Consider the following 116,990-nt stretch of genomic DNA (forward strand, 5'->3'; position numbering starts at 1 on the left):
TTTCATTCTCCACTTAAACAGAGATTTGTCCCTCCTCTATAATCAGCACATGAAATGAGTCAATTTGACTTTAACCATTTTTTATTTTTTCGGTCAACCAGTAGCTTTAATTGTTTAGGAAGGAATAACAATTACTCGTAACAAATAATGGTATTGGTTCGAGTTTTGGACTATGTATATAGTTTTGCAAGGAAATTTATATAGTCAATGCTTTTAGTTTGATTCTAAGCATACATTTTTCTTCTTTATAGTACTCCGTATTTGTTAAATTTTTAGTATTTTATTTACGTGACACTCTCTACATTTGTATTTTATATATATGTATGGTAATACGGATAAATTATGTTCCTCTGTACTAATGTACTATGAACTTTGGCATAAGGCCAACTAATTACCATCTTACCACCATTTGTTATCGGTTTATAGATTGTTAGCCTATAATAATACAGAGTATGTATTTTAAAATTGAAAATACATTGGTTAACTAAAAATAAAAAATTGATGTGCATAAATCAAATTTCTCAATGACTAAAATTCTTAGAGCTAAGTTTAACATATCCATAAGTATACAAATTATAAAAAATAAAATTGGAAATGTAGATGTATATATGCAATATCCAGATCTTTCTATTAGGCTTGTAAAATATCTTTCTATTAGGGCTATGGAAAAGAGGTCTAAATCTTTATAGAAAACTAGAGAGTATTCCAAATTGTTTTACCTAATCAAAACCTTGTTCAATTCCATAAATTGCTTAAACAACAATCATTGCTCTTGTTGATGTATATGCCAAAACTTTATTTATCCACAAACTCTGGAATTTTCTACCATGCTTTATTAAATAATATAAAAACTAAAATAATACAATGGGCCAAATTCTGGAAGTCTCTGAACTTTACTCAAGTTCTTGGTTAATTATTTTATATGAAGATTATATTATACTTCGACTAATGAACAATTCTTAAATAGTTTCGTGTACCACCTTTTTCTTATGAAAATGGAACTATGAATAAAAATTCATCAAATCGAAACATATGACATTGATGAAAATGATTTATATTTAAATTAATTTAATATCAACATTAATTTGTGACACATTATGGTGAAATAGTCCACCATATATTTAAAGATAAGCATGTATTATATGACGTACAAGTTTATTAAAAATAGAGTACTCTGTAATATAAATTATTACTTTGGATGATACTTACTTCATGATAAAATTAAACCTACCTTCTGATTTCCTAAAAAAGAATGAAAATTATACGGAGTAATAATAATTCATTTGAGGTTGTGAAGCTTTCAGACCGAATGAACAAAAAACAATTCACGAGTTCCACGAGAGTTGTGCTTAAGCAGCGGCTAAAATTACTACTCCTAGAGTCCAGTAGTATCAAAAAGAAAACATCCTCGTGATTATAAAGTATATTAAACTCACGCATATATGGTACTGAAAACATCCTCGTCATCAATTATGTTCTACTCCCCCGTCTCTGAATTACAATCCGGCCTACTTTAGCATTTATTCATCACACAACAGAGAGAAGTAGAAATGCAATTTAGAGACGGAAGGAGTACAACTTTCTTCACTTTTATTTGCGCTTTGCATTGCATAATCTCTATATTTGCAGCTTTTTGATCACTTATACAAAGTACTCTTTAATTACAAAATAAAACATCCAATATCTTACATTGGATTGGTGAATGGACGGAATAGCCCACTATACTTGATGTACATGTTCTTTTAAATTGTGACACTTAAAAAAAAAAGTATAAGTTAATCATACATTTACTTAATCAGTTAATGATTTTTAATGATCATGTTCTAAAGTTTAGTATGAACGATACTGATTTGATTTAATCCAAGCTAATTGTTTGATTTAATTGATCTTTGATCTTACATTAACCTTACTATATAAGGAAAAACACCGCGTACTATACTATTTATCAAGTAGTGGCAATATTTTGTAAACTTCATCTTATTATGTTTTCTTCAAATATCTAAACTTTACAAATACAATATTAAAAATATATGGCAATAAGTAAATAAAAAAAAAAAATGGAGTAAATAACAAGAATATGGAGTAAACAAAGTTTAGGGCCTGAATGAACTTAGCTGAACTGAAATAAATATGAAGGAAATTAAAAGCTGAACTGAACTGAAAATAAACGTATGAGAATAGACCCTAGTAAACTTAGTAAATGGAATAGCATGGATCTTTCCTTTAATAAACCGAAAGGCCTAATGGCCCTTTGTGGAATTGTCACTCAAATTGCAAAGACAACAAAATAGAAGAAAGAAGAGATGAAAAGTAAAAGGAAAAAAAGTCAATAAAGGAAAGGTGAATACGTGTGATCAGGGGAATCGGGTTTGGCACTTTAACATTACCAGGGAAGCAAAGTGCGTCGTATTACTACTGTATTAGTCATCCCAGAGTTTCTTTTCAAAGGTGGCCTATATTTGTAAGTTGAGACTTGAGACAATCATCCTTCCACGTGGCTGATCTGTTCTTTCGTTTACAATAAAAAAAATTATACATTTTTATCATCTTTTTATAAACCTTTTTTTTTTTTTTTCTAGCTTTCAAAAAAAAAAAAAAAAAACCTTTTTTTTTCTCATTTTAACATATTTTGATCCGTTTCTATACTAAAGAAGTTTTTATTTTTATTTTTATTTTTTTTACGTAAATGTTAATCCCCTTCTTCAAAATGTTAATACCCCATTTTTACATAATAGGGCCTAGATTATTGATATTTTTTAAAAAAAAAATCAAAACAAAATAAAAAAGTTACAGAATTATATTAATATCATAAGAATTTAAATCAATGGTGTGTATAATAAACAATAAAAGATATGTTATACTTTGTAATAAACAATAAAATAATAATAATAATAATAATAATAATAATAATAATAATAATAATAATAATAATAATAATAATAATAATAATAATAATAATAATAATAATAATAATAATAATAATAATAATACATTGTAAAATTTGTACACCAGCAAATGTAAAGACAATATGAAATGTGAATCAATTATTAAATATCAAAGGAGATATATTATTCCTAGTTTTCTACAATATAAGTATATAACTAATATTTCATCTAGCTAACAAATAATCACATACATTTGTTCTATATTTGTCGCTCTCTTAAACAATACGGAGTATAAACAACTTGAAGTATGGAAATTTGGTAAGTATCTATTATTTAATCTTGTGTTTTTAATTTATTTATTTTGTGTAAAGAAAGTCAAGTCAACTAATGCAAATGATATAACAAAAATGATACGGAATATTATTTGTGCGAATAAATAACTGAGGATAATACAAATTAAAAGGATGAGAGATTTGAAATTACAAGCCTTATAATTAAAAAATTTACATTAGTCGTTTGAAATATGACTATCATATTGTTCAATGATTATATAATTTATAATTGAGATATTTTTTTTCCAAGTAATTAATTATATTACTTTATTAATGGTATTAAATAGTATTATCAATATTTTATTAATTTATCAAATATTTAGTTTCATTTATGTAATTTTATTCTTATTTTATAGTTTCTTAAAAAATATATTTATTTTATGTTGAATTACACTTTTCAAAATTTTCAAATAAACTTTGTAAAATCATATTACTATAAGGGACTATGATATGTCATATTCACCTTATTTTCATTTATTTCAGGTGTAATAAGTTCAATTCAAAAAAAAAAAAAAAAAAGCTCTAATAAGTGTTATTCAAATACAAATTACAACAAAAATAAGTTTGATGAGATCTATCAAGTTTGAATAAGTTCAAGTAAATTTAGATATTCTAAGATACACTCTTATCAGAGTTATCACTAATCTAATACCTAACCTCATTGCCTCATTGGTTAAAAGAGCAAATAATATAGTCTCAGAGTATCACCCGCAACACTTTGTTGAAATTATAAAATACTCCATATACATGTACTACCCTTAGTGAGAGTGAGGGATAGGCTGATAGCTCTAAGGTTCTCCTCTCGGTCCTATGTGATCTTGGGATCGAGTGAAAGTGTCATACAAATTACAAACCATATTCCAATTATTACAAATTTGAACCGCACACTAACACCGTCTTTAACTACAATAGATCAATAGTACAATTGTATGTAATAACTACTATGTATGTAACTTAATTAAACGACCGTGTATATCAATTACAAACACCCTTTATTATTACTCCCTCCGTCCCTTAATTAAATTTCTATTTCTAGAATTTATTTCTCACACAATAGAGAGAAATAGGAATCTAATTAATGAACGAAAATGGTAAGAAATTAGAGACTCATAAGTTAAGATGGAAATTTGTAATGCATAATTGCATATTGCCTTGCCTTACCACATCGGACTGAAAAGTCAAAAGTCTTCCGCCAACTCAAACACACAAACAAAACACCGAATCGGATAAAAGAAAGTTAAAATAACAAAAGGTAAATAAAACGATAAAAATTAAAAAACCCCCCAAATAAATCTGCAAGTATCTCTCAACAAGTCTAGTAGTCTTTCCAATTTCCGTATAATTTACAAAACCCCATTGGGATCCCATCCCATCCCACCCCAAAACTTTTCATCAACAAAAACAAACAAACAAATACAATCAACAACAATAACTCCAACCAACACAATTAGCTGCGCCCTTGCGGGAATGTTCTCTTATATATACTCTTCTTCCTCCTCCTTCTCCCTTACACCCTTCAACCACCTTTTTTCTCTCTCTTTCCTCTTTCTCTCTCTACCCCTTTCTCTCTCCTCCTCCCTTCCAACTCCCACTCTCGGATAGATCTTTCTAGAATCGCCCAATTCACCGGCTGTTACCTGTTTACTTCAATGGCCAAGAGTATTCTTGTCACCGGTGGTGCCGGTTACATTGGTAGCCATACCGTTCTTCAGCTTTTACTCGGTGGTTTTAAGGTAGTCGTCATTGATAATCTTGATAACTCGTCGGAAATCGCTCTTCACCGAGTCAAGGAACTCGCCGCTCAGTTTTCTACCAATCTCTCCTTTCACCAGGTCATTCATTTGAATTTTAATTTGATTGTTTCGTCGAATTTTCATTCATTTTTGATTTTATTTTGGGTTTATCGATGAGTCGGTGGATCGTGTAAATTCTTGAATTTAATTTTTATTTTTATTTTAATTTAGGAAATGCTCGTTTCATAATTGTGGAATTTTGAACGCGTTACTTCGGGTTATTTTCGTTTAAATTAATTTTGGGGGAATTTTGAATTTGTTTTTTTACTTTTTATTTTTATTTTAAATTTTAAATATTGAAGCATGTGGTATCTTGTGAATATAATCATTGTTTTCACGTTCTTTGGTTGTTGTATACTTTTAGTCTTTTAGGGGTTGTATGAATTTTGCTTTATTTTTTTGGGTGGTGGAATAAATTCTTCCATTACATTTGGAAGTTATGAAAAATGGTGTTACTATATTATTGGAAAAAAGCTACGTTTTGTTATTATTTGTCATTATAAATTTACTAATAATAATAAAGTTTGGGTTTTATTTTATTGTGTAACGCTGACTTGTTTAATTTAATTTCTCTGCGTTAGAAGATTCTTATTGTGTTGTTGGCATTTAGCTTTATTTGGTTGTCACCTTAGTAATTTTATGAAAAGGGTGTAGACTTGTACAATTAGTATAATACTTTGTACAAAGTTATAGGGAGTACGGGTTTAAAAGCGGTAACTCTATATGTTGAGGTGGAACTTTGATTATTAATATATCTCGTAATGCCAAAGTATGATCGATTAAAAAATGTTGAACATTCATTGAGGTTGAACTTTGATTATTAGTACGGAAGAATTTCTCATAATGTTGGAGTATATAATTGATCTAAAAATGTTACTCCATATTACTTTATAATACTAAGCTGATTGTACACTTGTCAAGAAATTACTAGTTACTCCGTAAGGTATAATCATGTAAAAATATGAGTAATTAGTAAGCAATCCTCTGTTCTGGAAACAAATATTCTTGGAAGGAAATAATTTTATGCTGATGATTTTTCATATATAGATATATATTAAAGTTCGAGTGATAAAATAAATGGTCATGGAATTCTTCCAATGCTATGTGTGATCTAATTAATTCAATTCTAATCGACTTTGTTTGAGTTCTACGTTTTGTCAACATTAGTAATTTTATAATGCTAGATTATGGGATAATGAACGATAGGAAGTAATTAGTCTAGATCTATGTCGTTTCAGCTCAATGCTAGTGCTAAACACAAATTCATATACCTTATTTTCGGTGTTATGCTCAGCCATTTTGATGCAAAAGATGTTCATTCTTGGTCTAAATTAAGTGAGGTCGTGAGGTTGTTAAACATGTCACTCGGGAATTTGATGTGATATAAAGAGTCCGAGTAATGATGGTATGGAAACAGGACCATTATCATATAGAGTAGCTTTTCAATGCCTTAATGTTTCATCACCACTCCATGTGATATACTTAAGCAATTTGTTTGTTCTTTAATTGCTAGATTTATAATTGATCACTGTTAATTGAAGTAAAGGTGAACGTCCCTACAAATATGTTGACTGCAGTAATGCAAATCTACAATTTTTGATTTCTTGCATTGCACTTAGTCATGAAGCCTTTTTGTTTGTTTTGCACATTGCCGGTCATCAATTTTATGCTGTTGTTTTTCTTCAGAATGTTATTTTCCATAATCCTCTTTACGCGACAGAGTCCTTATTTTGAAGTCTAAATTTTGCTGCAGGTGGATCTCCGGGACAAATCAGCTCTCGAAATGGTTTTCTCTTCAACAAAGTAAGGCCATTATATAATTATTGCCAATTCTCTAGCTCTTATTATAATAATACAAATTTTTCTCTTGCTTTATTATCGTCTAATTGACATTATGTGCCCTGTTGGTTCTAGATTTGATGCTGTCATTCACTTTGCTGGACTGAAAGCAGTTGGAGAAAGTGTGCAAAAACCATTGCTTTATTACAATAACAACATCATTGGTACAGTTAATCTACTGGAAGTTATGTCTGCTCATGGATGCAAGACGGTATAGTTTTTCTCCTTTACTGTAGAATTATTATCTTATATGCAGCTATCTCTTTTCTCTTGATCTTGTGTTCTTGCTTGGCTGAATACATAATATATTGCCATATGAAAAATATGCTTTTTATGTTCCAGGTTGAGTTCAAAGGTTTTTTCTACAGCTATTTATTATGCCTACTTGTGGCCAGCAAACAGAACAAATTTATATTGTAACTTCATAATAGATATTTTTGCTGATTTTCTTTTTCGATATATTTCAGCTTGTCTTTTCATCATCAGCAACTGTGTACGGTTGGCCCAAAGAAGTCCCATGTACTGAGGAGTTTCCCTTGTCTGCAGCAAATCCATATGGAAGAACCAAGGTGTGCTTAAGAGTATATATAAAAAATTCTCATTTTTGTTTGCTTATACAAAATGTCAGATATTCAATGGGACCTTCATTTGAATTCATTGATCAATTCCTCAAACTTATCTCTGCTGTGCTATCCTGTTTCAGCTATTCATTGAAGAAATATGTCGTGATGTTCAGAATTCTGATTCTGAATGGAAGATTATTCTTCTCAGATACTTCAATCCAGTTGGTGCTCACCCCAGTGGGCATATTGGTGAGGATCCACGAGGAGTTCCAAACAACCTTATGCCTTACGTGCAGCAAGTTGCTGTTGGCAGAAGACCTCATTTAACGGTGTATGGAACTGATTATAATACTAAAGATGGCACTGGGGTATGTTAACCAGATCTCTTGATAACCAATTGTTCTGAACTTGTGTGTGTCTTGCTAATGTGTCTTCTTGTTTAATATAGGAGCTTTTTTTTGGTCCACTATTTAAAACTTTTAAACATATCATTCTGTTCCATTGCCTGAAGCCACTTATTTCATTCTCTTTTTCCTGTTGGTGCTAGATTTTCTTTCTTACATGCCAAAGTATCTGAGGTTCTGTGAAATTAGATTAGAATTTACTGCTATCTATGTTTTCTAATAAGAATCGTCTTCCAGGTTCGGGATTACATTCACGTGGTTGATTTAGCTGATGGACACATAGCAGCACTGCAGAAGCTATTTGATTCTAATATAGGTCAGTATATGCTAAAACTCCCAAAGTAAACTTCTTTATTCAGTGAGGTTATCTTTTTTGCGTTCTCCTTTATCAAAAACCTCTTATTAGAGCTTTTGGCATGAAGCCATAAATATAGATTAGCAGTTTCTCCCCCTTTTCTCTCATAAGGGGCATGGATGATTCAATGTTATTTCTGTTATCTAGTAAATGCTGACGAATAAGGAAAATAATTTGCAGCCTGTGAAGTCTACAACTTGGGAACTGGTAAGGGGACATCAGTCTTGGAGATGGTAGCAGCATTTGAGAAAGCATCGGGAAAGGTAAAGACCTTCCAAGCAATTTTCTCATCATAGGGTTACCTGCAAGTATGCAGACCCATTTTTATTTGAATTATTCTGTTCTGTTTTCTTGGATCGATCATATTTGCTTCTTCTGTACTGCTAAGTGCTAAGTGTTGGCTATTTTTGGCCACAAATATGTAGTTATGTCCTCAACAGAACAGTTGTTAACATTACTGCATCAGAATTTAAGTTAGAGGCCATAATCTTCTCCACTTGGTATTTTAAAGCTGTATACTTGCAGACTTGGTTCACCAGGAACTTTGATTGTACGTAGACTGGCATATTCTTACTAGTTGGCTTCACTGTCTTTTTTTTTAGTCATTTTACTTCCATTTCATAGCATTATTATGTGGGATATAGTTCTCTTCTTTATGGCAAGAATATTTGCTCCTCTACTGTTTCCTCTGTTGAGATTAGTAAAGATCACGTTTTTTTTGTCAATTTTAAGTCATATGTGCAAACACTTTGATTCTGCCATTTTGTGTCCCAACTCCCATGCATTTTCTTGCATCTGAAGCATATCATGGGGATCCCCTTTTGCTTCAAACCTTGAAACTTTGGTGAACTAACTATTATTATCTTCTCAGAAAATTCCTCTTGAAATGGCTGGGCGACGCCCTGGAGATGCTGAGGTTGTATATGCCTCAACAGAAAAAGCAGAGCGAGAACTAAATTGGAAGTAAGTCTCTGACTGATTCGATGAAACTTATGAAAGTCATCAACTGAAAGTCACTTGTTCTATAGTTTACCATGATCCTTAACCTAGAAACATTGGTATCTGACAATAATATTGTGCAACTGCAGGGCCAAATTTGGAATCGATGAGATGTGCCGTGATCAATGGAACTGGGCTAGCAAGAATCCTTATGGTTATGGCTCACCGGATAACGAGGACTGATTGATTCAACCAGCACAGAGAACAAATATACACACACCTATGTACAATCTAATCTCATTGGTACAGCCGCCGCCTGTTGCTACACCACCCATACACCACAGTTTCATCCAGCCTAACTCTAGGAATATAGCATGAAAATAATGCGAGTAATATAAAATGCCTATTTGTGAAGCATATAGTTTTATGTTAGTGTAAATGGGCTAAGAATGTCATGTAACTATCTAATTTGTTTTATAGGTAATTTTTAAAAGGGGGAAAAAAAAGTATATTCTATTAAGAAGATCAATTATTTTGCATGTGCTCTCTTTTGGGCTGAATTCTGCAAGCTGTAATTTGTTGGAAATTTCTTGAGTTTCCTCTGCTGGAAAGTTCAATATCCAAGTCACCCTGAAGCTGTTATGGTATATCTCAACAACCTATTCTGAAGCTGCTTGCTAGTGAATGAAGAGATGATTTGAGCAACAACTTGAAAGGATAAGTTATTAATTTTTTGCCCTCTTCCCCGTCGATCACCCCCCCTCGACTTTCCGATTGCCTTTCCAGGCGTTTATTGTAGGATCATTATTGTTTAGATACCAATTATAGTGATTATTTTTGCCTTGTTTAATTAGGCTGCTTTTTTTGATTCATTTAATTATTTGATTTGTTTAATATAATTTTTTTAGTTACAGTGAACCGTGATTCTTTATTGGTACTATAATAATTCAAATATTGGATTTGTTTTATCTGAATAAGATAATGAATGTAGTTTTTTTTTTTTTTTTTTTTTTTTTTTTTTTTTTTAATAGAGATAATGAATGTAGTTCATGATGAAGTAGTTGCCGATTTTCTTCTTTAGTCTTCAAATTAATTCCATGATACAACGTTATGATTTGATTCTAGTTACTCTGACATAATGATGTGCTAATTGCGTGCATTCTACTATGTGACAAGTATTTGATTGAAAAATGCGTTGTATGTAAATATCATATCTTAATATTTGTTCTAAACATGCGAAGAACGTGTGGTATTAGTCAAGAAGGCTAGTTAATTGACAAATTGTTTATTGACAAATTCCATGATACAGAGTATTGTTTTGTGGAATTGACAAATTGTTTAAAACATTTGTTTATTTTCACAAATTCGAAAATGTCAATCTTGCCTAATTATTGGATGGGCTGGCCTGGTGTGAGTTAAAAGCTAGCCATCTTTGATTCTTTGTTAAAGAGGTAAAAGGATTAGGCTCTAAGCATATACTCTATACTTCTATAATGACTCAGGCTAATAATGGAGACACATTTACTAGAATTTCCTTTTGTCATTGATTTGATTGTTGTGGTGCTAATCACAATATATATATATATATATATATATATATATATATATATATATATATATATATATATATATATATATATATATATATATATATATATATATATATATATATATTATTAAAAAAACTAGTTATTGGCCCGGGCGATGCCCCGATAAATCGTAAATTTATAATTAAATTTGATCAAAATTAATAAAAAGGATTAATGTTATACAATACAGATTATTAATAAGTGAGTGAAATATATACGGAGTAATTATCTACATGATCTTTCATTAATATATATTTAAAATAAGCATGTCAAATTTAAATTTGGAGGTTATGCATATGAAGAGTTTTTGATGAAAATTAAACATTATTGTAGAGAATTAAAGTTATAGAATTAAATTTGGAGGTTATACATATGAAGAGTTTTTTGTTTTTTTAATTAAAGTTATAGAGTTTTAATTTATATTGGGAAAGACATGACATGTATATATATATATATATATATGACTCAAAAAAAATGTAGGTAGTTTTTTTTTTTAAAGAAAATAAAAAATGAGAGGGCTATTTTGGGAAAGAATAATTTATCAACCAAAACCCCCTCTCATTTTATATATTACTATAGATTATAGATTTAAGATCAAAGTGATGCAATTATTGTGAAACATAGGAAGTATAAGATTAATTATGGTTAACAAGTTATATACATAGTACTTAAATATAGTTCAACATTCTATTCTTGTCACCTTATTTTCACAAGTTCAAGGATGACAAGCTTAGATGAAATACATTAAGATGACAAATTAGAACTAATAATAACATACAAGTTTGAATAGTGATGACGAAATTTAGGCAAAGTGAAAACTAAGTAAATTAAACTAATGTCGTACAATTAGTTTGATCACCATTACTAGTGAAAGTTGAGCGATTTAATTATGTTACCAAGGCTATGTTCTCTTGACATTATTTTTGATATCATTTTTGTTAAATTTACTTTTACTTGTTAAAACTTAATTTTATTGATAAATGATTTTTTTTTTTTGAAAAAATAAATGAATTTATTTAGTTTAACTAGTCTTTATCGAATTGAAATAAATATTACTTAAATTATTTTTCAAGTTCATCAAGAAGATAAAACTTGTACTCTTATTTTCTCGATCAATCGACACATTACAAATTACTCCATAGTAAAGTACTAATACTCCGTATAACACATCAATCCCAATTAAAGTTTTTCTTAAAAGGCGAAAATTAGGTGATCCTAGATTCCTAGAATCCTACTCAATATTCTACCATGACATAAAAGAGGTGAGTAACAAAATTATCCCGAATACAAATTACTCCGTAATAAACTCCAAATACGACGCAGTTTAGTTATTTTCGTTGTATACCTTTCAATCAAATCAAGTAACGTTAAAATACAAATTCTTAAATAGACCTGGTTCACACTAATTTATTGTGGACCACTAATATTAGGGAAACTATGGTTGTTTTATTAGAAAAAAAAAACGGTCACTATAATAGAAAAAAGATGTCTATGTTGAAATAAAAGTCATTTTGATAATATATACTCCGTAGGCTATAAAAGGTTAATTTTTTTAATGAAATATTTTATATACTGGTTAGTTTGAATAATAAAGGTCACTATGTTAAAATTAGGGTCATAACGTTGTATTTTAAGTTCACAATAATATTAAACGTTATACTAGTTTTAATAAAGGTTACTATGTTAAAAATAAGGTTACTATGTCAAAATTAAGGGTCACTATGTTTAATATAATGTCAGTTACATGCGTAAAAAACTCAGGTCCACGCAAGATTTTCTGACGTTAAAAACACACAAAAATCACTTTCATTCCCTGGGATCTATCCTGGGCATCTCCTTGTATATCCAGGTTGAAACATCTTAAACCTCCCACCCTATTTTCGAATACGACATTCAAACATCAAACCCTTTTTATAATTAATATTATTGTCGGTTTTATTCTTCAATTTTTAAGGTAATTACTCCCCCTTTTTATTGTATTTTATTATATTAATGTTTAATTTTCTGGAAATGTTGTCATTTGATGAACCCCATTTTAAATTTCTTGTTTAATTATGCAACCCCTCTTTGAATTTGGTTGGTTTTTAATCAATTTGAACATTATTGTTTATGTTTTGTTGCAATTCCTCATTTTCATTTTTACCAATAGAGTGAAATGCATCTAAAGTTTAGAATTTTAGGGAAGAAATCTGGGTTTTAAGGCCCAATGATTTGGGTTCTTTTAATAAGTGTCATTTCAATGCTCATTGATTGGCAATTTTCTTATGATTGTTAGTTTGGGATTCCATTTGTTTAGAATTTAAACAAATTTATGAATTTTTAAGAATGTTTATTTTTTTTATTTTTTGGGAGCATGGAATATTACTGTTTTGATCTTAGGTGTTTTGGACAATGGAGCTTTAGCACTTTACTTATTCTTAAGGTTTAGCACTTAAGCAGAACGAATTTCGAGGCTTTGGTGCTATTGTATTGTTAACGCATCTAGCCAGATAGAATTAAGAAAACCCTAGTGTACTGTGATTGTAGTTTTAGAAAATTCAATGAACCATGTGAAAAGCATACAGCATTGATTTGTTTTCGCTCTTCGTTTATTGAATATGTGATTTGATTAATGATTATGCCTAATGATATTCGGCTGTTTGCTGATTCTTTCTGATTTTCATTATTGTGAATTGAAATGTTTAATCAGCTTTTGGAACGAACTTGATTTGTTGAGATGATGTGTTGTTTGCAGATCACTAATAGGCTGTGGAATGTGTACATAAAATGCTAAATTGGTTCACTTCTCTTGGTTGTATGTTATGTGGTAATTGATGAAGATTTAATTTTTCAAAGAGGGAATAATGTTATATAGTTTGAGGGGAAACTACCTATGGTGTATTTTGCACCTGTCTTTAGCATATGTGGCAATTATCACAATCTCATAGTATAGCGTGCACTCAACTATGCTAAGAGCCTAAGATAAATCAAGTACTTGTGTGTGTGTGTTAAGTGCGATCATATATAAGGGGAAAATAGTCAACATTTTTATTGATAGTTCTAAAATGTGCACATGATGCAGCTTGTTGAATGTAGCTATAATTGTTTGCTCACAGTCTGTTGCTGACTTGTTATGGCGAGATGACTTCTAACCCCTTATCCTGTCTTCAGGAGTTCAGATAGTACATCAGAGGTTATTAGAAAGGAGACCGTAAACTTGTCATGGCTATTGTAGCACCTGTATATGACAGGGAGAATTTCTACTCCATAGGACCATTGCACCTTACAGTTGTTGATTGGTAAGACCTTTATATTCATTACTATTCAGTTTGATAGTGTTGAGGGTAGAATGGTAGATAGAGAGTGTCAAGTCTATTAATTGCTTAATTACTGAGTAAATTATGCTATTGCTACATAAAAGTTATTTATGCTTTTATATGCTACCAAAAAATAGTTAACCAATTATGCGTCTTACTTTTCTGTCCATTTGCAACAGAGCCAAAAGACTTACTATTCTTTGTCCTTGAATTGTAAATCAAATGTCTATGATCAGTCTATGCTTCTCAATTTTTTGTTAAGCTGTAGGCAGTTGTGTTTGGGATCCATTACAGGGGTAAGGTTGTGTATGCATGACCTTCTTTTATACCTTGCCTTGGGAGGAACTCTTTTGAAGACTTGAGAGTTGAGACATGTTTATTTTGATGGATGTTGCAAAACAGCAAAAGTTATGCGGTTATCTTGAATTTTGGGTTTATTGTCTGCTTCATTTTATGAATAGAGCAGCAGGTGTGGCTCTCATAATTTTTGAGCTCCGCAGATTTTTTGTCTACCATCATTTTGCTTACATTATGGCTGGAGTTTAGATGTGTATGTTTTCCAACTTATGTGTAACTTTGTCACCTTCCCCTATTTTGGCTTTGTGTATTTCTCTCTAGCCTCTTGCTTTCCTCTGTCTATTGTTCCCTTGATAACTTTAGTAAAGCATACTATTGGCATTGTGCTACAGCTCATTATAACAGATAGATTAAGAAGGCAACCAATTACCCTATAGTTGTGATAGATAAGTGGCTAGCTTTTCCACTGGGACAATGTGCCATTGGCAAAATACGAAGTATCATTTAATTAAAATTGAGGCCTTTAAGACATCAGAAATCAAAGTATTTATATGTTTGAGGCATTGAGCTTTGGTGTTTACCATGAATTTGTTACTCTTGTTTGCTTAGTTGACCATGTGTTCTAGCAACTGTTGTAAACCTTTTAAAAAAAAGGTTATTTTTTAGTTTTATGATGAATGGGAGGTTAATTATTGCTCTTGACCATATTTAGGGATAATGAACATCACCGGAGATCTGTTGCTGCATCCCTTGTTGCTGGGGTCTATATCCTTGAGCGAGACCGTCAAGAAAACCGCGATGCCAAGCATGCTCTTGCATCCCCTTGGTGGGAGTTCTTCAATTTCCGCCTCATCAGACAGCTTGTTGATGATGTCGATCAATCAATATTTGGAGCCATATATGAATATGAGTTGAAAACATCCTCATCAGATAAAGCAAAGGAAGTAATCCCACATTACGTGATCGCCTTTAGAGGCACCTTAACCAGCCGAGACAGCGTAACACGTGACATTGAGCTGGACCTTCATATCCTTCGCCAAGGGCTTCACAAAGCAACTCGCTCAAGAATCGCAGTCCAAGCTGTAAGAGACACGGTAGCCTCTTCTCAACATCGCAACGTTTGGTTGGCAGGCCATTCTCTAGGAGCAGCCATGGCCATCCTTGCAGGAAAGGAAATGGCCGTGATGGGTACCTTCCTCACAACTTTCCTCTTCAACCCACCATTCATATCGGCTCCAATAGAACAAATTAAGCATGAGGGAGTCAAACATGGGATTCGAGTTGCTGGCAGCGTGATAACTGCCGGACTTGCGTTTGCCATGGCTGTGAAGCAGCCTCAGCAGAAGAATCGTTCAGTAGAGACTTTCTCATCTTTAGCAACATGGGTCCCGAACCTATATGTACATCCTGCTGATCATATATGTTCGGAATATATTGGGTATTTTCAGCACAGGGAAAAGATGGAAAAGCTTGGGGTGGGGCAGATTGAAAAAATGGCCACTCAGCATTCCCTCGGGGGTCTTTTGATGACAGCATTCGGGAAAGAGGCAGATCCAGTTCATCTCCTTCCCTCAGCTTGCTTAACAATCAACTTGGCAGCTGCCCCAGATTTGAAGAAAGCCCATGCTCTGCAGCAGTGGTGGCAACCTGAGTCACAGGTGAATTTCAAGACTTGTGCCTATCTGTATAGCTAGTATCCCTGGGTCTGGAGATTGGAGTTTTTCTTAGAAGTTTTCCTTATTTTGTATTAAATCTGCATTCGTTGACATTGAATTGGGAGTACTAGTGGTCTAGTGGAGTGGTTGTGTTGTATTTAATCAGAGGAAGAGTGATTGGTTCTAATTTTTTATACTGGAGATCTTCTAATATGTAAGTTTATGGTTGTAAACTTGTGTTTTGTCGTCGTTGGATGCTAGCAATCCCTCCGAGTCCAAATCAAAATATCAGAATTCAGACCTAGTATCATGGTATATCACCCTGATTTTCAGTATAAATGGAATACTTGCACTAATACTTGGTTATTGTTGGAGTATAAACTTGTACTAGGTATATGCAAATTGTCAATACCAAACAAAAATAGTAAAATACCTAATTCAGCTGAGAGTTTGTTAAGAACTTAAGAATCATCCGAGCTGCAAGTGCACCAGATGATGGGAACTGTATTTATCGAAATTTCATGACAGTTAGCGCCGTAGCAACCATGATGCTAACGAGAAGTAGGTGCTCAAATGACATTCGAAGACATCTGCTAAGTTCAGAACGTTATCACAGATTCACAGCTAAAACCATTATATATTGTCAATTACTAGCTATTACAACATTGGTGTTAAAAGTTAGAACACTTGTTTGACTACCTACAGCTGCATAGTTAGAAAAAATCTATAGGCCATCATTCTAATAAGAGCTTGTCAGGACACTCATATATTTGTTAAAGCAAACCTTGATCCAAGGATTTTAATCCAACAAGAAGTCTCAGCTTCGCTTTGCACTCAGCAATTGCCTTCTCAGAGTTCAGCGCTTCCTCCTCATACACAGAGACCTCAGCATTGACAGAGTGGATTTTTTCTTGCAGATCATGAATTTGTTGTTGATGCATATCAATCTGCTGTTGATGTATAGCAATCTCTTTCTTGTAAATTTCTGTTTTTTGTTTTGCACTGTGAATCTTGGCCTTTTGTTCTGCATGATAGTGTTTCAGCTCAGAAGGTGCCTTGAGCATAGCGAATGCTTGCTTTCCCTCATATATCTCATTGATCCTCCTTTTGAGCCATCCAACATTGAAGTATACATTTTCAGCATCTTTAAGGAAAACCAGCAATTTTTCAGCTTCAGATTTTGTGACGAGTGAGATACAGTTGGAATTCTTCAACTTTTCGACAATGTCACAGATATTCTGCATGTAAAATGAACGAATAGTGGGCGATCCAATAGAGCAGTTATCACCAATGTCCCCATACTTACCAAGAACTGAGGTGAGGAGGTCCACAGACTCGGGCTTTACTTTATAGCCCCTCACAGATCTCAGGCTACTATCACATCCTGCCGAGTCTACCTCAGACAAGGGATCATCATCGTGCATCTGCTCAACATACTCTGTAACATTGAAGCTTGTACACTGCTGCTCATCTCGGTGGCTAATGTTTCCTTGTGATGCATTGACACAAGCTGTCAGTAGATTCCCGTGCACTGGATGAAAAGGAATCATGTAATTCTCGATTGACTTATGGAGCTCCTTAGATACTACTCGAGCACTTTCCGATTTTACATGGCCCTCAGCTAGAGTCCCTCCTGCATATCCAAACCCAAATGCAGCATGTGTATCTTCTTCATTTGCAGCATTTGTCACTGTCTTTTTTGCTTCATGTGAGGCTTCCTTCTTGTACAGGATGGCGGTGTCATTAGAAACCGCCCCTTTTGAAGGCTGGAATGTTATTAAACCCCATATTATTAACTCTAGGAAATTGATACATCTAAGGAGCACTGTTGTATGATACACATTAAGATTACAATTAATCATTGATTTTTAAACCCATGTTCAGTATAAGAATCTTCTAAGCAGGACAAAAGTATAGCAAATTCATCAGCTCTTTCATACTCAGCGAGAGAACAACTTACCACAAGTCAAATTAAGAAACCTTTTTCTAAATTATGAACTGAACACATACTGCTAGTATCAGGGTAGTCACCAATTTACTCCGCGACTACTAATTTTACCTCAAATACTCATGTCGGATATGTGACACTCGAATATAATCAGTGACACACTGTGACACTTCTTTTTGGTCAAAATCAAGCACAATTGCACAAATTTCATAAAAATGTCATGTTTTACATTTGAACACACTGTCGTAACACTTCTAGCCGAGTCTGAGTAACATTAAGGGGCATCTTTTTTATAACTTGACACGACAAATGATTGACAAATTAATGATATGATTCAAGACCATGCTCAACTAACAAATGCTTCAAATTTAAAAGCTAAGTATTTGGGACTGTACTATATTTCAAAGTTAAGTTTAAAAATCCCTGAAATTAAGAAAGCATTCAACTTTATAATCAAACAAGCTAAAAATTGAGCATCAAAATTAGAAAATTTTCACAGTTTAAAAATAAAATGGTTTTAAGTATAATTGACCTGATCAGGAGAAGAAGAATGAAGGGATTTCTTCTTAAGAACTCTTTTTTCATACTTGAACATAATCTTATGATTCCCTCTTGTACCAATCTCACTTCCAAATCCTTCAGTTGATCCTCCTTTACCACTTTGTCTTCGTGTAACCACCATGATTATATATAATGATAGAGATTAATTGATTAATTAAGATGAAATTTTTTGAGAAAGATAATGTAAATGTAAGTAGTATTAGCTAGTACTAGTATAATTCATGAATGAATTTGAATTTCAAAAACTTGGGTAAGTGAGGCAAATTGCAGTACAGTTTTTCTACTAAATGCATGTAATGACATGACGAATCTGAGGATTTGCTTACCATTTTCAGCCATTTTGTTGCTTTTTTTGTTGGTGAGTTTTACGGAATTGCCCTTGTCACACCACCTTAAGGTCCTTAACCCTTTTTAGTGATGCCGTGATGGAAATGCCTATTTGACATTTTGACTATTTTCACCTTTAGAGAGCGATTTCCATATTAATTGCTCAAAAATAATACTACTCCGTACGTATTTTTAATACAATAATTATGCCTCATTTTTTTTTTGAATAAATTAGGGAAATTTGCAAATTACACTCATTTAAAATTCGTATTTTGCAAATTGCAGTCATTTAAAAATAAAATTGCAAATTGCAGCCATTTAAAAATAAAATTGCAGCCCAAAAGTTCATATAAATTGTAAATTGCAGCCCGATTTTACTTTTTCATCGGTTTACAAGTTGAAAAATCTTTTATTAAGGTTTTAGGGGCCATTTTAGGTCTTAGGGGCCGAATTGAGCTCGGAATTAGCAAAAAAATAACGCAAGTATCTCGTTTTGTGTAACAAAAATGTATCGATTTGTGGGAAACTGTAAATATGAGACACTTACGTTATTTTTTTTGCTAATTCCGAGCTCAATTCGGGTTCCTAAGGGCTAAAATGACCCCTAAAACCTTAACTGAAGATATTTCAACATGTAAACCGATGAAAAAATTAAATCGGGCTGCAATTTACAATTTATACGGACTTTTGGGCTGCAATTTGCAAAAAAAAAATTTAAATGGCTGCAATTTGCAAAATACGAACTTTTAAATGGCTGCAATTTGCAAATTTTCCAATAAATTATGCCGCATTTTATAATACGAGTATTGTATTTCGAATGTACCGTCCACATTAGCATAATTTTTTTTTTAAGCTTGTTTGGCATTTTTTTTCAATTTCTACTTTTTTTTTTGAACCAAAAACAAGAAATAAGAAAAAGTTATTTTCACGTTTCTGTTTCCACTTATCAAAATTATCGTGATTTGACTAATTTATGATTCATTATATGATTTAAAAAAACCAAAAAACCAAAAACAACAGTAATGCCAAACGAACCCTCAATTAGCGGTTTCATTAAGTGTATATATGCAAAACTGACTTTTGTCTTATCGTATTTAAGAAAAAATATAGTTTTGTAAATGATATTTGTTAAAATCTTTAAAATTTCACATTGAATTTTTTTTTTTTTTTTTTTTTTTTTTTTTTTTTTGGTAGGTAAGGAAATTCCTCCCCCAAATTGTCATTAGTAGGGATTGAACCTACAACTTCATGGTTGGAAAGTGCTTTCTTTCCTAAGATCAAGCTAAATTTGGTTTGTAAAAATATTTTTCTTAGAAATAAACGAAAATACAAGGGGAGTACTCAGCAAACAAATACGAAGTACTTACTACGGGTGCTCCTCGACTTAAATACTAACTCCATTACATATTATTTGCAACTTTATGGTATTATTTATAACATATAAAATATTATAAAGTTACAAATAATATGAAACGAAAATAGTAAGCTTAATGTAGCCTCACCGTAGAGGTAAGCTAGCAAGAAACATAAAGCAAAGATCCATCTAAAATAACGATGCCAATACGACAATTAACAGTCCAAACATGACGATCAAAAAACCACGACTGAGACTTTCTTCCCACTATCTTCATCCTCAACTCCACTTCTATCGTCGGCTTCGGCGCCCTCTTTAATCCATACATAACCGGAATATACCCCAAGCCCACCGTAGACAGCGGAACCGGGTTAACATTTATAGAAGCCTCCATGACGTTCTCCATACCGGCGGCGACAAATCTACCGGGGATGAACAAGGATCCAACTTGTTTACCGGCGTAGAAGACGTCGGCTGTGCTGTTAGAGTAAGAGAAGTCGGAGCGTGTAGGGTTCGAAACCGTGCCCTCGAATGATAATATGAAGCTAACGGTGGAGCCACTGTAAGAGCCGATGAAGGTTGGGATTTGGACGTTGTAGATGGAGAGGGAGAGGTGTCTTGGTTTGTAGTTGATGTACAAGGAGATTAAGATTGAAAAGAGGATGGTTATTGATATAAGGATCATGGATTTTGATGAGTTACTAGTAAATTCATGTTCATGATTATGAACATGATCAAAATCATGTGGTGTTTGATGAGGATATGGAGGAAGGTGAGGTTCTTCATTGACCATTGTTAAAGGGTTGTATTTTGGATTGTTGTTGTTGGAAGGAATTGGCTAGTTAAGAGGGTAAATAATGAATTTGAGACTTGAGAGTCAAATGGGAAGAGACTTGAGTGTGTAGTGGGGTTGTTTTAGTCAAGTCTATATTAGTTCTTTAATTAAAAGTTAAAGTTCTAATCATTATATTTTTTAAAAAAAGATGGAAAAGATTTTATGGGATAAGTTTGATGGAGTATGCTGGAGTTGTACGGCTAGCTAGCACCTTGTTTAAACTCACAAAACAATTTTACTGTATGTAGAGGTTGTTAAGCGGAAAATAAGAAATTAAATTGTGTGTAGTATATGTAATATTCACTTTATGAAGAGTTTGTGTTGAATTTTGTAAATTTGTTTGTTTATGTTTTTTCGTTAAATAGAGGTCTAATGAAAATTATTAATAAAAAAAGATTAAATAAAGTGAGCAATTTCCTCAAAAAAATAATAATAATAAAGTGAGCAATTTTCTTAGAGAGAGAGAGAATGCTTCCTACTACCTCTATTACATATTATGTGCAATTTTTGGGAATTACTTGTAAGATATAAAATATTCTAAAGTTGCACATAATATATAACGGAGATAATAATTAAAGTTCTTACGGAGTACTAATAATACTCTCATATTCGTACAGTCGTACTCACATTATGTCATTGAGAGCACTAAATGAGCTGATATAAAATGCGATTCATGCAAGATGCATCTAGGTTTACTATTCAATCTATCACAGCATCCCTTCCTAGTACAATTAAGTGCCAATTAACTTAAGAGGCAAGGGAGAGCAGAAAATTAGCATATAGAAGAAAAAAGGCATAATTATAAGCAAAGAAAGAATAAAAGAGAGAATAGAAAGAAAGAAAGAGGGGTCGGGAAGAAAAGCAACTTTTAAGGAATTGTTATCTAAAATTTGCCCCACATTTTATGCCCTTGTATAATTATTGCTGCTTTTTCTTCCTGCATATGCGAAATACTGTCCCTTTGCAGCCTTCTTCTGTATCTTCCAAACAGCCATTATTGTTAATTAACTGATAATCCCAGGAGATTTTCATATTTGCCTTTTCAGAAACCAAATTAGAGACTTTTTTTTTTTTTTTTTGGTTAATGAAGAATCTAAATAGGGTAATTAAGTAAGAATATACTAATCCGTTAGCCTAATCCTGTCATAGGTATTGAGGACTTGAGGTATATCTTACTAGTCACAATTCCGAATATGTACACCCGTACAAAGCAAAAAGATAAACAACAACACGTAACATTGGATAGAATGGGACTTTTTTTTGAGCGATGGTATATAATCCTTGAGGAGCAACAATATATCATACTCCATACATACTGTATATACTATTTGGACTGTCGACAGCATGTCTATTTTATACTTGTAACCTATTAGGAATTAGGAATTGTAGGATATAAAAATTTAAAAAATAAATAAACAACAGAAAATTTAGTTAGGTCAAGATATGCATATAATTATATAAATAGATGATGGCATGTTCTCCTAGATTAAAGAATCAAAGCATCACCCTCAAATTGTCCTCAACCTCTTTACAAAAAAAGGTCAGAGAATGATGCTTAATTTCAGCAGGACTGTTGGAGTAAACTTTACTAAAACATGAATGGAAACTAAATTATTTCCTTAAACTACGAGCTCCATTAGTGAGGTACTAATGCTCCCTGTCTTCCAATACATTGTAAAAACTTCTTAGGAGTATCATGTTAAATTCATGAGTATGAAAAGTTGAAACACACATAAATTTCTATCAAATAAGATACGTCTAGATTTTAGCCAACTAAGCTAGTTGTTGTTTATATGTCGGGTATTTCGATCATAACAATGCTAAGCTAGGAACAGAAGAGCAAAACATTTCCCACATTAGTGAAATTAAAACTGAAAACCAATTCAATATTCTACAATGGAGTAAGTTAAACTTTGTACAATTACAGCAAACTAATAAACTAATCCGCCATTAAAAATTCCTTCCAAAAAAAAAAACACAAATCCCAAAAAACATTCCTTCTAAAAAAAGGAAAAAAAAAACCAGTAAAGTTAGCAAGAATTCCCTTCTAACAATGGAAACCAAGCACAGATCCATCAGAAACAGCAACAGAAATTCGACAATCACAACCAATTTCAACATGATGACTAATAACCCACAAAACTCTCACTCTTCCCACCATTTCCAACCTCATTTCAAGCTCCATTGTCGGCTTCACTCTCTCAATCCCATCCGTCACCGGAATATTCCCCACCATCGCCGGAATATTCCCTTCCGGCGCCGTCGCCGGTCCCGTTCTCGAGATCGGAAAAGCCTGAACGGAGAACGTTGCAGCAATGTACTCCGTATTACCGGCGGAGATTTTTCCGGCGGGAATGAACATGAACCCGATTTGATTACCGGCGTAGAGGAGTTGAAGGGAGTTGTCGAAGTGGGAGAAGACGGCGTGGTTGGTGTTTTTGACGGCGGCGTAGAGGGAGAAGGTGAAGCTGACGGCGGAAGCGTTGGAGGAGAGAGTGAAGGAAGGGAGTTGGATGGCGGTGACGGAGATGGTGGGGTCTTTGGGTTTGAAGAGGGAGAAGTAAACGATGAAGACGATGATGATGAGGAAGAGGAGGAAGATGGTGGCTACAATGCAGGAGGCTAGGGTGGTTCGGTTGGGTTTGGGGGGTTTTGGTGGGCGGCGGTGTGGTGGTGGTGGGTGGTGGTGTGGTGGATGGTGTGGTGGTGGTGGGTGGCGGTATGGTGGGTGGTGTGGTGGTTTGGTGGGGTGGTTCATAGTGGGTTTAGTTTGTGTGTTTGGATGTTTGAGAATTGAGAGTGGTTTGGTTTGAAAGAAGGGGGTGATTGTGGAGGGAAATGAGAGTGGATGATGAGGAAGTCAAAAGAGAGGGGAGTGTGTGGGGAGAGTCAAGTAATAAAGTGTGAAAGTGTGACTTTTCTTTTTGTGTTTTCTTGGGTTTTGTGTTTTCAATAAAAAAACAAAATAAAAAAATATTGTCATGTAGGGAGGAGTGGAGGACTATATGTAGTTCAAATGTTCAATAAGTTCATATCTTATAGTTCATGATGTTCATGTGATGTGATTGCATGATTGGATTGTATAGGTTGTGTGGTTTGGTTGTGAATTGAGGTGGATTGGTGATATGGAGTTTATTTGATTGTGGTTGTCATGAGCCTAACAAAATTTGGCTTAATTTGAAAAGAACATTAATAGAGGCGGATCTAGGAAGATACATAGAGGTACAATTGTCTTTCTAGTAATTTTAAAGTAATAACATGGATAAAGATTATACTATATATTGATAGAAATATACGAAGTAATCCGTAGTTTATAAAAGCAATTCGCTCCCTGGATTTTAAAGGCTAATGTTTAAGTAATATATATTGACATTATTGTCTTTGTTAAGATATATTTTAACGTATATTAACATTATTTGTTGTTTTTCCGTTTTTAAAAACAATGGTTGAGTATGGCTGAAGAGTATGATTGAAAGATGTACAATGTATATTTGGGTGATCATCAAAAATATATTAAACTAGCAAAACCAAGTATTGAGACCATCCCCTAAAAAAAAAAAAAAAGGGTAATGCTGCTTGATTATATCTTTCCTTTGGTAAACTACACGGTAAACTTTTGATAGAAATTCCAACTTCATATGCTCAACCAAACAATGTTAATCAAAATTTAGGAAGTGAAAATATATAGAAATTGTGCATGTAAGGAAAAATGTAACTTTTTATGTTCAACCAAACGACCATGTTAAACTAAGTTAACTTATCAGGTTTGAGTATATGCCTTTCAAAAAAGAAAGATTATATAAAATATACTTTGTAATATATATGATTAAAATATGCAAAATTACAATGCATGACAGAAATTTGAAGCTAAAAAGGCAAACATTGGGTTGTTGAATGTTGTGATGAGAAACATTGAGCCATGGAAATTATGTTACCCCTGCCTGGATGGACAATGCAATGCTAGACAAACATGGTGGATTTTTTTTTAAGTTTTATGCTTCGATCACCTATCCCTAGAACCAATGGAGAGGGACTCGATGCTAATTTGTTGTCTTTAATCATATCTTAATTAATTAAATCATTTGCACTTATATACTCGTACTTAATTAATCACTAATCAATGTTTGTGCAATATTAATTGTCTGGAGTATTATATTTCTAAACAATAATATTCCAAAAAAATTGTATGGACTATGGAGTACTCCGTATTATTCTACGAGTAGTATTTCTAAACAATAATTTTTCGGGAAAAAAAATTGAAAAAGTTTTTCTAAACAAGAAATCGTATTCTTTTTTTTTTTTAAAGGATATTGGCCCAACTAGATGGTAGTAGAAGCCCAAGAAAAGAATGTCACTGACTGTTATTGAGCCCAATTTTCAACAATTCCACAAACAATAATAAATGAGAGTGAGGGATAGCTCAAGTGGTAAGAGTTTCCCTCCCGATTTTAGGAGATCCTGGGATCGATTTTCAACCCTGCCCTTGTGGCTCTCTAAACACCAAAAAAAAAAAAAAAAAAAAAAAAATCTATTGAAGTGTTGACGAATGTACAACATAATATTTGTCTGGATGCATATCAACATATTTTAAATCATTATCACTAATAGAAACAATATATACGTGTGATACACTGATACCGAACAAGCACATATATAGACATAGATTTCTTCGAGTAGAAGGCACAATAAAACAAACTCGGTAGTCATAATTATGATTTGTAGTAGTAAAACGAAAACAGGTAGAAATGTTGTATATTCATGATTATCTTCCTCTCTAACAGCTTTCCATAAACATTCCATTTTGCAGAATTACCTTATTCATCATAGTCATCAATGTTAAAACTTTAAGTAAATCTGTGTATTGCTGATTGTAAATCCAAGTTAGAAACAAGATCACAGTAAAATCTATGTGCAGAGCGTCTGACAAATTCAGCATGTGATACTTCGTATTATACATTCAACTGCTCTTTATTGCAAACTGAGGAAACACCAAAAGCATGATTTCATTCAATTGGAGCTAGATCAACATAATAACTGAATCATTTTCCAGAAATACAAGGAAATAGCAAGGTTTAACTATACAAAAACCGCTGCGATTCATTACAGAAATCAGACCTTATATGTTGGATCTGATAGTTGTCTTATTTCATAATGGCATTCTTCTGTTCTCTGATACAAGTTTAAAATTTATCGCTTCAAAGACCAGAAGCAACAAATAATCTCAAGACAAATCCCACAAGGCACGGGGCAATCAGTCCCTCCAAAACTGGACTGCTAAAGCTTTCAGACTATACATAACATACAATACAATGATAATAGATACTCTGCAGTTTTACTTAAAGATGGCTATATAACACATCTCATTAGTTACTTCAGCTCAGCTAGCCGCATATCCATCACTTGGGAAACAGTTTCAAAAAAACCTTCTTCGCTCATTTCAGGAATTGACTGTCTCTGAGCTTCACTAACAATTTCTTCAATAACAGATTCCCTGGTCAGATTTTCCCGGCACATGATGTTTCCGATGGCAAAAGGGGTCAGGCCTTTCTCTGCTCCTTTCTTCAACAACATCGTGGAGATGCGTAGAGTACGAGCACACTCAATAGGTACATCCCAACCATGAAACTTCAACAAAGCAAGGTCTTGTTCAGCATCAAGTGATTTTATGTACTTAATGGTCTCCGGGGAGAAGGATTGACGGGCTTGTGGCCAGTATAGCCAATCAAATGTGCAATCCTCAAACTGCCAAAAGAAGAAGGCTTGAATTAAAAGGCTCAAACCACATTCATATAATGATGAAGTATTAGTGTGCATGCATGCTATTAAAGTACATGGCTACAGGTCAAGCAGAATATAACCAACATCAGATTTCATGTTATTAGTGCCTGTAAGATTCATATTGGCTAATGTTATTCACATAGAACAAACTATAACATGGCAGCCATAAACTTGTAAGGTGTTCATAAAGTTGTATTCCAGATTTCACGTAGTAATTTCAACTTACCATTAAAAGCACAAGATTATAATGTAAATTTTCCAAGTACTCATGGTTGTATGTTTCCTATTTCCACAATAATTATAGAAACAATGTGCGCAGTTATCATAATGTATTGTGTAAATAGCATCGGTTATGACTAACGAGAGATTGTGCATGATACAGTCAAATAAATTCTCTTTTCTTAGTCCAAGAGGGCTTTATCCTAAATAACAAACACAAGATATAGAAGCAATGAAAGCGATAGGGGGAAGAAAAAATCTTACACTGTCAGGCAGGCAGTAGCCGTGATCAATTGGAATAAGTTCAATTCGGCCATCTTCAGCATTTTTCTTATAAAGAATATTCCCAGCATGCCTATCAGCATTGGCCAACCTCAGGTCAAGGACGCTGATCTTGTGAACTTCTTCCACAGGGAAAGCTTGAGGACCAATATCCTCGCAATTACCATCATTCTCCTTGAACATTTGCAAAGATCCAATCTTCACATCATTCGATGTGCATTCAAACCCTTCTGGGTGGTTGAATCCCTTGTGCAAACACCGGACCATTGCAGTAGGAGGCACCCCAGAAAAACCTACTACATCACGAGATGATGAGCGAGGCCCATCCTTTGGATAATCTAGAAGGTAAGCAGCAACTTCTCTCAATGCACCCTCCCCGACTTTCGTTCCCCTTTTCAGCCCTTCACCATTTTCTGAGATGGGAAGGCCTTGTGGGTTATTGACAGCCATAGGCTCCTCATCAGTGGGCTTGAACACAGCTACAATCTTCTGTCCTGAGGGATCTAGCATGAAATAGGCTCCTCCAGTGCCTTCAGTGGACCTAATTGGTTGTTTACCCTTATCTAAGCCATCAAATGATGAGTTAATCAAGTCCTGTATTGCTGATGTTAATTCAATCTCAGGATTAACAATGACAGGTTCTAACAAAAAATCTCTACTAGGCGCCTTCTTAGATAAAGGACGCAGCTCACCAGATGGTTTCTTGCATTCATCACTTTTATCCCTAGGCCTAATATCCGATGCCACTACCGAAAGTTCAACATCTTTTTCAACCGGAATAGCCCTAACTTTGGCTGATCTCTTAACCAGCAAATGGATAACACCATCATTGGTCTTAGAAATGTCATTAATTAGCCTCTGATCCTTAAGCCTTTCACCTTGACAAAAGAGTTCTTGATCATTAACATCAACAAATCCCTTTCCTTCCTTAAAGATCCTTTGCTTAAGGTATCCAACATTTCGATACCTATCGACTTGCAACTCGAACTCCTTCCCACAAGCAGTGCTAACTATGATGGCTAGGAGATCAGATAGCTTAAGGACCAAATGCAACACATCCCCACCAGTGACACCATATTCCTTAACTAGGCAATCATTCCGGGCCAACTCCCTACCTCCATACACAAGTTTTTGTTTCTTAACTACAAACCCTTTACAAGTTTGGATCCTGAGTTTAACAGATGCAATCGAATCGGATTCCAAAACCCGAATAGGAATCACAGACCCGGCAACACTAAGATATACTAAAATCGACTCGTTCGAGTGCAAATCCACCCGGTTATCAGCATAACCGGGGAAATGCACCATATTTTCGTGAATGGAACTCAAAGCAATACCAGCACCAGCAGACATTGTCCTTAAATTCCCCTTAAATTGCACCCCAAGAACCCTTTTTTTTTTCTTCAGCTTTTCTCTTTTAATGAGTATATTTACAACATTAAAAGATTCTAGCCTAGATTACAAATTGAACTGGCCTAATTCCTTGAAGATTGGCCAATATAGCAAACAAAATTAAATTTAAAATACCCTATATGAAAAAAGAAGACCCTAATTCTTCAAACAAAACTATGAACAAATTTACATTTTACAGATTATTAAGAAGAGTTTTATTATATGGCCTCTTTACACACAAGGGCAAAACTAAAAATCATAAACAAAAATAGGTATAACCTTAATTGAATAAGATGGAAGGAATCTGAAGTTTTCAATTGCTAGACCCAGAAAAATCCAACCTACATTCTTATCTATTCTCCCTTCTCTTCAATCAAAAATTAATAATAAATCAAACCCAGTTGATAATCAACAACAAATCACAAAAAAATGAAGCGAAAAATTAACCAAGTAAAAAAATTTAAGCGTTTGAAAGCAGAGGAAATTAATTTTCTGGAAGAGGGAGAAAATGGATTCTTACCAGGGAAAACGGGAAGAATCGAGGAAAAAATGAAGGAGAATGAGGGGATTAAATGGGGAAAACAAGAGATACCCAGATGTCAGTCAATTAACGAACAATTGAAAAACAGGTAATTTTACCCAGATTAGGATTTGATACATTTTTGGATTGAGAATTTTTGTTGATTCCAAATTGAACGAAGTTTTCGCCGAAAATTGAGCTAAGAGAGACAGAGAAAGAGAGAGTGAGAGAGGGAGAGGAAGAGAGAGTATGGGGTAGCCGTTGGCTTTATATGTACAAATTTTGACTGACAGAAATAATGGATTTTAATTTTGGGCAACGACTAGTGTTAATTTGTTTTGCCAGGGTGATAATTAACAGCATTTATTTTGACTGGTTTAGGAGGACTCATTGACTCCATAGGTGGAGGATGTAGAGGCTAACATTTTACATCCGAATGTGCCATGGATACTATGAAATATTCGGAAAATTCTATACTTGATTTTTTTATGTCAAAATATATCGTACTAGATCCGGGTTAAAGTGGTGATTTGAGAATTTAAGACAGATTTTAGCACAATTCAATGTAAGTAGATCGATTGTGCCATGTGTGGGTGTATACTTGAGCTGAATCCATAGTGAGTGCGCTTAGTTGGATATAGTTGGGCACATGACCTATCAATTTGTGTTAACACTTTGAAATTCTTGATTAGCACTGATTTAGTATTTAAACTTCATTCAGTCCACATTAAATATTTTTGGCGCGTATAAGTATGCCAATAAGTGTTGATGTATGATGATCACATATGCCATCTCACAAATCTTGTGTATTGTTAACAAACTCCAATCCTCTTTGTGAGCATATGAATTGTATGTGCCGATAAGGTAATCAAATTTATGATGGTTTCACTTGCAGGATATAGTAATTTAATGTTGTCAGAAATGGTGAAACACAGTAACAATCGTCTACATATTGATCCCTTCGCCTCCTTTCAATTGCCATTTGTCATCACATACCACTTGATAATTTAAGTACTTACGTTTTAAAACATTTATGTCATACTTTTTCTCACAACATTTAATGTCATTAAAAAGCTGCAAATCAATTATACAACTCCAATAACCTCCTTAAGAAACTAATTAAAGGCCACAAAATTTTAAAGCATATTAACACCATTTCATAGATCTAAAAGGCTAAAAGCAAATGGTATAAACAATTTTGAAGATGGTGAACATGTTATATTACACTTTCACTAGAGGAAGTCGGCAATGTGAACATAACTTGTTATTTTACAAGGATATTCAGAATTCCAAGAACTAGTTCTACAAGAAACATTTGAAAACTGCTGTTAAATTAACAAGAGACAAAAGTAAAAGCTTGTATGGGTGCACGATTTTGTTCTACCTTTTCACTGAATATGACACATTATACAATCTCTTTTAAATATTAAAGCCTGCAATCAATTTGAAAGTGAAGTTTTTGCAACTTTTTTAGACTGTTTCTATGATTAACGGTGTTAAAAATTCTGTTAAACTATTTGTGTAAAAGTAAACTGTGTAATTGTGAAAAGATCCGTTAATACTCCCGTTGTAACTTGTAAGTTTGTAAACGCTCGTCAACTGTGATACCAAACAGAAGGAGCGGCCTCCCAGAATATGTCCCTTTCCTTTTTAGTTGCATCTATATTTTGATGCTTGCATTTAAACTAAGAAGCTGAGTGCCTGAGTATTCTCGCTTTCAGATGATGTCTCGAATGTTGTTAATGAGGAAAAACTTACATCATAACGTGATAAATAAATTAATGTACTTCGTGTAGTTTTACGGAAATAATGACTTTAACGTCGTAGATTTTATACTATAGCCATCTAAAAACTACTTTGTGATAAATAATGGTCTCTAATTATCAAACAATGCCTTTATATTCTACTCCATCCGTATTAAGAACAATAATCACACGCATAATATTACGAGGTTGGCTATCACGAAAATTTGACATATTTATATCGTCAATATAAGGAAATCTAAATTATTCTTTTTTGACGGGAAAATCTAAATTATTCATATAGAAGATATTTGAGATTTTCTAACATGTAGTATGTGTATGATCAATCTCAGTGAAATTGAGTTAAGAAGAAAGAATGAAAAAGGAAATAACTTTTACAAATGATCAAACTTAAACTCTATGGATTTGGAGATGATATGATTTTCAATAGAATATTGATTGTATAAGGAAAAAGAAAGAAGATCTGATCTTCTGAATTGTCTGATTATGAAACAAAAGAATAATAATAATGGTTTAAATAATACTCATAATGCCGTTGCTGGCGGGTGCGCCCATTTAAAGCTTAAAATAGCAACATACAATGAACCAGTATAGTATACATTGCACATACAGTGAACGACGAGGATATTTGGCAATCAAAGCATGGATGTTTGCGCTTTTTGTCATACAATTATCCTTAGACTTTACTTGTAGATATATACTCATCAGCCATTACTCATTACAGTATCAAATATGGACTATACGTCTCTTTATAATATAAAGTATAAGATGGATATTTTGGATGACAATTATATGATCTTAGTTTAATATTTTATTCGTTTCTAAATACTTAACACAGTTAAACTTGATACACATGTCAATACTAGTTTGAGGGCCTGTTCACTTCAACTTAATTTCAGTTCAATTCAGCTTCTATCAGTTCAACTCAGTTCAACAAATGTGATTAGGCCCTAAGTCTAGAAATATATGATTAGATATTAGTAAACTTTGTAATCATTCAAAAGCGTGCAATATTGAAATTTGATTCACTCCCTTCCATTAGGGTATAGGATAATAACATCCTCTCATTTCTTAATCTAAAATTTTCAAACTTAAGATTATGACACCTAAAATTAGTAAAAATCTCTCCAAAAACAGTTGTCTTTCCCATCTTTTGCCCAATGGTTAATTGGACATATGGACTTAAGCTCTCAATTCTTATACAGTAGTCATTTTTTTAAAAATAGAGATGTTAGCTAGTGTAGTCGTGTACTAATATTTTTTGTAACTAATGCTGACGGCCTAATTAAATATTAAAGATATAAGCAGATAAGCTCATGAAATCCAAACCGACCAAATGTTGAAAATGAATAATAGATGTATTCATGTGTATCATCTTTAATCATACAAATTAAATATTAAAGTGTTGTCGGGCGAACATAATTAAACAGATAATATAAATCGCTGATACTGTATGAGTGAATGAGTGATATACTGATATCCTCGGAAGGCATATGCATATCAAATGCAAAATGAAATTCGATATTTCATGGAAATTTGACTTTATGTAAGGCAAAAAACGTCTACTTTTGGGCCAGCTAAACTAAGAGACCTCAGGCCAAAATCTATCTATATGTTGGTTATGATTGATGTCATGGACACTTAATTAAATGTTTGTTTGGATTATTGATTGTGGCCTTGTGGGTATCCTAGGTCATTGGGTGGGTCGGGTGCGGGCGTTCAAGAGTAGACAATCCAGTGATAGCTCAAAGCGAGTTGAATCAATGTGGGACATAGATGGGCGGGAGAGATTGTTATATACGTCTGGGTGTACGTTACACTCATAAACATTTTGTTCTCATTTTGATTACTCATTTAATCATAAAGTGAATAGCAAAAACTAAATTTAGGTTAGTTGGATGCACAATACACGAGTGTGTATAAAATATTTCACTTGGGCGGACCAATAAACAACTAAGGAAATAGAATAAAGAGAGACATAAGATATGTAGTACTCAATAAACACATGCAGTAATTGACAACACCTGGTTAGGAGTGGAATACCCATCAATGTTGTTCTAAAACCAAAAAAAACCAATATTAGCATAATCCATGAATTAAATAAGCGGTTACCTAGATAGGGAAAAGCAGAGCAGCGAGAGTTGAGATGAAAGTGTTGGGAAGAAAAAGGAGTGACAAGCACCTCCTTAGATTGATGATTAATGTTGACTTTGACTTGGACAAGATGAACAGGGGTAGTGGGGGAATAGTCTACAATATCAACGGATGAAACGAACAAGCATAGCAAGCCATTGCCCCGATGATGTAAATGTTTAAATCGATGATGGAGATAATATTTACAGTCCTCATGAACAGACTCGGCCTCAGGGGACAGTCGAACATTCAACCATTGTTTGGTTTCTGTATCATATGCCATGAAGAATCCCTTTGATTTGGGGTCATGAACATAGATAACCCCATCAGCCATAGTCACTGCGTTTCTTCCCTCACACCATCCTATAAAGTCTTGAGCCACACATTCCCATCGATCAAGACTCGGATAGTAGGCATACATCGTTGAGATATTGTTGAAGCACGCGATCATTCTGTTGTTCTTGTAATCCGCCAAAATTGGATGCTCCATCAGTGTAGGGTGGTTCAGAGCCTCCTCGTCGTTGCCGTTGCCGTTTCCGTGTGATGGCGGGAATGGAGGCGACTTCAAGCGACGCCACTCCTTCCTTTGAGGATCGTAAACCTCGCAAATAAAAGAGAGTTTAGGGTTTGAAAAAACATAAATCTTCCCACCAAACGTGATCACAGACATTGGCAGCAAAGGATCTACCCCAAGGTTAACTCGCCTCCAACCTTGCAGAGGTTTGGTCATATCTAGGCAATAAGATGTATAAACCCCTTTTGTTGCTGAATCATCTTCCTCCTACCTTTCCTAGTTTTTGGGTTTGGTTTCGGCTGATCAGTTGTTTCATTATAATCCTGATTACCTTTCCTACCTACACAGCGATTCTCAAAACTATAAAGTTGAGATCCCACAACAGCCATGGAAGGACTTGCACCATAATCTACCGTGGTACTAGGAAGTGATGAAACTTCATCACTGATGAGATCCAAAACGTAGTAAACTATATCCTTTTTTTTTTTTGACACAACTATATCCCAACTTTGACTAGTTATATATGGAGCAAATATACTGTCTCTTACTTTCATGTCATCAACCAGCAACCCCTCTACTATTATCTTATTCTTCAACACTCTTCTCTTTTCCGCCATCATTCTTTTCCCTCCTCTCTCCAGACCTTTCTCTTACTGCGCCCGAATTACATAAATAAAACCATTAACCCTAGGAGAGAGAAAGCCTTAAGAGGGAAGGAAATTTTAAGTTATCTGAGTCGTGGTGCGTTGGGCCGTTGCTTGTGAGATTTACCAAATGCTATCACTGACGCCCTATTCTATTCACCTTTAAAAAATAATATAAGTAAAAATAATTTCAATTCATTAAAAATAAGTTTAGTTCAGTAAAATTCAGTTTTCTTAAAAAAAATAAAAATCAATAAAAATAATTTAAGTTCAGCAAAAATAATTTAAGTTCAATAAAAATAATTTCAGTTTAGCAAAACTAAGGTGAAGAGAACAGAGCCTAATTTTTATCTTTCTTTCAAATAATACCATTAAAAATAGGTATTATTTTAGTAATTGCTACACTAAACCAACTTAATTAAACATTACTTAAGGGCATGTTTGGCATTTTTTTTTTCAATTTTCAGTTTTTTTTTTTTTTTTTTTTTTTTTTTTTTTTTTTTTTTTTTTTTACCAAAAAGAAAGAAACAAGAAAAAAGTGTTCAACTTTTCTATTGTCAGTTTTTTAAATCGATTTTAAATATTTTGACTATTTTTTATTCATTATATAACATACTAGTTTTGTGTCCCGTGCGACGCCCGGGTTGTTTATTGAATTTTAAGATAAATTTTAATTATTGATACAAAATTCGTAAGGAATTGATATGCTTTTGTGACAATTTGATATTTAATAGCCATGTAATGACTAATAATAATGTTGGTGAAAATGTTCGATTTAATTTAATACATTAAAAATTAAATCAAAAAAATTAGCAAAAAATAAATTAAATAAAATAAATGTTCAAAGCCCGTTGGGTTGATCTGAACCCAAAACTTTGGGCAAAGGTTGAACATTCTTGACTCGTAACCTGAAGTCAGGGCCGTAGAAGAGGGTGTGCAAGGTGCCCTCTTGCACAGGGCCTCTAATTTTAAGAGGGCCCATTTTTTTTAATAATTTTTTTTTTATTTTTTTTAATTTTTAACTATTGATTGTATACGGAATATTTGTTAGTCTTCTTATTTATAACGCCGTCAAATTTCAATGTAGCAAATCACGCTATTATTTTCATCAAAAACATTTTCCTCCCTTTATTCAAGCTTCGTATTAATTTCTACAACTTTTCAAATTCCTTCATCAATTTAAATTAGTATTGTAGTATCTTAATTAAATCAATTCAATTCCATGGAAAATAATTTCTCCATTCAAGGATTTTTAATGGAAAATTACATATACTCAGTCAAATTCAAACGTTTTTTCTTCTATCACATTGGCAATGAACAATTAATTATATTTGATTTTCCATGATTATTTCATCTAATTCTCAATTGATACACAATCAAACAAAAACAAAAACCAATTGGAACTTCACTTGGGGATATTGTTTTGATAGCTTTTTGAATGACTGATTTCATTGATTCCTACTTTGTCTATTGGTTAAAGGTAAAATTTTGATGTTTATTTTATTTCAATTTTTTTAATGTTCTGGTTTGATAATATCAATTGAAGCAATTTTAATTGATTTTTTTTATACGGTTCTAGACTCCTGGCTTCTAATTTTTCTACGGGCATGTATAAATTGTATGAATGCAATTATGCGGTATCTTAATCATTACTATTATTTCACAGTTGGATGAATTTTTTATTTTTTATTTTGCAACTTGTATGTTAAAGATTAGAATCTTAATTGGTTGTTTCTAGTTTTCTACGGACCTATAATTGTATATGTGACATTATTATTATAATTATGATGTTATATTTAGTTGATATATTAACATGAATAAAATATTTGAATTAATTTTACATAATTGAATATATCATTGTTATACAAAAGCATTTTCATTTTGTAATGTAATATAAGAAAATTGTGCATTATCTAAATTATAGATAAAAAATACTTCGTTTCGTAGTATAATATTTACATTATTAAGGGCCTCTTTTTCGATTTAGAACAGGGCCCCCAAAATCAATGCTACGGCCCTGCCTGAAGTGACCCAATTTAAGATGACTCATGACCCAATCCTAATTGACAGGTCTAGATCGTAATAAAATTCAATTGGATTGTGAAGTATATTATTTTAACCAATTAGTATAGATTATAAATGGATGTTTTACGCTTTAAACTACTTCCTTCACTCAAAAAAAGTTATGATATAAAAATAAATTTTTATGATAATTTTTCAGAATTATAATGTAATAATTTTTTTGAATAAAATTATAATTCAATTTGTACATCTGATATATTCGTATTTTATCAAAAATAAAACTCTAAACTAACTATTTTATTCTAAAATTTTATCCAAATAGAATTCTAAACCAACTTTTTTTTAAAAAAAAAACTTTGTCTATTTAATTCTATCCAACATGGCACGACACTTGGCAAAAAGTTGGAACGCCAAGTGTCGTTGCCTCGTGACTTGGCTAAAAGTTTAACTTTATATATTAGTTATATGATATGATATCATATAATTTTAAAAAACAAAAAACTAAAAAATAGAAAACCAAAGTGATGTCAAACGAACCCTTTTAGTTATTTTGTTAGGCCCTATTTGATCCACCTTAATTTTGCTGAACTGAAATTATTTTTACTGAACTGAACTTAAATTTACTGAACTGAAATTATTTTTACTGATTTTCTATTATAATTCTTATTTAAGAAAATTGAATTTTAGTGAACTGGAACTTATTTTTACTGAACTGAAATTATTTTTATTGAACCAAAATTAATTTTACTGAACTAAACTTATTTTTACTGAACTAAACTTATTTTTACTGAACTGAAATTATTTTTATTTAATACTTTTTTTTAAGGTGAAGAGAACATGGCCTTAATCTAATTGCCCTTTGTTTGACTTCACGAGTTCACGGTAGCAACAATAACATGGCGCCCCAAGCAATCAGCTTGATTAATGAAACTTTGTCAATCAATTGCTTTGTGGGCCCCCTTGCCAGATAAATTAATTGAATACTGCTAACGTTTGGTTTTTTCCAACCTTGAAGTTGAGAGTTCTATCCCCACCAGATACCCTTTGAGGGTGGGGGTCCCTTACCGTTCTCCCTCAACCTCAAAGTGTTTGACTTGAGATTCGGTCAGAATTCTTCTCCTTATCGGAAAAAAAAAAAAATAAAAAAAAAATAAAAAAAAATAAAGGGGTAAATAGCTCTTAACATCAAAACAAACCCCAAAATCCCAATTTCCCACCCTTTTTTTTTTTTCTTCCCATTTCTTCACAACAAATTCAATCTCCAATCATCATCTAAACATAGTAACATACCCGCCAAGAACTCACTCTGTTTCTCTCTCTTCCTTCAACAATGGCGCTCAAAACCTCCATTTTCTCTCTTCTCACTCTCCTCATTTTCACACCCTCAGCAAACTCCCTTGAATACCCACAACAACTAATCGATGAAACTTACTTCCAAGACTTATACAATATGAACATCCACTTCCCTCTTTCCTTACCACCCACTTCGCCGTCGCCGGCCAATGGATCCACGCTTGTTCCAGCGTTATTCGTGCTCGGAGATTCTTCTGTTGATTGTGGGAACAATAACTTTCTTGGGACTTTCGCTCGTGCCGACCGTCTTCCTTATGGTAGAGACTTTGATACTCATCAACCTACTGGAAGATTCTGCAATGGCAGAATTCCTGTTGATTTTCTAGGTATTAATTTTCAATTTAACCCATGATTGTTTTATTTATCATACTTTTAAGTTCTGGGTTATTTCTTGATTTTGATTTTAAGCTGAAATTTGCTTCTGGGTATCTGTAGTTTCCCATTTCTTGATGAATTTCACTTCCGGATGTTTATAAATCTTGGGGTTCTTCATGAATTTTTCATCAATACATCATGCTTACTTTCTGGGTTTTTGAGGGATTATATAGCTTATGAAGGAATTAATTTGGTGGGGTTTTTGTAGGATTTTTAGTAGCTGAGATTTCAGAATTCTTTCATTTTACTGATTAATTAACTTGGATTATCGTGTTGTTTAGCTTTGCGATTAGGGCTTCCATTTGTGCCAAGTTATCTAGGACAATCTGGGAGCATTGATGATTTGATTCATGGGGTGAATTATGCTTCTGCTGGAGCTGGAATTATTTTCTCAAGTGGAACAGATCTGGTAAAAACCTATACATAGTTAATTTTCTGGCTAATTTGCTTTAAAACTAATTATTTACAGCTTTTTTGGTTGAACATAGATTAAGCCCTAATGGGCAGGACTAATCATTTAATACTGTTCTGCTAAAATAAGGTGAAATTAAACATGTTTGGCTGAAATTTAGTCTAGGCAATCTAGGAAACATCGGCGCCTAAATGGATTAACCAACAAGGAAATGAATATTCGACTACATTTACTTTGTACAGTGACTTATAGTTTCATCATTGGAATTTGTAAATGCATTGTGCACTGAGTAATGTCATAACAAAACTGTTATCTGTGAAGCTAAAGTAGGCTACTCCGTGTTAGACCTGTTAGTGGTGTGTTAGAAATCTAGGATGCATTTTTAAGTTTTTTACAAAAACAAAAGTGGTTGCAAATTGCAGTGATTTATGGCAGTCAAGTAATTAATCATATGGCAAATAGAATAGGGTAGAATATGTATTGTCACCTGAGTCGAGTTTGTAAGGTATGTGTTATTTGGTATGATGCAGATGATGCTCCTAGGATTTTGTTAGTATAATCGTTTACTACTTTGTAATGTTTCCTTGAAAGATCATCAACAGGTTGTAAACATGACCATGTGTTATTTTATGGATTTTCATGGGTCATGAAACATAGGTCTTTCAGTGCCCAAATTACTGCATCCTTATATCTGACATCCACTGATCTTTTTCTGAAATAATTCTTGCAGGGACAGCGCGTATCCTTAGCTCAGCAAATACAGCAGGCCACTGATACATTTCAGCTGTTCATGATGAGCATGGGTGAAGATGCTGCAGTGCGTCTCATCTCTGATTCAATCTTCTATATTTCTATTGGAACCAATGACTACATACATTTCTATCTCCAAAATGTATCTGGTATCCAATCAGTGTACAGTCCCTGGAGTTTCAACCATTTCCTTTCAACCTCATTGAAGCAGGAAATCAAGGTAATTCTGATTATTATCATACTAATAATTTCATATAAAAATATATTGTCATAGTAGATTGGTTTGGGAACTCTATACAGATTGATATATTTACTGATTGTTTTCCTAACATATGGTTTAAAAGAATCTACACACTGCACATGTGAGGAAAGTGGTGGTAATGGGAATTGCACCTATGGGATGCGCTCCTCACTACCTATGGCGCTACAGAAGCAAGAATGGGGAGTGCATCCAAGAAATCAACAACATGATAATGGAGTTCAACTTTGTGATGAGATACATGATTCAGGAGCTAAACAAGGAGCTTTCCGATTCCAAAATCATTTTCTGTGATATGTATGAAGGTGCTATGGATATCATACAGAACCATGAACATTATGGTAATGTAAAACATTACATCTTTCTGATTGATCAATACCATCATATATGCTTCTCAAAACACTGAACCATAAATAATTGGTTTATGCAGGGCTCCAAGTTACAACTGATGCATGCTGTGGGTTAGGAAGATACAGGGGCTGGATTATGTGTTTGTCTCCTGAAATGGCTTGCAATAATGCTTCTACCCACATTTGGTGGGATCAGTTTCATCCAACGGCTGCAGTCAATTCGATATTGGCTGATAATATCTGGTCTGGATTGCATTCAAATATGTGCTACCCTATGAACATGAAGGACATGCTTTCTTCTGGATAGATAAACACGGAGGATATATCTCGCTCTGAAGGTGCTTCTCTCTGCAACCTCAAGATACATGTGTTTGTTTTCCAAGTGACAAAAATTGGTAAAAGTATATTATACTGTATAGCTTCTGGAGTTCTGCACTAACACCCTCCTATGTGAGAAAATTTTGTATAGTTTCTTGATAATTACATAGATATATGATAATATTGTTCTTCATATATGCTTCTTAGTAAATCTTTTCGTCTGTATCATTCCTCTGCACAAAACTTGGAAATGCTGTTGTAATGTCCCTGTAAAAATGAAGACAAATATAATGATTTCTGGTAGCAATGTCACACATTAAATCTTTTGTGGTGAAATTGAACAAACTGTAAAACTATACTTTAAATATGGAATTGTCATATTCTTCAGTATGGAAGGAGTTCTAGCCACAAAACCCTCCCACTCTTCCAGATCAATCTTCCCATCACCTTTAGAATCTGCTTCTTCAAATGTCTATGGAAACAGAAGGATGAAAATCATATTAGATCTGTGATATCATGATTTGCTTCTAACTATTAGGCAAGCATAATGATGACCTTGTCAATTATTCCTTGGATGATGTCGTCTGAAAGGACCAAATCAGACTCGTCTAGAAAGGCCAAAATCATCACTCTCACCTGTCACATTATGCCATATGAAAACTAAATTCTTGTGATTGTTTTGTGCCCTTCTCAAAATTAATGCTGCTTGCAGATATTAGATGGTAAACTGTAAGAAAATTCACTTCAACAAACCTCTTCGGGCTCTATGTAACCTGTTTCCCATATGTCGTATAGCTGAAATGTGACTGATATTGCCGCATTGGAAACAAACCATTAAAACCTGTCAACCAAATGCATGCAGCAGGGAGCAAATAATCTTAATTGATCACGGAGATAGAAGTGACAACCCTACAGGTAGCTTTTTCAGTCTGTGGTGCATTTGGATGGAAAATGCTTAAACCTTGGACAAACTCTTCAAAATCTATCATCCCGTCATGCTTTGAATCAAACTGATTGAACATCTGCTAAAAGTGAGCAAAAAATTAAAATGCAAGTATGGATCTTGGCATTGCTGAATGCACTTCTCTTATCAAAAGCAGGTGAGTACTGATAAGTTTACCCTGTCAGTGAAAATACTTTGTTCTCTTCTGTCTCTAAACAACCCAACTTGAAATTCTTCCTGCACGTAAAAATGCTAACATCAACTCTGAAGAAAAATATGGAAGCTGTTTTATACACTTTCTACTCTTTTTTTGAAAGAAGATCAAAGCATTTTGAAGTATGATGTAAATCTAACTCTGCTAATGAAGCCGTCATCAACTATTGAGCTGCTCAACCTTCTGTATAACTCGTATAAGCTCTCCACCTCAGTCACACTAACTGTAATTTGACCCATCAAACTTAGATCAACAACTCAACAAGGGTATGTATATATATGATCGAAAAGAGTAAGTTATGATTGTAGCTTACAATGAGTTTGAGCTGCCAAAACAGCTGAATCTTTACTTCTACTCCTCTCTTTCATGCAACAGCCACCCATTGGTTTATTTGTTGGCTGACTGCTCTAGGAAGATTGCGAAATTGTGAAATACTGTGTCTGTTCTGAGGACAAATGCCTAATTGGTAGCATGAACTATTAGACTCTGAGATGGTTGGAAATAGTGACACAAGGCTCAGAGGTTTCTCATCAAGTATTCAAAGGAAAAGCAGCACAAAGGTACAGTTGTTTAGAAGGAAGGTAGTCTCTGACTCTCTGCAGCAATTGTATACAGAATATATGGAAAGTCAGAAATTTGGCTTAATGGGTTATTACTGTAAATCTTTCCATTACTTCTTTTTTGTATTACTCCCTAATGAGTTATATAATCGGTTGTTCCTTCTATCTAGAATTATTTGTCACATATGCAAATATGCTACCTTAGGTTCTTAGAATGCCCGGAAAAAGTTGTTACATGTCCTAACTAGTAATAAAATATAATTTTTTTTTTTTTCATGCACCTCTATTTATATTGTCATAGACTCATAGGGTTAGGTACTTAGGTTATAAATGACCCAGTTGTTATAAACATAATTTGTAAAATCATATCAAACCCTAATTTACACTTTTTTTAATACCCGTATGTTTTTTCCTTTCACATCCCTTACTTCTACATAAAACAGTCCCGCACCATCAATTTGTTATCATTTTTAATCCTCATTTCCTTTACAAATTTCACTTACACAATTTTTTTTTTACAAAAAGCGCTAAATCGCATAAAGCCTTGTGCGGGTCAAGGTTGCATTTAAAAAAAAAACAGAGGAAGTATGTTTTTGGTAATTATCTTTTCGTTATTTGTTTTGTCATAATGTATGAGGTTGACATGGTTAGCTTATAACCGCTGACTGATCAGCGTCAAAATATTCCTAAAATTATTTTTGGCCAGGTAACTTTGTTGCGTGTTCATATGGTTTTTGCTAGGAATCTGATTCCTCCTTTATAACAAATATCAATCCCTTTTCTTCAAAGATTTTAATTTAGCAGCTCATGCTTGATCTTTTTACTTTCATAAAAGAATGTAGAGATGTGCTGTATATCTTCACAATGATCATTTCAACAAGTTATGGTATATATTCTCCTGTTTGCCAAATCTATGATCACAAGTTCAGGACAAAGAATATGTACAGATATACAACATTATAACCAACTAATCAATTGATGACAATTGACAAACAGCCATATAAAAATCTGAGTTGTTGTCGATATCCATACAATAGCTAGGTTGATGGAATGATGCTTCCGTGCAGGGCAATATTCTGAACAAAAGCTGCCTAAGGATTTGATTTCAACCTGATGCTATTACATTGTAGCCGGTGATCTTCCAAGCTTCAGCACGGTTTTTCATTACAGTTTTGATCAGTCTGATGCTTAAACTTCAACACTGATGTTTTAGGAAAAGAAAACCGTCTATTATTGTACTAATAGATGTGTGACTAAAGACGTACATTAAATAAGCAAGCGTCATGTTTTTCAGCAGTGATGGATTCCTAAACACGAAGCCACTCCATTCATCTAGGTCAATCCTTCCATTTAGATTGGAATCTGCTTCGATGAAGGCCTACACATATAACAGCACCATATAAATCTCATTCCCTGTTGGCCATTGAAAATATAAAAGCTGATACAGAATCAGCTCCATGTGAATATGATTCCAATATTGCTTCAACAATATCATCTGGTAGTTTTATAGCCAGGACAACATTTCGAAATTCCTTTGCTTGATCACCTGTGAAGATTATAATTACAAAACTAGAAGACCAGAAGAATAATTTAAACAGACTTAATGACAGTATATATGCTAATTTCTTCGTGAATGACAGAATGAATAAATCTATTATGAGTATTAAACCAGTGTAACTTGATTATATCTTGTATAATGGCAAACTTATAAGTCTCGTTAGAGAGAATGTTAAAGAAATCTAAGTTTCAAGGTGAAAATAAATGTCAGAATAAAAGAAAGACCTGAAGATTACCTCTTCAGTTCAATATAACACACAAAAAGATTCTTATGTAAATTAGCATCACAAAAATGCTACCAAGTATAGGGAGCAATGGCTGTTTTTTTTGTTTTACTTTTATTTATTGCGTAGTATATTATAATCAAGAAAAGGATCCTGGAAAGATAGCCAAGTAAATAATGTAACCGAAAACTAGCTACTTACCTAGGAATAATAGTTTGCAAAGGATATCATCACTCTTGCAATCCAAACAGATTAAGGTTTAGAACTCTGAATAAGCTTATTACATAATATCTTGTCTTCCGCAGGAGACTTGGGGTGGGAAATACAGAGTGACTATACAAAATTTCTTTTTTGAGTACCCCATTATGTTTGAGATCAAACAAATCAAAAACCTGCTGCAATCAGATTCCACGAGTTAAAAAAAAAACGTTTACAATAACATAAATTCAATGATCTGCAACGTAGGAAATTCCAATGAAACATTTACTGAAAGTGCATTCCTTCAGCATAATCTAATCACATTTTGCAACACATTCCTCTGAAAAGAAGTTATAGAAGTTTAATGACACATACTGACATACCCTGTCTACAAAATGATCCGGCTTCATATCTTTCGCAGTATGTCATAAATCTGTAAGCAAAGACCAAAAATTGATTTGTATGAAACGCGGAACTAGAAACTTGATTGCATACAAGGTGTCACTAAGCATATCCTCTAAATACGCAGTAATATTACTGCAAATTACCTATAGTGCTGAATAACAGAAGGCTGTGAGCATTTTGCTAAAAGGCTTCTTATCTGGCATATAAGCCGCATCCTTTTCACAAGTGTGATCTGAACCATGCATGGACAAATTCACTTCTAATCAGAACCAGCATCTTGCTTCACTAGAAATATGAATCAAAAGGAATTTACCAGCATAATTTATTTATTTTTGACTGTCGTTGTCTATAAAGTGATCTGGCTCTCCATTTTTACCTAGAAGCACCTGTTGAAATGATTCAAACTAAATGTTGGAGGGGCATGATAGTCACTCATTAGCAGACAGCCACATGAAAGACTAAAACTGATCGTGTAGATTATTAAGGTTTAAAATAGACTCATTATTTCTCAGAAGATTCATAAATGAGGCCATCATCAACTATAAAACTGCTCAGCCTCTAGTAAAGAGCATACAAGGCTTCCTCTTCATTTACAGAAACTATAATATTGATGATGAAGAGCACACAAAGCACAAATTAATGGCAAACAATAAGTATCAATTTTATCAGTAAGCGGCATGATTCCAGATACAGAAATTTTAACATGACAATGGAATAAAATCTCAGGTCAGAAAATAATCCATACTTGTCAGATTGAAATTTCAGAGTATTGGTCTCTATGTCTTTGCACGAAACTACATAAGAGGATTTTTTCCACTTAAGGAGCTTACAAAGAGTCATAGATGCAAGATGAGTATCTAGAATGATTCAATTGTTCCTTTTAGTGCTTTACATCCATAAGAACGACTAAAGGTCCGTTAGTACAAATACCATAGTCTATACAAATGAACTTGTAGCTACAAGCTTCATTGCAAGTTGGAAATGAGTTTCCAAAGGCCTCTTAGCGTTTATTTTATCAGATAGCCCCAGCATCAAAATACAGTACCTTAAGCCTAGTAAGCAACAACTGACTAGCTGCAGGGGCTGGGTTACCCACAGCCACCTTTCTCGCTGCTTCCCCAAATGATCTCCAAAATCAGATTATTGTCCTCACTCATTATCAATTTCTAAGATTCAAGGTCTACTTGATTGTATGAATATGACTAGTATCTGCTACTAAATGATACTAACACTTTGATATAAAGAATATATTGTATGATTACTTCACTAGAAATGGGAGTGTCAAAACATTGTTCATAATATATGAGCATCAGGACTCATTCAATCAATATTTTGTACACATGGGGAGCACATTAATGTGCAGAAATTACATGAATTGATATAATCTAACACATAGCATTCCTCAGCAATAAATACAGATCATACCGAATGATACATTCTGATATTTCGGTTTTTGCTGGAAGACTTGCTACTGTTTGAGCCACTAACATCCCCTTCAGCTCTTAGATCTAAATCACAGACTTCACTGCTGATGAAAAAGCTTGGGAATGCAGTTGTCAGCTCCCTGAAAGTATAATATTTATAGCAATCAGTGAACTTAGCTGCATAAGTTTCATATGTAATAAAAATAAGAAACAGAGAGAGCTGTCACGGTCCGAGTGATTCAACACCGGATCGTGCGGCGCGCTCTCGTCTATTGGCGACAAGGGCGCAAGCCTAAAGCAAAGGTGGTTCGTGAGCACACAGCAACACGGACCTAGGGTGTCTCAAGAGGGCACACAATGACGAGTGCGGAGTCGGGGCTTGTGACGGCCAATACTTCGAAGCGGGCACAAGCGGAACCGACGAAATGAGGGCGTCTCTGGGGTCTCTTGGTTTGGTGGGGGATGCTTTAAAACAAGGCAAGCACAATATCTATAAAGGCTTAAACAACACACAAGTCTTAAAGCAATAGCAACGGGGTAGAGAGCTTTGATGGAACTTGGAAAAAGCTAACAATTTACATTAGATCCATGAATATCAGAACTTACTTTAAACAAGGAAGTGTCATGTTCTTCATGAGCAATGGGTTGCTTGCCATGTATTCTCTCCACTCTTCATGATCAATCTTTCCATCTTTTTTAAGATCAACTTCCAAAAAGGTCTATTGCCATATAACAAACATGTAATTAGAACACAGCATCCAAAAAACCCGTACACACTCAAACCCTGGCCCTTGTCAATTGGAGAAATTTTGTGGTTGTTGATGGTAGCAATCCAAATTACTCGAGTATATTGTAATATTAGAAAATTCTTCTCCAAGGGATCATATGAAATACCAGCTAACAATTTAAGTATTATATATGTGGGGCCACAATTACATTCTATGTGACAAATTAGAGATAAAGACAGCCTACTGGTAAGTCTTAAAGAACTTAGATTCTGTATGCACCTTCTCTAAGATTGTTTCAACCAGGTTATCAGAAGGTTTCACATCTAGTTCCTCAAATATTGCCAGGAGCATTTCCTTCAACTGGAGAATCAGATATCACAGAAGCAAAATTAGATCCAGATGTAATCAAAAGTCCTGAGACAACAGCAACAGCAGTAGCAGCAGCAAAGTTACTCCCTCCATCCTCTAATAATTCCACATTACAATTTAGGCTTTTTTTTAATTAGTTGATGCACTTCCATTTCACTGATTTCAGGTAACTTTTTTCACACAAGACTTATATGGACACAACTTTTGGCGGTGGGGGAACTTGTCTCTTTTACTTATTTTTTATTACATGGACCCAATTCATCAACCCATCACCTCTATATTTTTACACTAAGAGTGCCAAAACCTGAACAAATGTAGAGAACGGAGAGAGTATGTAAAAACACAAAAATAGGGAAGCTGTGTTTCGTTGATGATGAGCCAATCTCTATATTATCTCTCATAAATTAAGCTGAACAGGGAATAAATCATTATAGTTTGGCAGTATTGTGAACTAAATGGCAATATAGTATAATAACTCCAAAATGGTTTACATGTTTACCTCTTCACGCTCAATATAACCAGTGTTCTGTACATCATAAAAGCTGAATGCAACTGCAATATGATTCCTGGTACATTAGTTGCTATGAAGTTCTGTAAGCAATTAGTAAATTACTGATTACTCAACAACTTTTTGTAAATACTTAGGGAACAATCTTTTAAATATTAGAAAGAAACATACAGCTTTTGGGAGCTTGTACATCAGTCACAAAAACATTCTTTGTAATTCAAAAACAAATGATCTATACTCAGGCTTGGATGAAGTCAACTAAGAAAATTTAGCAGTAGGGAGTAATTTCATACAAGCAATTTTGTCTGCCTCTGGAGTGCTTGGATGAAAAATACTCAATGATCGGACAAAGTCTTCAAAGCGAATCACTCCATTATTCTTGAGATCAAACATTTTGAAAACCTGCAATGAGACTCCATGCCATGAATAAAGTATACTCTAGCTTAATCCCGGCAAAAGAAAACTGTTTGGCCACTTAATCAATTTCACCTACCAATATGCGATAATTCTTTAACTGTGTTCTACAACTTCCCTAGCCTTGTATATAGTTGCACTTAATCTATTTAAAAAAAGGTTGTGCTAACCACAACCTTTAGGTCTGTTAATAAGCATTATATAGCGTACATTTGTACAACTGTACCCAAAGGTTCAGTTGAGAATCTATGATAAAACCATCCACCATTCAACAATTCTAGAATTTGAATAAGCGAAACTTGCATAATAAACACGTTCAGACATTCTTCACTAATAAGTAACAAGTTATAGAAATGTTGGAAAATCGGCAAATAGTTCAAGGTCCATTAAAACCCATAACAACAAACTAATAATAGAAGCCAACAATACTTTATTCAAACAACAGTGTACTGACAAAAATCCAGTAGGGATTAGAGGCACTAGGTAGGTCCAACAAAATGTGGGACTATTAGAGAATAATACTCAGGAGCTTAGAAGGTACAAGATCATATTTAAATTATAACACTTTTATGAATTTATACGATATACTAAAAAAAAAAAAAATACAGGTTAAAATAGCAATATTCAACCTATTACACTCATGGATTTTATCTTGTATACAGACAGAAGTAGGACACTCCCTTAATATCATCACCATCACTCTTTTTTAAATTAAAGTCCATTGGCAGCCAAAAGTACTCATACCCGAGCATATATTTTTATTTGTACAACTTCCCTTACTATAACTTTCCATTTGAGTGGCTAAACACATTTTATTCAGATAAAGCAAATACCTAGCTAACAACAACAAAAATTAGACTAATCCAGAACAAACGATATTTATAGAAAACATGAGGGACATGACCGGCTGAGCCTAGGAAGTGTATTCCTTTGCAAAACACTTCTAAGTGGGACCTACCATGCCTTACTGCAGAAAGCACATGTATGAATTATGGATTATGGAAGAACCCTTAAGTGCCTATTTTTGTTTAAATCAACACCAATCAGCATTTTCCTTCAATAAATCTTTAGCATCTACATATAAACACATATTTACGCTCATTTTTTCTTCAATTTTCATATCTATAATATTAACTATTTTATCCTTATGTGCCTCCAAGAGACAAGATGGACAGGAGAAGGAGCTCGAGGCTTGGTTTTGGGGTATAAGGTATGGTATGTTGGGCAAGAAACGAGCCACAGAACAAGGAATGGTGGAGCTAGGAACGGAGTTGGTGTGGTTCTCGATGAGAGGTTGGCAAAAGAGGTGATCGAGGTCTATCGGAAGAACGATAGGTTGATAAGGCTGAAGTTGCTATGTGGCAAGGAGATTGTGAATGTTATCAGTGCTTATGCTCCCCAAGTGGGTTTAGATGCAGAAGAGAAACGACAATTTTGGGAGGACCTAGACGAGGTGGTGCAGGGTGTCCACCACTCAGAGAAGTTATATATTGGAGGAGATCTAAATGGGCACGTTGGGGCGAGCCGAGATGGCTATGAGAGTGTCCATGGAGGCTTTGGGTATGGGCAGAGGGACGCCGGTGGTGAAGCTATTATGGATTTTGCCCAATCATATGATTTAATTTTGGCTAATACTTGGTTTAAGAAGAGGGATTCACACTTGATAACTTTTCGGAATGGAGCAAATGCAACTCAAATAGACTTCCTGCTCACAAGGAGCATAGATAGACAAAGTTGCATAAACTGTAAGGTTATCCCAGGGGAGAGTGTGGTCACCCAACACCGGCTATTGGTAATGACTATTCGTCTGAAAGAGAAGGCGAAGAAAAAAGTTAGACAAGAAGAACCAAGGATAAGATGGTGGACCCTAAGGGATGCAAAAGCTAAGGTTTTTACAGAAAAGGTAATTGAAGAAGCGGATTGGGATGGAGAGGTGGATCCGGACATGACCTGGTTACGAATGAAGAACTGTTTCCTAAGAGTGGCCAAAGAGGTCTTAGGGGAAGTAAGGGGAAGAACTTCGGTACAGAGAGATACTTCGTGGTGGAATGAAGAGGTGAAAGCAGTAATTAAGCAAAAAAGGGAATGCTATCAAGCCTTAGGAAAATGTAGGAGTGATGAAACCTTTGCAGCGTATAAGGAGGCTAAGAGTAAGGCAAAGGCAGCTGTTCGCCAAGCAAAAGAAAAGGCATATCAGGAGGTTTATGAAAAGCTTGATTCCAAGGAGGGAGAAAGGATCATTTATAAGATGGCAAAGAGAAGACAAGAGGCAAGGAAGGATATTGGCATGGTGAAGTGTGTCAAAGATAAGAACCAAATGGTCCTAGTGCAAGAGGAGGGCATCAAGGACAGGTGGAAGGGGTACTTCGATGAATTATTTAATGGAAGTAATGGAGTTGTGATAGGAGATACCTCTATGAGTGATGAAGAAATCAACATGGAGTATGTGCGAAGGATTAGGAGAGTAGAGGTGGAGATTGCACTGAGGAAGATGAAACCTAAGAAGGCGGTTGGCCCTGATGGGGTACCGATAGAGGTGTGGAGGTGTTTGGGTAAGATTGGTATTGATTGGTTAACAAACCTTTTCAACAAGATATGGACGGCTACAAGGATCCCACAAGATTGGAGGAAGAGCACCTTGGTCCCGGTTTATAAAAACAAAGGAGACGCTCAAGATTGTTCTAACTATCGAGGAATTAAGCTTATGAGCCATACTATGAAGTTGTGGGAAAGGGTGATTGAACAAAGGTTGAGGGCATGCACAAGCATTTCAGATAACCAATTTGGTTTTATGCCTGGGAGATCTACTATGGAGGCAATCCATTTGATAAGACAAATGATGGAGTTTTATAGGGTAAAGAAGAAAGATCTTCATATGGTCTTTATTGATTTAGAGAAGGCATATGACAAGGTGCCAAGAGAGATACTTTGGTGGGCAATGTTGAAGAAAGGTATCCCACGAAGGTATGTAGACCTAGTTAAGGATATGTATCGGGATGTGTCAACAAATGTGAGGACATGCGGAGGGTTGACAAAAGATTTCCCTATTACAATCGGATTGCATCAAGGGTCTGCATTAAGCCCTTTTCTTTTTGCAACGGTTCTAGACGAATTAACTAGACCAATTCAAGATGAGGTTCCATGGTGTATGCTGTTCGCAGATGATATCGTTTTGGTGGATGAGACTAAGGATGGGGTTAATGTCAAGTTGGAGCAATGGAGGCAAAGGTTGGAATCTAGAGGGTTTAAGCTAAGTCGGAGTAAGACTGAATATTTGGTATGTCGTTTTGGCACTCAGAGGGGGACAAGCAATGAAGTGGTGAGTTTGGATGGAAAGGATTTGACCATGAGTGAATGTTTTAAGTACCTAGGGTCGATCATCCAGAAGAATGGTGACATTGATCAAGACGTGACCCACAGGATTAAGTCAGGGTGGCTTAAATGGAGAGCGGCCACGGGAGTGCTATGCGACCGCAGCATTCCCTTAAAGTTGAAGGGAAAATTCTACAGGACTGCCATAAGACCAGTGTTGCTCTATGGTACAGAATGTTGGGCTTCTAAGAAAGAGCATATTAAAAAGATGGAGGTTACGGAAATGCGCATGTTAAGGTGGATGTGTGGAAACACTTTAAGAGATAGAATCAGAAATGAGGTTATTCGCAAGAAAGTAGGTGTGGCGGGCATTGTAGATAAATTAAGGGAAAATCGTCTGCGTTGGTTTGGACATGTAAGACGGAGACCCGAGGGTGCACCGGTGCGAAGAGTGGAAGAGTGGGACCATGGAGGGATTAAACGAGGAAGAGGGAGACCAAAGATGACTTGGTTGGAAGGAGTGAGGAAGGATATGAAGTGCATGGATTTACGTGAGGATGAAGTTTTGGATCGTAAGGGATGGAGGAGAAAGATTTATGTTGATGACTACACGGAATAATCAAATTTGGTTCATGTTAGCCGACCCCACTTTTGGGATTAAGGCTTTGATTGATTGATTGATTGATAGGAAGAAACATTGGGAAAACGGTGAGATTTTCGTACTAGTGTGAGGTAGATACAGGTTTCTCGTGTTAAATCTAAGACTTAACTGATACTAGTAATTACAAGATCAGATGCTGATTTAAAACAAAGATAAGTCTATGTATTTCCTTCAATCAGCCTGCCTGTATTGTTTCTTAGAGGAGAGAAAGGGGAATTGAGATCCTTTTCCAAGAAACAGGTTTTAGATTTTCCAACATTAGATATGTGCAAGAGGGTAAACAATAGTAATGTATTGAAAATAATTATCCTAATAGCGGGAAGGAAAACAAATTCTTCTAAGAGAAAGGGTCGCCAAATTTTTTACACATGCCTTATACTCCTTGTCTCTCCTTCTCTTTACTGTTTTAGAAAGTAGCTATATTTTCCTTGATGAATAACAGCCATAGACTAGTCTCGTATATATATTAGCATCTACATATAAACACCGATTTTTGGAGCAAAGAATTGAAATAACTAAGAAGTAATAAGATCATAAATAATTGCTGACACAGACCAAATAGCACAGACAAAAGATGATTGGAGAGATGCAAGATTCCTATCTTATAAGTATAGGGATATGACAAAGTAAGGAAATCTTAAGAAACAGCAACTGTAAATCTTGAATAACAGGAACTTTAGATCATGCTTCTCAAGCCTTCCAAGTGTATGTTGATGGAAGATGAAAAAGTTATACCTACATTTCCATTTCAGTATAAGACTTTCTTGCCCAACTTTTCCTTTGCTGCAGCTTTGATGGTGTATTTGCTGCATTGTGAGGCCAATGATTTAGACGTTGACCTCACTACAAATTACTTTCATCCACCTCCCTTTCCCTAGTTCTAAGTCCAACAAGTTGTAAAATTGGCATACATCTTATCATGTAAAAACAATTTAAGATCCTTTATTTCATTGGTGATATAGAAAGGTAGTAATTATGACAAAAGACCCTTCATAAAAAAGAAGAAAAAGAAGAGAAAAGAAAAAACAGAATGTTAGGATGGAACACATACCCTATCAACGAAAAGGTTTCGTTGACCGCAGTTCCCAAGAAGAGCCAACTGAAATTCTTTCTGCAAAAAGAATGCTAAAAAATATCAATATTCTCCAAAGTAGGTCCAGCTGAGTAACAACTGTTGCTTTGCTAAAATATAAGTCAACTAAGGAGATCAAGAATGCTACTGTCGATCAAATACCTTTCCACTATTTTAGAATTATATATGTATACTTAATAAAGATTAAATTTGTTAAAATGCTCCCTCACTGAAGATGTTAAAATAAACTGAAGCAGAAGACATTAATTTGAGGATCACAGGAGAAACAAAAGAGAGAAACTGTTGAAGATTAACTTTGTAAAGCATTATGCAAAAAAGTAAATGAAACATGGAAATAAGAGTAAGTGAATAACTATATACCTTGTTAATCTGGCCTTCGTCAATAGCAGAGCTGCAAAGTCTTCTATAAAGTACATGTAGAGCCTCGACTTCATTTGCAGAAACTGAACCACAGTAGAAAAAAATATATATATAAATAAAAAGAGAGCTCCAATATACAGCATCAATTGTGACTAAAATCATGAGATTGTTACAAACTACCCAAAGTAAAGGATCACAAGAAAACTCTTTTTCTAGAAAGCACATGGAAGAAGATAGGTTTTCAATACTGTGACTCGTGTAGGAAAAGATAACTCTTTAGAAAATTATTCTTCTCTGAGATAAGTAGCTCTTGAATCCATAGGAGCTATAGGGGCAGACCCTTTCTCCATGGACTCCTTTGGCACAAACTCACCCCTTTTTACTATGTTTGAGTGAAAAGATTATAGATACTTACAAGGTGTTTCGGAAGCAAGAATGATGCTATTACAATAACCAAGGTTATTCCCACCATTCTTTGAATACATGCAACCCATGAAGAAAACCAAATTCTTATAACTTACAGATAAGAGAACGCACTCCTAACATCCCATTCTATGAATAATTGGATAAGTCTTTTGAAGTAGTTATTAGTTATGGATTTCATGCTAACAATATGTCAGCAGCTTGATCATTGACAGTTAAAGAAATGGAGTACTATATTGGTACCATTGTGTCATTGTGTGTACCTAGTTGTACCAGATATCTTCTCCATATTATTAAATCATACTTTTAAGCTGTCAGTTTTCCAAATTCTGTTGGGCAAGACGGCCTATCATTGGAGCATGTCAGACATAAAATGGCATTATTCTTCAAGATTTACAGCTTGCACGTGTCAAATACAAAGGTTCCAACACTATTGCAGATTTGCAGGTCAACCAGGGTTTTTATAAAATGTACAATGCATGGAAAAGTCAAATAGTGAAATAGGTCATGTTTCAGATGTTTGTTGATGGTTAGAAGTACCCTAAAGCACATTATGACAATGTAAATGAAGATGCTACTTTCAAAAACGGCACGTGCATAGCGTACTCGAACCTACAGACAAGAACAACATGTGCCACAGGCCTAAAGTCCTATGAAATTTTTTTGTTTTCTCATTGTCCTGCCTTCAAAGAAAAATTATATCATGAAAAAATTGTACACATTTCATTAATTCAATACACATACAGATCTTTATATCGGCTCCTCGATCATAATTCTACTTAACAGAATGAATTAAAGGAACAATTAGAGATACTCAAAAGTCTTAAATTCCTTTAACTATGTTCCCTTGCTAACCTACATTGGCTACATATAATTACTTCAAAGTTAAAATAGGACCATAAACTAAACTAATCAAAACAAGGAAGACTTTGTTGGCATTCATTTTTAAATACATGAACATCAATATTTAAATGCAAGATTCGAATATTTTATATCCCAAGATCATGACTTTGTCTCTGATTTCACCAATTCACCCTACTTAACCTAAAAGAAACGCTTTAATAATCAATTAATACCATTAAATTAAAACTTATAGCATTAAATTAATAAAACCCGTGTACTAAATCATATGATTCATATCATATACTATAATTTAATAATCAAAGGACTTGTACCAAGAAAGAGCCTCCCCTATATCATACCTTGAAGAACATAAAAACAAATAAACGATGAACAGGTGAGTACTGGGTAAGTTTTCACTGGGGCATTTCATCAAACACTTTGAGGGCATAGCCGGTCCCTTCTTAACCAATTAACAATTTGGTAGGTGTTTAAAGGGTTGAATAAGTCTGAAAATTTGCGACATTAGACGTCACAAAAACGACCTTTACTTTGAATGAAAAGGTGAGGTTTTATTCAGGGGTTTTGTAATATTATATGGGTTTGAACAAGTCGAAGTTTATATGTTTATCCAAAACAAGACGCCATTAATAAGCAACAATCTGTGCATGATGCTGGGTTGCTGCTGCAGTGACCAAGATTTGACTAGCATCCCAGATTACCAGTTGTAGGAGTAAGGGTAGCACAAATGGAGGAACTGAGTAAGGAGTTTTTAAGGAGGGAAAAAACGTTTTTTTTAACGGTTTCTTGTAATTGGTAGTGATACATTGATACTCAAATAATGGTATGGAGTAGTTGATTGATTAAAAACAAAAGAAAAAATTGGTTTTAATAATCTCACTTTTTTTTTTTTTTGAGAAAATATAATCTCACTTTTAGGGGCTACTTCAAATAATTAGAGGAGAGAGAATATAAAAATACAGAGTAATAAAATATATCATGGTGGATCCACTAGGTGAGAGAAATTAATTTAATATTGTAAAAACTTTTCAAATAAGGAAATTTCCCACCAACTCCACTAAATTTGCTTGTATTTTTTTTTGGGGGGGGAGGGGAGGGGGAGATTTTCTATGTGGTAACCCTATGTAATATTCACTTTTTCAAGTTGTGCCCCTCCCTTTTCAAACTTCCACACTGTAACCTCAAAGTACATTAAGTGATGACGCTATAACATTGACGTTAACCTTCCGTTAGTTGTTGTTAGTATTAGTGAGGCACTTTACACCTATAGTATTTTTACATTTCTCTCTCTTCCACTTGTATAGTGTAACAATAAAAAAACGGATGAATTATATAAACTCCCAACCCATGCACAACATAATGTAGTACATGCTGAATGTGTTGGGCCATATCTAATCCATAGGCTTAGTCATAGCAGCCCAATGGCCAAAATACTATTTTGCAAGGACCAATAGATGATACCCTTTATACTATGTGCATGAATCTTTTGACAAGTAGTCTCAGCTCTAAAGCATTAATTGATGAATCGAGAGTGGTCCCGTTTGAGCCATAGGGTGAAGTATGAATGTGAGAGATGAAAGCTAAGTTCACATCACACGATTTATGTGTAAAAATATTTCATTTTAAATACTGCATTATTTGTAGATTTTTTTGTGAATATTCTAAAAATTAGGGGTGTCCATTCGGTTTACGGTTTGAATTTAGTCCAAATCCGATCCAGTCCTAAATATAATTCGGTTTTCAATTTTCCAATCCGATCCGATCCGAATTTCTCTCTTGATCCAATCCGATCCAATTCGAATTAAAATTCGGTTATTTGGATCCGATCCGAAAATCAAAATTATAATACATTATTTTTTTAGTGCCTAATACAATTATAAAAATAAAGCTTTACTATAAATAAAAGTCTTCAAAATCATGATTAAAATACATAGTTCAACGTCAAGTCATTAATTAATTAATACAAAGTCTCTCTAATTTATTTTATGTAGTATTAAGTATTTGAGCTAAACTTCAAAATATACAAAAATCCATAATTATACAAGCTTAATTTTACAATTCGGTTTTCGGTTTGGATTGGATCCAATTAGGGTCAATCCGATCCAATCCGAAAATCCGAATTTCCAAAAAATCTCAATCCGATCCGATTTAAAGTTCTGATCCGATCCAAATTGATAATTCGGTTTGAATTGGATTGAATTTCGATTTTTATCCGAATTATGGACACCCCTACTAAAAATGAATACATGAAGAATATAGTTGAATTGATTTTGGTACATATCCTTGGTGTAGTAGTTGCCTAGTTGGTGCCTTGGTATGGGCTCATATCCCACAACCAGCAAGTTTATCTAATTAAACATTTTAAAAACTGTTATAGTTAATTTGCACTACCTACTTTGCAAAACTCTAGCCTAGTGCCTACCCCATGCTCCTGTTTAGCCCGTTCCGCTTTGTGTATGGCGCAAAGGTATGTTAGTGAATGCAAATTCCCTCACTCATATGATGCATTAACTAATTATACTTATGTTCTTCAAATTTGGTGTGTGTGGTCTAGTGTCATAGTAACTAAGTAATGATTTTAACAAGGAGCAGAGAAAAAAAAAAAAAAACGAAAACCTAATTGCTACTACTTGATATGTAAACGACTACAAATTAAAATCGCGTACAATTACATAACATGTGTGCACTTGACAATACTTTATGATTTGAGAGGAGACTACAATCGACAAGATATGAACTCCTAAATATTCAATTCTAGGAGAGACAGAAGAGTACCTATTCATACTACCGAGTCACAATTCGTTCATACATGACTCTCTTTGCATAATTTGACCTTGATTACCTTTATTATATCTTTTATATCTTTTACCCAAGGGCGTAGCCAAAGGAGGGGCTAGTGGAGGCCCGGCCCCCTGTGGCCCAATTGCTAGCTCTTATTTTTCAAAAGCTGGCCCCCTTAATATTAGTATAGATATTATTAAAGTGTCACAATTATATTACTATACATGTTATAGCTCAATGGTAGACTATTTATAATTCCATTTTGGGCTAGAGTGTAGTTTGATCCCTGATACAAGCTTTAATCCTTTTATTTTTGTAAATCTTACCTATTTCTTTTAATCCAATCATTCTTTTATTAATACTTTGGCGGCTTCTTCTTCTTCTTCTTCTTCTTCTTCTTTATTTTTATTTTATTTTTTTTTTTTTTTTTTGACAAACTACTTTTGCTTCTAATCCAATCTTTCTTTTATAAATTTTTTAATATATGGTTTATGTTATACAGGGAGTAGAATAATACATTTCAACCATCTTCGACCATTTTTTATAATCGCAACATATTAAATTTTACTCTATTTTTTTATTTTTTTTTTTACCTTTTTTGTGATTTGTATATTGGGAAACAATAGTCATGTAAGACATTGTTAGAATTGTCTTGATATTAGTAAAATTTACTAATATATAAGTAAGGTAACATATTAACGCCAACGGTATATATAAGATACATTATTGACAATCATGAAATTCCTAAAGTAATTATTTTATTAAAAAATTTAAATTTATATATTAGTAAAAAAATTATGGTCAAAGCTAATTTATAATAGTCTTAAAGTTATTGTGTTGTGAAAAAAAACGTAGGAGATACAATACGAGTATTGTACTATTTTGTTTAATATAAACTTCCGCCCCCTTGAGTCTTAATTCCTGGCTTCGGCCTTGCTTTTACCTTTAGTTAATGCCCAAAGTTTGGTTAACTTTTTACTAGTTTGGCTCCTCAGCAATAAAAGTCTCTCTGTCTTTCTTCCATCAAGTTTCCTAATTCTTTAGACGCCACAAACAACAAAGGTAGTTGTATCTCTTTTGAAAGAATTTTCAAGGCAAAAAGAGTTTATTTCAAGCAATCTTCAAGTTCTTCGGAATATAAAGATTCTAAGCTTTTGTTTTTTTAAGTTAATATATCTTGTTTTTTTTGGGTATTCCACTCAATTTATCTCTTAGACTAATTCGAATTTGAAGATCAATCGTAAATAGTTAGGTTTCACTCAACTCGACAATTTCGTGTAGAAGAAAAGCACGTTCTATGTCGCCATGGACGGAACTCACGGAAGTCTAAACATTGAACACTTGTTACCGTGTCCGTGTGTAGATTTTCCACTTTATAGTTGGACTTTAATTACTCCTTTTTAAAAACGTTTTTTAAATTAAAAAAAAAAAAAAAAAAAAAATCCCAATTTTCATACCAAGAAGAATAATTCTCCTTCCAATTTTGACTTACAAATTCAACAACAAATCAGTTATCAATGGCACTCTTAATTTTCTCACTCTAACTCAGGTATTTTCTCTCTCTACAATTTCTTCAATTTCTCTCAATCCTAATTTGATTTTCTGATTTTCAGATTTTCGAAATGATTTGATTATGATTTGAACATTTTGGAACCCTAGATTGAGCGAATCCCTAATTTTATCCCGATTGCGTTTTTTGATTGATTTTATTGCTATATTTTGAATTTCATGTTGCAGATAGTTGGAAATTGAGTTGAATATTGCTTGAGAGGGGAATATGGAGATTGAATTACTCAATAATGTACAATCTGAAGAAGATACTGTTGAAGTTGATGCTGATGCTGAAATTGTAAGTTTTTAGCTGGATTTTATGTTTTTGAATTGTAATTCGAAGCATTTGATTTGGTTGATTTTGTGTTTTGATGATATTGTAGAGTGTTAGAGCTGGAATTTGTGTAGTGTACAGTTCTAAGGAGAGATTGCATGTGTTATTGTTTTTGAAGCTTGTTCTGATAGGAGTAATTAGAATGAGGTAATATGATTGGAAAAGAACAACTAAAGGTTTGATATGATTTTGCATTTCACACCGCTGAACCCGAAATTCTTGGAATTTGTATGAGTTTGCTTTAATATCTTTGTATTGATATTATTGGATTTCTTTGCAAGAATGGATCCAAAGAAGTTGGATAGGGAACTATTTTGGTATCTTAGTTCAGTTAGTTGAAAATGTGAGTAGCCTGAGTACAATTCTATTGTTGTAATTTACTGATGGGAGATTCCTGGCGTTCCTCGTTTCTTTCAACCTTGTGCTTTGACGTTACAAAGGATGATCATAAAGTTGAACACTGTATTTTGTTGTTACTGTAACTTGAGGAAAGAATTTACAATTATTTATGCGAAAGGATTAGTTTAGTTTTTCTGCCTCTACTGTAAGAACTTGAAGGTCTGCTTGTTATGGAGGACAGATTCTAATAAGACTATGTCTTTACCAACAATGTTTTAGAACAATGTGTTTTAAGTTGGAAGACACTAAGACTGAGAACACTGATCAGTTAGCTGTGTTGTTCCCATATGTGTAATCATTGTTCAGTGGCTAGAATAATGGGTGAAGGTGCTTTGATGCCTCGGAATGAATGTGGAGCAAAATCTGGCAGAAAAGATCGCCATTTATTTGCAGGCTTGGCTTGCTGATTTGAATAGGGAATACAGAAGTACTAGTTCCATGTTATGGAATTCTGGTGGATGTGGTGGTAGATTGGTTTATATATTGAATATTGTTAAAAATGAATCCTTTATTCTCTCACTTTCATTTATTTGACTTTGGAATTAGGTATTTAGTACTCTACCTGTTCACTTAGTCTGAAGCAACATGGGTTTGTGGCAGTCTCCCCTTGTGAAATCTTGTGCAATTGAAAAAAAAACTTCCATGTGAATGTATCGTCTTTTTATGCAAATTCTTCGATTATCTATAAAAGGAAATAGTGAACAGAAACGACATTGGTATATATTTGACGCATGTTTCTGTTGTTTTACTACCATTTGACTAATCCCACACTATCTGTATCTGATGCATTACATAAGATTTTGCCTTTTGATGTATAACATTATTTATTGTAGGATAATTTGGGTGCTGAGGGTGAAAGATGCGGCATATGCATGGATGTTGTAATTGACCGGGGAGTTTTGGATTGCTGCCAACACTGGTATGGAATCTTAAATGCTTTTCAGTGACTTTGTTGACCTTTTAGTTCAGCCTGGTTATTAACTGTCGTATACTTTGGTTTCAGGTTTTGTTTTGTTTGCATTGATAACTGGGCCACTATCACAAATCTCTGCCCGCTGTGCCAGAATGAATTTCAATTGATCACATGTGTCTCTGTGAGTTTGATTTCTTCTTGTCACAATGGACAGATACTATAGCATCCTCAGACCCTGGATCGCCTTAATTGTTGTTCCCTTAGACCTCTTAGAAAACTGTTCTGAGTAAATAATGATATTTTACTCCCCCTGTTTCTTAATAAAGTCCCACTTTAACTTGGCACTTTTGCCAACACATAATTATTCATTAGTATATAGACATCCAGTTTTACTATCATAGCATTTATAGTTTATATATTCTTAAAAGTAAATGACCAATATAAGCACATGATTACATGAATAGTGCAAATAGTCAAAGTGAGACTTTTATTTAGGGACAGGGGAGTATGATGAAATTGCAATTGGTTCATTGTCAACTTCAAAGATCATCCTAACCTAAAATGTATTAACTTGGGATAATGTAGGTGTATGACACAATTGGCAGCAGCAATATTGATGAGGATATAGATTCCAGGTATCAAGTTGGTTATGTGTTGCTGTAACAACATAATGACAGGTCTATGAATGATAATTAACCAGCATGGTTTGCTTCTTTGCAGAGATGATGATTGGTGTGTTGAAGGAAATAACAACACTCCCTCCCTTCCATCTTATTACATTGATGAAAATGTAATTGTTCGCTTACTTATAAAATTTTGTCATTTGCATTACTACATGTAACACTGGTAGTAACTTTTGTGGGGAAAAACAATTCAGGGGTACTGTCGTTCTGATGTTGCTTGTTATTGGTAAATTGTCATTTTCAGTTCATTTCATAATCTAAGGCATTATATATATGACTTGTTGTATGCAAGGAGGACTAGCTTTTTTCCTTTTCCCTGTTGTAGCTATTTAGGATCCAGGTTTTAGCCTTTTCCTTCTCTTGACTATAAGCGATAAGTTGATGACTGAAAATTTTCATCTGACTCTTCTACATACAAACAGTATATTCAAATCGACACACACAAAATGCCCCATCTCTTTGCTCTTGTCTTTAACAACTTTAGTAACTGTTGATTCTGGTGCTTAATTCTTTTATTTAATATGCATCATTCTGTATTTTCTGGAATTCTGGTCATGGATATGAAGGGTTTAACCCTTTATTTGGTAGAATTTATGTTTTAGCATGTTTCCTAGCTGAGGATGTTTCATTGGGGTTCTTGCTGTCACTGCATTACGTTAACCCCAGTGTTAGAGTAGGTTTTCTATGTTCTATTGCTTTATAATTCAGAGGTGAGATTCAGATATTTTTGTGGATTCTCAAAGCTTTAGTTGGCTTGGTCTGAAGATTTAGAATGTCATAATCTAATGTTTGGCAATTTACTTCACTGTTTCGAGAACTGTAGGTATTCTGATTATCCATATTCCTAATAGACAATAATGTTGTGGCAAGTTGTAGCTAGTTTGCACATGATAGCAGTTTGTTTTTCATTGGTGTAACTGGTTTCTTGTGCTCATGGTGTTATGCTCTTATGCTCTTATTATTGAACCTCGTAGCTACATATGGCCAACTACCGATTTTTTGGTTTTCTTGGGTTTGTTTATGGAGTGGGGTGAGGTTCTTTTTTTTTTTTTGGGGTGGGGGTGGGGGGGGGGGGGGGGAGTTTTGATGATTAAGGGGTGACCATTTCAGTGGTTGCCAGAGTTGGTTTATTTTAATTACAAATTTAGGTATCTTGATACTTGTTCGTCATATGAGTCCTCTATCTTTGAAGCATCATCCTGTGATAGGCTGATAGCTAATTAGTATTCCTCAAATGCTATACACAAGCTCCTTTATGTATGCCCACTGTTTTGTAATGCCATTTTTCTCTAACTAAGAAATAAATAATTTTGGTCAGTTATTTGTCTTGAGTTATATGTTTGCTGAGTGTTCATCATATCTTGCGTATGAGCTACAATTTGTTTAAGTGGTTTGATTCTGGTCCCAATAAAATTCTTTTTCCGCGACCTGTCTGATTACTTTGCACTCTGTGTAGGCAGTTACTTGCTTGGATGGAGATGGCTGCAAAATGCGGAGTGGTTCATTGACCTATGAAGAAACAATGACCCTTGATACTTCTATTGCTTGTGATTCCTGTGATATATGGTATTATGTCCTGTCCTTTGGTTTTTTAAAAGGCAAATGTCAATCTATTTATGCTGTTGAGCTGTATCTTTGCTTACATTTTCAAGGCAGCACTGTAATTTGAAGATATTATTTGAGTAACTTATTGGAATTGTTTATTTCTTTGGTTATGTCTCTTGTTTGGTCCAGGTAGAACAATTGCTTGTTGCCCTACCCCGTGAAAAAAATATAGCAATTTTCTATTCTAAAAATATGCATTCTGATACCCCAAATAATTAGCATTTCTTATTTTTACTTTTTTGTTGGCCAGTTTTGGTGTTAGAGTAGGTAGAGTAACCAAGGAAGTTAGGTTATTGATTTGTTCTTGAATCCTTTTGGTGCTTAAAATAGCCAAATAACTTAGGTTTATAATTTTGGTATAAATACTCTCATTCTTTTTTCTGTCATTTTTTGCTAGTATGCTTTTATTTTTCTGTCTCTTCTTTTGTTATTCTTTTTTTGGGGTAGGGGAGTTGAGCCAATGTATAAAAATGCTCAAGGCGCACTAGAGCAATGAAGGTCCTGCTGCACCTAGGCACACCTCTTTAAAGTGAGGCGTACAATATAAACACCCAATTTATTTATTTATTTATTTTTATTGAAGTGTGCCTCTTTGAATGCGTCTCATTGTGAGCAAAAAAGCACTCTAACCTAAATGCCTAGTGCCTAAGGCGCTTGTTTTATACACTGAGCTGGGTTGATTGGATGGTGTCAGTAAACCACCATTTTCTTTACTCATCTTTGTTATTGGTTTTGTTTAGTTTAGCACTGTTTTTAGCTTTTGTCATGTTGGGGTCTATGTTACATTGACACGGGTACGGGTATCCGATATTGGTACGGATCCGAGTGTCCGATACGTCATTTTCAAAAATTTAGGACACGGGGACACCGTCTTTACTTTGGACTTGGGTACGGATACGACAATAAAAGAAAAAAAAAATAGGATAATCATAGCAAGTCCCCATAAAAAAATTTGCAATTTTTATTTTAAATTAGACTGTATAATATACTCTGTATAGTAATACTATTTTTTTTTTTAACGAAAAGTAGTACTACTACTAGTCTACTACCTAAGTACCTAATATAATAGTCTAATACTGCCAAAACTCTTATTGATACTGCCAAATTTTAAAAGCATATGTTGAAATTTCTGTAAAAAGAGAGTGGAGTGTGGGTCCAATAAAAGACTCAACCATTCATTTTTTATTTCTCTCTCCTCTCTCCTCTCTCCTCTGTTGAGTGTTACTGTTCGCCATTTTTGAAGCTCTTCCCTGCTATTTTTGAAGCTCTTCCCTGCTATTTTTGAAGCTCCAAGACAACTATGCCATACCCGAGAGCCAAACGGAGTGTCCGGAACGGATTTCATACCCGGGTCCGTGTCGGGTCGTACTGACCCGGGTATGAGGCCAAAAATGGCGTGTCCGAGTAACATAGGTTGGGGTTTTCTGGCATATGGGAGTCTAAAATTATGTTCTAATGTTTGGACTTATATGATGGCAGGTATCATGCTTTTTGTGTGGGATTTGATACTGAAGGCACAGGTGTAGATTCATGGCTGTGCCCTAGGTAATTCCGAATTGCATAATATTTTTATTTGTTGTACTTTAGCTTTTTGAGTGCCTTTTGGATGTGATGCTTGACCTTCAGGTCATCTATTGCTTCTATATGTACAGCTGTGTTTTGCTATTACTTGGGTAGTTCCTTGTATGACCTGGAATTTGGAATAACATTAGCTGACGGATGAGCTGCATGCCCTATTTTTTCATAAGTCAGTTGATGTGTGCATGATCAAAGCTCTATAGCTGGTAAACTAGACATTCTCTTAATATTTTGTAGACAATTCTGTTATCACTATTAATATTTTTGGTAAGGTGGTGTATCTGCATTGCCTATGTCTGCCAAGCTGTTAGTGTTAATTTATGCTGTGGTATAGCCATATATCTATGTATGCAAAAATACGTTGCCGTATAAACGTTTTAATACTTCTCTATGATCTGAATGTAGATGTCTTGTTAATGAAGTAGACCAGAATTCAGATCTCAAGGAAATGAATCTAAGGGGAAATAATGTTGATCACCATCATCTTGCTGACACATCTTCTGGAAAAGTGTCCATATATGTTGCTGATTCAGGAGAAACAGCAGTGGTTGTCTCAAGGATTGATAGTGAAGATGCTGTCGACGAACCGAATATGAATGGTCAATCTACTGGAGAACCTACTGATCGCTGTAAAGATAAGCAATCGGGCTCTGATTGTTGTTCATCTGAGATTAAAAAATTACCAGATCAAGGGATTGATGCTATCCAACCAGAATCACATGTCCTTTCTGCCAAGTTTGTAAACACTGTTATAAAAAGTGAGCCAGATGAGAACGAATCAAGAATGTCTCTTGACCTCTTATCTTTTGCTTCAACCTTCTCTGGTAAATATGATGTGTTTAATTAGCATATTGTCATCTTTGACACTTTTCCTATTGTCATTTTTATTGATTTTTTACTGTTTAATGTATTGGAAGATGACAAAGCTAAAATTTTATCAAGTGGAGACGAGTGTCTGCATGATGCTTCAACTAATGAGAGTTTGGAAGATGTGAAGTCTGATATTTATCCGAGACTTGGTGTGAAACGGAAGCGTCCTGAGAACAGGTCTTTTTCTTTTGTAATGTTTTTTACTTCACTGAGTTACTTTTTCCCTCTGTCTGCCTTGTCTAAATATGTGTGTTTTCATGGTGTTTCTGTTGACCCAATATGTTGTATGACTTCACTCTAACAGAGTGCTAGGAGTATTGTCTCTGAAGGGTAAATGATGTTGCAGAGCTAGGTAACTTTATCATCTACACTCAAATTCAAAGCATGATCATTCAACACATAAAGTTTTCCAAGGTGATATGGAATCTCATTTCAAAGGTGATGGGGTCCACATTCTGGGAGATTATAGAGCATGATGGTTGAGAACTTTAGAAATGGCGTTGGAAAGTTAGAAAGTAAGAAAAGAGAAATTTTCAGTTAGAGGTCCATGAAAATAGCTATATGTACACAATATGCATTATACCTTATAATCTGAAGCCTTCCTTGGGCTGTCATTAATTAATACCAAATTAATGACTACATGGTTCTACAAATGTGGTATACCTGCAGGAGTGGCTGGTTTTGGATCTTAGGTGGTGGAGTGGGTTATATTGCAGCTCAACTTTTCGTTTATTTCCTGGTGCACTATGATTTGGGTTCTAGACTTCGTTGCAATACTTTTTTCTTGGAACTAATCCGATCCAATATCCAATATGAGAGTTGGGAGCCTTAACCTGGTAAATCCAGGTTGAATATTAGCTGATCCATTATACTTTAATGCCAGACTTCGGGTATTGTGGGATTTCAGGTACCTGATCTTGGACCAAAAATGATTTGTACTCTTTCTTTCTCCACTTTCTTTGGTACATGTCATTTTCTAGTTTGCGATGTTTAAATTTTGAATTGGGCTTATAGTTGAAACTTGAAACATTTTCTGGTATTTTGTCTCTTTATTTTTTGAAAGTACAACTAAGTTATTGGAAGAAACTGTTTATCGGAGGTGGTCCATGGATTTATCAGATCATTACGTGATTGGTCTGATTGTAGGATGTCAGGAATTCTGGGAGCTGGAACCTGCCCCATGACCCTAGTTAGAATCTGTATTTTGAAGCATTTACTTTGCGTTGGTCTTTGGACATGCAGATGTCAAAGTATCTCTTTTTGTCCCTTTTGTGCTGTTTGGGGGCTTTTTAATTGACCGGCTCTCACCAGCATGTTCTTTTGACTTTCTTGGTTTTGAGTTCTCATTTTCCCTGTTTAAAGTTGTATGTACTATGTAGTAGGCTATATTTTTGTGGTTTCATGTGAAATTTGAGGAGAGTAAGAACAGTCTCTTTGTCCTGAGAAAATTATAGGATTAGAACTATGATTTATATCCAACTTATAGGTAAACTAGTATTATCTTCATTGTGACCCTTCAATCAACCTCTTTATGTGATGAAGCTTTTGTAATGGGTATTAGCCCATCACATAGGACTGCATGTGAATTCTCCTGGGGCTTGTTGACCAATTGTGGTATACTGATATGCAAAGTTTTGGAATAGGTACATATAAACAAATCCATGTTTCCAACTTGTAAAGGCACAATTTCAATGACACGGGGACACAACCTTAAATATTTGACATAGGTGTAGGGACATGTCTTTCTAAACTTTCAGATAGAACTTTTATCACGAATAATTTAATTAGAGCAACTCCAACGATAAGCTAATTTGACAATTAGCTTGGCATGTCACATAAGCTTTTAAGCTAATTATCATTGTAGCTACTTTGAACTCCAATGGCTAGCTATTAGCTTACAATTTAAATGAATTTCACCTCCTTAATTAACTTTTTATGTTTCATTTTATTGATTCTATTTTTTTACGAGTATTTTTATAGTAAGTTTTTCTCCAAGCAAATTAGCTTGGCAATGCTAATTTGCTTAGCCAAGCTAATTGCATTTTCTAGCTCCAATGGTCAAGCTAATAGCTAGGGTTTTGTTTGATATTGCAAGCAAGTCCCTAGCTACAACCATTGGAGTTGCTCTAATAGCGATAAACTAATTATGTAATTGCAATTTAGTAGGTAACTTACCATACTTAGCAGAGTCTTCTCTTTGTTGCCTGATTAGTAGGTCCATTTCATGTAGTAAGATTGCACTCTCTTAGGCCTCTCCATTGTACTCTCTCTATTGCCTTACTTATGATTTATAGGCGCAATTTCTGATTGCTAGGTCAAGACGTCAAGTATTGGTTATGGATTCTATTCTTTATCAAATATCAAAACTTGGTAACAATCAGACATGACTGCAGCAGACATATACGTAGTGATAGAAGAAAGTGTTAACATGGTGACTTTAACATTCCCTTATTTCTTATAAATACTGATTTGTGCTTTATTTTTTGTGTCCTGAAAAGCAGTTCTCAGACAATTGATTGCAATGGGCATCATGAAGGTAAGCTTGAGGGTGCATCTTCATCAAAGAAAGTAAAAGCTCAGAGACGTACCAGAAATACTTCTTTGAATGACCAAGCAGATGTCTGTGCTTCTGAGAACTTGAAGAAAAACAGAAAACCGATAAAAAGATCTGTAGATGAAGTAGACAAGAATATAATAGTGAAGAAGAGCCGACCTATTGATATAATGAGTATAGTCCAGGGAGTCAAAAGTAGCACAACAAACAGGTCTGCACGTGAAAAGGAGGCTGGTAAATGTGCTAAGGTAGAAAAAAGTGCAGCTGGACTTCGAGTGAAAAAGATCATGAGGAGACCTGGGGAGGAAAAGGAGTCAGAAGCTGTAGTACAGAAGCTAAGAAAGGAAATCAGAGAAGCTGTTCGTAATAAGCCGTCAGATGACATTGGGAAAAGCATCCTTGACCCTAATCTGCTAACTGCTTTCAGAGCTGCAGTAGCTGGATCTGTAGCTGAACCAGCTAAGAAGGTATCTTCAGCAGTGGTCAAAGCAAAGAAGTTAATGTTACAGAAGGGAAAAGCAAGGGAGAATCTCACAAAGAAGATATATGCAACATCTAGTGGAAAAAGAAGGCGCGCATGGGATCGTGATTGTGAAGTTGAATTTTGGAAGCACCGCTGCTTGACAACTTCTAAACCAGAAAAAATTGAAACTTTAAGAATGGTTCTTAACCTTCTTAAAAGGAGACCAGAAACCAAAATTGCAGATCAAACTTCTGAGGAAGACACTAAATCTCCTATTCTTTCAAGGCTTTATCTAGCTGATACTTCGCTTTTCCCTAGAAAAGATGATATCAAGCCTCTTTCTGTTCTGAAAGCAGCTGCTTGTTCCAACCATAATAACCTGCTCTCTTCAGGAGAAAGTACTATGGCATCTTTGAAAAGAAATGAGGATCCTGCTCCAAGTAATATTGCTTCTGCTGATGACAAGAAGAGTGTTTGCGCCAGTAATAGAAATGGAGCTGTTTCCGGGAAACTTTATGCAAGTGGACACCCCGATAAGGTCTCTTCACAAAAGAAAACTACTGGTGAAATGAATGACTTTAAGATTGATAAAAGGAAATGGGCCCTAGAGGTTCTTGCGAGGAAAACAGCTTCTGATGTTACGGGACCCATGCAACAGAAACAAGAAAATGCGGCATTAAAGGCTAACTATCCTTTGTTGGTATGTCATAATCTCGTTTTAGAGTTTCCTTGTCTATTATTCATTAAATATTTGATGTATTTCTAATAAGCTTCTCTGGTTTCGTTGACTGAGCAGGCTGAATTACCGACAGATATGAAACCTGAACTAGCACCCACTCGCCAGAATAAGATTGCAATATCAGTTCGGCAGGTATTTGCTACTTTCTGTAATTGTAAAACTATGAGTGTTTGCTACCTCTGCTGCAATAACTCTTAAGGTCTGCTATGGTACAGAAATAACACAACAGTTGGTCATGTTAAAGTTAAATTATTCTTAGCACCTTATAAAATTTGGTGAATTAAAGCACCTTAATCCGTGATTAATAGTTTGTTTGGATAAAGAAATGGGAGGGTGGGGAAGAGGAGAGAAGGGAAAAGGGAGGGGAGGGAAGAATAATGAGTTTTCCTTCCAAATCTCTCCATTGTAGGAGAGATCAATTTCTTACAATTTAATCCCTCCATTTGTCTCCCCTCCAATTCCCTTCATTCTTCATTTGTTATCCAAATGAAAGATATTCCAACCCTTCATTCCCTCCATTTCCTTCAATCCAAACACTCTAATAGAGACACCGAAAAGTGAAGCAGCTTATAGTTGGCATGAGTCTTTATTGTCTATTGCAGTACAAGTAATAGTTGTGTGAGCAATACCCATGGATCTATGTAACGTAACAATCCATGCTTATTTATATCCTTCTTTTAAATGAGCCCTGTTCAAGAATAAATATGTAATATTCAAAGAGAGTAGCGAGATAACTAAGAAGTACATCTGCCATTATATGGAAATTCAATAGTGAATTAAAGTGTCTAAAATAAATAAAAAATAATTGTGAATAAAAGTGTACAACATGTCCGATTGGGCTGAGGGAACAATATTTATCCACAAATTATTATTTTGAATCTTCTGGTTAAATGTAGTCTATGAAGGCAGTCACGCCTTTTATTCCTCTTAAAGGTATTTTGCTTATGGTGGACACTCTTCTCTAATACTGCTGTATTATTTTGAACTCAATAGGGTTGCTTTCAAGTGGTATCTATTTTCTGATCATTTAATGGAGATTATATGTTATATGTTTGTGTAAAATCATCAAAATAATCCACAAAAACATCATGGAGGACAAACATAATTACATTCATTCTAAGCAGCCACATATCCAATCATACACACAGAGATACGATTAGAATACAAAAAAGAAAACAACTTTTATTTCAATAACGGATATATGTATTGCTTATCCACAGCTGTGGAGATGTTTTTTCACTTTGTTTAGCATCTCATTAACATTGTTGAGGGGGCTGCTAAGTTATAGTTTTCTCTTACCTTTTCGATTGAGCAAATCTTTACAAATGATCCTTTACAAGCTACATCTATCTGTTCAATTAATTAGGACGTTTGATCTGCTTGACAGAACAATAGGATTATAATTGCTTGCTTGATAGAATGATAGGTTTGTCTAATTGATCAATCTACATTAAGGACTTATGCAGCTTTTTTTATACACAGACACAACTTTACCGCTTGACAGAACATTTCCTCAAGATGACAAATTTGTCATCTATGCATCGAACTGCTGAAACTGAGCTGGCTGTTGCAGATGCTATCAACATTGAAAAGCAGGTTGCAGACAGGTCCAATAGCAAGGCTGTCTATTTGAATCTTTGTTCACAGGAGATACGAAATCGTACAAATTGCGGTACTTCCAACACTCTGGCTGAACCCAGTCCTTCTAGCCCTGTACCACCAGTAGGCTCCAGAGGTTACTCTGAATCTACTCTTTCAAGCCCAGTACCAGTATCCTCCAAAGATGACCAATCTTCGACATCATCACCTAATTCTGAAGCTGAGGCAGCGTTGAGAGCTGCTGGTCTTTTATCCGATTCTCCTCCGAGTAGTCCACTCCAAAAGGTTGCTGATCTTACTAATGATGATAGTAAGCCTTTAGGAGAGGTCAAAGAAGAAGAAATAACAAGTATATTTGAAATGGATTGTCATCCTGATCTAGACATTTATGGTGATTTTGAGTATGATTTAGATGAAGAGGACTATATTGGGGCTACTTCAGTTGATGCATCAAAGGGGAAAGAGGAAGAGGGGGAGTCCAAAGTGAAAGTTGTTTTCTCCACTCTGAATACCATTGAGTTAAATAATGCTTCTGAGGCTAAAGAGCAAAATTTGCTGAAGACTGATAAACTGAGCACACCAGATTTACCTGCATGTCCTAATGATACGGGCACTGAAAGCTCACCCATGAAGGATAAGGTCGATTCTGTACCACTTTCTGGAGACACCTCTCTGGATGGAGAATGTGAAGAGCTCTCGGTCGCAGAATGTGAAGCGCTATATGGTCCAGAAAAAGAGCAATCAATCAAACAATTTTCTGACCTGTTTCCAGCCGACAATTCTGATTTGCAGACAGCCAATAATCTTAATTTTAGCAGTTCCAACCAGAATAAATTGACCACTGATTCTGTTCACAGCATAATTGTTGGGGAAAATTCTTCTGACTCTTCTGTCTTTAGAGAAAAGGCTGACAGAGAGAAGAATGATCTCAAGGTTGACAAGAAAAGTGATCATGCTGAATCGGTGCAAAAAAAGGTATTAACTTCCTCCAGTACATTTTTCTGGTTTGTGGTTCTTTGCTATTGCACATTAGTCAGTTATAGTCTTATAGATCTCTGCATAGATATTTATTTTACGTCGTTTATCAAAAACTGCCTGTACGCATAAGCTTAGGTGACATAATTGAATGATATTGGGTGCAGGTAGAAGCTTATATAAAAGAGCACATCAGGCCGCTTTGCAAGAGTGGTGTGATCACAGTGGAACAATATAGATGGGCTGTAGGGAAAACGACTGAGAAGGTTATGAAACATCATTCTAAAGCCAAAAATGCCAATTTTCTTATCAAGGAAGGTGAAAAGGTGAAGAAGCTTGCTGGACAATATATTGAGACGGCCAAGCACAAGGAAAATAAGTGAAATTTTATGTCATTTTATAACAAATTGATAAAAATTCCCATTTTCAATATGTTGTACATATGAACAGTATAGTGAGACACACTGTTGACTTAGGCAATTTAACCTAGCATAAAAGACAATCTGTAAAAAGAAAAAAAAAAACAGCAATTTCCTACTCAATTTAAATGTCCTATTCTTTGTTAGATTGTGATTTTATCGTAGTTTTGGTTACAATCAAATAATAAACAGAAGTACATTGTAGCCATCCAACAATAACCAAATGAAAAAAAATTATAATCAACTTCTGTTTTGTCGACCTGAAGAACAGTCCATAAGAATCAAATGATCGTATTTTGAGAGTGACAAGAAGTATTGTATTTGCTTATCTAATCTTAATTACTACAAATCATTTAGACATAAATTTTAAGTAATGAATACTGTAGAAAGTAAATAATGGTCTAATGAACTATAAGTTAGTGATAATTGTAAGGTGTAGCTATTAAATTAAGAGGAGGGAAAACATGCTTTGTTGTTTGACCTTGTTTTAATCCAACACCGGCTAGGCGGCATCTGTATATACAAGTATAATGCTATTTGTAATAAAAATTCCTTCTTTTATTTCATGTTCTTTTTAAAGGTCACAAAATGAAGCCTCTACCAACTACACCACGAGCTACTTGATACAAAAGACGGTAGCTGATGTGATTACGCATGGAATAAAAGAGTTGTTGCAAGCACGCTTAAGAAAATGCTTCATTTGATTAGGGAGGGAGGGGATAAAAACAACAGAACGTGTACAATTCAGCATTTCCAGATGTTAAAGAACATTTTACATCGCAAGAGTATGTTTACACAGCACTTCCAGAAATAACAACTCCCTCGATACAGCTCTCACATCGTTGGAAGATGTATGCAATTGGAAGATCTTGAATCACAATTCCCCATCCATGAAAGAGTACAGCTTAGTCCGCCTTTGATTCAACTGAATCTCAATTTTGGAACCACATTACATTTAATACATTTATAAAATAGGAGATGCACATTCTTGACCCATGTAAACATATGCTCCTTCAGAACCCATCTTGTCGGCATTATGGCTTGTTAGACTATAGTCACTAGCCTCTATGAGCATAATCCTCGAAGATGTCTAATATCATCACAAGACTACAGGTGTGATATGTATTTTTCCATGACTTGCCTGGTGAAACTCAATAGGCAAAAATTGTGAATATGACCAAAACAGGCATGCAAATCGGGGAAAGGTGACCATTAACTGCAAAGATTAGATATGCAAGCAGCAGATTCCAAATTTTGTTCTTTCCAAATTCTTCCAGTAATCCGAAGCTTAAGCTCTTTTTTATCCCCACCAGAGAAAAAAAGTGCTAATTTACGTTGAATGACAAGACCATCATGACTGTCTCTAACCTTTCTGTGGCTATCACGAATGCTTCGTGGGGTTCCCTCCCATGTTAATTTTCTCCCATAGCCACCCACTTCTAAGCTATAATTGTATCGTCGAGCGTCAGTTTCATCACCCATGAAACGAAGAAATGCCATATAAACAGGAGCCATGCCTAGCTGGAATGCTTCAAAATGCAAACAGAAATACTGACCAAAACAATGGAAAACCTGAAATGGGAGATATTGCAAGATAAATAAGTACTCCAAACAATGGTCAAACTCTCATGTATATATACTAACTAATCTTAAACTCATATTAATACTTCAATAAATACTACTTCCTCTAACCCAACTATTAAGTAAACATCTACTTTTGGCACAGAGAAAAACAAGAGTGGATGTATAGAGAACAGAGCGAATGGGTGTGCGTTGGAACCAACTTCAAAGAAAAAGTAGAGAGATACAACTTTCTTAAGATGTTACTCTGCAACTTTTTTTTCGTGGACTTCGAAAATGGAAGACTTGGCTGTGAGACAGAGAGTATATCCAATGATCACAGAGCACTAAATGACTTCAGTATATGTTACTTGAACTCTCTGCTCTAATAAATAATATCACATTGATCCTTGAGCACCAAACATAAAGTGACACCAGGGCCTTTCAAGTTAAACCATAACCATCGAAATGACCCAAAAAGCAACCATATATTACTATGAAAACCTAACTGAGCATAGGACTATGGTTGATAAAGAATCATACAGCTAGTATAATACTCATCACCAAATTTCCCTAAGATTCTAAATGCAACATATACCCACAGTAGTTAAAAATAAATAAGGCACTTACTGTTAGCATCCAGGTAGCATTGTCAACTTCAAGGGGGTTAGCTTTGACATAACGATGATTAAATGTAGAACCAGAGTGCATATCAACTTTATGATCATCCCTCAGATGGGTAACAAGGAAAGGAATATCCCCAACAACGGAGCATTCATAACCAGCATATGGACAGCTGAATGGTCTAAAGTTACATAGGGCTTCATGCTTAAGTTTAATATAATAAGGAGAAATCTCCAGGCAACCATATGGGCTGTATTTGCAAGGAAGATCTAGAGACTCGGCCACCTTCTCCAATGCCAAACATCTGATTTCTCCAAGCTCTTGTCTGCAAGTAGGGCATCGATTGTGAACCCTTGTCTTACACTCTGAACAAAGTGTGTGTCCGTTATGGCACTGTTAATAAAACCAAATTAGAAATGCAGTGAATAATCTATTCATAAAAAAAACAATTAACAATCAAACTGAACATTAACAGTCTCTAACAAGAATGTTATAGCCTAGAAGCCTCTTTTACAATTGATAAGCAAAGAAAACTTGTGTTCTAACGATGTTATTATATAGAATTAATTGGGAAGATGGAATACAAGGAACTAAACAGAGAATAATGAGAGCATTCCACATCAAGAGCAGCGAAATTAAGAGAATCAATCAACATTAGATACCACAAGAAAGATTCCACTTCCAATTACCACAGTTTTAGATAATTTTACTGTTTAAATTTTAACGGCATCATACATTCTTAATCCAGTCAATTTTATCAACTGTTTTTTAATCAAATCAGTAATGCAATTCCAATCCTATTCATTTCCTGCAATACTTGAAAAATAAAACTCAATATCTAAACAACAATCTTCCACAAACATGGGGAAAACCATTTCCACAAAAATGGAAGACCTTTGTTCAGGCAATCTGTGTATGCTAGACAACAATTCACAATCCTATGATTCCTATCATAAAGTTCCATGATTATGCAATAAATCATCCAGCATAAACTATGAAAAGTTGCAAACTTTACAAGATAATCAGCTTTTTGAGATCCCTATAAATCTATTAATATCCTCAAACACATATACAGAAAACTTCAGCTTTAAGTACACCATAATCCACATTTCAATCCTTTTCACTCTGTTCTTCCCCGGCTACAAAAGTTCAAAATGTGGGTGTTTTGCCTGCTTTTCATAAAGTAAAATAAATTAAACCCCAATTCTCAAAATTCAATTGAACAGCACAAGGTATTTCCCAAAATCCTGAAATCCCCAAATTTATTAATTTTTAAAAGGATTCTTACAAATCAACAAAACCAAAACTTGAGTTCCATTTTCCCCCAATCTAAAACCCAAAAATAGAAGCTAAAATCAATTTAAATACCAACAAAACAATAAGAAATCCATTGAAAATATTGCAAAAAATAAGAGATTGAACATATCAGAGAGAAAAGAACCTGGTGAATAGGAGGGTACATAGCATGAGCGCAAACTGGACATTCAAAGATTTCAACAACGCTATTAGTTGTCGAAGGAATCAAAGGCGAAGCTAATTTCCTCCTTGATTTTGAAGATTGATTGTGATTATGATTATGATTTTGTGGGTAATTAATCTCAGCTTCATACAATCTTTCTGTAGACGACGACGACGTCACACATTCAATCCTATCTTCTTCCATCTTGTTCATCTTCCTTTTCCCCCTTTTTTCGATCCAAACCCAGAAATTAATTAATACCCATCAACCAAAAACCCAAAAAGATTTAAAATTTCCGATCAAATTTAATTGGGATTTGACAATTTTTGGCTGGATTTGTCGGAAAGATTTTTTTAAAAATAAATAAATTTAGCCTTTTGTTTTTGGGAATGTTGAGAGAAGAAGGAAGAGAAGGATGAAGAGGAAAGAGGGAAATGAGTTGAAGGTGCTTTGCTTTAATTCGTTGGCTTTTTCTCGATTTTTTTACAAAAAATAAAAAAAATACGAGTGAGAAATAAAAGGGTGTTTGATTGAAAGTGATAATATAATTATAATATAATAATAATAATGGAGAAAATGATGATGATTAGAGGAGTATATTATTATGGAGTATGGAGCACTAATTATGTGCAATAATAAGGTTAATTTTTTTTGGATTTATAAATTATTTTATTTTTTATTGAATTAATTAATAATTAGGTAGGGTAAGAAGAAATGTTGGGAGAGGGACAGATGAGTCAACCTGAAAATCTTTTATTACAAAATTTGTTTAAAAATTAAAAAAGGAGTAATTGAAAATAATTTTTGGCATTGTCTTACTCTTCCCCAATCACCATTGGAGTTATGACTTCTGACAGAGTGACAGGCAAAGCTTAAATGATGGTACATTGTCTTCTCTGAAAGGGTAAACTTTTTTGAATTAGAATTTTAAAATTTTGTTGAAAATCAAATATACCTTGGTAATGGTATCAAAATGTTTGCTAATGGATGGAAACTACCCAATGAATTTGTATTTGAAATTTTGAATCCTCAATTATCAGTATTGCTATTTTTTTTTTCCTTTAGTTGAAATAAAATACAAGTATTAAATTTTGAAATTTGCTACCACTAAAAACATATGTTTCATATTTGTTACCGGTTTAATTTTTTTTTTTTTTTTTTACTTTACTACCACCTAAATGGGAGTTTGTTAAAAATAACTACCTGATATCTTTTACCAAAATTATTTTCGTTAGTGGGGCCCAACCACCCCACTGCCACCCCCTCCCCTCAACTGTCACCCTTCTCCGATCCCTCCACACAACTAGCGGTCGACGCCCAAAGTTACGACCGGCACTGACGACCCCACTCCTCCCTTTTCCCCTACCTACGAATCCAAACCCCCTTCCTTTATCCCCTTCTTGCTGCCCCAACCACGACCACACCCGAAACTGGAAACCACCCCTCCCCATTTCCCCCACCGGAATCGACCCCCCTCCCCTTAACCCTAAACCACCACCCCAAAGCAACCATAAGTGAAACTCTAAAACTCGTTTAGAGTGGTTTCAGGCTTGTGGTTTAAGGTTAGGGCTGTTGCCTTTTGGGGTGGGGGAAGGGGAAGATGGTCGCTTTCGGTGAGGGTAATGGGGAGGGGGGCCGAATAGGGTGGTTTCGATTCGTGGTGGGGGACGGGATCGAGGAAGCAAGAAGGGGAAAAAGGAGGGGGTGGGCTGTGTAAGTGGGGAAAAGGGAGGAAGTGAAGTTGTCGGCACCGGCCGTCGGCAGGTGTTATGGGGAGGGGAAGGAGTGGCTGACGAGAAGGGGCTAGCTATTGAGGGTGGCTGGTTTTTTTTTTCTTTTTTTTTCAATTTTTTTTATTGAATAAACTTAACAAAACCCTAACAGATTCCTTTAAGTGGTAGTTATTTTTAATAAACTCTAATTTAAGTGGTAGAAAAGTAAAAAAAATTAAATAAAAAATTAAATCGGTAGCAAATGTAAAACATGGTTTTTTTTTTAGTGGTAATTAATGTCAAAATTCCTAAAAAAAATGTTTTTAAAGGTCTTATCTAATTTTTAGTTCAACTTATCTAACATCAGACTCATTCGTTGCACGGTGTTCACCAAAGAAGGGGATAATTTACCTTACTAGGATGTTTGCTCCTAATCGTCTATAGAGTTTCAACTTTCGAGCTAGTGATCACTACATGTATTGGAGGTTGAGAATAGGTTCTTAATAACCGATAGAAAGGATCTCATTAGGCTACGGATGCCTATGTTTATGCCTATGTTTATCTCAACCCAAGGCTATTTGAGTATTTTCCATGCTATGGTCTAATTTAATACTAAACCGGTAAGTTTCCTACCAACTCCAACAAATTTTGCTTGGTCTAATTTGATATGGTTTGGTGTGACATGATCTGATCGTTTGATTTACCAATCTTTGACCTTTTCTGTATAGATATTCTATTACGAACAATAAATAATACGGAGTATATCAAATGTAGACTTTTTAGATTCGTAATAATGTTTTTTTTTTATTTATATGCAATTTCTATAATTTTTTTCATTAATTACGAAATAAAAAATACTTAGCAAAAATAATAAACATATTGAACGATGAAGTATGTCATAACTTGTTTATTTCCTCAGAAAATTTGTTAATTACTATCCTAAAAAGAGAACTTTGCCAATTAATGCTCCTAATAATAAAAGTTGTTAATTACTATCTTACAAATAAAAAATGTTGTTATTTACTACGGAGTACCTTAAAAAATGATTAAGTTGTTTGATTACTGATATGATATGTCTATTTATATAGTATTTTACCCCATCCCTTGATCATAATTGGTAGTGTTTTTAGCTCTTTAAAGCCACTTTTATTACTAATTAGTGTTTTCGTAGTTTTGGTTAAGTTTTGTAGGAAATTGCACTTTTGGAGCATTTTCCCGGGATTTTATGGAGCGACTACGAGCATTGGAGGAGCACGACCACCTTTCATAGCCTAGCGCCGGCTATAGTCATCGAGCCAGGTGATTAAGGGCTCTACATGTGAAATAATGAGCATTGGACACCGAGTAATCAAGCCCCAAAGTGGAAATTCATAATGGACTAAGAAGTGAAGCCCAATCAAAGTCCAAGCATAGATGGGCGCGATCGGGCAATCCTTGGCTCGATCGGGCGGCTGCCCAGAACAATGAGATGAAGAAAAAGGCGGGCCCGATCGGGTGCGTGTTTCTGAGGAGGTGTTTTCGGCGATTTACTTAGTTTTAATTAGGATTATTGAGGAGTTTTGTATAAGTACGATTTAGTGTTCTTAGTATTACTCATTTCTTCTCTTAGACTTTCGCTCTCTACTTAGCTTAATTTCCTCTCTCTACAACTCTATACTTTGTTCTTGATTCAACTCATTATTTCCGTTAAATTTGGTAACGAATTCTTATCTATTAATTTCAGTAATTTTATTTCTTTATTTCATCATGACTTATTTAATTGTTTTGATTAGTTTAGATTCAATTATGTGTGAGTAGTTCTCTTTCTAGGGTTTGTGGGGATCCATAAATAATATGAAGGAATAAATTATTATTGTTGATTGTCAAAGCTTGATTAATTTCCTAATGATTGATTTAATGCTATGCAATTAGATTAGACCTGGTTTAATTGTATGAGTTATGCAATATTGATTCGAGATTCGAGAGATGAAAATTGATGTTTAGGCTTAGTTTCAATAGGCGGACTAATTTATAAATGGTTAAGTCGTGATTCGCAAGATGAAATTTAATACCGATAAATTAACTGTGTGATTGTAATACGTAGTGAAAGCCCTTTATGATCTGATTAATTGATGCATTGATGATTGATTGTTATGTTTTACCCTGGAATATTATTTATTGGTAAATCTATGCCCTAGGTCTCTTATTCATTGATTTTTCCCCTACTTTTATTTCTCCCTACTTTTATTTTTAGTAGTTTAGTTTCCTTTAATAACAACAAAATGATTACTTTATAATTTAGATTACTCTTGATTAATTAGAAGTAAATTGACTTGTTTCCCTGTGGTTCGACCCTTCTTCCCTATCTGCATAATTAGTGGACTTAGGAATTATTTTTATTAGGTGATTACGACTTTAGCCTGTCAATTACTATATCTAGCCATTTTCGGTTGAACCTAATTATGACACTACTTATCAGTCTAAATGTAATTTGTGACATATTAATCTCATTTTTGTGCTTTATCTAGGAAAAATTGTCAAAAATAATACAAACTTTGAGCGATCTGCTAAAAACAAGTCAATCTTTTAATTATTTGTAAATAATACAAACTTTGAGTGGTATCCGTTTTAAATAAGTTATTTTACCTATATCTTATTTAGCCAATTAATTTTTTTGTTTATCTTTCTAAACTTGTTTAACAGGTTTTGAAAAATAATGCAATGTCACGTGATCCATATAACTTGTTCATCAAGTAACAATTCGGTTTTAACTTGTTTAAAGTTTGTATTGTTTAAAAATAACTAAAAGAAGACTTGTTTTTAGCGGACCGCTTAAAGTTTTTATTATTTTGACATTTTCCCCTTTATTAGGGCAGCTAACGCGCGCGATGCGCATGGAGTGGTTTGCCCTTTCTTAATGTTTATATTGAGCTGTGTTTAAACACTTCACAACATTGAGTTTTAGAGTAAATAGTTTGATAAATTAATGGAATGTGTATATTGCGTTGTGTTTAAATTTTTCATTTTTCAAGCACGACTTTTTCAGTTGCTTACAACTTTTTTTTTTTAGGAAACATCTATGCAATTATTCAACAATGCAATATCGTAATATAGGTGAACTTTAAATTTACTTATAATATAAATAAATAATATAAAAGTGCATAAGTATAAGGAGAGGAAAACCTCAACACTTATTATTACATCTGTACACGTGAAAAGACATAAATGTAAGCAATTATATATGGGGGTAAGCCGGTAAGTACGTAAACAAACATTTTGAAGGGCATATACGTCCGTGCACTATTTATAAGCGCAATCTCCTACTTTTTATAAGGTAAGGATAAGGATACGTCCGTACACTATTCATAAGCGCAATCTCCTACTTTTGATAAGGTAAGGATTTATTATTTCATTAGCTTGAAAATGTCTGTTATGGCATCACTTATCAACGATTTAATATAATTTTTGTCATTTTAAGCACTTATAATTGTTATAAATAGTTCTATTTTACTGGCTTAAATGTAAACTGGATTTTAAGCAGTAAGTGACGTCATAATTGGGTTAATTCATTTAAAATTATGTAGGTAATAATTGTGAAAATTAAACAGTTTGAAGGTAGTAATTATTTAATTAATAACTATATATTTTAGGGGTAGTAATTGATAAAGAGTCATTTCTTGAGATAGTAGTTAACAAATTTCTTCTTTTTTTTTTTTTTTTTAATAATTTGAATTGGTCTTTTTTTTTTTTTTTTTTTTCCTGATCTGATCTGATTGTTTGATTTGACCAAACTCAGGCATTATGTGTACAATAATTTGTAAATAACAATATATTAAGCAAGATTTTGTTGGATTCATAATAATATGTTTATATTATTAATGTGTAATTTTCATAATTTTTTTCACTACGAAATAAAAAAAAAAAAAAAGAATCACACACAAAACGATAATGTATGTCATTATAACTTTTTTTTGTACGATTTGATATTATGACCTAAACTTATTATTTTTTTTCTAATCTAATTTGAAATAAGTAAAACTAAGACGCAAACTCTTTATTAATGCGGACTTTCATTAAGTCGTTGAAAGACAAATTAAATTAATCCTAGAAATATTTTTATTTTTATTTTTTGAGAACACTGTCGAGCAAATATTATTGAGTGATAGACATAGAGTATGAGAGTACATATGGAGGACCTCCATGGGGAAATGGTTAACCCACACTTGTTCGATACCAAAAAGAACTAATCTAGCAAGTTGGTGAGCCACAATATTGCCCTCCCTTTTAACATGAAACTACTTAAACAAATCAAAATTAAATCACTGCTTAAAGAGAGAATATCTTCTAGTACTCCATCAAAATCAGAAAAATAGGTCGCTTCCTTTGACAGACGATAAATGAGTACTTGGCAATCGAACTCAGAAATAACTGCTTCACAACCATGCCTGCGAGCTAGTCGAATGGCCATTGCAAGAGCCTTTCCTTCTGCGACTTCGGGGGGCCACCAAGCTCTTAATCTGCGAGTAGCTAAGAAGAGGACCTCGCCTTTGTGGTCTCACGCAATTACACCCAGTCCTACCCATCCTTCTTCAGCCAAACACGCATCAGAGTTAACTTTAACAACACTCTCAAGTGGAGCAACCAACCTAGACAAGCTCTTACTTTTTCGTGGCACTTGAACACTATATGTTTTCTTGGTGTAGCTACAAAAAATCTTCCACCAGCCTCTCCATTCTAGCGAGCAGTACATTACTTGGGGTAGTAGTACCTTCAAAGACTTTACGGTTGCGCTCTGCCCAAATTAGCAAGCAGCTCTTTGTTTCAATTTTGCATCCATTTTTTTCCATCGATCTTACCAGCAAGTCACACCAACTCCCACTTAAATCACTTAGCAAGACCACACATCCACTTTCTTCCCATAATTCCTGCACTCGTTCACACTCAAAAATTGCATGAGCACTTGTTTCCTCCACCTTCCCACACCACAGACAAATAGCATCATCAATTAGGTGACAATGCTTCGGCAAGGATCTTGTTGGCAGCGTAAGAGTGCAGACCAACCAGAAAAAATGTCTTACTTTTGGTGAGGCTTCAAGACTACAGATTTCCCCTCAAGCTTGGTAGAACTCATCAAAGTTACACCCTTTTCCCAAGATGTACGCCACTGTCGTTGTCGAGTAAAGGCCATCTTTTGAGAATGCCCATGTAAGCATATCTCGTGGCACCCTTAAACTCAAGGGGATTCCCATAATTCATCTCTGATCCCACTTATTGAAATTTGTTGCAATTACCTCATAAGTCTACTCCATAGTCTGCTCATGAATCAGGTCACATACATGAGTGTATCCATCAACTTCTAGACTTATCACAAACCTACCCTCCGAGTCTGCCACCCACGGGTCTCTTCATATATTAACAGGTGCACCATCACCAATTCGCCATATGATGCCTTTCTTAATGAGGGCCTTACTACTCCATATACTTCGCCATGAATAGCTTCCCCATATCCCAAGTAGGCATCCATGAATGAGGTCGTCTTTAGATAGTACGTTGCCTTAGCTTCATTACTTTGCTCAAAAGTGATTCTTCCTTATCACTACTACAAAAAGCGTGTTTTCTAGACGCTTTTTAGGCCTTTTTTAGACGCTAAAAAGCGTCGAAAAAATATTTCTCGACGCTGCTAAAAAGCGTCGACAATACGTGAGTCGAGAATTTTGAGGGACACATAAAAGCGTCGAGAATATCGACGCTTTTATGTGTCCAAACTAATGTACAAAGTGTCGGAAAGTACTTATTTCGCGCATTATCCCAAATTTGTGTAGTTTTTTGAGACGTTTTTACATGTCTACATACTCAAATTTAGCGACGCTTTTTGTTGTCTTGTGTTTATTCGTGTCAGGCTATGGAATGGCGGGAAACTCTTGAAATGTGAAAATGTGCAAAATATATAGACATTAAAAAGCGTCTAGAATTTATTTTTAAAGTTTTTTATTTTTTCCTTTTATTAAATTATTACCATCATACATACATTATAGTTATTTAAATTTATCATAAATTAAATTAATAACATTAAAATTAAAGTAAACAAATATTCTATATAACTAGATTAAAAAAACAATAATCAACAATAATAAAAGTAGTACGTAGTTAATTACTAAATTTATTAAAGAAAACATCAATACAATTAATTAAAAAAAATGTCACATATTTTTTTTTTGAAGTCAAGCAACGGGAAAAATATATTAAAGAAGATCAATTTCCGCCAAAGTCAATAAACTTTGAGGAAAAGGACTCGAAGATACAAATTCGTCACAATCTCTGGTCTCCCATCTAGCGACATTATGAGCTAAACTACTACCCGATTGCTTTACATGAGAAATTAAAAACGAACTAAAACTGAAAAAAGCCTACAAATATTATCATATAGGAGAAACACAAGGGAAAATCCTTTGGCATTGTTTCGGACAGCATTCACCACATTCAAGGCATCACTTTCAAGCTGAACATAAGAGTATCCCAACCTCTTCGCCACAAGCAGACCATATTGACAGGCAACAACTTTCGCACACCCTACATCCCACCCTGCACCCTCCTGCCTCACTGCAGCAGCAACAATAGTCCCTTGATCATTTCTGATCACAGCCCCCAAGCCGGTTTTAACACCTAAAGGGCATCACAATTTACCTTGACCCTTCTCTGAGTTGGGCAACGTAACTCCACGATCTGGTGGGCAGATTTGGGTGGGTCAGCTAGCAACCCTTCCAGTATACTCTATACTTTCACGCACCATATTCACAACCCCTCTGGCAACCTCAACATCATTAAATGAATTCTTCTCAAAGGTGGACATATTCCTGCAGTGCCAAGAGAGGCCCAAGCTAGCGTGGCAATCGTAACTAGTTCAGACCTTGAAACATTTTTTGAGAGCCATAACAGCCTCTCAATAAAGCTGGAAGCCGGGGCCTGTTAAATTTGAGCAAAAAAAGGATTGGTTGTCCAATCTCCTTCATTGTAGAGCAATCAAAAGTTGTGTAGATCACAGATTCACCCTTCACAAATCTCAAGACTCGAGCTAGGATATGCATAATGTCAATCACAATTTCCCTACAACAAATAGTAGACATAATATAAGAGTAAAACTTGAGAGAAACCATTAAACACCTTTCACATATGGCCCTTTCAAAAGCCTGGACATCTCATATTGATCTAAAAACGTGCTTATATCAACTGATGCATTATACGCTTGCTTTATCAGTCCATAATTTACAGCATCTGTTTCTGCCAACTCCTTTATAAGTTTTGCATCTTCAATCTGAATACATAAGACAAATCAAGTAGATGAGTGAAGCATAGTGGTCAAGTCAATCCAGCAAATATACATGAATTGGAAATCACGAGATCATGTTCCAAGTATAAAATTATAGCTGAGATGAGAACAACAAGATAGTATCATACTAACTAAAAATATCAATCAATCAGCTTACTAAATCAGGTAAATCTGCCATCATTTTCACAAAGATACTGTTTCAAATTCTTTCACCACTTGGTTCAGTATAGACAATTCAGAGAGAGAATCAAAGTCATTATGCTGGTGATTGCAACTGAAATCATAGTGTGACATTAAACTTAACCATTTCAGTAACTGCATAACTTTACAGTTCTGCAAATAAGCCAACAAGCAGCGCCAGACCACTAAATAATTTTCTGCAATTCTTAACCAGTCCAACATAATATATTTGCCCAAATCATAGCAATACACATGTATACATGTTTAAGCTATATCATGAAAAACTCTTTTACACAACTCGAAAATGCATGAGGAAAACAATTCAATCACAAAATTGATGAAGAAGAGAAAGTGGCCAAGGTCCAGATAAGAACCTCCAGTAAACAAAAACACAGATCATTCTCTTATCAAATACGAAGAAAGTACAAATTGAGCATCACCTTATATGCTACCCACTACCATCATAATCATGAACACAGAAGTCATCTTGTCATAATACATGAGGGTTGCACGCATATGCCTGTAGGAGCATGCTGAATATGAACAACGGGTACAATTGGTCCTGTATCACTCAACAAATAGGACATAATTAGATCATTATCATCTAATGGTAAGTCAGAGATCGTCTCAAGAAACAGAGGAATGACATCAACAGCTGCTAAGGTGACATGCACATAAAATCAAGGAACAGTGAGATATTAAAAAATATCACGGAAAGCTCAACCAATTTCTACAGTGTACAAAGCAAAAAATGTTGAGTGTTAAAAAATATAAGCTATTTCAATACTAGTAAGCTATAAGGTGTATACCTCTTTGGAAGTTGTACAACTGCGCAAAAATTCTTATAGTATTGTTTTTTGTACCAATGCTTACAGAGTTACATATCGATATCACTAGTTGTGCTTTTCAAACTGACTTGAATTGAAGTGCGGATAATGCACCCGCCTTTCTCATATCTTATGCCGACATGTTTCACTGTTAGAATAAAGAGGCCACAGATTCAAGCTTTAAGACCTTTTGACTATCATTGGCCTGATAATGATACGATGTAAATGACCTTATGGTTTATCCTATAATAGTTACTAGCTATAGGCTTTCAATATAACTCTCAACCTCTGTCCTGAAATAATTGTTACTATACCAAATATTGAATTTGCAATGTTATTACTGAATCCAAATGGAAGTAGTATATCAGGTTTATGTAGAAATTAGATCATCTGGTGATAATAAATGCACTTTTAGAAATCAGAACTAGTTAAGCAAAGTGTACCTCATGGCAACTTGTTTTTTAAGTGAACTCATCATGCGGTGAACACCTCTTTCGCCAATCAAAAATCCATAAGCATACTTAAATTCAAACTCAATAGTGGCAGACTTAATGCCCCCAATGTTCGAGGAACACTTCTCCAATACTCTACCTTTGTAACCTTGCTTTTCAGCCCAATTGACATACATGCTTAGAAGTCGTTCTGCCCATATCTGTATTTGGAAACTTGTAAGAACATACCAAAGAGATGCATAAAGGAAAATATACAAGCCAAAATCAAGAAGGCGTTGGTTACAGACTATTGAGATCAAAATAGACATGCATGATACATATATATATATAGCTAATCACTTTCCACAAGAAAAGATAGTGAAGTTGTTACTTAGCTTGGCTTTCCAAGAAGAAATTATTGCTTATTTATGCATTAGGGACTGGTATGTCCTTTATGGTTTCAATGCACAAGATATGTGAAAATATACTACAAAGAATTGAAGAAGGCTTCAACAAACAATGGTGCAAGTCTAGTATTTTTCTCCCAACTACTCATCTCTACTTTTCTTGTATTTAATGGGGAAAGAAGACATAGGTTATGTGTAGGCCCAATCCAACTCAACTCAATCTAACGGAAAATGGAAGAAATATGCAAACAACTAGAATCAAACCAGATGAACATAATCAAACTACTCATCTTATAAGTCAGTATCTTGCTACATATGGCATAGTAAAAGACAGAACAATTTAATGCCCATTTCTAGAGATATTTTTAGTGTCATTGTGCAAGATAAATTGTACATTTGGTCCTATATTGTTCACACGACAAAATGCTAAAAGATTTCACCAGATATCTGGATCAAGCCTTCTTTTTTCAAAATTTATTAATGCACAAAAAGTAGGCCTATATACCTTATTATAATGAACTTTATCAAGCATGAAAGTATGGGTAGCCCCAATCGTTTGAGCTTGCATAAAACCAGATACGCTGAGCAAAAAAAATTAAATAAATGAAAAAAAATTATAAATTCCAGAGGACACTAGCTAATTTTTTAAAACAAGAAATAAGATGTCACGTGTTAAAACATACAAGTTATCTTACTGTGATGGTCGTCTTTTCCTTGGCGTTGATTCTTCAAGTAAAGAATAAATTCAACATACAGTTTGTTATCATCAGTTAGCCCGGAACTATTGTCTACATGCAGAAATAGTGAGAGGCATTTACCATCTTCAACCTCTCCTCTAGGAAATAAGTTTAATTTCCTGAAATATTACAAATCAGAGAAAGTAATAAGCAATTTTAGTCACAATTGAGTGAAATTTTCCACTTTTTATTTAAAGTAAGACTTAAATACATACCATGACCATCCATCAAAGCAAAATACAGGAGAAAACAATTCATCATTCAAAGTCGAGAATTTCTCAATACTCCAGGTATAACTTCTGTGATTTTTTCCTTCAACAATCGACATAGTAGATATCTTGACTTGGTTGTTTATGACAAGAATTTAGGGACTCCCCATGTATCTTTCAAAGCATGGAATCGCCTCTCTTTTAGCTAATTTGGCACGATCAGCTTATTTGCCTCATTCTCACTAGTAATCTCAATGATTCTCTGAATATTAATCTGGGACCAACAACATTGTTGTACCAGCATTGTAGTCAAGTCATCTTGCCAAAGTGAAGAAAGAACTTATTCAACAAAGCAAGTAAATCAATTAAAAAATATAGACAAATTGTACAGAGTGTTTAGTATGCTTATATATAATTCTAAGAGGCGTGAGAGGAGCTGTCAAGAGCATGACCTGATAAATCAATCAAATTTCTACATAGAAATTCCTACAGAGGAACTGCAATAATGTCAACAACATAACCTGATAAATCAATCATCACATAGAGTATTCAAATGTACAAGAAGGTACTAAAGGGTATAGGAATGATAAAAGTCAAATTACACCATAGTATAATTAATAGTTCAGAGCGTCAAAAGATGGACCCCAGCTATCCACTCCTCAATATCATAGAAATAACTAGGAAAACAAAACCTCAAAAAGATTTAACACGATAAAAAAATAATAATAATAAAAAAACAAAGAGTGTTCCTAATAGCAGGTCAATAGCCAACTCAAAATGGTGCTTCCTTCAAACATAGAAGAAAAGAAGGCTAGTTTTCTAGAATTTTATTTGAACTGTAGCACAAAATCGAACATAATAATATATATATTGAAACCCTAAAATATCCGTTTCTCATGAATCAAATACATTTCAGATCATAACTTCATGAAATTATTGTTAAATAAACTCTACAAACAATCTATAGGACTCAATTCAAAGAAAAATTGATGCCCAAAAGGAAAAATTGTACCTCAATTAAATCGGCAACGAGAAGACGAAATTAAAACATCCTTGAAGGCCGGTGAGTAGAGAAAATTAAGCAAGCAAAATTATTTATGAGCAATTCACGGGGAACGAATTGAAGATCTGACATTGAAATCCATGATTTTCTGAATCACTTCACAGAAATTAGTAAGATGAAGGAGAGATGAATAGTTAGGGTTAAGATGTGAGAAGTGAAAGGTTTTCAAGTTTAGAAACTATGGGCGGTTTTATTATTTCTGAAATTAAGAAACCGTGGGTTAAACAAAATGCACTCACGAGCCTTACACGTGTTGTTCTCGACGCTTATTTATGTCGAAAATCAATCTCGGCGCTTTTAGGCGTCGAAAAAATACGCATATCGATTTACCACCTAACGCTCATACCGAAGCGTCGAGGCTTAAGCGTCGAGAAAAGAATCATTTTGTAGTAGTGTATGGACGAGATGCCAAGCTTGCTTGCCTAAAAGGGAGTCATTAAAAACCTCAAGGTCTTTAAATCTCATCCCTCCTAGGCACTTTGGATTACACATTGTATCCCATGATTTATAGTGAACCTTTCTTCGAACATTTTTTTACCCCAGAAAAATTGAGCCATCACTGAACGAATGCTATGTATCATAGAAGCCGGAAATTTATACACTCCCATTAAGAAAGTTGGGATAGCTTGGGTCACATATTCGAGCAAAATTTCTTTTTCGGCCCGAGACAACAATTTCTCCTTCTAATCCTGCAATTTCTTCCAAATTATGTCTGTAAGAGCACTGAAAATGGCCTTTTTTATTATTTTTTTTTATCTTCCTAATACAATGGGTATCCCTAGAAATTTGACATGCCTATCAACTTGCCTCATATTCAAATATCCCATCAACTCACCCCTTTTCTCGACGTTAACACCTTTGCTAAAAGAAACCTCTGACTTTTCATAATTAATTTTTTGACCGGATGCTACTTCGTACTGGTTGAGAATATCAACAATAATTTCGCATTCACGCCGGTTGGCTCTAGCAAATAATAAACTATCATCGGCAAACAAAAGATGAGAGATAACAAGATCACTCCTACTTGCTTTAGCTCCATGTATCTCCTTACTGTGAATTTTATTATTCAACATATGAGAGCAAACACCAGCCACCAAAATAAACAAGTAGGGAGATAGAGGATCACCTTGCCGGAGGCCCCGAGAAGGTTTCACCTCACCACATACCTCTCCATTCACAATGAAAGAGTATGAAACAAACATAACACAATTCAAAGCCCATCTACCATCAAAGCCCATCGTAAGCAACAATTTTTTCAAGAAAGCCCATTCCACTTTGTCATGTGTTTTACTTTATGAAGCATAGGAATCGTAGCAGACGTGATATTATGGATCCTAAAAATATTTAAAGTTACTTTTTTATACTACAGATGTTCTTATTTTTATAACAAAATAAATAAATAAATAAATAAATATATATATATATATATATATTTTATTGTATGACATATTATTGTATGAGAATATATATAAGATATGGTTTTGTCAAATCGCTCGCAAAGAAATGTAATTGACATGCATGAAGCAAATATCACAAGAGGATTTTTATCCATTTGAATTATTAAAGTCCCTTAGGATAAGGCATGCTGATTTTGGGTCGTCTCTGTCATTTCAACAACATTCATAGACTTTTAATTATATGTTAGAAAAGACCTTGCACAAGACAAAACGGCGACTAGCCGCAGCAAAGGAAGAGAGGCTTCATCACCAACTTCCCTTGTTCTATCAATAGTCCCATCGTATGTTTAAATGTATGTTGGTATGCTTGTGTTGTCTTCACTCGTTGTAATAGTTTAAAGGTAATTGTTGTTAATGACCTTAGTTGGAATTGTGTAAGAGCTTCTTATGCCTATAGTAACTTATGTTACTTTCCTTTTATTTGTTGTAAACTTAGTTTAATTTATGTAATTTCAACTGTTTTCAAAAATTAAAAAATTAAAAATTGAAAAAACTTACAGAGAATCGATACAAACTTTGGTGTGTGAAAATCATATTTGAGAAATGGAAGAATCAAGGAAAACTAGTACGAGTACTTTTAAAACAGCTTTACTTAAAACCCTAAAGCCCACCCAACCCCATAATTCAAGTTTATATGATTAATAGTTTAATACGAAATATATTTTACTCTCTATGTTTTATATTGTTCTTTGTACTTCTTCTTTTTTTTTTGTGAGATAAAATTAGTTTAAAATAGGAAGTTTAATGTAACAAAGGGTACGGTATAAAATATAGTATGGATAGTTGCTTACTATACTTTTTGTACAGTAATTAAAATTAGATTCTAAATTAATTAAAATGTGAACTCTGACAAATAAATAAGAAAGTGAAAAAAAAAGTGATACTACTAGATGTACAAAGTACTCTGTATATGAGGTTGTGGGTCATGTGGAGCCGTGGAGGCAACTTATTTTTTTTTGTTTGAATGTGAGGTTAGTTAGCACTAAACAGTTAGCAATACTCTTGACAACTGTGCAGATACAACAGCTTTATGTTTACATGCAATGCGTGTGCAATAATAAGAAAAGATTATATTTGATTAATAATAATCTATATATTACTATAGTAAAAGAGAACGGATCAATGTGGAGCTGCCAAATGTCTGTCTCTGATTCGCTTCTCTTAATATAGTAAAACAATATATATATATATATATATATATATATATATATATATATATATATATATATATATATATATATATATATATATATATATATATATATATATATATATATATATAAAGCACAAAAGATCGAGATAAAGTAACTAACTTCAATTATGGTAAATAATTGAAAATAAAAATATTACTCTATTTATATCTGTATTTTGTATATGACTTAATGCATATCATCTATTATTGTTTCAGAGTATTATTAATGTATGATATTCTTCTTAATTCTTTACTAAGTAGTTGCGTTAAACGACTGTTTAAGGAATCGAGCTGGGTATTTCTTTTTTTTTTTTTTTTCCCTCCAAACATTATGAGATAAATAATGATCGATTAAATATATGACTTTGGATATTTTGAGATTATATGATAAATAAATGCTAATTACTTATTAATCATTTTGCAAAGAAGATGAGTTAATTGTTAGCAAAAATTGTGCCAAAAAATTATGACGAGCGAATCAATGTGGATCTTAGAGGTGTCAATTTTGAGTGTTTGAGTCGGGTAATTTTGAGTGTTCGATTTATATCTTATATTTGTAGTACTATATACGAAGTATTAAATAAGAAAAATTTATGCCAAAATTTATGACAAGTGGATCAATGAGAGCTAACAAGTGTCATTTTATGACTCGCTTATCTTATATCTGTAATATGATATGCAAAATTTTCATAATATATTACATAATATTTTTTGTTAGTTTTTAATATATAAATTTTATAGATTTAAAAATAAATTTGACTGATTCTAAATATTGAAAATGAATTCCAAATATTTATGCATACATGATAACTATTAAATATTCCATACAATTCTATAATTAATAATTAAATATTACTCCGTATCTAATATATGAAGATTATTCTCATTTTTATAATCATTGAATTTTCATCATATTTTAATTTTATATAATTTATTCATACCTATATGCTATAATTTTTATTCATTCATATTTATAAGAATACAGGTCATAAAAAAATACATTACCAACATGATTGATTAGTTGATGATGAATTATGTCTTTCATTCATATAAATCTTACAAGTAATAAATACTCCGTATCTTTTATTCAAATGTTAGTTTTTAATATTGATCTACATCTATATATTTATGTTATATATTCAATCAATTGGTTATCGTACGACTACTATGTAAAAGTTTTTGGCACAATGCTTAGGAAAGTATATATGTAGGTAAGATATAAGGTTCTTATTGTGTCAATAAAGATTTAGTATTCTTCAAAAAAAAACAAAAAAGATTTAGTAAATATGACGGGTAAAATAGATATTAGGTTGTACAACTACCAGGGTCTGTTTTGTTCACTTTATTTTCACTTATTTCAAGCGTAATAAATTCAATTAAGTTCATATATATTCAATTTAGTTTTAATAAGTTTTAATAAAGGTTACCCAAGTACAAATTACAACTAGAATAAGTTTTAATAAGATGTTAAGGTCTAATAATTAAAAGAGAAAAGTTCAAATTAGGTGAATAAAACACACCCTAAACCGGTTAATATGACAAGAAAATTTATTTTTAATTCCCTCCATAGGAGATAGAAAATAACTTTTCTTTAATAGAACATAATAATTTATTCGTTTTTTTTTTCACAAGTTATTCGTTTTTCAATTAATTAAATAACAATATAAAAAATAAAAAAGAAGTAAAATATAAGAAATACAAATGACAAAGTACTATTCATATCACATTCCTTAATATTTGTATTAGCCATTATTGTTAGTGAATACTTTAATAATTAATTTGTTAATGTAAATAAGCCCATTATTACTATAGCAATTTTTGGTGCAACAAGCCACACCATGTGGTAGGAGTTTCTCGATTTTTTTTTTTAGGGGTTACTTAAGTTTTTCAGTCAGGGTTACTCGATCAGGGGTTACTTAAGTTTTTCAGTCAGGGTTACTCGATCAGGGGTTACTTGAGTTTTTAAGTCAAGGGTTACTTGATTTACTCGGTCAGGACTTACTTGAATTTTTCAGTCTTTCAATTATTATTTGTCGTTTGAGATTTTGCATTTAATGTATCTACATATTTGTATCTACATATTTGTATAAAAAAATATTAATGTATCAGACTTACTAAATCAGTTAATAGTTTGAGATTTTGCATTTAATGTATCTACATATTTGTATAAAAAAATATGCAAAAATTCATTCTATGAAAATTTATAAGAAATAAAAATAGCAATTATAAATAAAAAATCTGTTATGGGTATGTTCTTCAGATTGTTGTTGATCATCCAAAAAGTTCATATGCTCAAAATACTTGTCAGGGGTACGTTAAGAACCCAAATACCAAGTACCTACACATATAATTATATCAATTAGGAACCGTAATATAAATAACATGAATTTTTTGAATTTATTCGTCTTTCAATTATTATTTGTCGTGTCAAGAACATCATAAATAAGCATAATTTAAATCAATCAACTATATAAAAAAATGGCCTCAAACTCTGTAAAATTCAAACTATACCTCACAAAATTTCACACGATTGTTAAGAACATCATATATAAGTATAATTTAAGTAAATTAACAGCAAAAAATTCCACATCAAAACTCTAAAAAAATAAATCCTAACTCAATTTACGTAAATTCAAGGGGGCATAAATTGAAAATTAATTAAAATAGGATGAAATTGAGAATAAAATTACCTTCACCTGATGTTAGCATTGTCGATTTTCCTCTCCTTTGATAAGATGATAATCTAAATCCAACCCAAACTTAACAACGGAGATCGTTGTTTTTTATTTTTTTTTTTATTTTTTTGAGAGTGCAAGGTCACTTTCAAAGTTCAATAGTCCCAAATTTAATTAAATACTCCCCCGTTATTAAACTAGTATAATAAAATAATAATTAAATCTTGCCACTTTGTAAAAAAAAAAAAAGTAAAAAAATTTTGCCATATAGTTTGAAACTAGGTTAAATCCCGTACCATGCACGGTCATAATTATACTTTACAACAAAATTTGAGTTAAGCACAAAATCGGGTACTCAATTCTTCCTTTTTTCCACCGTTTAGGTACTTAATTATTTATACTTTGCTTTTGGGTACTGAATTAAGAATTTCGGCCAAAAAATATAAATCAGCCAAAGAATTTAGTACCTTGGGTTAAAGAATTTAGTACCTTTGGTTAAGAGTATGTGGGCCCCACCCGATTAAAAATTCGCGGGTCAACCCATTTTTTTCCCTTTCTTTTTCTTTATTCCCCTTTTTTGCTCCTTTATTCTTTCCCATTTCTGGAAACATTGCTGCGTCACTTTCGAAGAACAACGAGCAATCTTGGGCTCGATTCTGGGGAAAACGACACCAAAAGCCGCCATTTTTTTAGGTAAACTCAATTTCTCATCGTTTTTGTTGTTAATTTGATATAAATTTTGGATTTTTTGCCCATTTGTTAATGTTTGTTGCGACCTAGGGTTTTCAATATTTTGGGGTTTTTTTGAACAAATTGATGATGTCGATTGGTTGTGTTAAATTTGTTGCTTTGTTGTTGTTTGTTGTTGGATTAAGGTAGTGTTGTTGTTGAATGTTGATTTCATGTTGTTTACAATGCGCAAGGGTTGGATTAGTTTTTATGTTTTTCGCACTAAAACAGGGGAGGTTTTGGTGAAATTGTGTATATATGCTGAATGTGTGTCCTCACAGAATATTCAAAGTTATCCTTCTATGAGGTTGAATTTCCAGAACTAGGTTCATACAAATTACATACAGTTAGGGGGTATGAATTTTGAACCGTTAAACTAAGAATTTTGGGCCTGAAGTGGTAATGATATGAACTTGCTGCAAGTCAATTAGTCTAAGGTGCACCTTTTTTTTTTTTTTTTTTTTGAAGGGGGGAGATTAAATTCATTAATAATAAGCCATACGGCACTTACATAAGAGATCGTAATCGAACAATACAAAGACAACCGAACCAATTACAAGTTCGAAATAAAAGAAACTACAATTGCACGCGCAAAATGACTTTCTTAAGTACCCCTGGCTCATATAACGCTGACCTATGCAGCCTCTTTCAAGGGGGTCTGGCAATATGTTGTAATTTCTGACGAGAACTTTCATTGGCTCAGAATCCCGTACTCCTCGACCTGAAATCGAAATTGGTGTCGTACACTTCACCATAGACAAGATAAACTCCGATTCAAACACGGATATCGGCATGGAAGCAAAACCCTTTAGCCCAAACCAACAGAAGATCAAACCGAAGCCCCATAGCCAAAAAACCCGGCTTAAATCCTGCACCAGAAGATCGGTACACCGATCTGCAAGGCTCATATCACCCCAACACACCACACAAACAGAAAAAATAATAAAACTAAATAGCACACAAAGCTAAGACTTCTAAAAGGAAAAACAGTAAGAAAACTAAAACCTAAAACAAAGAACGAAACCCTAACATCCCACCCCGCCGCCAAACCGAGCCCCACCACCAACGCTCCGGGGTTCACCGACCCAGCCCACAAACCGCCGGAAAGAAACGCACGGACTGCCGAGACCGACTTGAGAAGCCCGAACCCCACACGCCCCTGAGCAGCGGCAACGACAACCCTACACGAGGGACTCAGAACGGCCCTACACGAGGGACTCAGAGGGAGAAAACTCCCCCTCCCCGTTCTCGTACTCAGCGTCGCGACAACGGACAAGGGGGTGGGGCGTAGGCGCGGCGGGGATGCGGTACAAAGAAACGACGGCTGGCCGGCCGCACGGTCGGAGAAGAACAGCGGCGGCGGACGATGCGGTGCGGCGCAAGATGAAAGGCTGAAAAAACGAGAAACCATAACGGTTTAGGAAAGAAACAAACTAAGGGGGTAGATCGGAGGCTCGCCGACGCTGTGGCATGGGCGGTGAGCCACACGCCCGCCGGCGAGCCTCATAGCCGGAGAAAAAAGAGGGGGGGCGGCGGTTTTTGGGAGAGGGAGAGAGAGAGGTTTCTAGAGAGAGAAAAAAAACAATATAAAAAGCTATATCTGATAACGCTACACAAGGTGCACCCTTGTGCACCTTAATAGGTGTAACAAAATAGCCTAAAATCCTAATTACACACAACCCAATTAAAAAAAGCCTTAAAACTAAAAAACACGGAAACTGCAATACACTCACCCACACCCAATAAATGTAACGTCATTTCCAAACTCAAAAATCTTCTTCTTCTATATGATTTTCTCTCTCCTCTTTTTCACTTTCTCTCTCCTCTATTTCATTCTTTCACTAAAAAATTGCAAAAACTTTAATGGACATTAGGAAAGAGATGCGAAATCAAAACGGTCCTCCCCAAAAAGGCAATTTTATGTAAATTTCACTTAATTTTGTTTGAATTTATATGATTATCACTTAATTTTGTTTGAATATTGTTCGAAATTTATGATTGGAATTGTAAAAAAAATTAGTGAAATCAAACGGATATTTTTTGTTCACATTTAAAAATGCATATGTTTATATTTTGAATTCTTATGTTCATATTTTGAATCCGTTTGTAAACTTTCTGAAATGCTTATATTCACTTTCTAAATTCATATGTATAGGTAGATAAGATATAAGGGTACTTAGCTTGTATACTGCATAATGATAAAATTATGTCTATAGATTTGGTGATTATAATGGGTAAATAGATATTATATCGCATAACTATTGAACCGATTAATATGACGATAAAATTTTAGTTTTGAATCCCTCTATAGACTACGGGTAACAGGAAACGACTTTCCTTAGCTTGTGTAGTGTATATTTTATTCATTTTTAATCAATAAAATAACAATATAAAAAATGAAAAGGAATAAAATAACAGCAATAAAATAATTTTCATATCACATAACGTAAAAAATATATTGACCATTATTGTGGTGATTGGTGAATAGAATTTTAATAATTAATTTATTAATGTAAATATGTCGATTTTTACTAATTGAATTATTTTTGTTTCGTTTTTATGAAATTAAAATTTTGATTTTTAAAACGTGCATCGCACGGGAACTATACTAGTTTTAACTATTTTTATAGAAGAAATGGATTGCGTATTCTTTTTATCAACAATTAAAAAAAAAAAATTTACATGATTTATATTTTAACTACTTACACATTTTTTTTTTAATAGCAAAAATATTTTATTAATTAAAAGTCATACGACATCTACAATAGAAATTCGACGTCAACAAATACATAAGATATTGAATCAAATTGAATTTTCCTTCACAAAAACTACTATCGTCGAGTAGATCTTGTACCGCGGAGCATCTCCCGCTTATATCACTGAAAATTACAGCTTTGTTGGAGAGACAATCTAACGATCCCTTTGTAGTCGTGAGGATGTTTTCTTCTGATTCATCTATCCGTATTCGAAAACTTGATAACTTTTTCACCAACGAAATAATTTCACGACAATCCATTGGATCTGCTACCATGGATTTAAAACTAAGAAATTTCCACCTCGAAAAGAGGAGATAAACCTTGTCTTTCGAAGGAGGTCGAAAGACAAGACCCTTGTTTTTCAAAGGAGATCGGAAACCCTTTCTTTCGAGGGAGAAAAGATCCTCCCAAAAGGAGGAAGCATTATTATAAACCTTAAAAACAATATAAAAAAAAAAAAAAAAAAAACAAGGATTGGGGCTTTCCATCGACTAAAATCGATAAAAGCCCCTTCAAAAATCAACAATGGAGGCCCCGTTCTTTAGAGCTGCTTTGCTCTGCTCTGCTCTGATTTGCTCTGCTGAAATCTGCTTTGCTCTGCTCTACTTAAAAATAGTACTTAAAAATAGCTGCTTCAATCTGCTCTGCTCTGCCCTGCTTTGCTTTGCTCTGCCCTGCTCTGCTCTGTCCTGCTTCAATTTGCTCTGCTCTGCTGAAATCTGCTCTGCCTAGAAGCTCAAAAGAACAGGGCCGGAGGCTAGGGTTTTGGAGAGAGAAAGGAGGAGAAAGTGAAAATTCCCCTATAACTTAAATCTAGATAGCTACTTACACATTTAAGTTGTGCTACAATTATTTCTTCTTTTAAAAATTGAAAACTTCATTAATCTTTGGAAATTGATGGATAATGATACAAATACTATTGGAAAAAAAAAAGGCAAGTTATATATTGCTAATACTTCGTAACTAATCTATAACCTCTATAAAACATGCAAAAGAAATTCACTGTAGCTGTGAATAGTTCTTTTGCGTGCTATTACATAGATGCCCCTGAATTAAATGAAATGCCGAGAGTGCCCTTGCTGACAAGTGTTTTCTGTCTTGCCATGTGTGATGGAAAATCCAGCTGTTCTTTGTTCCTTTGTTTGCCTGACAGCTAAGGTCCTTGTTGCTTGTAAGAGTGGTTTTGTGTGTTGGATTTCTGATTCGGTTTTGCTTGCTTGCTTTGGTTTGGGTCTGTTGGTGGTTTGTCTTCGACCTTTTTGGCCTGATGCTCAGGTCTGGAATGGAGTTCTCTTTCTGTGGCTGCGTGTTTCCAAATGCCTGGTGCGTCTCTGTTGCTTTTTTTTCTGCCTATGCTTCCCAGTGTTTGGATTAGGTTGCAGCTCAGGTTAGGATTATAATTACTCTTCCTTTGGTTCTTGCATTGGAATGCCTTACTTGGGCGCCACTGCATTGTCTTTGTCAAGGTCAAAGGGGAAAAAAGTTCTGACCTTTCTTGGGTTATTGATGTCGGTTTGATTGTTGTCCATAGTGTATATATATATCTTGAGGGTGCCCATATTTTGGGACATGGGAAGCGATTTGTGCTTAGTAACAGTTCCTTTTGGGTGGAGGGTGATTAGAGTTCTCTATGCAAAGCCGTTTCTGTGAAAGGTGGTGCTTTGTTGTGGATTTGTCCATATGTTTTTCTGTTTTGGATTCCCTATCAAATAGAACATAAATTATGTACAGATTATTACATGCACTGTGCTACAATGACTAATATTGAGTATCCAATTCTACAATTTTTTGAAAGTTTCTTATAATTACCTATACAGATGTGTCTGTGCTCATTGAATGCTCATGATAGCAGTTTCGGTCATGTGATTGTTGTGGCAGTAGGAATATCAATAAATAAATTGATTTGTTTGTGTGTTCTTATTTCTGTTTTTTTGGGGTTTACAGGTTAGCTGATATCATTGTTTGTGGTGTTGTTGTTCGACATTTGGTAAGGTATCTTTTCTACTTCTTTTTATGTATGTAATGTTGTATGGGTAGCACTATGTTTTCTATGCGGTGCTTCGTTGGTAGTTTGGCTGCATGTAACGCTTTTCTTGTTTATTAATTAGGTGTTTGTTTAGTCTATTTCATGTCTTACTTTAGTAGAAATAGTATCTCTCGGCTGTTGTATTTAGAGGAAACATACTACCTGCCTGGTTGTTTTAGTATGTCATGCCTCTTTTATGTCGTCTAATGATAGGGTATGAGCTTTATTTGACATGGACTGGAACTAAACTGTACATTTTGCTGGACTTATCAAGCTGTTTACCCTATATACCTTTTCAGATGTGAAGTGTTTTTTTGGTTATAGAGCACTAATGCCATTACTGTTTTTTGGTGGAGTGCTGTTGCTTTTTAGAATGCTTGTTTACTCTGCTCCTAGATTTTGTTATATGATTTGCCTATGTTTGCATTGCAATTGATTGGATTTTTAGTAGTAGCATTTAGTTACATTTGTACTGGCCTGATGTCCGTAGGGTTTAGTGGTCTTGTTTAAGAGAGAAAGCCCTTTCCTATTGTTACACACTTTTGGGCTGAAATATCGTTTTTGCCATTACAGGTTATGGCTAGACGGTCAAACAGAGTCTTTGTTCCTTTTCAACCTCTTTTGGAAAAGGTTGTTGCTTGGTTGCAGTTTCCGTCACCGGTCTATGGATTTTTAGATGCTACTAAGAATAATGTCTTTGTGCGGGTAAATAAGCCCAACTCGCGCATAAGGTTCATTTTTTATGGTGGAGATGCCAGTTCAGTTGAAGAGTCTCGTGAAAGAGCGGCTCACAAAGCTGTGAAAAGATTGATGTGTCGTTTTAGTGTGCGTGTGTCTGATTTCACTTATGAGCGGATTAAGATGTATCGACTGTGTGTGAAGTTGTATAAGAATAAATGTGCTGAGTTAGTGCAGGACAGAGAAGATTTAAGTCGCATACGTGCGGAATGCAGTACAAGGGAGGATGCATTGTTTCATGATGTTCATGTTTCGGTGGATTATGCTCAGTTTTTAGGAATTTTAGTTAGGAAGACTGGTGGTTCTGTGACTGCCATTGAAACCACTAGATTAGAAGGCCATGGATATATGTCTTGGTTAACGGTGACCTGTCCTCGTAGTAGTATTTCCATGAAGTGCATTTTCAGTGACCCCTGTCCTGAAGTGTACATTGCTGAGCAGCGAGTTGCAAAGAAAGCTTGTTTCTTTGTAGCTTCTGTTTGCAATCTGGAAATAGTTGATGTCAACTATGGTGCTGCAGCAAAGATGAGTGGAGAGTGTTCTTTGATAAGGGAGAAGTATTTGGTATTGAAGGATCATCTTGAATGCTTGGAGAGTAGTTCAAAACAGGCTGATTCTGTTAATGGATTCGGTAACAATGTCTGTGTGACGCCAACTGATGAAGCGAATCAGATTCCAGCTTTAGCTCTCCCACCAAGTCTTCCGGCTAAGCGCAGGATTGATAGGAGTGAGGCATCTACCAGTGGAGTGGGAATCGAGATGTCTGACAACCTTGTTGCTGGTCTGTCTGATTTAGAGGCTGTCTATAAGTGTGCTAGGGCTGAATAACTATGTTTAGTATGGCTAGGTGCCTTTTTGGATTTAGGTGGTTGAGGGTATGTAAGCTGATGGGAATCCTTTAGTTGGGATATATTAACTTAATTAGGCAGCTTTTGTTAGTTTTTATAGATGTACGCATCATATGTAATAGATGATGTCCTGTTGCTGAAATCTTGTAATTGAGTCCTTTTGTTGTAATGATGTTCCTATTTCCAATGTACTGCCACTTTGGCCTCTTTTGAATGAATGCAGTCCTTTTGCGCTTCCTCTTGTAGTATGTAAATTGCTTTTCCTTCTGCCTTAATGTTTCCTCTCTAACTATGGTCTGTTTTACTTTAATGTATTCTTTTCCTGGGGGATTTTGTGATTCAGTGTGTAAATTATTGTTCTCCTGTTTATATGCACTCTTTTACTGAGGATGCTTGTGTTCGCTATTGTCCTATAGTGCATGGGTTCTTGATTTTACCGACATTACAGACGTAGCCAGCAGAAAGTTTTGTCCAATCCTATTACGTTCCAGTTTTGTGTAGTTACTCTGCAGTGGTAACAATGGGTACTGCCTTGGCTGAACTTAGTTCCGCTCTATCTTAGTAAGTGTATCTGTGCTTTTTTACCAAATCTACTCTGCAGTAATTTCTGGTATACTGTGTGCTAGATTGTCGTTATGGCATTTCTCGTTTATCTCGGAAAAGTTGTAGTAGATTGAACAGGGCAGTGCAGAGAACATCGCAGTCTGCATTTGCTAGGTATACTGGTTCATCAAGTTCTAGACTATTTAGGATAGCCATTATTGTGCTTGTGCAGACAAATGACTTCACCTTTATTTGCAGTGCGCCTTTACCAGACACTCAGTGTGTTGCTAAACGCTCCCGGCAAAGTTCTTCCTCAAGCCGCCAAAAATGCATGGAAGGTCTTAGTACGCCGCACCTACTTAGGTACACTTTTTTTTTATTGAAGTAGGTGTCTTTATGCTTATCGGTGTTATAATGCAGGAATTATGTTTTTATTACCTAGGGCCAATTCATTTTTTAGTGTATTATCCATCAAAAGGTAACGCTTTTTTAGGATAAGTAGTACTATGCTTGTGAAAAAAATAACTTGCCCTCTGTTTGCAGCTCGCCTTTAGACGTTCAGTGTCTCGCTACACATTCTGGACAAAGTTCTACTTTCAAGCGACAGAAAACTATACAAGACCTATCCACGCCGCAGCTAAATAGGTATTCTGCATTCATTATAGTAGCCATCTGTATGCTCATCAGTGCTGTGTTGCATATGTTATCATCTTAGTGGTAAGGTCAGCATGATTTCTTCTATTTAGAATGGTCATTCCTTGTTGTTGACTGTGTTAAATACAAACTTTAATGATGCTTAGGAATGGCTATACTATTTTTCAGTTTTTTTTTTTTTTTTTCTTGGTATTCCATAGATGCCAGTCACTGGCTGAGATTAGTGGCTGCTATTTACTGTACAGATGCCATTGTAGGACAATATTTGTTATGCTGCATGACTGTACAGATGACGTAGTAAGATGATGTTTGTTACATGCAGTGGAGCAGACTCAAGTGAGCCTCTTTCTTCTAAAAAGAAAACTAGACAAACTCAGGTAGAAGGTAAAAAAGTATGCTTATTATATACCTTGTATTGTGTGTTGTCATATTTCATACCGATTAATTGATGTGTTTGCCTTTTCCTGTATTTCTGTTAGATATCCTTGGTGCTTCTACAGATCGACAACTTCCAATGGAACCTTTTAGGCTTTCTATCCCTGATTTTTGTGGCAAATGCTGTGCAAAAAAATTTATGTTTGAGTCCTTGCATTTTTGTTGTGGGAATGGAGACATTACTATAGCTGCGACCGATTATCCTCATGAGCTTGTTTATCTGTTTACTTCAAAGGATGAAGGTGCTGTACATTTTAGAAAGTATGCTAGACTATACAACAATATGTTTGCATTTAGTTCGTTAGGCGGTCATTATTATGCAAATACTTACAAAGGGATTTATTTATTCAAGCTGCAAGGCCAAATGTACCATTTTGTGCCAGATCTATTGCCTGATAATAGCAATCCCAGGTACCTACAGCTATACTTCTATGATGGTCAGCATGAAGCAGAAAATAGAGTAGGCTGTTTTCCTGAAATAAGAGACGATGTGGTTAGCATTCTTATGCAGGTATCTGAAAAGAATCTGTATGCTATTTTCTTTCGGTCTTTACGTGACAGAATTATTCATGCAGATACAACAATTGTTCTTAATCGAAATCCAGTGCTTGATCAGCGTGTTTATAACGCTCCTGCTGTTGATGATGTTGCTGTCATCTGGCCGGAAAATTATTCATCTAGCGAAAGCCTGGGTCCTCATATATTAGTCACTGGAAAATCTAACGAATCTCACCGAATTTATCATAGCTATGGTTGCTACGATCCCCTTCAATATCCATTGTTATTTCCTCAAGGAGAATGTGGCTGGACTCAAGGGCTTAAAAAAAATTCGCATCCAAGTAGGAGCACAACATATATGATTCCAGATCCTATAATGTCCTGTGTTGTGCATACTGCAGAAGATTTATTAGGCCAGGAAGAAGCCCGTAAGTATTTAAGGTTTTATATGTCCTATTGCATTTTTACAGTATGAGCTTGGTCCTGCTGTTGCACATTTTCTTTTTTTAAAAAAATGTATGCTCTGTTGGAATTTTGTAGTATGTCCTTGGTATCGTTCATTTTTATAACTGTTCTTTGTCGTTTTAAAACATAGGTTCAAAGCGGAAAAATACTAAAGCAGACAAGTTCATTTCTGATAGGGAATACTATGCATACAAGTTGCAAATCCGCCCAAATAACATGCTGCTCCGAGCAGGTAGATGCTTTCAGCAATACATAGTGGATATGTATGTGAAGATTGAAAATACAAGGCTTGACTACTTTAGAAACAACCAGGAAACAATAAGGGCTGATTTGTATAAAGGCATATTGGATTCACTGGATTCTGGGGAAACTCTTGGTCAAAATGTTGGTCGGAGAGTTATATTACCTCCTACCTATATTGGTGGTCCCCGGGATATGAAGAAGAGATACCTAAATGCTATGGCTTTAGTGCAGCGGTTTGGTAAACCAGATCTTTTTGTGACGATTACATGTAATGCTAATTGGCCTGAAATCAAGGCTGAGCTAGCGCCTGGTGAGATGGCGCAAGATAGGCCAGACTTAGTTGCTAGAATTTTTAGAGCAAAGTTGTTGGCGCTGAAAAAGGAAATTATGGAGAAGAAAGTGTTTGGAGAGGTTGCTGCAATGGTGTATGTTGTTGAGTTCCAAAAAAGAGGCTTGCCGCATGCTCATTTCTTAATTGTTTTAAAACCTAAGTACAAGCTCAAGTCTCCTGCTGACTATGACAGATTTGTTTGTGCTGAGATACCCGTTGAGGCTAATCTTACGCTTAAAAGAATCGTCTTGGCCCACATGATGCATGGTCCGTGCGGCATATTGAATCTTGAATGCCCATGTATGCGGAAGAATGGAGTAAAGCTCAGCTGTAAGAACAAGTACCCTAAGCAGTTTTGCAATGAAACAACTAACAATAAGGATGGTTATCCGATCTATCGCCGGAGAGAAACCGGGGAAAAAGTAACGATACGAAATGCAGAACTAGATAACCAGTGGGTTATCCCTTATAATCCTTATCTTTCTTTGTTGTTCGATTGTCACTTGAACGTCGAAGTCTGCTCGACGATTAAAGCAGTTAAATACCTGTACAAGTATGTTTATAAGGGCCATGATCGGATTTCATACAATGTTGTTGCTTCTGACACCAATTCTGTAGATGAGATTAAGCAATATCAATCAGGTAGATGGGTATCTCCTTGTGAAGCTGCATGGAGGATATTTAGCTTTGATCTGTTTGAAATGCATCCTGCAGTTCTCCCTTTACAGGTTCATTTGCCTGATATGCAGACTGTTCATGTCTTCCCTCATGAAAGGCTCCGTACTGTTGTTTCAGATTCAAAACGGTCAAGAACTCAATTAACTGAATTTTTCGCAATGAATGCTGCTTCCGAACTTGGCCTAGGGTATTTGTATGGTGAGTTTTGCGAACACTACACATGGCATCAAGGTAACAAAAAATGGAAACAAAGAGTTCAGAACCGTATTTCAGTTGGCAGATTAGCATTTGTCTTTCCAGCAGAAGGTGAACGATTTTTCCTTAGACTTTTATTGCTAAATGTACGGAGTCCTAAATCATTTGAGGATTTACGGACTGTCAACGGTGTTCTGTATCCAACTTTTCAGGAAGCTGCTCTTAAACTTGGTCTTATTGAAGATGATGATGCAGCTAATTTAACTATGTCTGAAGCATGCAGTACTCATATGCCTGCTGCTTTACGCCGCCTTTTTGCCACAGTGTTGATGTTCTGCCAGCCGCGTGATCCTGCTGCTTTATGGAATGCCTACTACACTTCTCTTGCAGAAGATTTTTCCCACAGATTTCCGAATCAGATGGTGAAGATACAGCAGCTTACTGTTAGATCAGTGGAACAACATCTTGAGGCAATGGGCAAGTCTCTTTCTTCTTTTGGTTTAGACCAATTAATTTCTCAGGTTAGTGATGAGTTTAGGCGTACTAAAGATATTGTTGATGCTCTTGATGCACCAATCCCAGAAGAATGTCTACGATGTCGCTCACAACTCAACGCTGCACAGAATACTGCTTTTGAGTGTATTATGGATCATGTGATGCAACAAAAAGGGGGCGCGTTCTTTGTTGATGGTCCTGGAGGTACAGGTAAGACTTTCCTTTACAATGCTCTATATGCAGAAATAAGACAAATCAACAAGATTGTATTACCGACGGCTACTTCAGGCATTGCTGCAGCGAATATTCCTTCCGGTCGAACCGCTCATTCTCGATTCAAGATTCCGATTGATAGTGATGGTTCATTGATATGCGATGTCCCAAAGCAAGGTAGTTTAGCAGCACTGTTGAAAGAAACTACGCTGATTATATGGGATGAGGCTTCTATGGCTAAAAAACAAAATTTAGAATCTCTAGACCTTCTCCTGCAGGATGTATGTGGAAATAAAGAGATATTTGGAGGAAAGGTTGTCGTGTTTGGAGGGGATTTTAGGCAGGTATTGCCAGTAGTTCCTCAAAAAACTATGAAAGAAGCAGTAGAGGCAAGTATTGTCACTTCTTACCTGTGGCCAAAGCTAATCAAATTTAGGCTAACGGAAAATATTAGAGCAAAAGAAGATCCAACCTATGCTGATTTTCTACTTGCTTTAGGCAATGGCAAGTTGCAGCAAACAGAAAATGCTTTCATTGAGTTACCAGAACAGATTATGGAGTCTACTACCAATGCCACAGAATTGGTGAGTACTGTTGCAAGAACAACATTTCCAGAAATGGTACATGGGCGCTTTGATAGTCAGGTTTTCACTAAAAAGGCAATCCTTACACCCATGAATGAAGATGTGGATTCAGTCAATGTATTCATGATAGAGAAATTCCCTGGTCAGGCTGTTACATACAAAAGTTTTGATTCCATTCTGAACGACACCTGTAGCGTATATCCTACAGAATTTATCAATAAACTATGTCCCGGAGGAATGAGTCCACATGAGCTTGTATTAAAGGAAAATTGTCCTGTGATACTATTACGGAATTTGCTGCCATCTTCGGGTCTATGCAATGGCACGAGGCTTATCTGCAAGAAATTTTTCCCCAACGTGATTCAGTGTGCTATAGCAGTTGGGCATTACAAAGGAGAAGAAGTGTTCATACACAGAATCAACTTAAGGCCGTCTAACTCAGTTAATTACCCATTTATGTTTGAAAGGAAGCAGTTCCCTATAAAGCTAAGCTTTGCAATGACAATTAATAAGTCACAGGGGCAGACTCTCAGCCAAGTATCCATTTATCTTCCGCGACCATGTTTTTCCCATGGCCAACTCTATGTTGCACTATCACGGGCCAAGAAATCAGAAGATGTTCGCGTCTTTACAGCAGGCGATACATCTCAGTGTTCTGCAAATGCAGTGAAGAATGTAGTGTCCTATAAACTCTTACAGCTAGCAGGCATAAATACAGGTGAGACTCAGCAGTATGATTAATTTACTGCCTTGCTAAAAGGCAAGCAGAAAACGATAAAGGTTGCTGTTATTGAAGCTTTATAGATAGGTCGGCCTTCGTTATTGTGTAGCTATAGTTATTTAATAAATTTAGCGTTACTGAAATTTGTATATGCTGTCTTGCAGATTAAACCATCTTCAATTCAGAGTTGCCCTTGCTAGCCGGACAGTGTAAGACACTCTTCTTCTTTTTGCTGAATAGCTTAGACAGTATGCCTAATATGCTTCCAGTCCGATAGTATGCTATGCTCAGTATGATTTGCAATGCAGATGTACTTATACACTAATGAATCACAGAAATGATAAGAACTTGCTACACATATTAATTCTTTTTTTTAATTTCACTATCTATCTTGTACTTCCAGAGTGATTTTAGCTGCCGCATTATTTAAGTGTTCACTTGAATATCTCTGTTTCCTAAAGCCAGGTCATACTCACTGCTGTATGCTTAACTGAGTAAGCTCTTTCAAGGGTGAGGTATACACTACAGTTTAAAGTACAGCTTTAGATTTCTATGAACGGTAATGTACAACAGTAGTGAATCACCTATTATTCGTTTTTGCCTGTCCTACTATTCATGTTGTGTGGCAATAGTAAAACTAGGATGCTATTCTCGAGTCTCAAATTTGTGTTTCGATTTTGACCAAGGAAAAAAAAATAAAATAAAATAACACCGCAAATAGCTACATTTGCAATGAATGCGTTTAGTATGGTGCGAAATATTTTCTTGATTATGCCTGTAATAACTTCCTTTGAACCTGTAGTTTTTTTGTGTCTTTAGTAAACTATAAATGGGCTTTATTGCCTTTAGCCCACAAGAAAACAAAAAAGAAGCCTTACAAAAGTTTGATACAATATTACTTAATTTCCAAGTTGATATGCACTTTGTCTTAGATTTTAAAATAAGTATAAAGTACAAGTCAAACTTACTATTCATAGTAAACTAAATGTTCTTAAGAGCAAACAGCTGTACTCCTCTTTCACTTTAACCAGAAAAAAAAAACAGAATTTTTACATTAAAAGTACTTGAATTGTATCTCAGCCATAATAATTACTCCCTTTCAGCTTAATGAATAAGAAAGAAAGTGTACTTTATAATAGTCTAATGCTTTATAGTTGTACCCAATCACCTTGATCAACAGCAGCTTCCTAATCTTAACCGTTGATTGCTGGAAAGAGGTCGGTTAACTCCTTCCCTAACTACATCTATAAATACCAAAGCAATTCTCACTTTTTCCATCAAGTATTTTTATTCTCTGCCTTATCATACATAGTCATGGTATATTCTTCTCCTTTTGTGGAAATTCTTTGACTTACCTTTATGTGAAGAGTTGTTACTATCACTCAAATTCGCAGCTATATTTCAGTGCATGAAGATCTATCTTAATAAATCCACGACCTTTTTTTGATTTTTTTCTCCTTTACTTTCTTTTTTTTTCTTTTTTTTTTTTTTGTGTTTTCGGTGTGTACTTTGCAATTTTGTTATGCTAAAATCTGTAACTAATGAGATCCTATATACTCTAATTACTTGCAAATAATATTGGTTACCTTTTACACTTACATATATTTCTGGAAATAAATCTGTTCATTCATTTCAATTAGAAACTAAGACTAAATTGTCTGTTATTGGTAAAACAACCATGCTAAAATAATCTTCTAAGTTTGATCATTATATAACACATCAATGTCTGTTATTGCTTTTTTTTTATAGCTGTTACATGCACTTGTTTAGCGTTTAGATCTTTCAGTTCTTGAAGGGAAGCATATTTTGCTGCTTGACTTGATCTAAATTTCCACTACATTATATATATTATTTAGCTATGCTTACTTACTATTTTGCACATCATGTAATGCAGACCATGAATACGCCTCCAAAGATGAAGTTGGAACCGGTTTACTTAGACGAGCTAACTACTCAAAGTAAGGACTACAAGGTGAAAGTGACAGTCACCGAAAAGGGAAGAGCCCAACCTTCCCCAAAAAAACCTAATGTGATCTTTCAAACTATCATTTTAGAGGATGAAAAGGTGATTATGCTTTGCTATAGATCTGTTCTTAAAATACACATAGAATCGGTTTACATTCAGTTATAGTGCATATAATATTTTACTAGATATACAATATGATGCAATCTGTTTACTTTTGACTGAAGATGCACAAATTCTGATATGCATGAGTATCAGGAACCTGCTTGCCATAAAGATGTATAGCATTTGTGCATTTTCAGTAATTGAAAAACTTTGTATCTATGTTTTATGCCTTATATGTTTACATTATGGATAGTAGAGTGTATTTCTTGTGCTTTACTGCATCTATGTATTTCTATACTATAACCCTAACACTGATTAGTATCCTATCTATTTAACCAGAAAAACAGAATGCGATGTGCTCTATTTGGAGATCAAATCGAAGCATATGAAGAGGTTCTTAAGCCATCTGGTCAGTACGAAATTTCTAAGGCTCCTATAGCACCTGTAGACGATCAATACAAATTCAACTTAGAGGAGCTTCCATACTAGATGACCGTTGGCCACCAAACAATTATTCAGCGCCTAAATCCTGAAAGCGGTCCAATTGAACCAAAGTACCAACCTCTGTCAACTATTCCTAGATCGCCTGATCCAAATGGCAGATATGGTATTCGCTATTTTACATGTTCGATGCACATTCATATTCCAATATCATTCTTACAACTTTGTATTACTTTTCATCCTTTTTACTAACGATCCTTTGCCAAAATCAGATGTAGTTGGTGTGGTTCTTTTTGTTGAAGAAACGCCAAGGATGGTACCTAATGCAAGAGGTCGTGACAGTCCAGTTCGAGAAGTATCCATCACTGACACTAGGTAACTATACACCTGTGCAAGATAATTTGTATTTTAGCCCTCATCATACTCAAATATCTTAGATAGCTTTTAACATACAATTTATTATCAACCAGCCAAGACCATGCTATGACAATCTCAACATGGAACGATCTTACTGGGAAACCCTGTGATGCTATGAACAATTGGGCTGAGAAGTTTAATGTTGTAGGATTTACTGCACTCAAAACCCGCCACACAAGAGGTACAATTCATGGCATTAGTGTACATATCACGCTTACCATTTCCTACCAAATACTAAACTAGATTGCTACTTGCTGTCAGGATTCACTTTGAATACTACCATGTCAACTAGGATAATCATGAATCCAAAGGGAGCAAGGGCAGATATGCTTCGAGAATGGTACTTTGTGTATTTTTATCATTGTAAATATAAAATTAACCGGCACACAAAATCGTGTAATTGATATCATTTGCCTGTTTTAGGGTTAAGTTATATCAGCATGTACTGCTAGATAGACAGGAGAGAATTCTGAACGTGAGATATCCAAGCGCAGAAAAGAAAATTGTGACGATAGCTGAACTAAGAAGCAAAAAGGTTAGGCCTTTTTAAATGCACTGCTAATTTTATTTTCTTTTTGCCTTTACAGTGCGTGTTATTCTCTTCACGTATATCAGGTAATGATTACCTAATTTATGCTTTCTTGCACTATTACAGGCAGCTAATGCAACTCCAGATGAGATTGCTTGGATCAAAGTTACAATACCAGAGGCTGAGCTACAAAGAGTGAATGCCTATATAGGCTGCCTTGGTTGTGGAAAAAGAACACATCTTGCACTTGGGACTCGCTTCCCTTGCATTTCTTGCAAGAAAGGAGACACCGTAGCTATACACAAGTATGCTGCTAACACTTAACCTTGTGATATTTGTCTTATAGTATAATAAAATGCAAGACTTGACTTCACTTTTGTGTACACATTTGCAGAGTTACATTTAAGTTTGAAGCTGGTGATGACAGCGGTACAATGTCATTTACAACATTTAGTGACGATACAGAAAAGCTTTTCCGAAAGACAGCAAAAGAAATCTGGGATATCAAAGCCACTGTAAGAAATTATGTTGCTTCTATCATCTCTGCCTATTTGCATATTCAGTTCCAATATGCGTACACTGATATACAATATTATAGATAGATATGCTATACATTTCACATTTAATGAACTTATATGTATCATACAAAATTTAAAGTGCTCATCACAGTTGTTAATAAAAGACATACATTTTAGAAATGCATTTTTTTATCATCTAATGAAATAATGTATAAATTACCTACAGTATATCTAATACTCATATAATATATGTACTGTTGTAGGGGAATGCTGAGGCTTTTAAGCCTGTCCAAGCCATGCTAGCAACAAAACCCTTTTTGATTCAGGTTACTCCGACTCTGGAGCTAGCCAGGAACAGTGTCCTCTTATGGACTCTAAAGACTATTGAAGTAGAGGATGCAGAACCACAGCTCCAGGTTCTAGAATCATCATCCTCGCAGCTCAACAGAGAACAAACTGCCTTAGAAACGGCTGAGAAACACACAGCAGAGAAACCACTGATGCATGAGAGTCCAGGCTCAGCCTTAACTAAGGTTCATGGCAAAGGACTTGCTATTTCTGATGCAGAGCTAACTGCTGATTGCAGTCAGGACAACAGAGAGGCAAGTGATGAAGTTCTTGCTGAAATTGCTCAGTTCCATGAATTCAGGCTTGCTTCTCAGGCATTTGATACAGACTACTTTGATATTCGAACTCAGCCACCAAGCAAAGGGATTACAATTTCAGAACCAGCATCACCAGTTACTGAGCTCCCTACATGGAACAACCTTGCTCGCACCCGCAGCAATGTCAAGAACAAACAGCCAATGCCAGTTGATGAAATGTTGGAATCTGATGATGAAGACCAGGTTCCAAGGAAGAAACTCAGAACATCCCTTTTCAAAGACACTTCGGAGAAAACCAGTCCAGACAACAAAGAATTTGTTTGAAGCCTCTTTCTTGAATCATCGACAAAGATAGCTTATAAAATATTAGAGTACACTGCCTTTTACTATTAAAGTGGTGATAGTAATTAGCTATTATGGTGTAATGCCTTCTTAGTTGGATGTATGCTTTTGATGTTTAGAAGGAACATTTTGGGCATCTTGTGTTCCCAGTAAACATCAGATGTTGTATATAGTGCTAGAAATATGTAGTAGTGTCTGCTCTACAATAATATCTCAGGAAAACTACTGTAGTAGAACTAGAATCTTTTGGTATGTACATAGAAATGCTAAGGTATCTATGATGTATCACCTTGTATCCTTAAATCAGGATCCTTATTTATAATATAATCTATGTTAGTATAGTTTCCTGCTTTCAAAGTTAAAATTAAAGTTAGTAGATTATCTTAAAATGCTTCAGAATATATTCCGCAGTGCATCATGAACACAATATCTTAAAATTTAGAGTATAATTCATTGCACCTTTCCCTTCTTCTGATTAGTTATCAAGCTAGCACTTGTGATACAACACTATAGATACAAATTGACAATAGACACAAGGATAGCGTTATTAAGTACAGTACAATTTCATTATGTGATTAGATATGCGATTAACAGAATTAATCATTCTCCTAATTCACCCAGCAAAATCCACCAGGTATAAAATATAAGCAATTAAACTCATAAGCAATAGACAACAATGTTTAAAAAGATCCAAAAAAAAAAAAAAAAAAAACAGGAAAGAAAAAAAAAGAACACAAAATAAAAAGTCTTCAGCAGAAACTAAAACATTATATATATATACTTCATAACTCGATACATTGTTTAGTTACAGCTTAGCATACCTACATATACCCCATCATCCTGACTTAATAGATTGCTTCTTGCATGTAATGCTAAAAGAACCCTAAATACAAGACCCTACCTAAATATTATTACTTGACTTCGGCTTCTGAATTACTAGAAATGTTCTCAGCTTCTGAATTACTTGACTTCGGCTTCCAAACAGGTGGTGTGAAACCTTTACCAGAGCTAGCAGTACTATCCAAACTCCCCATTTCTTCGGCCCCAAAAAAAAAAACCCCACAGTCAAGAAATGACACAAAGAAGAAGGTGACCAGAACACAACAGTAACGCTCAGTAATTGACCATCCAACAAAAAAATTAATACTTATTATACACACACAGCCAAACGTCTTCCTAGGTATGTTGTACGCCCATGTCCTATTAAATTATTCTTTGTAATACACATAACTACCTATAAATGAAATCATCAGAAAATAAAAAAAGAAAGAATGTCCCTTTTCATGTAGTACTTTCTTTTGTACAACATATCTAACCAAACGTGTATTGCCTACGGATAGAAGCTTTCGCTTGTCTACCTTAGACATGCTATCTTAAGATTTTAAACATATCAGCATTTACAATTTGTCAGTGAATCCAAAATTTACAGTAAGATCACTAAAACTAATTAATTAAATCATGCAATTCCAAAATATATTGTTTCTCTCTACTATTACTATCAATGACTTGTAAATTATACAAGATATTAGTTATCTTGTATTGTAACAACACCAACAATATCGCAGTAGCCATAAAACTCAACGAATATTGCTTATCTTGCCGTCGGGGGGCACGCGCAACGCGCGTGCTCCAACGACTAGTAAGTCAAATATTAAGAATTCCACTCCAATATTCCATGCTCTCGTATTATATCTAAATAATGTACTCCGTAATTTTTACAAAATAGAAGGATATTTTAGGAAAGAAACCTTTTTCGACAAAAAAGTCATTTCCCTCTATATAGTACTATAGATTTTTGAGTTGGGCTTTATTAATTTGTTTGGACTTTTTATGTTAGGATGTACCAGGGTCCAGGCCCATAGACCCCTACTGAAAGTCCGCCATTGCCTATTAAGCGCAGTTAAGGACTTAAGGTTATTTTTTTTATTTTTTTTTTTGGTTTTGTTTTTTTAGTTTTTTTTAAAGTCTTTTTATATACTCCGCATAAGACTTTACTTTAAGTAGTTCGTACTTCGTTGCTCTTAGTTCGTAGTTTCGTACGGAGGTTGGTTGGAAACTTTTTTCTTTTACGCTTGTGCCTTGAAGCGGCGTTTTCCGAGTTTCTCTTCTCCATTGACGCTGGTTTTGAGGTGAGTTTTTTTTTTTTTTTTTTTTTTTTTCCTTTGATCCTTTGTCAATCACCAAGGGTTTGATTTTACAATACCGTTGAATTAATTTATTAGTATATTTAGTTTTTATTTATTTATTTATTTCTTAGGAGGAATAATAAAATTAGTTTTGGGTTCAATTATTGAAGTATCCATTATAATTATTGAAAAATTATAACTATTGTTGATTGAATCTTAGCATATAATATATAAGTTTGATGTTCTGTGATAAGAATTCAAATTTGATAATTCAGTCAAAACTTTTGGATGATTTATTATTTTAAAATTATTATTTCTGTTATGATATTGTTAATTTTATGATAATTGCTGGTGATGATAGTTCTGTATTGAATTTGATTTTTTTATGATATTGTTCATGTTTTGATAATTGCTGGCGATGAAAGTTCTGTGTTGAATCTGATTTGTGGAATTTTATATGGCTAAATTATTTATGCTTGAAATTGTTACTTGTATTATTTTTCCCGTTAGGTATTAATTACCCTGCATAATGTTGACTGAGATCTATGTCTTTTGTTGTTGTTACTGATTTAGATTTGTGAAATTTCAAATTGGCTATGAATTTGTTATTATTTTTCCGACGCTATTCTATTTCTGGTATTAATTACTCTGCATTATGCTGACTGTCTTTACCTTTCATTGTCTAATGCAGTCACTAGCATGGCACGACCGATGGTCGATGTTTTCTCAGTCACCGTCTTCCCCAATTCCTGGCCATGTGAAGTTTATGGTGATGTTTTCGTTTTTGAGAACAATGATCCAAATACAACCCACCAGCTTTATAAACGGAGTTTAGAGCATGCTGAGGTTATTTATGAAGCCGGACAAGGCTTGTTGCTCACAGGTCTTGACATTGTGCTGTCAATTCGAAAACCCGTAATATCTATACTTCTTAAGGATAGGGCTCATGATAATGATGTGGTTGCCAAGGGCATTGTTCTTCTGGACAGTACAACAGACAATGACTATGAACAAGGCAAGTGTTCTGTAGTTGAGGGAGATTGTGGGCATGTCAGGGTGAACTATATTGCACTAGCATGTGCACTTGTGGCTGAAGTACATGTTGGATTATGGGACTTTCCAAAACAAACTGCAAGCCAAGAAGATTCCAAGAATAGCATTTTGGCTTCTGGAACTATTGTTGCTCATCATGCCAAAACTTATGCACGCACAACTTGGGATACTAGGAGTACGCTCTTGAAGGTACCATCAAATCAGTCTATACCGGTTGTTTTTGATGCAAATGATGAACCAATTATAAATCTTACTAGAAAATTATTGGCTGTGCCTGCATATGCATCATTGATAATTGAAGCAAATACAATCGAGGAAGTTACAAATAAGCAATTTTTTGTTGGCACCGCTGAATTTAGGGCTGCACAGGGTAGAACTTATTCAAGTGCCTATTATAATTGTGATGAACTTCAACTACGCTTTATTTCTTATGAAAATGTCTTTTTGAGTGTTAGATGGCGTGAACCATTTGATTTGCAATACCAATACTCTCCTAAAGAATACTTGACACCTCAGCCGTGTTTTCTGTCACAAGTTTGTGAGCCGGGAGACTGTTTGTTGGAAGTGTTTTCTGTTTTTCTTGGTCGGAAAAATGATGAAGATCTGAGTATCTCTGGCACAATAACAGTTTCTTATGGCACTAGAAGTCTTACTATTTTTGAGAGAGATGACAATAATCCTGATAGATTGGTGAATGGTAGTAAATTGTTATCTATTAGTAGTCCTGGGTTTGTGGACTCCCATGCAGATTTTGAGATAAGAGTGAACCTTAAGGATGCCAATGACCGTCTCTTAATTAAGAACGGAGGTACAACGTTTATCAAATACTCTTATGCAGATAGTGAGCAAGCTGATCGTCAATATGATAGGCTCATGGGTGCTGTAATTCTAGGTGAGCGACATCTTGGCTATTGTGTGGTGCATTATGCAAACTTTGATCGGTCAGTAAGGATGGAAGTGAAGTGTATTTTGCTGTGCAAAGGTATAGGTGTTGGTTTTGCTAATTATTATGGAAGAATTGTTGCTTGGTCTGGTATGTTTGAGTATACGAGCGACTATGACAAAAAGTACTTTAGAAAAGTTCTTTTTGACAAGCCTGAAGACAATATAGATTTTATTCGTAGAGTAGCTTCCAAGAAGACAGAAGGGAGCTTCCCAGTTGAACATACACCGAAAGAAGTAGAGCTTTCTAGGTCTTATGTTGTCATGCCAATCTGTTACCCCTTCTTTATTGATGTGGACTTATATGTAAGCTCACATTTTGGCAAAGGTCCTGTTGAACACTTGCAGAATACTTTACAATTTCAGCTTTATGATAAATCTCCCATGAAGATTCAAACAGAAGATTTTGACATCATAATTCACATGGAATCCAAAGATGAGAGTGATGACGATTTGCCGCTTGGTGGACCTGACGAAATGAGTGAGTGATGCATAAATGGATCAAGGGGAGCGTTATCTACAAAATCTGTTATCTACAAAATCTGATTTGCCACACATGACGATTTGCCGCTTGTGGCTGGACAGAAGACGCAGCAGCAGGGGCAGACTTGAAGTACCAGCAGCACGGGAAGCAACTTCTGTTTCTGTGTTTTTATTTTTTATTTTTATTTTTTTATTTCTACAAAATCTGGGAAAACCTTGAAGAATTTCTACCAAAATAAACATGGTCAATGAATCTGTTTTGATGAATTTTGTTGCTGGTTAAACTGCTACAGATTATGTCTTGCTGTTTTTGTTTTTTTTTTTTATTTTTTTATTTTATTAAGATTGAACCAGGGACAAATGGTTTTGGATGAATTTTGTTAAGCAACAATGGTGATTCTGCCAGGTTCATGCCCCTTTAAATAGAGAAACTAACGGCTAGTTTCTTAGTCAAATTTAATACATTTATTTATTTTTTTTTAAAAAAAATATTAATTTTTTAATTAGGTATGGGGCCCACATACTCTTAACCAAAGGTACTAAATTCTTTAACCCAAGGTACTGAATTCTTTGGCTGATTTATTTTTTTTTGGCCGGAATTCTTAACTCAGTACCCAAAAGCAAAGTAAAAAAAATTGAGTACCTAAAAGGTGAAATTTTTAATTTAAGAATTGAGTACCTAATTGTACTCTTAACTCACAA

General features: G+C 34.6%; 14 protein-coding genes across 17 annotated transcripts; 6 read left to right on the forward strand and 8 right to left on the reverse strand.

The window, feature by feature from the left end:
• The first annotated feature begins 4,628 nt into the window (after window positions 1–4,628).
• On the forward strand, window positions 4,629–10,097 carry LOC145579073 (UDP-glucose 4-epimerase GEPI48-like). Its single transcript, XM_081636353.1, has 9 exons — window positions 4,629–5,049; window positions 6,764–6,813; window positions 6,925–7,060; window positions 7,317–7,418; window positions 7,553–7,780; window positions 8,054–8,132; window positions 8,352–8,434; window positions 9,043–9,134; window positions 9,260–10,097. Exons 1-9 carry the CDS (start codon window positions 4,867–4,869, stop codon window positions 9,351–9,353), a joined length of 1,047 nt encoding a protein of 348 aa, XP_081492479.1. The 5' UTR covers window positions 4,629–4,866; the 3' UTR covers window positions 9,354–10,097.
• Window positions 10,098–12,508: 2,411 nt separating this feature from the next.
• On the forward strand, window positions 12,509–16,180 carry LOC145579082 (GDSL esterase/lipase At4g10955-like). The gene is made up of 3 exons (XM_081636363.1): window positions 12,509–12,653; window positions 13,850–13,977; window positions 15,005–16,180. Exons 2-3 carry the CDS (start codon window positions 13,901–13,903, stop codon window positions 15,984–15,986), a joined length of 1,059 nt encoding a protein of 352 aa, XP_081492489.1. The 5' UTR covers window positions 12,509–12,653; window positions 13,850–13,900; the 3' UTR covers window positions 15,987–16,180.
• A 341-nt stretch (window positions 16,181–16,521) lies between these two features.
• On the reverse strand, window positions 16,522–18,852 carry LOC145579089 (uncharacterized). 2 transcript variants are annotated; one of them, XM_081636372.1, is made up of 2 exons: window positions 18,783–18,852; window positions 16,522–17,713 (listed from the first exon to the last, which is right to left on the reverse strand). In XM_081636372.1, the coding sequence occupies exons 1-2, from the start codon at window positions 18,783–18,785 to the stop codon at window positions 16,721–16,723; spliced, it is 996 nt and encodes a 331-aa protein (XP_081492498.1). In that variant the 5' UTR covers window positions 18,786–18,852; the 3' UTR covers window positions 16,522–16,720. The 2 variants fall into 2 exon arrangements, with proteins under 2 accessions (XP_081492498.1, XP_081492495.1); XM_081636369.1 differs by lacking the exon at window positions 18,783–18,852 and adding an exon at window positions 18,428–18,748.
• A 1,445-nt stretch (window positions 18,853–20,297) lies between these two features.
• Window positions 20,298–20,930, reverse strand: LOC145605947 (uncharacterized). Its single transcript, XM_081662017.1, has one exon. The coding sequence runs from the start codon at window positions 20,928–20,930 to the stop codon at window positions 20,298–20,300; it is 633 nt and encodes a 210-aa protein (XP_081518143.1).
• A 1,763-nt stretch (window positions 20,931–22,693) lies between these two features.
• On the reverse strand, window positions 22,694–23,814 carry LOC145579102 (uncharacterized). The gene has a single exon (XM_081636375.1). It carries the CDS (start codon window positions 23,728–23,730, stop codon window positions 23,020–23,022), a length of 711 nt encoding a protein of 236 aa, XP_081492501.1. The 5' UTR covers window positions 23,731–23,814; the 3' UTR covers window positions 22,694–23,019.
• Window positions 23,815–26,003: 2,189 nt separating this feature from the next.
• On the reverse strand, window positions 26,004–29,408 carry LOC145592484 (phosphatidylinositol 4-kinase gamma 4-like). Its single transcript, XM_081648955.1, has 2 exons — window positions 27,234–29,408; window positions 26,004–26,714 (listed from the first exon to the last, which is right to left on the reverse strand). The coding sequence occupies exons 1-2, from the start codon at window positions 28,602–28,604 to the stop codon at window positions 26,340–26,342; spliced, it is 1,746 nt and encodes a 581-aa protein (XP_081505081.1). The 5' UTR covers window positions 28,605–29,408; the 3' UTR covers window positions 26,004–26,339.
• Window positions 29,409–37,436: 8,028 nt separating this feature from the next.
• Window positions 37,437–40,045, forward strand: LOC145579112 (GDSL esterase/lipase At5g08460-like). Its single transcript, XM_081636386.1, has 5 exons — window positions 37,437–37,918; window positions 38,249–38,376; window positions 39,110–39,349; window positions 39,474–39,729; window positions 39,819–40,045. Exons 1-5 carry the CDS (start codon window positions 37,570–37,572, stop codon window positions 40,043–40,045), a joined length of 1,200 nt encoding a protein of 399 aa, XP_081492512.1. The 5' UTR covers window positions 37,437–37,569.
• A 146-nt stretch (window positions 40,046–40,191) lies between these two features.
• LOC145579120 (calcineurin B-like protein 3) lies at window positions 40,192–41,861 on the reverse strand. Its single transcript, XM_081636398.1, has 8 exons — window positions 41,527–41,861; window positions 41,354–41,436; window positions 41,177–41,236; window positions 40,970–41,078; window positions 40,810–40,862; window positions 40,612–40,692; window positions 40,416–40,528; window positions 40,192–40,323 (listed from the first exon to the last, which is right to left on the reverse strand). Exons 1-8 carry the CDS (start codon window positions 41,594–41,596, stop codon window positions 40,260–40,262), a joined length of 633 nt encoding a protein of 210 aa, XP_081492524.1. The 5' UTR covers window positions 41,597–41,861; the 3' UTR covers window positions 40,192–40,259.
• A 3,454-nt stretch (window positions 41,862–45,315) lies between these two features.
• LOC145579130 (calcineurin B-like protein 7) lies at window positions 45,316–53,766 on the reverse strand. 2 transcript variants are annotated; one of them, XM_081636403.1, is made up of 8 exons: window positions 53,442–53,766; window positions 53,027–53,109; window positions 52,625–52,684; window positions 47,480–47,588; window positions 47,178–47,230; window positions 46,589–46,669; window positions 46,188–46,300; window positions 45,316–45,721 (listed from the first exon to the last, which is right to left on the reverse strand). In XM_081636403.1, the coding sequence occupies exons 1-8, from the start codon at window positions 53,518–53,520 to the stop codon at window positions 45,577–45,579; spliced, it is 723 nt and encodes a 240-aa protein (XP_081492529.1). In that variant the 5' UTR covers window positions 53,521–53,766; the 3' UTR covers window positions 45,316–45,576. The 2 variants fall into 2 exon arrangements, with proteins under 2 accessions (XP_081492529.1, XP_081492533.1); XM_081636407.1 differs by lacking the exon at window positions 45,316–45,721 and adding an exon at window positions 45,753–46,046.
• A 4,420-nt stretch (window positions 53,767–58,186) lies between these two features.
• LOC145592494 (uncharacterized protein At4g10930-like) lies at window positions 58,187–71,919 on the forward strand. The gene is made up of 14 exons (XM_081648966.1): window positions 58,187–58,640; window positions 58,829–58,940; window positions 60,209–60,294; window positions 60,379–60,469; window positions 60,874–60,923; window positions 61,009–61,078; window positions 62,428–62,537; window positions 64,056–64,121; window positions 64,560–64,978; window positions 65,072–65,201; window positions 67,526–68,741; window positions 68,838–68,912; window positions 70,263–71,354; window positions 71,522–71,919. Exons 2-14 carry the CDS (start codon window positions 58,869–58,871, stop codon window positions 71,735–71,737), a joined length of 3,693 nt encoding a protein of 1,230 aa, XP_081505092.1. The 5' UTR covers window positions 58,187–58,640; window positions 58,829–58,868; the 3' UTR covers window positions 71,738–71,919.
• A 576-nt stretch (window positions 71,920–72,495) lies between these two features.
• On the reverse strand, window positions 72,496–75,903 carry LOC145592502 (E3 ubiquitin-protein ligase SINAT5-like). The gene is made up of 3 exons (XM_081648977.1): window positions 75,399–75,903; window positions 73,964–74,350; window positions 72,496–73,345 (listed from the first exon to the last, which is right to left on the reverse strand). The coding sequence occupies exons 1-3, from the start codon at window positions 75,627–75,629 to the stop codon at window positions 72,986–72,988; spliced, it is 978 nt and encodes a 325-aa protein (XP_081505103.1). The 5' UTR covers window positions 75,630–75,903; the 3' UTR covers window positions 72,496–72,985.
• Window positions 75,904–83,328: 7,425 nt separating this feature from the next.
• On the reverse strand, window positions 83,329–88,457 carry LOC145579145 (MATH domain and coiled-coil domain-containing protein At3g58200-like). Of its 2 annotated transcripts, none has more exons than XM_081636417.1 (6): window positions 88,238–88,457; window positions 87,232–87,499; window positions 86,963–87,135; window positions 86,785–86,860; window positions 85,885–86,093; window positions 83,329–84,419 (listed from the first exon to the last, which is right to left on the reverse strand). In XM_081636417.1, the coding sequence occupies exons 2-5, from the start codon at window positions 87,342–87,344 to the stop codon at window positions 86,072–86,074; spliced, it is 384 nt and encodes a 127-aa protein (XP_081492543.1). In that variant the 5' UTR covers window positions 87,345–87,499; window positions 88,238–88,457; the 3' UTR covers window positions 83,329–84,419; window positions 85,885–86,071. The 2 variants fall into 2 exon arrangements, with proteins under 2 accessions (XP_081492543.1, XP_081492539.1); XM_081636413.1 differs by having other exon boundaries at window positions 87,232–87,543.
• Window positions 88,458–101,229: 12,772 nt separating this feature from the next.
• Window positions 101,230–109,321, forward strand: LOC145605966 (uncharacterized). Its single transcript, XM_081662035.1, has 8 exons — window positions 101,230–101,233; window positions 101,336–101,615; window positions 102,229–102,290; window positions 102,386–103,267; window positions 103,435–106,761; window positions 108,659–108,722; window positions 108,955–109,006; window positions 109,172–109,321. Exons 1-8 carry the CDS (start codon window positions 101,230–101,232, stop codon window positions 109,319–109,321), a joined length of 4,821 nt encoding a protein of 1,606 aa, XP_081518161.1.
• A 4,373-nt stretch (window positions 109,322–113,694) lies between these two features.
• Window positions 113,695–116,580, forward strand: LOC145592507 (uncharacterized). Its single transcript, XM_081648991.1, has 2 exons — window positions 113,695–113,813; window positions 114,502–116,580. The coding sequence occupies exon 2, from the start codon at window positions 114,510–114,512 to the stop codon at window positions 116,292–116,294; it is 1,785 nt and encodes a 594-aa protein (XP_081505117.1). The 5' UTR covers window positions 113,695–113,813; window positions 114,502–114,509; the 3' UTR covers window positions 116,295–116,580.
• Window positions 116,581–116,990: the final 410 nt, after the last annotated feature.

Source organism: Chenopodium album, chromosome 2 (genome assembly GCF_948465745.1).
Source record: "Chenopodium album chromosome 2, dcCheAlbu1.1, whole genome shotgun sequence".
In the NCBI taxonomy this organism is placed as follows: Eukaryota; Viridiplantae; Streptophyta; class Magnoliopsida; order Caryophyllales; family Amaranthaceae; genus Chenopodium; species Chenopodium album.

Bases quoted from the DNA above. Each gene is read 5' to 3' on its own strand.
- LOC145592507 (XM_081648991.1), top strand. From the start codon at position 114,510: ATGGCACGACCGATGGTCGATGTTTTCTCAGTCACCGTCTTCCCCAAT.
- LOC145605947 (XM_081662017.1), bottom strand. From the start codon at position 20,930: ATGGTCAATGAAGAACCTCACCTTCCTCCATATCCTCATCAAACACCA.
- LOC145579120 (XM_081636398.1), bottom strand. From the start codon at position 41,596: ATGGGTGGCTGTTGCATGAAAGAGAGGAGTAGAAGTAAAGATTCAGCT. The intron at 41,079-41,176 runs GTAAACTTATCA...CACTTTTAGCAG, and splicing joins AAAGTATTTTCACTGACAGG to ATGTTCAATCAGTTTGATTC. The intron at 40,529-40,611 runs GTCATCATTATG...CTGTTTCCATAG, and splicing joins TCCAAGGAATAATTGACAAG to ACATTTGAAGAAGCAGATTC.
- LOC145592494 (XM_081648966.1), top strand. From the start codon at position 58,869: ATGGAGATTGAATTACTCAATAATGTACAATCTGAAGAAGATACTGTT. The intron at 68,913-70,262 runs GTATTTGCTACT...TTTTATACACAG, and splicing joins TTGCAATATCAGTTCGGCAG to ACACAACTTTACCGCTTGAC. The intron at 71,355-71,521 runs GTATTAACTTCC...TATTGGGTGCAG, and splicing joins CTGAATCGGTGCAAAAAAAG to GTAGAAGCTTATATAAAAGA.
- LOC145605966 (XM_081662035.1), top strand. The intron at 101,616-102,228 runs GTACACTTTTTT...TGTTACATGCAG, and splicing joins AGTACGCCGCACCTACTTAG to TGGAGCAGACTCAAGTGAGC. The intron at 109,007-109,171 runs GTATAGCATTTG...CTATTTAACCAG, and splicing joins AACCTGCTTGCCATAAAGAT to AAAAACAGAATGCGATGTGC.
- LOC145579130 (XM_081636403.1), bottom strand. From the start codon at position 53,520: ATGGGTTGCATGTATTCAAAGAATGGTGGGAATAACCTTGGTTATTGT. The intron at 53,110-53,441 runs GTAAGTATCTAT...ACTGTGGTTCAG, and splicing joins TCTTGCTTCCGAAACACCTT to TTTCTGCAAATGAAGTCGAG. The intron at 52,685-53,026 runs GTATATAGTTAT...TTCTTTTTGCAG, and splicing joins ACGAAGGCCAGATTAACAAG to AAAGAATTTCAGTTGGCTCT.
- LOC145592502 (XM_081648977.1), bottom strand. From the start codon at position 75,629: ATGAACAAGATGGAAGAAGATAGGATTGAATGTGTGACGTCGTCGTCG. The intron at 74,351-75,398 runs GTTCTTTTCTCT...TTTTATTAACAG, and splicing joins TGTACCCTCCTATTCACCAG to TGCCATAACGGACACACACT. The intron at 73,346-73,963 runs GTAAGTGCCTTA...CTCCCATTTCAG, and splicing joins ATGCTACCTGGATGCTAACA to GTTTTCCATTGTTTTGGTCA.
- LOC145579082 (XM_081636363.1), top strand. From the start codon at position 13,901: ATGGCTATTGTAGCACCTGTATATGACAGGGAGAATTTCTACTCCATA. The intron at 13,978-15,004 runs GTAAGACCTTTA...GACCATATTTAG, and splicing joins CACCTTACAGTTGTTGATTG to GGATAATGAACATCACCGGA.
- LOC145579112 (XM_081636386.1), top strand. From the start codon at position 37,570: ATGGCGCTCAAAACCTCCATTTTCTCTCTTCTCACTCTCCTCATTTTC. The intron at 37,919-38,248 runs GTATTAATTTTC...CGTGTTGTTTAG, and splicing joins AATTCCTGTTGATTTTCTAG to CTTTGCGATTAGGGCTTCCA. The intron at 39,350-39,473 runs GTAATTCTGATT...ATGGTTTAAAAG, and splicing joins CATTGAAGCAGGAAATCAAG to AATCTACACACTGCACATGT.
- LOC145579073 (XM_081636353.1), top strand. From the start codon at position 4,867: ATGGCCAAGAGTATTCTTGTCACCGGTGGTGCCGGTTACATTGGTAGC. The intron at 7,061-7,316 runs GTATAGTTTTTC...GATATATTTCAG, and splicing joins CTGCTCATGGATGCAAGACG to CTTGTCTTTTCATCATCAGC. The intron at 7,781-8,053 runs GTATGTTAACCA...ATCGTCTTCCAG, and splicing joins ATACTAAAGATGGCACTGGG to GTTCGGGATTACATTCACGT.
- LOC145579102 (XM_081636375.1), bottom strand. From the start codon at position 23,730: ATGAACCACCCCACCAAACCACCACACCACCCACCATACCGCCACCCA.
- LOC145592484 (XM_081648955.1), bottom strand. From the start codon at position 28,604: ATGTCTGCTGGTGCTGGTATTGCTTTGAGTTCCATTCACGAAAATATG. The intron at 26,715-27,233 runs GTAAGATTTTTT...TTCTTTTGGCAG, and splicing joins GCTACTGCCTGCCTGACAGT to TTTGAGGATTGCACATTTGA.
- LOC145579089 (XM_081636369.1), bottom strand. From the start codon at position 18,577: ATGGTGGTTACACGAAGACAAAGTGGTAAAGGAGGATCAACTGAAGGA. The intron at 17,714-18,427 runs GTCAATTATACT...ATAACATTCCAG, and splicing joins ATTCTTCTTCTCCTGATCAG to CCTTCAAAAGGGGCGGTTTC.
- LOC145579145 (XM_081636417.1), bottom strand. From the start codon at position 87,344: ATGTCGATTGTTGAAGGAAAAAATCACAGAAGTTATACCTGGAGTATT. The intron at 87,136-87,231 runs GTATGTATTTAA...GTAATATTTCAG, and splicing joins TGCTTTGATGGATGGTCATG to GAAATTAAACTTATTTCCTA. The intron at 86,861-86,962 runs GTATGTTTTAAC...TTTTTTGCTCAG, and splicing joins CCATCACAGTAAGATAACTT to CGTATCTGGTTTTATGCAAG.